Genomic DNA, 124036 nt, shown 5'->3' on the forward strand with positions numbered 1-124036 from the left:
AGGAAAGAATTAGCCATTTGGAAGAGTAAGCAGAGCTCCCTCATCGTGCCTCTATGAATCTTTTCCTTGCAGCTGCACTTTAGTGGTCAAACAAATTAAATTCAACAGCAGTATGTAAGTAATTTTATGTAAATTAAGCTATTAATGTTCTATGTCGAACTCTTGATGATGGGCTAGTAGTGTGCGCTTCGTCTGGTGGCCCTTGTCTAAAGCCCGGGCCAGAAATGATGTATATTTGTAATATTACTTTCGCCAAGAACTCTCAACAGTGTGGCCTAATTTTTCATTATCTACTCTCTCGACTGATAAAATTAATTTAATTTTCTTAGTTGGCTTAACACTAGAATCTCAGGAAACAGTGACGCACTTATAGCTTTGTGGGCCTATAAAACAACAGAAATGATGTTGCATTTAAGCCGCATCCTCTTTCTCGCCTATACCTCAAGTCTCTGCTGGCATCTCCTTCCCTCCCTCCCTTCCACCCTGTCTCCCTTACACTTCCTCCTCTGGCTGCTACAATTTATACAGGCACAGAAGAGCGGAGGATTTACGCTGGATTTTTGTTTCAGCCATCTATGGAATTAAGAAGTGTATCCTTGCATTTCATTAAATCCTGCCTAATGAGATGACTGTCTCTCCCCAAAGAGCACATGATAAAGTACCCTATGCCATGGTGCATAAATTAACATGGTGAGGTTAAACGCTGGAACTGACTCATGTTTCACAAGAGGACCCTATCCAGCAGTTAAATCCACTCACATAAATACTGCCAACTGCTGCCTCTATTCACCTATCCTCTAAGAGCTCCCATCCATGCTAATGGATCATTTGTTGGATTGTAATGAAATCAAAACAAAAAGGAATTAAGTTAAGTAGAAATTAGTAGCTTTCCCTGTGCAGCGTTTTCTCAATGTGCACAGATATTCTATGAGATTTTAATCAGCTGTAAGGAGGAGTAGGGTACTGGCAACCTCACCGCAACAGAGGCAATTTTGGCATTTTTCACCTTCTCATGGTTCTGTAAATTCTTGTGGGGTTCAGCAGACTAACAAAGAAGTGCAAATACAGTATACTGTAAGAAAAGATCTGTGTACTGACATATTCTCACACCTGATTAAAGATAATAAAGTTTTTTTTTTTTCTCAGACAGTAATTATAGTCTACTCAGATACATTAATACTTTAAAATGCAGCAAAAAGCAAAATAAACTGTTGACTGAAATGTACTATATATGTCTCATGCAGCATAAATTGACTCAAGAGAATTAGGGATACCTTAAAACTGAGCGGGACCTACATAAACGTGTTACTAATGGGAGTCAATTATGTCCTCTGATTTGGTCACAAATAAAGCTTATCATTTTCTATATTTTGTTGTTTTTTTTTCATGTGGATGTGGTGTTGAAAATACATAATGAGCTGTGTTGATTAATCTGATGCATTTCCGCCTAAATTATATCACGATGATGAGGTGCCACACATGGCTTGTGCACCTTGATGGAGGCATTTCCAATGTTATAGTATCATTACCGGTGATGAGAAAACTAACCAGATTTCCTTTCGTGAGTTCGTGAGAGCTGCAGCTGCACCACACACACACACATACACACACACACGCACACACACATACTGTATACGCACACTCACAGATTTATGCACGGGTTTAAAGGCAGAGCAGGAAAAGAAAGATATGGAGGTTTCAGCGAGAAGTCACAAGTGGGGCTCATGTCTGATTTGATTATCAGATCTAATTGTAGAATCATTTTCATAAAGCCTTAAAACAGCTGACAGCTAATCCATGCCTAACTATCTCTATGGCTCTTTAGCCACATATTTTTTTTCCATGTATTAAAAAAAAAAAAAGCCCTTGGCAGAGGGAGAGTGATTGGAGGGGATGCCTGGAGTTTTGCTGATATTCCAGGTATTTCAGGGTTTTGAGTTCACTTGTGTGTAATGGACTTATTCACAAGCAGTTCTTGTCTCTCTAATTAGTGGTCCCCCCTCGAGCCGTAACAAGGGCACTGACGAGAAAGGCTTTTTTCCCAATGATAATGTGAATGGATACCTGCAGGGGGAGATTTCCTCACTGTTCTTCATCCTGTCAGCCACTCCGGGTAACATTGGGGCTTAATGAACCTGAAAACAAGACACTGTGTGTGGTTGGAGTTGGCATGTCCGTGTGTGTGTGTGTGTGTGTGCCTCTCTCTGAGCGTGCGTGTCATTGTAAATCCTCATCGTTGGTTTTATTATTGTATTACCTTAAAAAAATTCCGATGTATCTCTGGGTAGAAATCAGCACCCATGTTACGATGATGACGTCAGTTAATTGTCTGTGTGCTTTTGATTTAGGAGTTTGTCAGCTGTAAATGTGAAGCAGGCATCGCCACCCAGAGATGCAGCATAACCCGTCCGAAGAGTTGGCGAATCTGAGTCAAACCCCCGTACGACTGTCCTGTTGGAACTCAAGAGCTGCTGAACATGTATGATATGTGTGTCCTGCCTGCGAGATGGCTTGACTGATAACTTGACACCACGGAGATGCGTATCTCGATGCACACAATGTCACAAATGTCACGTGTGATCGAGCGACCCCCACGCCGTCTAAGTGAAAGGTCATTGCTCTCCACATACAGCCGCGGGGGAGGAACAAGGACAGAATGCCTGGTCAGCACACGGTCACGTTTTGGATGCACCATTTTCCCTCCGTGCCTTCCTGGGTGTGTAATGAGCTGAGTTGTTGTTGGAGGAGCGCATGTCACTCCATGTGACATTAAACTCAGTCAGAACTGCCAGCGCTGACCGCATGCTTTATCTTGGACAGCAGGCCTTTCCGGTGCGGGACTGCATCTACCTTTTTGAAGGTTGTTGACATTGAATGATATGTTTGTTTATCATGGCAGATAGGTGACATGTCAGATATGCATTAGGTCCTTGCAAAGTATAACATGCCGGCTTATTTATTTATGTATTAGTGCTGTTGACCAAAGTGAGGGTAAAACAACTGGGAAAGTCTTGAGCCATGTCCACACTAGTCCGAAGTCATTCCAAGAAACACAACATTTCCGCTCCACGTTGGTATAACAGCTCCTTCAACATCACACCTCAGTAAGGGCCAATCCCAATAGACCCCCTACTTTCTACCACTAGCCCTCCCTCACTACCACTACCCCTAAAAAAGAAGCCACAGATTTGAGGGTACTTGAAATCTTCCCTGGGCCCTGTCCCAATACTCCCACTCCCCCTACTTTTCAGCCCTACCCCTAAATTTTGCTCGTTCCCGTGAGGGTAGTGGTGTCCCAATTCCTCTTTTCACCTAGGGGTAGTGCGGAAAACGAGTGTAGTGGCTATGAATCTGTCCCTACGGATCAAGGGTTTTCAGATGCACCCTAGGTGAACTAGGGCCAGAAAAATTTCCCAGAATGCTTTTCGTCGTCATTTGCGGACTGAATCAAAAAAAAAAACATGGCCTAAGTCATGTGACAAGGGCATCTGAGCTCACTAGATAAGGATGCACATTTAAAAGCAGGCCCAAACAAGCATATAGGCAACTGCATTTTTACATAAGTGGGCATGCCATGGTCTTTCTGTGGTGTTGGAATCACCTAAAAGTTTAGCAACAATTGATTCTTACCTTCAATATAATCGTAGGCTCAAAAAGAAAAGTGGGACGTTTATTTCTCTGCTAAATAAACACTGTGTACCCAAGTCTTGCAAACTCTGTAATGTAGTACTTTATTTTGGGACTGTAAGTAATGACATCATAAGGTGGGGATTCATGAAAAAGAATATTGTCCAGTTGTATGTCATGATGTTCCCCAGATGGGAAATGACAATAAAGGTGATAAAATGTAAAGATGTACTGTATATGACACCATGTTGATTTTAGAAGTGAATGTTTTTGAAAGCCCTCTAAGGAGGAAGTAATCGGCTTCTCCTTTGTACAAACAGTTTTGGTTTTGCTTCCGTACTGTTTTGGAAGAAATGTCCACGTTTTTGTGAAGATGCAACAGACATTTCACAGCTAAGGCTGGATCTACATGGCAGTGTTATATGCATCGTCTGCATCTCTCAGGCAAAAGTTTGGAGACTTTCAGCATTTTCCCACGTTGACGTGTGCTTCGGCAAATCACCTTGCGTCGATGCAGCGGGAGTCTAGCCAATGCACTCATACATGGAGGCCAGTTAAAGCAAAACTGAGTCATTTTGAGGAAAAACTCATCATCGCCATTTTCAACCATGAAATTCCCATCTCTACCTGTATGTTTTATAAACAGAATGCACCCAAAAATGAGGGTTGGTAGATAACCTATGGAACGTATAGATAACCTCATGCCACAACGACAGCGTTGTCCAGAAGCATCAGACAACACCATTGCTGCAACGCTGCCATGTAAATCCAGCATTAGCTGGATTGTTTATACATTCATTTCCATGTTATCATTACTGTTGTGATTCCTCCTCTTTCAGATTGACTTGGAGCTCTGTATTTCATTTGTGATCCGGCACCAACTGGAGCTGAATGAGCCATGGCACCCCCACCCATCAAAGAAACCTTATAGAAATTCAACCAATCAGAAGACGCATCAACCTCCAGATATTCAACACTTAAAACACTGAAGAGAACATCTTATTTTCAAGAAAGGTGCATTATTTGAGATGTATATGTTTTAAAGGAGCTTGAGGCAGGATTTATGAAAAAAATTCGTATACGTTTTAATTTTTCTAGTAATAAGGTCAGAAGCGTTCCAAACCAAAACGAATGAGCCCTCTAGTGTATCTCTCCGTTGCCTTGAACAGGTTGTGTGCTGCGAAATGTGCTGCAGTGCTGGGGCCGAGTTTCCCGCGCTGTCCTGCGGATGTGACGTCAAATGACGTCAAATGACGCTGCATGCGCGTTCTCCCCGTTCTCCCGTGCCGGCTTTGCTGTTGGCTGCAGTACCCCCGACGGCCGTCGTGGTGAAGGGTGGCGCTAGAGAGTCTCATTTCTTAAAAGGAGCCTCATGCTCCTTTAAATGATTTTAAAGTCAACAGTTTGTGGGTATGATAGGATAAGTGGTAAACCAGAAAGCAAACCTTGAAGTGACTCTTTTTCCAAATATTTAAAATTTTTCCTGTCCACATTAGATTTTCACAAATACATTTACAAACTGAATTGGGGTCCGCAGCTGTTAAAGAAATTATGGTTGCCAGGCATAATCGTAGCAAAAGTTTGAATCATTTCAGTCAGTTGGACATGAAAGAATATTAATGTCCCCTCAGTCAGAGTTCAGACAACGACAAAACTTAACGGTAAGTAAGGCGACCAGGTGAATTGAAGGCGGTACTCGTGAGATTGGAAGTGTGCATACAAGAAAGCGAAAAACAGAGACAGAGAGAGGGAAAGATCCAGAGACAAAGATGGAGGAAGGGAGCCACAGATGTGGCTGGGCCTCGGGCGATACAAGTCATTATGGTGTAAACGGCTCCAGTGGTGATGTTGTGGTGAGAGCACAGAGGTCACCATCTAGGGGTGTGTCAAGCAATACATGCACGCATACACATAAGCAGACCCACGCACAGAGGAAATCGAAAGAACATCTGGATATGTGCCACCTGCCTAGAGGAAGTCATCTAGTTTACACGCAGTACAGGAGGGGGTTTGTCCCTTCCTGGATGTGCAACCTTCATGCTAGCTTGCACCACTGGGAAAGGATGGAGGACAAAGTGGAGAGTGAAGAGCGTGCAAGAGAAATACTTTACGGGAATTAAGCGATAAGATAAATACAGATATCGTGAGTTAAGGCAGGAAATGGGGAGAATCATGCGCCATGGTGACCTCTGCAGATCAAGATCATGTAGTCGATTGTTTTACCCGGCTGTCGGTCCTGGTTGGTGCTGACACTTACCAACAAAACCTTTTAGAGAGACAAAAAAAGATGAGAAAAAAGAGCAACAGTAACAAGACAAAAAATAAACAGTTGGTATCATATTTTAATTGCATTTATTTCAAACTTCTTGAGTGGAAAGGTGAGACGACAGCCACAGAACTCAGCACTAAATATTGACCATCTGGCACGAGCCCAAGCTAGCGTGCCACAAAACAATTGCATTCATTAGCTTAATTTATCATGGTGGTAAGCTCAATTTACTTTTGCTTGTGCAAGAGTGACTCATTAAGATTCAGCCTGCCGTTTCCTGGGGCCGTCTTGTGATCATTCACGCAGGGCTCTTGCATTTAGGACAAGATAGGAAGCACCCCAAGGTTATCTGCCAGACCTAAACTGTTTGAATAAAAGCAAGAAAAGAAGAGGTAGAGAGAGGGATTATGGAAGCAAATTAGAAAATGAGAAAGGGATTGAGGGGGAGGCCGTTATCGGAGGAGTCCTCTGAAAGAAAGAATGCTACGGAAGACAAGTGGGGTGAAAGAAAGGCTCAGCTCTTGGCTGACAGAATGGATGTTGCAAGGCTGAGGTGGAAGAGGAATGGAGAAAGAGTGAGGGCAGGGAGGCACGTGACTAAATATATTCTGATAACTGAACAGCAGATGTCTCGCGTGGAGCTCCTTTGTTGCCTGAACAGCAGGACCCTGCACTTCAGTGGGCTCACTTCGCACCGCATTCATTTGCCTGCCAGCTGCCAATTTAGGATAGAGAGAGAAAGAGAGAGTGGAGGAGAAGAAGAGAAGGGAATGCGGTTCACACTAGTCCGTTTCTCCCCTCCTTTGGCATGTCTTGCAGAGGCGCTGCCATTCCGTTCGCTCTTTCCCTGGTGGCCTGTACAATTAGCAATCTGCATACCCACCCACACCTCCACGCTCTGCTCTTTCAGAGCCGAGGGGGGGCCGTCTTTGTCTTTTGGCTGCTGTACAATGAGTCGCTTTGGACCTGGCTGGGAGCCAGAAGCTGTGGCACAAAAGTGCATGTTCTTGATGGATGACGGATACTCCCGGAGTCTTGTTTCCTGATGCAGCTGATTTGGCAGGCCAAAAATGAACTGGATCAGCGAAGTTCAACAGCCCTTTTGTAAGAAACACCTTCTAAGCTGTGGCAAGGGAGAAGTTTGGGAATTGCAAGCTCTCATTATCCTCCCAGGTACCTTTGCTCAATAGAGGTGCACTCTCATTAAGTCCGCAAAGCCCCACAGTTCATTAACGCCTGGGTGAAAACAAATTCACACCCCTCTGCTAAGCGATGTGGGCCAAGGCGTGATTGCACCAAAGCTTTGGTGAAACTGACTGTGTGAGGCAGGACTCGGATGACTAGAATCACAACTTCACAGTTCACCTGATGCTTGTGACTGATCTGAGAGCCAAATCACATTTCACTTTGTGCCACACCTTTCTGCTTTATGAACAAAAAGTACTAGGCTCATTTTATGAGAGTTACATTTTAGGCAGACTTCTTTTTTCTCTATAACCTCCATCGATGTTGCATTCTCCTCTTACAGGAGAAGCATGAACTTTTAGATATTTGTGTCATGCATTTTATGATAATCTTAAACTGGGTCCATTTGAGTATATTTCACTATTATATTGACGAGTTTGACTCTTGAAAAAGTAATATGTCTAATCAATTTTAGATCCAAAAGTATGCTCTTTGAGCCTTTATTGGTGACAATACGCTCACACAGCAGCACTGGCAGTGTCCTGTGTCAGAGTCTTGGTTCCATCAAAAGTTGGGAAATATTTTGGTTTTTAATGCTGTACCATAAGTGCTGTACACTGTAAGTGCCAGGCAATTAAATCATAGTTGGGGCCGGGACATTAGCAATGTATGATGCTCATTAGTTGGTTGACAAACAAAGACATTTGATTGGTTGATTAAAGTTGACAAAGACTCGTCAGGAGCGCCACTAGTCAGGTCAGTTTAACGCTGCTGTTTGGGTGTACCATGAATCTATTGTCCTTACCAAAGATTATTTTGAGCAAAGCTTTCAGCCTGTTTTCACTCTTAGTTTACTTTAGTTTATTTTTTTTTGGTCATTTACATTAAAGATATTTGCATATACACACTGTATATGTATACACACAGGTATATAAAAACGAAACGAACAAACAAAACAAAGAAAATGCATGCCTTTTGAGCAAAGATGACCAATGACACATGTGGATAGAGATCTCGTTCAGACACATTTGTCAGGGTTTGACGGTTCCCCCAGTTTTTGAGTTTCAGTTCTGTCCCTCCTGTTTCCAATCTGCCCTGATTGTCTGCACCTGTGTCTCGTTACCCCCTTGTGTATATCTGGTTTTGTCTTTGCCTTGCTCCTGGTGGTTCCGTACTGTTTGCTCCCTCCATGTTCTCCTCTAGTTCTTGGATCCCTGTTTCTGTTCTGCCCTTTAGGATCCTGCCCAGCAGCGCTTTTGGTTTTGGTTTTTGTTAATTAAACCCTGTTTTGTGAACTCCTGCCTCCTGCTCTCCTGCTTTTGGGTCCTCAACAACCACACCCTGACAACATTGCTGAAAATCAGTTTACTTTTAAAACAGCTTTTTACAATCAAAAAATATTTTTTAAATAGCCTTAATTCTTTCTGAACGGAAATTAGTGATGTAGCTTTGTGCTATTACAGCTTTGTGAGGATCGATAACTGTGAAAAGACCTGTGTAACATACGAGACATAATTCATGTGTTGAATATCACTAGCGTTTTAAAGTTGTACTTGCTTTTTATAGCGCAAAAGAAGAACACTCTCATCCCCCAGCTTAAAGTCAACTCACAGGACAGGCATTGGGACAAATGTTTTTACCAAATCCCGTGCTGAAAGAGTAGGCTGATATGAAAAAAAAAAAAAAAAAAAAAACTTTTTTTATTAAAGGAGTATTTTATTCCATTCTGAAATGGGAAGCAAGGAAAAGAAAATATGAAAAAAAGGGGATTAATCTTTAGGCTGTCGTTTTACAGCCTATCCCAATTCCTGTCTCATAGCTGAAGAAGCGCGGGTGAATAATGGTGTGTCCATCAGCCGTAGACTCAAGTCCAGATTGGGATTTTCTCTGGGGATAATACAAAGTAGGGCGACAATTGATGATTCATAATATACAGTTTTAGCCTGGTGATAACAGCTACTATTGTAGTAGGCATTAGTTTTACAGTCTCTTAGCACATGGTTCCTGTATAGCAGCAATCTTTCCAGTCTTCTGCTGAGGATGAGAGAATCATCATTCTATAAATATGGATGCAAAGAATCATACATTTTGTTATTCAGTTGACAGATTGCATGTATAAGACTCCTGAAGAAACATACACAGTCAGTCACACATGTACAATAAGAGTCCTTTGATAGGAAGGGAGGATCTGGGTCTGGCAGTAGCCAGAAGCAAATAATAGTACATTTATATGTTTACTTATTTCAGTCCTTTATTTTATACACAGAGGGTTTACAATGAGCCGAGAATAATCCTGGTAACATAGTTGTCTGGCTCTCCAGTCATGTGATCAGCACCTCGTGTCTGCGGGTGGAGGCTGAAGCAGCGCTGGGGATCCGTTGAAGGGACGCTATCCATCAGTGGTTCCATTTGATATTTAATTTAGACTTTTATGAGCCTTAGAGGATGGGCTGTGTCATTTTTCTCTTCCTTGCCCTCTCTACAGGGATGGAGGATAAATTCCCTCCATCGGTGCTGCTGCCTAACCAAGGCTCCCTCTCAGATTTATAACTGTATGTAGTGCTGGTGATGATGGTGTTGTACAATTAGTGGCCTACATACAGCGTACAGCATACAGGTCTGTGTCTGGGTCACACCTGCTCTCACCCTGAGCAAACCTGCTCCAACTTGGACAGAAGTCTGCAAAGCCTGCACAGATTCATAGCAATGTTTTATGGCTGCCATAAAAATGACCATGAGCCTTATTACCTTGGCATTTTTAGTAAGACAGAACTGTTATGATGATGTCCAAAGTGGCATCTGGAGAAGAACAATATTACCGCTTAAAAGCAGAAGAAACAAATCAATTAATTCCGCATTAATCAAATGAATTAGTGATATTGCACATCAATGTTTTGTCCTTGAGTTATGAAAGGAGTGAAATAGGTCCTATTCTGAGAGGTAATAACGTGTTTTATAAACTAATTCTCTCCTAATGGTCTGTTTTAATGTAATTTATAGCTTCATTCATTACCCTTTTGTATTAGTAATTATTTCTAAAATACCAAAGAGCCATCTTTTCTTTCCTGGATCTTCTCAGGAGCTGATTTATCGTCACAGCTCTGCCCTGATGCCGTCTTCCCAAGGTGTGACATTTCAAAATATTTATAGCTCTGGCACATTAAAGGCCTTCCTTTGAAGGTGACCGACCGCTCTTCCACACCAGTGTAATTAATGGAATCTCAGCTTGTCCGCTTCCTGTTATTTATCCACTGCATTCTGTTGAAACACTACGAAAAACAGCAAGGTGTTGGCTCAGCGTCTTTAGCTCATAAACAGCCATTTTATACCTACGAGTCCCAGGTTGCGTTGCACACAGGGTGACAGAGAGATCATTTCTCGTCAAAGCTCCAAAAGTTTAAAATTTTATTGATTAGATCTAAACCCTCTGTCCAAAGTGGCAATTAAAATTCAATTAAACTGACTGAAAGCATCATATTAAATTTCATCTCTTTATGAGCTCCAAGATAATGCTGGAGGACTTGGGTATAATCACACTCATTTTAGATTATATTATCCTGTTCATTCACTATAAAAGTGACACTTTTAGGTATACTTTCAATATTTCTTAACTGTAACCTTCTAATGAACACATTTTATAGCCTTTAAATCAACCGTTATTGGGCGTTGCAATAAAGAGAGATGTCTGCGTTTTTCCTCTTGGACTTCACATTAGAAAAGGAATGAAATGTGGGCCGTTTTTGCACAGGTAAATGAAATGTCAACCAACTTCAGCAATGCTTACTAACATTCCATACACAGTTAATAAATTTTTCCAGTATCAGCGTTCACTGATCAGTGCTCTCTGACGCATTGATAACTTGATTAATATGCGTATTCTTTTTATAACTTTCAAATTACTGCAGAGCCAGGATAGAAGTAAGAAAAATGTTAATCAGTCCTATATATTTTAATTACATCTTATAAAAAGAAATCCAGCCCCTCTAATACTTTTGTTAGGCTATTCTTAGTGACAGTGGTGAATATTAGGTGTCTCTGGGGAACGATGGTGTCTGCATGGAATTAGACTGCAATCAGTGCAGTTGTTGTTTGAATACTTCACTGAAGGAAGAAAAGTGTATTATGGTAGTGCAACTGGAGAAGTCATTGTCGCTAGGCCCTTTCCTCGGGGAACTATGAATGTCAATCCAACTCTTCTTGATGATCCTTCCAGTGGCTACTCAAACTTTTTTTGTCTGCATATTTTGCATCTGGAGAACAGACATCCATACAGTCCAGCCATGACAGTAGGCCAGAACAACCTCATACATGTAACACATTTTATACAGTAAAGTGTAGTTCAGCAAATTCAATGTGCTTTACAGCAGTGATAAAAAATATTTTTCTTTTAGAGTAAAGAAACAATATTGAATAAAAAAAAGAGGATAAAATGCATAAGACGCATTGAACCTAAACATTTCTCATGGTAATAAAGACAATACACAACCGTAGAAGAAGGATCACTATGCACTCACACAAAAACAGATATGAGGCTAGTTAAAGTAAATATATATCAAGACTGGTTTTAAAATTGGTCCCAGATGTAAATGAGTGCATGGCTTGGTCCAGAGAGTAGAACTACAATAGCTGAACACTACTTCATACTTGGTACAGCTATAAACTGAGAGACTTGGTTGTAGACAAAAATTAGACTAATGGGTCTAATAGGAGAATTTTGAATTATATTCTGTGTTGTACTGGGAGCCAGTGGCTTGATCTCATGAAAGGAGTAATATACTCAAATATTGGTCATCAGACTGTAACGGTAGTCCTGTCTGCTTGATATGAATGTATGGACCCGTTTTGCACAGTCAGATTCAGATAGAGATATTCTTTTTTTTTAACTTCAGATAGAAAGCAGTTTTTAGTGACATCAGAGATGTGATTATCAACGCTGAGGTTTGTGTCCAGAATCATTTTAAGGTTTTTGACCTGCTCACTATGTTTCACAGAAAGCAGTGACAAGTAAGTACATGCATTCTGTCTCTGATCATTTGTACTAACGTCAAACATTTCCATTTCATCCCTGTTTAACCCTTAAACGTTTCTAGACATTCAGCAGTTTATACCACTACAATCTGGCAGTTTGTGAACAGAGGACAGATCATCAGTGGATAAAGGGAAATACAACTGTGTATCATGGACATGAGTGTAAGGGAAGATAATGTGTTTTTACAACAGTCGTCAGCGGAAACATTTAAGGATGAAAGAGCAGTGGACCAAGAACTGAACCTTGTGGAACGCCAAAGAGGATTCTCCTTTACTGAGGATTTAAAACTACTGATGCAAATATAAAAGTTGATGTGCCTTAAATATCATGAAAAACCAGTTAACCTAACCTATTAATCCAACTGAATTTTATGTCGTTGAGCTAAAATATTATGAGCAACAGTGTCAAAAGCAGCATTGAGCTCTAATACAACTAAGACTGAAGTTCTCTGAGAGTCACTGTTGATCTTGAGGTTAATTACCTTCACTAGAGCTGCTTCTGTGCTGTGATTGGATCTGAACCCAGACCAATACATCTCACGAATACAGTTACAAGAAAGACATTCATCCAGTACACATACATATAAATCCAAATCCAAATCCAAGTCCAAATCAAGACCCCCCCCCCTCCCCCTTATTTTTATTTATTTTTTTTAACAGGGTCATCACAGATCTTGGGTCAGCGGTAAGCCACAGCAAAGCCATTGATCCAGCAGCATTCACCACAGTAAGCAGGCAGTTTAGATGTACACAGAGAGCAGTGTGAGAGACTGAGAGAGGCTGTTATTACTGAGTGCCTCTGTGTTTCCCCCAAGACTGTTTGCTCTGTGTGATTATTCTCTCCAGCTCACCACAGCACCGCGGCTCCTGCCTCTGTGATAAAGATATTAATTTACCTGATATGAATATCTTGTTCATACCAATCCCAAATGACTCTAGACAGAAGAGGGAGAAAATGGGGAGATGAGAGACAGCGAAGGTGTATAGAGGAGGTGATAGGATGGGTGTGCATGAGGGAAAGATAGGAAGAATGACATGAAATATTAATACAATAGGAGCCGGTGTGACATGTAGAGTTTGCATGATAACAAAATAAGGCTCTGAACCAAATGCGGGCATAGATTTTCATTGATTGTGGGGGAAACTATCGCCAAGTTTTACAAGTCCATCAAAGTGAAAAGCATAAATACCTGTTAGTGACTCTGGGAAATGAATTAATTAATGAGTGGAGTGTGCACAAACCTACTTTTTTGGTGTGAATGTGAGTAAATATTTCTATTTTATATTTAATTGTTTGTGTCATTGAATAAATGAGAACTGCGTTTAATTTACATCGGCATTTTGAAGCAACGGATATGAAGTAAAGGATAAAATTGCAAAAGTATTTTCAAAATACACATAAAAATGTATGAACCATATCAATGTTTTAAATAAAGGAGTTGTAGTTTGCAAAGGTGCAAGTTCTCTTTGCACTAACAATATTCATATCCTTTTTATTGTTTATGAGTAGGCTTTGCATGCTTGAACTCCTCCACATGCAGAAATAGATAATGTGATGGGAGAAAGCTAAATGCATCGTCTCTAAAGCATCTTAATGGTTAAAAGGGTAAAATGAGATGAAGGGGTATGATAGCCAATTCTCCTCATCTTGTTTCCAGCCCATCTTCCCTTCCTTTATTTTGCTTGAGTATGTGGCTCACTCATCTCAGGTTTTATTGTCTATCTTGGGAGGGCTGCTTTTCCCTATAACACGGTCACCATGCGCAGCACATCAGGCAAGTTCTTGATTCTGTACTCAGTAATTTAAAGCCTTTATGGAATTGCAATTTCAGGGCTCAGTGCTTGTTTTTCTAAAATGTACTCAAGGAATTAGCTACTCCAGCCACAAATCAGTTGAATTTATGCCCAGTTGTAATTCACTTTATGGGCTCATGGTACATTGCTTCAAAAACAGCAGATGTGAAATTATGATAAATATAATGAGGGCTTTTTTTTCCCCTCCTAACTTGCCTCTTTCTGTCCCTCGCCCCTTTCCTTTGCTCTCTCTCTGCTATGAGGGAGAAGGATGTGAAGCGTGTTTACTTACCCCATACAATACATTTAATGTCTTAGTAAAGGCCGCCAACAAAACCTGATTAATGTCCTCATCTCTTTTATTAAAGATAAGAGTGGCACTGCAGTCAGGAGATAGAGAGGCTGCCATAAATCTCAGGCAAAATGAGCAGTCAAATAATCACTCATCAGAAATGAAATCTACATACATTAACACTCTCAGACATTCTGCTGTGAATATAAACACAGGGCTTATGGGTGATGAAGCCGCCTCCATTTATCCACATACTCGCAGTGAGAAGGGGGGGTTAAAGGTGTCTGAAGAGGGTAAGCTCTTAGCTGGCAATGATGTTTAAGGGGGTTCTGTCCTGCTAAGCTACAGTCCGCCAGGCTAACCATGTGTCCAGGCGAGCAGACGTGCAATCATTAGAGCAATGGATGAGAAGGATGGCAGAGGCAATTAAGCATCACCCTGAATAGGACATAATGTTGATCCATCCCTACGATTAATCAAGGCATGCATTAAACAGTGATGGGCGACCCGGTGCCTTTGTGACAAAGTGATTCTTCATCCCGTGTTTGGGGATTGGGATCCTGAGGTCCCTAATGCGCCTTAGAGGTGCCCCAATGAAATCCTGTCATCTATTTAGTTTCAGTCCCTGACAGCTATCAACCTGTCTTCTGCCAGCCAAGGAACATTATCTAAACTCCCAAGGCGGTTAGCGACAGAGACTGAGCTCATGAGTGGTGGAAGCAGACAGGCAGATATGTAAAGCACTGATAATGCTGCCTTGCTTTTGTAACGGTGTCAGTCTCGATAGATGTAGCTAAACACACTGTAGCCATATAAACCGTATGCATTTTATTTGCATATTCTCTATACATACGTATAGAACGTGCTGGAAAGTGCTTATGAAGGTGCTTGTACTTTACTTTTGTATCTCTGTTTTTCTTCGGCTTCACTCTAAATCAGTGGTCCTCAACCTTTTTTCAGTGATGTACTCCCTGTGAAATATTTTTTTCAACCAAGTACCCCCTAACCAGCGCAAAGCACTTTTGGTTGTAAAAAAAAGACCTAAAACAGAGCACTGTGCCATCAGTAACTGATTTATTAAACATAAAAATATTGCTGCTATGCTTCAACCACGACTCCATCGTTGGTCCAAGTGATTGACAGGTGAAGCCAGGTGGCATTTGACAGGTTAGGTGGAACCATCCTGGTGTGGGGGAGACTCTGCAGTTTTAGGATAATAAGTTGAATAGCCTACTCCTGAAGATAAAATTAATTTTATGAATTTAGACGTATATTTTCCTCAATTATTTATGAAATATTTATTTTTAAAGGATTTTTGCATGGATGCTACTTTTTAAATATATGTATATTTTAAAATCTCATGTACCCCCTGGAGTGCCTTCACGTACCCCCAGGGGTACGCATACCCCCATTTGAGAACCACTACTCTAAAGCATTCCAAAGGTAAATATTGTTCTTTCATTCCCAATACATTTGCTGCCAGCTTGTAAACTGCATCACACTTTCAGAGATAAAAGCGGCTCTACAAACACAAACTACAACTCTGCTGAGGTGTTACAACCTCCACTTTGGGTGTTATGTCCCTCCAAACTTCTCATGTGGCTTCATTTCAGTTAAAGTGCAGTTCATCCAATATCTCATCAGTGGCCGATTAGAGGTTAACAGTAATTTTAAAAAAATTCCCAAATTAATTACATATCTACAGTATGTGTCAAAAATCTTGTTTTTCTTTTCTCTCTCGTCCCTCATTAATAATTTCACAACTTTTGAAGTGAACCCGTATGTAAATCTGTTTGAAAAGCGCCTCAAAAACACCAACTTGCATACTGATGCAACAGTATTAATAATCTGATGTCATTATTTTCCAATTTTGCAAATTATACCTATGTGCTGCATGCAGGCACATAGGCTACTGTAATGAGTCCATCAAAAGTAGAAGCACTATTTTGTCTCATTATTATCCGTGACAGATGTCATATGTGGTGGGAAAATTAAAAACATATGCACGATGTACCATGGCTATGCTTTGTTTTGAAGTCACTCACATCTTAATTATCAAAATGAGCTACTTATATTCTTCCCCTCACTCATTCACCACCACTGTGGCATCTGGCAAAAACAGACTGATGAGGTGGATTCAGAGCAGAAATCACAAGTCGTGGATTTTCTGAATTTGATAAAAGTCATAGATAATTAGTGAGTGTGTCAATACACTTCATACTGAGCTGTGGACTAAAATGAACTCCACTCAAATCATTGATATTAATACATACATGCCACTCAATGGCCTTAGATTAATAATCACTTGCTTTCCAGCAGATACTGTGAGATACGATGGCAAGGCAAAATCATGATAATTGTCTGTTATCAATCCCTGATTGGACTTTGAACTTTGATTCGAGATTATATTGTTTCAACCATTTGTAATGAGACTGCACCTATATGTATTATCTACATGTCTAAGAGTTCTGTTATGCTCTGCATTTCTTTTCTCTTCTCTATTCCTCCCCACCCCATATGGCCACCTATTCAGCTGTATTGCTGTATCATGAGATCATTACCTCCATCATTGAGCCCAGGCACCCGAAAGCCAGTTAACCTGGAACATTGTCGGCCGTGCAGCCCTGTGCTGATGGTACAATATGCTCCTTGTTATTCTAGGATCATTGACGCTAAATCCCTGGCAATCAAGTCAGTTTTGTTGAAGCTCATTGGCTCAGTGGGGTCTCATCTAATCTGCATTCTTGGAATGAGGAAAAAGGCGTTAAGGTTAGTTGGGTCGTTAGGTAGAAATCCTTTGATAATGGAGCATGTTACATTAGACCCTTGCAAACCAACGATAAGTGTTTCAAAGTCTGCGCAATGTAATTTACAGAATGGTTATGGTAGATAAGAAATTCTCCTGAGGTGTGAAGTGTGAAGATGAATACTTTCTTCTTAATCTAAACTTGTCACATGCTACAAAGCCAGCAGTCACAAGTTACAACATGAATAGATTCATATTACAAATGATATGTAGCTTAAAGTATGTTCAAACTGCAAAGCCACCACCCTTAGTGGCAAGGTGTGCCTGTTAGTGCTATCGTCTTACTAGTTTAAAATGTTTGTCTCGTTAAATGTTTGATTTCACGTAGCATTAATAAGACATCAATAAATGCCCATTTGTTGTGAGCAATCTCTCAGCATGAGGAAGAGCTTGATGAAATGTGAACAGCTGAGCAGCTGAAGCATGAGGTGATCTGCAGCTACCAGCTTCTCCTCATGCCAAACAATGGGCCATCACTTTTTCTGTGACGCCTGGCAACACAGTCATCACACATCACGCGAAACTTGTTTGGACATCTTCCTGCAGTCAATGTTGCACCACAGTTGCCATGGGAAAGACGCAGTACGGTAAATATAACTCTGAATCATTACAAGAGCATTTTACTCTGAACATATGAACTTATGCACATGTTATACCTACTGCACTAATACTGCACAAAATGTTTAAGGATTAACCTTAAACTACCCTTTGCAGGAAAACATGTTGTCAATCTATGTTTTTGGAAAAGACTGATACTTAGATCACTATGATGTAACAGAGCCCTGCAAATATAAGCAGTTCAGTGGATGGCATATTTTCAGATGTAGATTGTCCAAAATTGTCCAGTGTGCTTTTAAGCTTATTGTAATTTTTTTCTTTACTTTTTAGTTGGCAGTCACTTGTAACATCCAAATCTATGCCAGCTTGAAAAGAAATATAGGTTGATGCAAATTTGCGGAAATCGTGTGATAAAAGAATTCATTGACGGGGTTTTCTCTTTTTAAAACGGCTCACCGCCTTATTAGCTCTTGTTCACTCATACAAACAAAACGATTACCATAGCGGAAATAAAAGCACAGAAGATTTTATTCATGTTTGGTGACAGATATTACTAAAAAAAAAAGAATAATTCAGTCATTTTAGAGAGATTTTTTTGTTATATGCATTTTCAAAATAAATGCAAAATGTGCATAATGTCCAACATAATTATCTCCTTTTGCTGGTCCCCCAGAGCATTTGGGTATGGCCATCTTTTCCTGGAGAATGTTTTGTCTGGGGCAGCACGGTAGCTTAGTGGTTAGCCCTGTCTCCTCACAGCGAAGAAGGTTCCCGGTTCAATTCCCTGTCTTTCTGTGTGGAGTTTGCATGTTCTCCCCGTGCTTGTGTGGGTTCCCTCCGGGTACTCCGGCTTCCTCCCACAGTCCAAAAACATGCGTAGAAGGTTAATTGATGATTCTAAATTGCCTGTAGGTGTGAGTGTGTCTTGTTGTCTGTTCATCTATGAGGCCCTGCGATAGACTGGCGACTTGTCCAGGGTGCAAAGGATAAAGCGAGTATAAAAAATAGATGCATGGATGTTCTGTCTGTTTTTATGGGACGCTTTAAGTCTCTTTGCTATTGCATGCTTTATTCCATTGGGATCTAAGACGCTTGCAGGCAAAAGGGTCTAAGGCCGAGCACCTTGAGTGATACCTGAGGAGTGTTTGTTGTGTCCTGTGCGTGTTATTGAGCTAAAGGAGGCAGCTAAAGGTGAAACTGAATTTAATCATCATAACAGACACATAAATGCAATTGCCCAAGGTTTCCCAGCAGAACATGGTGTTCTCAACCATTTTGTCCATTTATCATACATCATATTTTACAAAGAGTACAGTAACATATTATTACTTTGACGAAGGCAGAGTAGGGTTAATAGTCTACTTACTCTGGGTTAGCATGAACTCTTAGATGATTCTCTCAGTAAAATTCCTAGTTTATCGTCAACAATCTTTGTCGAGGTGCCGTTGCACATTTGCCATAGCCCAGCACAGCTCCTCAAGGAGAGAGACGTTGTCGCTACGCATTTATTATCGACCCCACCATTGGAAGCAGATTCTGCTCATAAGCAGTTTTGCTCATTAGAGTTACGGTGCTGATTTGCTGATTGGACTTACTCTGAGGTTACAGCACCATGAGGGATGCAGAGGAAAGCGCGACAGAGAGGAGGGAAGGAGGGAGGAGAGGGGGAGAGGGTCTGACACGTTTACAGTGATGTGAAAGCTGAGATGTTGATTAATGTGCATTGCTCCTGTCACATAAACTGAATAAATAAATATCAAACAAAAAGCAGGGGGAGAGGCTCATTTACAAACCAGGAAATGAAAGTTCCATTTAGTTAAGGAGTGAGACAGACTGGGATGACAGTCTGTGGACATGACGGTAAACAAGAATCCACCACAGTGTAAGGGCCAAAGCTGTGTACCCACATTATCTAGGCACCTGGTGTGGCTGCTTCAAACATTCCTGCAACTTTTGCAGTTCACAAACCGACCCAATCCAGCTTTTCTCAAGTCCACCCCTGACATAAGTGGCTTTCCAGGCCGGCCTCTTGAAAGCTCTCAGGTTTTGATTGGTCATAAAACAGTTAAACAGCCTCACAGTTCAAGAAAGGTATAAAACAAATGCTGTTTACAGAATTTAAATCCCATCTTGCGTGATGCAATTGATACACGAGGAGGACGGTATATTCTGCTCAGCTCATTTCAGATGGGCTGTTTATATTGGTCTTCATATCCCATTCACAAACACTCTTGTTTGTATAAACAAGCAACACTGTGTTTGCTGCCATGGAAACAGTTTACACAGATGAAAACCATTGCTTAATGGAGTTAGATGTTTACACGCCTCAGAATGTACATCTCAATTGTCATATAGAGTTTTATTTTTTCATTACTGCGATGTGCAGAACCTCTCCCGCCATTCCACACAAAGTATGTTAAACATGTTAACGCTTCATGTTAATTTTCACACAACCCTGCAGTCGGAGCAGTTGCAGAATTTGAGTCATGCAGACTTTTCGAGACGACACCCCCTTCCCTCCACCAAACTGAATCCGTCTAACAGTTTTTGCTTTCATCATATCAATTACATCCTCTCAGTGAGGTCTCTACATGACCCCTTTACTAGTCATTAGATCATTACTCTGTTGCAGGGAGCAGCAAACATCCAGGCATCTGAACTTTTCCTCTGGCGTGGGGCCAACAGCCACATGGCTTAATAAATGATGACAAACATAAGCCAGCACTCACATTGCTGGCATCATATGGTAATTCAGACATTAGGTTCAAGGAAACAAATGGTCACTGCAGGTTTTTTTCATGTGTGTATATTTATATCAGCTTCCACGTTTAAGTTTACACCACATTTGTCCTTCAATAATATCACATCATATGTGCAGATCATTACTTTATCGGGTTGTTCAGTCCAAAAACAATACAATCTGGTGTGCATTTCTTCATGAAAATAGGCACTTGTGCACGTCTTCCTCTTCAAGCTTCCCTCAGACAATTTCTCCTCCCTGGATTTGCAGATTCCACCTTCTGGCCGGGCATCTTGGGAGAAGTCATTTTACAGTTCAATCAGGAATTCTAATAAACTGACCTGCGCTTTAATGACTAATTCATTGTCTCCTTTTACTACCTTCATGGGCATAAAGCAGATTAATGACTTGAGCAAGGTTAAAAACAGTACCGCTGTGCTTTTCCTTCAACTGTTATCAATCATCCTTTAGATTCTTAAGAGACCAACGGAAATTGAAGGAAAATTAGTAATCCCTTTGATGGATGATAGCATTGGAAGGAGTGTACATTAGACAAGTGTGATCATGCCATTAAATGGAAGTCGATGGATAAGCTGCATCAGACAAGGAGCTTGTATTTTAGGATTTGTCACATATATGGACCAGATTATAATGCCGTGTGACAGAAGAATTATAACTCCATGGCAAAGAAGCCACCACAGAGTTAGTTAACCCCTGTAAGGAAAATTTTTCTTCTTTTTTTTCAAATACCTGTCCTCAAATTTGTCTTGAGACATATTGTATCTCCTTTGCAGTTGGGACAGAAATAAGCATTGGGAGATATTCAAAGGAAAAAGTCCACCGCAGCTACAGTAAGAGAATGGAGACCAAAAATGTCATGTGGTTTGTCATACTTCTTTGACAGTTTCCTTATCTGTTCTTCATACTGTACTTTTGACTTGTTCACAAATCCTGTGGGAGAGGGAAGAAGTGAAAGGGAGAGAAAAAAACCCCCCAAAAAACAGAGAGGATGTAAAGGAGAATTGGCGAGGAAAATGGAAGACGTGGAAGTCTGCGTCTTTGTTTACCATTCTATATTCCCATTGCTCATATGTTCGCTTTCTGCTGCCGCATCTCTGGGCTCTTCCCACTCTTGGCCCAGTCATTTCTGACATTGTTAATGATTTAGTGGAGAGCCCTCCACAGCGGATGATTTGTGACATGTAGAAAGGCTCAGAACAGGGGGAGGACGAGGCAGGTTTCAGTGGGGGAGTGTTTGGGACCCAGGGATGCCTTGAAGATAGTGATTCATTATATTTAAGACAAGTGTGACATCCTACTTCAAGGAAGCAGCACACATATGTATGGGGGTGCAGAGGGGGCGGGCGGGACTTTTGGGGTGGCCGAAGTGGGGAGGGGGTAGGAAAGTACAAAGGAATGCCTTGGTGTTTTTGGAGATGACATCGGAATAGGAGGCAGGCGTATGGAGACAGCAGGCTGGAAAATAATGGGTAATGGAGGAATTTAGCCTGAGGCTATACGCCTGCTTTGCCTACTTCTGTATAACTAGTATATTTATAATTCAAATACATACCTTTAATAATTAACCACCTGTGAATATTAAAGAAGAATGTTGGGTGTCTTTTCTGCAAATGGAGTCAGGGGAAGATTCCCCTTTTGACAACAGTGTGGAACAAAGGACAGGAGAGCGAAAACAGAAAACTTATTTGCAATTTTTGGAATGATCTTATATTTTGTGGTCAAATAAATAAACAAAAAGCTGTAAAATATGACTGTGACATTTACCTTTTTCTTTTCTTTTTGTTTTTACACATGACTATGTGTTTCTATTGCTGCAAAATGCAAACGGAGAAATAATCTTAGTGTCACTGGGTTAAAGAAAGAAAGATTTTGTCTCTACTTATGTTTAAATAAAGGGCATTCAGTTGGCTCTCTGTGTAGGATACAGTAGGCTCATTGTTTCTTGCGTTCCTACTGTTAGCAAGCTTGGGGCAACTCCCTGGAAATGTGAGTCTACAGTTACACAGCTTCCCCGGAGCGTCTCAGCCGGTATTTAATTGTTGTCTGCAGTCAGTGAACTTTTGCTCCGTAATAATCGACAGCAGCAGTAGAGCTGATTGCCTTCTTCAAACCTGCAGCATGACGAACACACATCATATACTGTTTGACATCCACGTGAATGAGTGATAACAATCTGCCAGCTGCAGCCTGTTTTAGATACAGTAACGTCCCATTTAGCCCGCTCCAATCTGGAAAGGAAAAGTGTGCCATCACAAGGACTGGCACACATTTAGGACTGCATGTGCCTTTCATATCAAGATATCTCTAAGGACAGTGTGTTTTGTAGTCTGTACACAAGTGGCATAGAAAATCTGATGTTACATAAATACCAGAGTTCAAGAAGAGCCATGCATTTGCATATTTTGGATCTTAAGTGTGTTCTGCTTTTGCACAGGCCCCATTTCTATCTTTGATGTAGCTCATGCATATTGAGGAACCGGCTGCAGAATCAACTATGTTAACAAAGTATGAGCTCTATTTGTGCATCCTCTGAAGAAATTAGTTTGTTCCAATTTATATTTCCCGGGGTTAATTAGCAGCAGAGAGATTGGACAATTAGTTCATCCATGCTAATTGATTATAATATTAAAACTTGGTGATGATAGGATGAACATAGAGCATTTGTTCTGTATTGCTCTAAGGGATTTGATAATATATACAATGCTTTTGTATAATGAGCAGATCATTTTTCCAAGGAAATTATTAATCTAATGTCACTTGGGTAATTCTGACTTTTTCTAGCAAAAATTAACTTAATGGCAGGGGCATGAGGATCTCATAGAACGGTAGCTTTATTTTTTTTTTTATTTGACCCATGTTGACACAAGTGGTCACTGGTTAATTTCTGTCAGTGGCACAGAAGGATGTGAAGTCTCAAAGACCTGATCATATCATATTATTGTAAAGCTATTGATTTTATAGTTGCAACAAAAATGGAGTCTTCAAAATTAGATAAACTGATTCATCCATTTTGAAAGAAAGAAGGAAATAAATGCAGGGTGTGTAGCCTCAAGAATAACACTTTTTCCCTGCTTTTTTCCTGTCTCCTAACTGACCTCGCAGTCTTACAGCAGTTGTCTCTTTGGTTCTCAAATGCCTGCAGTGTCAAACTCAGGTATGGACCTCTAAGCACCTCTCGCTGGTGACTCCACTCCCGATCCATCACACTGTGACAGTCTGTCACAAATCGGCCGCAAGGTTGAGCAGGGTCAAAAAAAAAAAAACAACAAAAAACAAAAAAAACTGAAGGAGTGTGGTCATGTATGTCACCTGGAAAGTTAAACAGGAAGTGCTCAAACTCCCACTGTATATGTACAAAAAAGAAAAAAAAACTAAAGCCAATTGATTGTTTCAACTTTATCGTGGTCAAGTCACTACTGATGTAAGAGAAATGGTTTTATTTTCGATGTAGATCAACGGTTCTCTTTCCCCTCTGGTTCACATGTTAAGTCATGTTCTGTTTCACAATTGATCGTCTTCATTTCTTCTAAGTCAGCAATGAGTTTGTCCTCGTTTTTTTCTTCTTTCTTGCCATAAAATAAAAGTTTGTGAAATATGACTCATTTTACGTCAAAATGCTCTTGGTCAGGTTCAGCAAATAAAAGAGAGAGAGGGAGAGAGAAAAAAACAAGATTCATGTGTTAATCCTGAAGTATTACACTCCTTTGCTGTGCTTAATAATTAATAGCCCATCCCATCTCTCTATGAATATTTACACGCAAAGTGTCCCTGGGAGCCATCCATATGCCAGAGGGAGGGAAGTCTGTGTGTTTATAGCATTAAACACTCAAATATTGTCAGCAACCCCATTTCGCCTCCAACCATGAAAACACTCACTAAAGCATTTCGAGCATTTTATTTGTTGTTGCACAATGTAACCTATTCAACTTCCATTGAGACGTGGCAAGTCAAATTACAGGTACTCTTCCTGTACTGAGGTGAAATCCCAGGACGCGGCTTGTCTAGTTTGTACATGAAGGGATCAGAAATAAGTTTTTTCCTTTTTTTCCGAGAACATTGACACTGTTCATTGAGATCACCCTCTACTTACTGTGTCAACACGTAAAAGGTCTTGTTCTCAGTGCTGTTGGATTCAACGTGAGGAAATTACGCTGTGTTTGTTTGTTGATTTCATAAAAGCAAGACTCGTGCTATACGACTGGAAGAAAAAAAGATTCGGGTCGGTTTGGAAACTTTCAGCTGGGGGAAAATCAAACACACACATTGCACATTATAAATGATCATGTGGTTTTGCAGCTAATTTGGCTGAGGACTTGTGCTGCCAAACATTAATGCGCTATTCAATTCTAATCCTGGTGACTGGCCTTTCGTTATTACTCCCTTTAAATTCTTTTTATATCGGATCCAGAAATACAGAACAAATGTTTTAGCAGAAGACTGGAAACGTTGCATGATTACACTGTCTGAGTGCAATCACGTTCTTATATTTCCAAACTTTGACCTTTGAGAGAGCTTTGAGAAGACGCACATTAACAGTCCTGGAACACTGCTAGATTTCTTGTGGAAAAGGTGCACCGAGGCCAATTTAAAGGACACGTGAGATAATAATGGATAAGTAGAGGATGTAATACAAACAAATATGCTGGTACTAGTGAACCTGGGCATGTTTGGCTCTGTTGCTCTCATTGGTGATGCTTATCCAGGAAGGGAAGGCTGAATGTTGTTGTTGCCTCCCTGCAGGTCCCCCAGCTCTTAGATCTCCTCTCTTGCGTCTAGTGTGGATAAGTGCTGGCTGCAAAGGCAACGCTGCTCTTTGATATTTCACTCCTCATTTGAATCAATGGTCGCTTTATTTGACAATGCCAGGTAATTACCTAGATACCTAGCTTGATCATGTGAAGGGGGGAGGGGTGGCGGTGGAGGGGACTGTGGGTGTCAGATTAAAGATGGAAATGGGAACACATAAACATGAAGAAAAAAAATGCACAGGGACAAAAACAAACCATCTGCATTTGTTTACCAGCATTATTTTCTGCAGGTATTGCAAATAAGGGGGTCATGGGTAAGAGGCTACTGCTTTGTTTAACAGGTCGATTGTGTTTTTAAAGTGTTCAGCAGTGTTTTCCTCTGCTTATTTCCCCCGATGGGACTGTCCCAGTGCACTGTGTGAGGAGAGTTAGAGATAGTAATGTAAGAGGAAGGAGCAGGTGAGTATAATCCAAATTATTATTATTTTTTAATGTTTTTTATTGGGTCTTATTATAGGAGTGTTTCAAAGACAGAGAAGTAATTCACTCAAATGTTACAAATTAACCTGGGTGCAGAAATAAATCAAAGAAATCAGAAATCAGTTTGAAAATGTTTTAATACATTTACATTAAATAATCACAAACCAAAATAAAGCAATTATTCAAATGTACATTTTTTTCCTCAGAAAAATATAATTACATCAACTGCATGCTACTGGTTGACTACAAACAAATTTGAATATACAAAATATATATATTCTGCAGTTAATATTTAAGCAAAACGGGACATTTTTCCTTTCATGTGAATAATTGTATTTTTCCATCAAGTGTCCTTACTGTTGGCGTCGAGGATGTGGACCCTTATCAATGATGTTTATTGAACAGGAGAGCAGTGTTTACTCCCTCGTGTGACTAGAATATCAAAATGATTCGCTCCACGTGAATGCAGCTGCGTTCAGGCAGACTTCATTGAGCTCTCCTTGGAGGAAACCAGCAGACAACTGAGGCGTGGATTTGAAGTTTCACTAAAGTGGCAGCGTTTCTGATAAAACAAAAATAAAAGAAAGAAAGAAAAATAAATTCAACCTTCCTCACATTCGCTCAAATATTGAAGGTACATTTTCTCGCTGAAAAGAGGACTTATATGAAACATTTTTAAACTGCAAGAAGAACAGAAAAATTAAGCATAGAAAAACCAAGGTTTGATTATAATATCGAGCAGATGAAGGCAGCAGTTGTGTACAAAGGATGTGTAGTCTCATTCATTAAAGCTTACTATAAATAACGCTGAGTGACGGCAGTCACAAGAGACGGACTAAATATATCTTCTCCTATTTTCACCTTTTTTTCAATGACGCTGCTTTCATGTGTGCAGATATATTTTTGTATTTCCATCTGCAGCATATTTCGCCCTCATCCAACTACCCTGAATATCTCTTGACACTCGACTTTTAGCGCCGCACGTATCTTTTTCGGACGTGGACTGACGCACCAAGGGGCAATGCTTATTTAGTCTGGGGCCATTTTATCCGCTTCCTAATCATATTGAACCCATGAAGACCTGCGCACCTATTTTAGTGTTTCCTCGCCGGACAAACAACAGGCAAAGGGGCTTTTAAATTCGTTTCAAAGTAGAGGGAGGAATTAAGACAGTTTAATAAGGGCTTAAACCGCTGGGATGTCTCCGAAGTGCCTGAAGACATATTTCCTCTGATCAGCGGAGGAGGGCGACTTTATTGGACATGTTTCTATTTCCAAATCCGCATAACAGCCAACGATGCATGTATTTCCTATAATGTAGATAAGGGAGAGTGGGTTTGATATGTAATAAAAGGTGGGTCTGTGCTGCCAGTTTAAGCCCCTTAAGCCTGATAAATGATGAGCGACAGAGGCACAGCAAGAGGGTCACCGCTATTAACTCCTCCGTTTCCCGGCCTCCACTTAAACTTCTCTCAATTACATGTGGTAATGTTGCTGGATACGGGCCTTATGAGCTTCCACTCATTCAGCCCCAACTCAAATAACAATAATAACAAAAAGGAAATCGCGGTGATATCTGCACGCTGCTGTAGGCTGCCCCTAAAGCCATGGTGTTAAAGAGGAAACACGGGGATTACAGTCGGTGGCGTTACTAACACATGCACACCAGGTATTCTGGGACAAACAGCCAACGCAAGCTCATTAAATCAGCATTTGGTGAGTCCAAGCAGGCGTTAACGACGGGGTCTAATCTCAGCGCTGACCTGCCCGAGCGGTGTCACACATGGCAGCAGGCAGCGACAACAGCAAATATCAGCAGGCTTAGTTGGGAGGATGGCGTTTTATTCCAACATTATAGAGAAAAAAAAATCATGAAAACTTCGTATCGCTTTTAAATAAAAAATAAATGCAGATGGCTCTTTATCTGAAATAATTTTGTAGGCATAATAAATTGGTTTATCATAAAATATTTTCTTGCTTCAATGTTTCGAAATACTTATTATTATTCTTAATATTAAAATAATGAGTCTGTTGTCATGTATTGCTTCTCAATTTCTCATATAGATATTTTTAGTGTTTATCTGTCGTTCTTTAAAGCGTCACTTGAGCGTTATCCATCAGATAGTTAACCTCTCATGATTTAATTTGCATATTTTATTCGGCACGCATGAACGCTCAACGGTAACAAAAACCCTGTTTATAAGAGTTTACAAATAATCTTCGAAAATCGTTCAGAATAATTACTTCTTTTTTTAACATTTCAGAACTAACACTCGTTGTAAATAATTGCCGAGTTGCATATCAAATAAAGTTTGAAAATGTACATAAATTTGTGTATGACGGCATATTCTTTATAAATTAAGGGTAACTTTCGGATAATGAAACGCCTTTTTTTCTATTTTGTGTAAAACAATCATAGTATTTTTACAAATCCAATCGTGAAATATGTAAACGGTTAGACTGAAATTGTAGTCGATGTATTTCAAGAAAATATAGGCTACTTAAACTGGCAAGACATTTACTCAAAGGGTAGATAAGGTTAAAATAATACAGTCTATTTAAAAATAAACTAACTTTTATTACTCTTTAGATTCAGAATATTTCCATGAAAAAATATTCCATATTAGACTATTCCCTTCTTCTGTATATATTTGGTAAAAATGTGGGTTTTACAGTTGGATATATTTTGTGGGCCTTGTCTCGTTTTGCGGCGCGTAGCTCGGCGGTTCAGTACCCGCGTTGGCCGCCAGGTGTCGCAAGAGGGCCGCCCATTGGCAGCCGCCTCCTCGAGCAGGAAAGCCCCAGTTCCATCTGCAGTTGTCCTCCCCTCTCCTCTGCTGAGCGCCTTTCTCCCTCCTCCCCTCACTAACCCTCTGACACCAGACTCTGAGAGTCGGTGGAGGGGAAAATAAGGCTTTGGAGCTGAAGAATTTACAGTTAGTCGCGAAACTTTTACAAGTATTTGACTTGTTCGGTCCATTTTCTGAAACCCCGTAGTCACATTTCAGTCCGGGTTCAGAGGGAGTTCAAACGCATAGGGTTCAGGTAATTTCTTTTGTACAAGGAAAACATAAAAATAAAACAAAAACAGGTGTCAAATTATTTGGCTACACCTTCTGTAGCTATACTCAAAATAAGAATGATCTAAAATATATCAGTGAAGAAACTTGGACTGCAGTTTGTGTAGCTGGAAAAATAAATAAATAAATAAATAAAGATGTATTTATCTCATTCACACCTGGCAACCAGGGGGAAGCTCTCCACTCCATGACTTGTATCAAGCACATAATTAAGCATTTAAGTTGACATATGTATCAACATGCATGTTCTTTTTTCAATTTTGGATTCAAAAAGGAGATGAAAGCCTGCAAGATTTTTTTTCCACTGTTCCTGTTTCTATGATCCAGTCTTATCACACCCTCTCTATACATTAGCTTTGCTAATTTGCATAATCTCAAACACTGAAGAGGGCCACAGAAGAACAAAGTTACAAACAAGATTAGGGCGATTTTATTTGTCCCTGCGGTTAAGCGCCAATTGTTTCTGCGGGAGTGTTTAGGGTCACTAAGAGGATTTGAAGCTGGTTTCATATCAGTGATCTTTTTGAAGGAATTAAATCAACAATGCATTTTCTCTCCATATTTAGCAACAGGCTGGTGTGTGTGTGTGTGTGTGTGTGTGTGTGTGTGTGTGTGAGTGTGTGTGTATGAGTGTGTGTGTGAACAACAAAACCCTGCAGGGCTGGAGAGGGATCCAGCACAGAGTAAACAGACGACTGGAAGTTCAGTGCTGGATCTGGCTCTCACGCAGCCGTCCTGGTGCACCTTTAGGACGAGACACGCGGTGGATCTTTCTCCTGGTGACTGTCCCACTAGTGTTTTCATTGACATGGATCCTCTTCTCCCCTTAATGAATCCCAACGCAGCTGGCCATGTCCCACGCGGACACCGAGCGCTTTAACCCTAAACTGACCTCAATTTGACACCACCAGATGAAATCTTACCGCCCGTTAATGCCATCTACTGATTTTTTGATATAGGCAAGAATTTTGTGCGCACCTGAAAAGAGACGAAGAAATATAAAAACAACTTAGAAAAAAATTAAAGTATTTTATTTGCAAGGGGCAGCCCTCCTGGAGATAGCTTGCGCGTAAACTCGGCCAGGTCACACACAGGGGAGCTGGAGATGGCACTTGTTTAATTTATGAGGAGAAATAAAAACGGAGTCTAATTAATATTGAGTTAATGATGATTACCATTAATTACAAAAAATAATATTCAAACACCAACTTCTGTAATAGCATAAAAAATGTTATAACGCGTAAAAAAGGTATTTCCTAAACATAAATACTGAAATTTATTAGTCCATGTATTTATAACTTTCAAAAATTATTCTAATTAATGAATAAAGTTTGGAGCTTTTGTAGGGCTGGATGTGTTTATGGGGAGTAGATACACCGGCCACGCGTAATAGCCTCTTATATATTCACACATTTTTCGGACGTTTGCATCACTTTCCTTCGGGGCAAATCTCACATTCCCACATTAAATGTGGGAAAATGTCGGTATATTCGCGAAGCATACAACTATGTCAACTTAAAAATTCACTCGAGTAGCTTTACATGAGATCAGCACTCCATCCATCCATTCTTTTTTTTTTTTTAACGCACGCACGCACTTTATACTTCTCAGGTTCGCGAAGGAAGAGCTCAGCCATCCCAGGGAAAATATACACATTCTGCCGCATTTTTATAGTCCAGCCTCAAAAATGCCCCCTTTACTGCCCCGTGAAAGCACGCGCGTCCACAACAAAGCGGTAGATACAGTACAAGGTTTATGCTACTTACCATGCTTGTCCAAAAGAGGAGGGTGGAGGAAAAAAAAAAAAAAAAAGAAGCGTTAGCGCACAAATCAATGTGAACGACAGTATTTAGCTTATGAAAATATCAGTCTTCAATAGCAGAGTCTGTCGGCCTGGTTGTGTTTACAGAGTGTAAGAGAGACTTGGAGACGCTGAATGCCTTGGCTCTCTGCGCGCACAGCTCTGCTGCTCCTTCCCGGGGTATTGCGCGTTGAAATGTCCACACAGCCGTTTGTCAGACCCTGCAGACCTACACTTCCCACCCCCCTTTTATGCCAACAAACATAACTGTTGTCACGTTTTCATTTATTAACTCCTTTTTTCCATCTAAAAGAAGAGGAAGAAGAAAAAAAAAACGCACACTCTGCCTATCGACCCTGAGGAAAGGCTGCTTAGTATTTAGTTTGTTGGGAGAGTTTATTGACCCTCCAACGGTAGCCAGCCCATCTCCCTGAGCGTGTGTCTACCTTAATCCTAACCTGTGAATAATTAATTCCCACCATCAAAAATGTCACGGAGCAACAAATGGAGCCTTTATGTGAGAACCTATCAATACGACCATGATGGCATATTAGCCCTGATGGAGCTAAATATTAAAGGGGATAGATGGCCTGCTTCTGTTTTGTGTGTAAAAGTGCTCAGGCTCCAAAAAGGGCTTCACTGCAATCGATGACCGGAGCGTTGCTCCTCCTCTAAACTTCAATCTCCTCACATGATTGATGATCTTGGGGAGCTTTGGTAATTGACTACTCTGAGGTAAAGCACGAGTTTCTATCAAGAGAGGGGATTGGACGAAAGAAATATGCAAAATTACTTTCCCCACAAAAGCTTTTTTTTTCTCTCTTGGAAAAGTTCATTTTGGTCCTAGAGGGGTGCTGCGTGACATTTAATTTGCTTTTAAAAAAAAAAAAGAAAAAAAAAGACCAGAACAAAAATTAGTATCCAGGTTAAGGGAGAATTGTTGTTACATGCACACCGGCGTATGAACACAAAAACATTTTTAAAAAGTATGTATTGAACTATATTCAGTTCTACAATTACATATTTTGCTCATTTGAATTAAAAATAATTTTAAATATTTTCACTTGACTTTTTTGTGTGGATGAAAGTTGAAATATTTTGTAAAAGTGTGTATTTTGGTGCCATTTTTAAGTGCGTAAAAGTTGGTATCTAGTCCTTAAGTGGCGCACATTGTAACCCGTAAACGTTCAGCTGTGTTTATATGCACTGTAAGCAGTTGCAGACTCTCTAATTCTCCCTCTCCTGCTTTGCTTTAGGACTCTTCTCCGACAGAAAGGAACTGAGTGGGAGTTGGAGCTTGCGTTGCTTTAGATTTGTACCCCCAGAGTGGAGTTGAAGCCGTCCCTGCGCCTCGCACACACTCTGCATATCACAAGATTTGCTCGCTCCTCTCTCTTGTGCGGAGCTGCCGTGGGACTGGCTATGGCCACCGCTACTTCCGGGATCCGTCATTTCATTCGCCCACCGCTCAGCGCTGCGATCTGACTCTGTTTCTATAAGCAAGCTAGCAGCCAACCTGCCAACACTCGCTGACACTCACTCATCTCAGTCTCGCCAGATAGACGAAATACCTACAGGGGGAAGAAAGGAGAGACTCCAATCGCAATCTCTTCATTTCTACTTTGCTTTTTTTTTCCCCTTCTCTTTTTCTTCTTGTCCACGGTGATAATAAAACAAGATAGCGATCTGGACGCACTGAAGGAGACGCGAACTTGCGGGGAATGAAAACGGACTAAAAAGATTCGTCCTTCTCTCGAACATCATCACGAACCGTCATTCATTCATTACATTGACAACCTCTGGCTTTGATTGACAGCCGGAGTGGCAAAAAGCCATGAGACACGACAGTTTAGTTACATGCAGGTTGTTGATGGGCCGATTGTAACCTTCACTTTGGCGCATTTTTTTCTCTTTTTTTTTCCGGAGGAAAGAAGGAAAACAAGAAAAACTGCAAAAGTCCCCCGATGCTACGATTTCAACTGAACCAGACTGGCGAATAGGACAATTCGCAAAGTTGGCTGAAAAAGGAATCTTGCCACTAAATCACTTTCTAAGCGGGACTGGGATATTAAATATACGGACAGATTCGGGAGTTTATTGGAGCGCAGCCTGATGGCGCAAAGGGTAGGTTTTAAATCTCCTCCACTTTACCTGTTCAAATCCAACGCGAGGGAGCCCGTCGTAGCGCTGCTCTCTCGTCGGGCTCTGGCTTTTTCTTTTTTCTCCTAACAAAGTATTCATATCAAAGCCACTATATTTGGCTTCTTTTTTTTTTTTTGTTACTGCGCTCTCACTCCTCAGCCGAAGTGACAGCAGCCTCAGCCTTTACCGACAAGTCGTGGAGCACTTTTCACGGGAGACTCCAAACTATTTTCACCCCTTTTCAGCCAAACTCTGCGTGCAGAGAGAGGAGCAACCTAAGTTGTAATGTTTCTGGTAATAACAAACTGAATACACGTAAATAATATGTGGCACTTTCTAGTATCCTGGCTGCAGTGGGCTCCCACAGCCCAGCAGCTTATATTTGTGTCTCCTTTCAGCGTTATTTAGAATGAGACGACATGCTTTTCTTTTTTTTTTTGTACTTTCAAAACAAACATACAAACAAACAGCAAACATTTCTTTTTTTTTTAAAGTAACCGGGGAAGTGCGCTCACTTTTTGCTCTATGTATTCCCAGTACGATGAGCTGGCCCATTACGGTGGGATGGACGGAGTCCCGACGTCGATGTACGGGGACCCGCACGCCCCGCGGCCGCTGCCGCAGGTCCACCACCTGAACCACGGCCCGCCGCTGCACGCCGGCCAGCACTACGGAGCCCACGCTCCGCACCCCAACGTCATGCCCAGCAGCATGGGCTCCGCGGTCAACGACGTTTTAAAGAGGGATAAAGATCAAATTTATGGGTAAGGTTTTGCATGAGATAGTTTTTGCAGCTTTTTTTTTTTTTTTTTTTTTTTTTGGGTGGGGGGGAGTTTTCTTTTTGCCAGACTTTCTCTCCCCACTGCACCGCTCAATTTAAATGGTGTTTTTTGTGCGGGGCTGACCGCAGTTTGGATCTCTATTGTTAGTTAGGGGGAGTTCTGTTGATGTGTAATTTTACACTCAATGTACACGGGCAATCGTGAATCCTGCAGTAAGTAAGAGTGTGAGCCCTGAGCTTGTAAAACAATATGAGAGAGCTCACTGGTCCCTGTTCGAAAGTCCCAGAAAACAATAACAACCACAAAAAAAAAACTAGAAACAAAAAAAAAAGCTATTCCAACTCGACATCTTTAAAACAAACTCGCTTTAAACTGTTACTTGTTTATGTTTTGTTTTTAAAAAAAATCTATCAACTATTTAAACGCTCTTGTTCTTGCTTGTAATTTATTCAGGAATAGTTTGCTGCAACACACTCACACACTCACACACAGGTTGCGTTTCAATGCGGCGTTAAGTCAACTTTTATTAGAAAATTCTCAAAGACTAAAATAGATGCACGTTATTCTAACTGGGGCCAAAAGTAAATATATGATTACAGCTATTGCTCACTAATGCTTACACGGAAAGTGCTATAATCCACGCATATAATCTAAGCTGCAGTTTGGAGTAAATCCACTTTATCTCTCTCTTGCTCACATTTTTATATGCGAATAGACTTAACCCTCACTGCAACAAATCATAGCGTTACAATACGGTCGTATGACGTGGTGTTTTTGTCATGTTTTTTTCTTACCTAAAATATATATTTATAAAAATCTAGTATAGTGTCATATTAACGGACTGGAAATTAAATTCTGACTTTTGGATTTTGATGTCGTGGGTTAAAGCTGCAGGCTACTTATGAGGGAAATACTGAACTCCTCGGTATGTCAGCTGCAGAATTAAATTATATATAGTCTGAGTGTGGGTTGTTTAAAAAAAAAAAAAATTGGAGTGACATCTTAGTACTTTCTGTTTGGCGTTTTGTTTGAGTTTTGTTGACTTCTCAGTCACGTTTGTTTTCTCTGTGCACTACAAGAAGTGTCAGTGTCGAAAAGTCAATTAATATTAAATGGAGCATAAAAGTCTCAGTTTTTCCCAGATCAGGGCAGAAACAGTCCTGATGCATTTATTATATTTTACCCAAAACAGTTAACTAATGCAGTGCTTTGGAAATCACATTGCTTTACTTATGCGCCATATTTCCAGGGCAGACGCTATACGGACAAGTGCGTAAAAACTTCACAGCAATAAAGAGAAGTAACATCTAAACTTTCCCGTTGTTGTCTTTTTAGCTGGAATTTAAAAGTAAGAGTTTTTGCATATATGTGCAGGGTGGTGGGACATCTTTTGCAGTGGGCTTTGTGGAGCCGGTGTGCTGCTTGGACTCAGGCTGTGTTTCTCCTCTTGCAGTCACCCTTTATTCCCCCTGCTCGCCCTCGTCTTTGAGAAGTGCGAGTTGGCGACGTGTACTCCGAGGGAGCCCGGCGTAGCAGGCGGCGACGTCTGCTCCTCAGACTCCTTCAATGAAGACATTGCAGTCTTTGCCAAACAGGTCACTTTTACTAAATTAAAAAATATATATATACATACATATATGGAATGTTAGCTGCGTTATTGCATGCTTTTGTCTGTAATAAAAGCTTTTCCTTATTGTGGTAGTAGAATATTCGTAGAGTTTCCATTATGCATTTATTAAATATGGAGTTGTGTAGTTGAATTATCTGATAACAATCAGAAGAAAGGGAAGAAAAAAAAGACATTCTTCTGATTTCATGCCAAACTAACTTCAACATTCGGTGTATTATTTTAGGTCCGAGCAGAAAAACCTTTATTCTCATCAAATCCAGAGTTGGACAATTTGGTAAGCGCACCTCTCTGTCTTTCTCCGCCGATACTTCAAGTGTCCAGAGCCTCACGCAGAAAATATGTACACACTGCGACTTAAACTCCCGCACGGATCTCAGATCAGTGCTGAAGTGAATCTGGCTGACCGCATTTGTTCCTGCTGTCATTGTTAAGTCGCCTCATCTCAGAGCCAGCTGAGCAGTGTTTTCTTATTAAACTGCGACATGCAAACTTTTATCTAACAATTGAAAACATGTCTCTGGTTGTAGAGCTCTCCATGTTGCTATGACGGGTTTTATTTTTTGCAAAGCTCAACAAGCGTAAATAAATGAACCCCGTCACCTATAGGCCGTATTAATTGTGCATATCTTGCTCTTTTTTTCAGATGATACAAGCCATACAAGTATTACGGTTTCACCTCTTGGAATTAGAAAAGGTACATTTTAGATTATTATCATTATTATTTTTACTGTCATTAATATTATTATTACCATACGACATTATGTATTTATTAGATTTATATATAAATAAATATGAATAAAGGACTTGGAAAAAGTTTAGGGATTTATATATTTGTTTATTCTATAAAATGGGCTTTTTATTAAACTAATCACTGATGCATCTTGACCAATTATTGACAAAAAATATGTCAGGGCTTCATGTGCGCACTTTGCACACTGCTATTGATCCGCAGATATAGTTTCAGTCGCTCATTATCTCGCCATCTTAGGGCATGCTGTTTATCTTTTTGTCGTCCAACTTGTTGCTCCGGTCTCAGGAGAATAATAAGCTCTGCAACAATTTCACTATTGTTTCCTCGCCGCCGATAATGCCCCTTAATTGGAGTTATTCTTGGACTGGCGGGAGCGTTTCCCCATCCTGGATAAAGGTGTATTTTATTCATTTATTTTATCTCATTTCTTCCTTTTATTCCATAGGTGCACGAGCTCTGCGATAATTTTTGCCACCGGTACATCAGCTGTTTGAAAGGAAAAATGCCAATAGATCTAGTTATTGACGAACGGGATGGCAGCTCAAAGTCAGATCACGAAGAACTGTCCGGATCGTCGACTAACCTTGCAGACCACGTGAGTAACAGGACATTTATTACGTTCATTGCGTTTTTTTTCCTTTTCACTTTAATTGGCTTTTATTTTATATGCATGAAATTAGTCAGCTGTTTTCCTAAATAATCCGAGTGTTTGATGAAGTCCACGGAGGCAACTTTGAGGCTGCTCGGGTCTGCTCAGCGTGTGACCCCGCTGCGCCGCCAGTAAATAGAGCATGCTCTGTTCTGCGAGGACAATCTGCCGATCGATGTTCTAAGGTCAAAAGCTAGATGTGATACAATAGACTGAGTTATTGTTTTAGTCTTTTGATTAGGAGCAGTCATGTGTGCATAATGCATCCGTGCTCTAGGTTTGAGTGGGAGTTGATGTGTGCGCATTTGACGCTGCGCTTGCTCGTGCGTAAATCGTTGGCCAGAATTATGGAGCGCAAAAAAAAAAAAAAAAAAAAAAAGAAGTGAGGCAATTATCTGTTACGCAGGTTTCACGTTAAGGCAGGGTATCAACGGTATAAGCTTTAGCTTTAGGTCAATATTTAAAAAAGAAAGGGGCTTTATATTTGGGGGCTGTGAGTGCTGAATGTGGCCTGTGCGTAAAGCTGTGGATTTTGCTGCTGAGGTAGAGAAAGTGGTAGACTAGTGAATGAGATCTCAGAGCGAAAGGCTTACCATCAATGTCAAGTTCAATAGGCATATGATGGTTTCGTCTGGAGGCCTTCCATCGCTGTTGATGTTAATGTGTTTAATTGTTTCGTATTGATTGCCGTGTGGTTTGCTCTGCAGTTCTCCTCTGCTCCCCCGTTTTATGGCCAGAGGCTCCATAACGCTGAATTCAATTATATGCACCTGAAGTACAGTAGCTTGAAATTTGACGATCGATTCTCGAGTTTAAATCGTGTACTTTGGTGTAATCTTCCCCCTCCTGCGTTATGGATTGACCTGGCAGCATAGTATTGAGTCGAATTGTGTGAGTTACTGCGTCTTTCCTGCTTGTGATAAAGCTAATGTTTTGGTGGGAGTAAAAATGAACCGCTAGTGTAACAAAGTGACTAGTTAATAGTGCAGCACAAGGCCAAGCCAATTTGGGATTAAAGCAGATTTAAGTGTTATGCAAAGTCTGCGCTGCATCTGTTGAGTCTGGCCATAGGCCTAATAGCAGTGATCCCCTGAATGTCCGTTGCGCTGCGCCAGGTGAGACTGACTTTTAGTTAGAGCAGAGATGCTCATGTTGGTTTTTTAGAAAGAGTCAAAAACAACAACACTGTGATCCTCCAACGCAAGTGTAGAAATGAGGCATGCTGTTGTTTATATTGCAGAGATTAGATAAACTGGCCTGTTTAGTTTCATGGCAGATGGTTGATACTCAAGCCAATTTCCGATGCAGCCTCCAATGCTCAGACACCAGCTTTGTCATCCCTCCACTTGTAGGAGATATTTTGATAATTAGAAAATTAAATATGCCAATAAAGCTAATAAGGATCAGCAATAAACAAAGCAGTTTGCATGGCAGGCTATTTATCTTGGAGTCGTTTGGAGTGACCACCTCATTAGGCATTTTAGGTTTGAGGGATTTATTTCACTTCTGTGGCCCAATTGAACTTCTTCCTCTTCTTCTTCTTTTAATGACTAACTTCTGGACTGAATTTCACTAAAGTAGAAAATAGTTTTTCCGTTGTTTGCTTTTGTCTGGGAGAACTTTCATAATGACCACATCTTATGGAGACATATTCAGGATTAATAATTGTGTCTACAAAACTGATAAAGTACAGTGTGCAGTGTGAGGGTATGCGTTTCAACAATATTTGTATGAAATGAATATGCTTGTAAAGCTTAGTGTGTAAACCGTTACTAATTTTCAGAATTTACAGACACACACACACACACACACACAGACACACACAAACACACACACACATATATATATATATATATATATATATATATATATATATATATATATATATATATATATATATGCTTGAAAACAGTGTTTAGATGGAGATGATTCCCTTCCATGGTGCCCTTTTGCTCTTGTTAATTTTATTTATTCACTTGTATTTGGCTGTGTTTTATTATTCATTTCTGTCCTTGTCTCATTGAGAAGAGGAAGGCATTTTGATAGTTAGATATGCTAATTTATTTAGTTAGAATCTCTCACATCCATTTTTCTTTGCTTTGATATGCATTTTTAATATATAGCCCTGGGCTACATCTCATTTGGAGAAAGTTGGTTTTTCTGGAGATGATGAGGCTCTTCACTGAAAAGGAGGCAGCTCGTTGAGTGCGTTTTTATGTATGGCTCCTTCCTTTTCTGCCTCTTTCTCTTTCCCTCCTCTCCCCGCCTCATACCTGACAGTAGAGAATAATAAGCACAGTTTTATTTACACTTGAATGCCGAACTGTCTTGGTGATGATTGGATTATGGTATAGTGAGAGCAGGATGAGGCCTTGCTGACACTGTTGATTTCCCTCATTCGCTGGCGGTGACTATCTGAACCATGTAGCCCACCCAAGGCTTCCCAACTCGTCACCCCTCCTCGCAGCGACTCCGTCCTATTTAAATCGAGGCACAAAGTATGTTGGATTACACACAAAGAGTGATGGGGAAAAAAAACAACAGAAAAAAACAACAAAAGAACATTAACACATGGAGCTGTGTAGTTTCGTAGGTGGCTGGTGTGTGTAGTTGTCAACTGCTTGCTCTCTTGTCTTTTAATTAATGAATAAAATTTCTGTCTCTTCTGTGCTACATCCAATTAGGGAGACAAATACAATTAACAGTGTCTGGGTATTATCTGTCCTAATGAATTAGCCTTTGTGCCTTCTTGTGCCATTGTGCTGCTTCTTCAGTCAATCTTACCTATCTGAAGGCCTTTTCATTTTCTTTATACATGCATATTATATTTGCTGAGACCGGCTTTGGATTTTTTTGTAGTTACGGATTTGTTGCAAAGAAATTCAGCAGGTTTTCAGGGCTGAGTGCTTTGTTTTGTAGAGCTTTCCTCAGGGAGTTATGCTCGTTCCCATCGTTATGGTACAGCTTATCTTGACTCTGCATGGCTCGGCATTACTGTAAAAAAAGGGGGAAAAGGAAAGCAAGTCTTTTCTGTTTGGATCCCAGTCTCCGGTGCAGGTTCGGGGTTGGTGTGTGTACCAAGTCCGCCGGCAGACACGGCGACATCCCAGCCCTCAGTGGAGTGAATGCAGCCGATGGTCTTGAGGCTATGCAGTGCTTTACTGTCTATCAGCAGAGATAGGTGCTCACTAATTTCCCGTCCTATTTCTGTACGTCGCCACGCGCGGCGCAGCCCCTCAGCCCGGGGACGGAGAGCCCTCGGGGTCGAGCTGGCCCACTGAACCGTGGAATTTCTCCATTTCTCAGTCTGATTCTGCAAGCTTTGTGCTCCTCGGGGGAACGACAACGTTTGGACCTCATAAAAACAGTGCATTGTTGACTTGGGCCGCTCTGTCTGTTCCACATGATTGTTTTGTGATGTTGGCGTGTCTAGGCCTTACATTGCCTATTTGATTAGTGTTCAGAGGCAGGGCCCCGTCTAATCATCGCTACCAGGGATAAAGAGAAGTTATGCTCACTTGTTGCTCCTCCTACACTCCCTTTACTTTACGCTGTAAATGACTGCTATGAGCAGTTTCTCAGCGGTCGTTTGAGGATCATGAGTTACTCGGAAGTCATTCTGAAAACGTATACTTGAGAGAAATTTGTTACAACGAATAAACAAATGCAGACATATCCATTTGACATTTATGTGCAATTTCATTTGTTGGTAATGATATTTTGACGCATGCTAAACCCATGAATCATTTAAAATCTGCTCTTTCTTAAGATGTAAGAGTGTTTGCTAAAACATGATAGGCCTGCACGGGAGAAACTTTCAGGCATTGCTACAATCGGTTTATTCCCTCCTGTCTGCTACAACATGCAGAGGTGAATCATCAGCTGCTAAATTAAGGACTCTTTATATTCTGGATAATTGAGGGTGTTGTAAATACTCAGGTGTTCAATAAAAAGTGCACCTACGCTTTCCTAAAGTGGCTGCATATAATTACGAGCTTCCCCCCAACGAAAATGTGTGAGGATTCTTGCTCCTTGTCTGTTTGTGCCATGCGGCAAGATGCGTCTTGAAAAGTCGGCTCGCCTCATGATTTACAGTCCTGTGTGTTTTCTGGTGTGTCAGCGATTCTGTGCGTGCTCAGCACAGGATCCCTTGTAGCCGCTCGTCACGGCAACGGTGCAACACAAACACGCTCGCACACACACGCTCGCGAGGACAGTCGGGTCTCAGCCTACCTCACGCTGCTGATACTACACAGACTGATTTGTTTGCTTCCCTCCAGCTTCCAAGGGAATTCGAGGGAAATTCAATGATGCCGCTAAATCAATTTTATTTGAAATTCCTAGGGATGTAGGCAGAGTGTGATGAGGGAGGTGAGATTGCATGAGGCAGGTGTTTGTAAATGAGAAACAGGGGACGGGAGCAGAAGAGACAGCAGCATTCCCCCGCTCTCCTGTGACCTGGCTACACTGCAGGCCCTCCCTGCCCATATTGTCTCCTGCTTTTATATTAATTACAACTTGTATTATCAGGCGCTGAGTTGCTAACCCCAGCAAATAGAAAAGGCTGCCCCTGGAGACCATGCTTTCTTTTGTATCTTCCTCTCTCTATCTGGTCCTTTTGTGTACGTTAGTGTGTGCGCTCCTGCCTCCTGCACATATACGTGTATTTGCATGCAAGTGTTCTCCTCCTCCTCCTCTTCCTCCTCCTGGTAACACTGCTCTTTAACACAATTAGTGAAGAGCATGGAGTGAACCATGTTTGACTCCTAATTATGCCCAGCTTCAGGGAATAGTCACATGGGTTAGAGGCCTTTCCCCCCCCCCCCCCCCGCCCGCCTCTTTTTTCTCTTCCAGAAGTCCTTGTGTAGGTTGCAGGAGACTGTTTGGGTGACATGAATTTTTTTTTCCTTTTTTTTTACAGCTTGTTTGAACTTTATCAGACCCACGGGGGTTGTGACAAAATGGTTGCGTGTGTTTGTGTTGCACAGTGTCTGATGATGCACCGCCATAGCTCAGAGAGACTCTCTAAATTATTCATGGGGAGGAGAGGCTGTTGCTTTTGTCGCCTCGTGTCGTGTGGAAAGTTAATGCTGTTGTTTTGATATTTGCTGTCTTGTTTTGCAGACAAGGTCATGAATGAGCGCTGACTTTCGCGTATTAAAACAAGAAGTGCATGCGCTATAGCCCCTTTTATCCTCTGTAATATTACGATTATTATCAGGTCATATAAAGTGCTGCAGTCTTCTCTATCCTCTCTTAGAGCCAAACTAACAAATCTCTATATACCAGGCATACAGGTACATTAAATCCACAGGATAGCAAATCACAGTAGAATATCATTCCCTTTCACACCATTAGCTGAGGTGTCTTTGAATTTAATTTAGTGCCAGTGCCATTAAAAATGACACATTACTCTGCAATGATAGCTAAATTAAGTCCTATCGATTCCGCTGTTGCATTAAAACAGTGCTGTGGCCCGGAGCTGCATGGGGAGATAGTAGGAGAGAGGGCAAGCGTGCGTGAGAGCATTAAGCATAGTTTTTCAGGTCTGTCTTGTGCCTCGCTGGCAGTGGGTGTCTCATTGTGAGGAAGTATAGAGGCCTGTCATTTTCTTCTTCTCTTAGAACAACAGCAGCTCGTTCTGAGAGTACATAGCCCAAGCTCTGCTTGAATACATAATGCACTCGGGGAGTCTGGGATTTTTACCTCTCTGTCTTCACTTCCCCATACGACCAAGACCAGGGAATTGACGGGCTTTTCCCACATAAGTGATTTTGCTCGGCCCTACGTTGGGTTGAGAATAACAGAATATTACTGTAACAACAGATCTGGTTCCCATGTGTTGAACACATCACAACCAAACATCCCTCTTCGGAGCGGGGGGGGGGCTTTTTCTCACTCTGGACTGCAACAAACCCACGCATGGACTATTGTCCACCCCATCCTCTTACCCTTCTTTTGAGTAATTCTCCCAGCTCTTTATCTGATTGCCATCCGGCAAACAGCTGACGCTGAGAGGGCCTCGAGTGGAGTGCCGGGTCTAAAGGGTCTTGTGTGTGTTTCTGTCTGCCGTTCTCAGCTCGGAGCTGTTTGAGAAAAACAGCCGGCCTTCCCCGAGAAACTTAGCAGATAAAAGGGTCTCGCTCTCAGGCGAGGGCAGCAGCCTCCCCTCGCCTCCGCGGCAGAACAAGCAGCAGCACATCAGGACTGACTGCGGGCCCGGGAGAGCTCAGCAGCATCTTGTCCTATAGCCTTTATTTCCTTGCGAACTTCCATTTAGTCTCCGGGCTCTATCCTGTCTGTTCTCCTCCAGTACAGCTTACTCTGACTGGGGCACCGAGAGCAGTGCAGTGCAGTGCAGTGCAGTGCAGGCAGGGAGGCTCCTCTGTGGCAGGAGATGAAAGAGAAGAAGTTAATCAGGAACTCAAGTTTGACAAAATGGTAAAAATGGTCTATTCCTTGGAATGTTCTTGTGGCCTGTACATTTCCAGTCTACTTTTGTATGTACAGTATGTATATGTGTTTATGTGTGTTCAAGGGAGAGAAAAAAAAAAAAAAGTGCAGAGTGGGGAACTGAGAAGTGGGTTGAGGTTTGTGGGAAGCCTTGGTGCAGGCCTGTGTTTGTTTGACTTGGGTTCTGCTCAAGGGACCACTTTTCCTGGGCTCCAGACAACACTAGATTCACGTTTGCCAACATTTTGTCATCGGGGCTCAGGTGACATGTTAAATTGGGAAAGACTAGCTAAGGGGTTGCGTGACCTATACGAGGCACAATCCGCTCCGTATGTGTTTGACTGCAGCCTGTGGGCACAAGTGTAGTAAAATGACGTGACCGGTCTGTCTCTCTATCGCTTCAATGGCAGAGGAAATTCCACCTCTAGCCTGCCTTCATGTGGCACTGATAAAGCTTTTCCTGTACAGTAGAAAATCCTGTTTCCCCCCGTGCACACTGACAGGCCAGTGGGAATGACCAAAACAAGAGAGGAAGACAAGGGGGGAAAAATAGGCAGGAAGAAGAAGGGCAGGAGAAAAGAAAGTCGATGAATTTGTTTATGGACGTGTCTTTGAAGCAGTCCAGTGGAGTTTTTACGTTCATTTTTCAGAATCCCTTTGTATATATAAAAGGGAATGTGCATGCATGCGTGTTTATACTTTTTGCTGTATTATGTCATTAGCATGTGTGCGTAAGTTTATTTCTGCAAGCCTCCGTGGGCGTGCATGTATGTCAGTGTGGGCGTGGACACATTTTTGGCAGATTAGCAGGAGAATCACTGTCATATCTTATTTTCATTTCTGACAGCGGTAATGATTAATGGCAGCTGTGGTGTGTTTGGACTTTTTACCTCTATACTTCTAACTTGACACGGAAGTCTCAATTGGTTATGGTATAAATGAACTCCACTGGGCTCTGCCATGTGTGTTTAGACAATTACTCACAAGCGCTCTACTTGCAGCCCTCAAAATCAACTGCCACATTAACCATGCTGCCTTTTTGCTTTCATGCATTAATGAAACACTTTGATTACACTGTTTTGACTTATAGTCAGCGGCATTAGAGCATCATTTTCTTTCTATTCATCTGTGATTATTGTAGCTTCTTTGATTTTCTGCTAGCTTGGAACTAAGCAGCAGGGCTTTCTGCCTTGCCAGGAGAATGTCAACAGTGCTCTTACAGGGGCTGTAGACCCTTACAGTTGTCACTCACATGTTCACACTCATGCAGACTTTTGTTTTTTCTTTCTCCTTTTTTCTGTTCCCTCTACTCCTCCTCTTTCCTCCCCTCTCTGCTACTGATCTGTGGCTTGGATGGGGAATGCGGTTGGATGCACGGACGGACGGATGGATGGATCCCACGCTTGCTTTCTCCCTTCTTAAACCTCAGAACCCAGCTTCCTGGAGAGACCACGATGACGCCACTTCCACACACTCAGCCGGCACACCGGGGCCCTCCAGCGGGGGACACGCTTCACAGAGCGGTGACAACAGTAGCGAACAAGGTGAGCCAGTGCAAAAAGTGGGCATGCACATGCATGCACGTTTACTCATGGGTATGCATGAGTGTCCATGTGCTCTCAAGCACAAACTTAAAAATACATCCATCCATGCAGGGCATATTAATCCTAATGTGTGGGGGAAAGATGCCTGCTTTTAACATGAACTCTACAGCCTATAGTGAATAGATTTCTCTTTACACACCAGACCTTTCCTTTTGCACTTTGGATTATCCTGTTTTTTGACTGGCATCCATGTAAACACAGTCACAACTAAAAATAACACGCGGGCAGAAACGCAAGCGACAGCTACTGTAATACAACAACCTTGTAAAAGGCTTTCCGACGTGTTGCTATTTAGAGAGCTGAACAAAAGCTGGTGATTAATAGTATATTTCTGCCAGTTCTCTCTTGGATTTAAACCATATTAACTTTGCTCGCACAACAGCCCATAATTATGTCTCCCAGAGTCTTGTATTGTCATGCACTCGACCTGCCAAAAAAGCAATAATGCCTTTCAGAGCAAATGTATTTGAAGTCATTAGGGTGTGTTTAAGCCACAGTGAGTTAGCTTGTATTTTTGTCACGGTGAGTATCAGTCCTGACACGTCAACTGTAAAATCATACCGTACAGTAGGTAAGTTTAGATATGAGACCAAAACATTGACATGTTGTTTATAATGTATTACTCCAGCGTGAACTGAAGGAACACACGATGAGCACCTGACCTCTCCTTTCCTGTCCTCGCCTTGTTTTCAATCCCTCCACGGTTTCCTTCCACAGCCGGCAGAGCGTATCTGTTTTTTGCGGGTGTTTTTCTGTGTACGTGGGTGCCCTCTGGCAATGTCCAGGGCTTTTCAAGAGATTTCATCACACACAAACACCCTCAAGAACACACCATTCACCTATGAGTTCAAAGCATTTGTGCCTGTCCCAGGCTATTGTTTTGCCAATAAGTGTCGATACACTGTCCTCTGTGGTGCGCATATTTAAATGATCTTTTACTCCCTAGAAAGAAACGGCGATTTGAGCTTTTGACTATTACAGACCCCAGAGTCCAGGCAGTTTGATCACAGGGGCTTGTAAACTAACATATATTGTATAAGCACGGAAGAAAAGAGACAGTTCTTGATACTTGTCCCTTTGCTTTCTCGACTGAGGTCAGAACACGCCCATGAGGTTTTCAGACACAAATAGTAATGATTTTCCAGTCAGTCGACATAGCGAAGAAAAAAAAAAAGACAATAACAACTTGTGACCATTTAGACAAACTTAAATGCTACTAAAATAATGCTAGCCACCATTCAGACCCATTTGCACCTAAAAAGATACCAAGCCAGCTGGCCGCTCCTGTCGCCCATCTGCTGCGTTGGCGATTCCATATCTGCTTAGAAGAGCTGCAGGACTTTACCTAACCGGCTATTGCACCATGTGGAGCTGCATATATCAAAACACACTCACCACCCACTTGATCAGGTTCACCTGGTATCTTTAACAAAGTGGCCAGTGAATGAACATCCAGCTCTCTTGTTGGCCATGATGGTCACTGATGTTGTGAATTTTAGTTTTTCAGCAGCGATTTCAGTTTAGTTCCCAGTTGCGGTTTGCTTATGTCAATGCATCTTGTGCAAAAGATTTCAACGATTTTATTCTAGATGACTGCACCTCGTACCATGCCAGTAATTGCAGAGAAATGCCATCGTCGACACAAGCGAGCCAACAGTTCCTCGATTTCGTTTCATATTGTTGGGATCTTCTTTTTTGCTGCATTCCTGAATGAGTGCTCTTGATGAATTGTGATGGTATTAAATGTCAGTGATATGCGGTACAAAGACCGTGTCATCATTTAGCGAGTGGTCACAGCACGCTTAACCATCTGCTTTTTTGTTTGAGACCAAATGTGTTTTAAAGGATCACCATTTATCGTATTGAAGGCTCCCATTTCAAGAGCCTCGCTGCTTTAACATTTTAAATGCACTCAAAGAGACAGTCTTAGTGCTATATTAGTGGCTTCTTCCTTCTGTCTGAAAGAGGTCTGAGCTTACTGTCAAACACACTAAAGGGTGCTTTTTTACAACGCGGGCAATTAAAGGCAACCAAAAATAAAAAATGAAGTGTCAAAGGAGTCAAAAACCAGCAATGACAGCAGAGACAAAGCACGAGATACATCTTTGCAATCCTCTTTCCAATTGCAAGTAGCATGGTAGATGAAGAGAGCAGCCAAAAAGGGGAGGGGTGGTGAATGCACTGCCTATTGATTATCTTACACACATAAGTACAAGTGACCTGTAATCCACAGAGCACTTATCGACTCCTTTCCCCACCGTATCCAGTAACAGCGGATCAATACAGGCCAAACACAGTTACGGTACAACACCATGCGCTGGGCCAACGTAAACCCAACTAAATCACGCTAAATGCAATGTCCAGCGGCTCATAATGTTTCATGATAAAAAAGTAAGTAAACAGCTTAAAACAGGAGATATTAAAGAGGATGAAGGAAGAGCCATTTAAGTTTGGATCTTAAAGAGTAGAGAAGGTGAATAAGTAAAGCATGGCAAGAATAAAAGAGAAGGAGAGAAAAAGGGAAAGCGACCAAGGGCAACTGATTTAATGGTCTAATGAGGCCGTCCTCCAGCCAGTTGTTTTGTGTGAGGCATGCTCTGACCTTTCGCTTCGCTCGGGAGCCCCGCCGCCTCATTTTTCACATTCTTGCAATTACGTTAACGCTTGAAGCGCTCGCTGACTCCCGACTCTGGCCCTTCCATTCTGACAGAGCCTTCCCTCTCCGGCCTCCCCACCTACCCCTCCCTCTGCCCTGCCCCACTCCACTCCACTCATGAACTCGCCTCCTATCTCAATACATTTCAGCATAAAATTTGTAGTCCGCACTCTCGAGGTCCACGGAGAAAATGTGAAATGTGTGCTTCACTTCAGTAATGGGGTCCTTAACAGCTTGGCCCCTGTTAAAAGGGGTGACAATGTGTATCAATTGAGTAAGACAGAATGGATAGGTGAGAGGGAAAAGAAGGAGGAGAGAGGGAAAGACTGCGTGTGAGACCTACAGTGCCTTTTTGGTTCCAGCTGCCAAGAAAAGCAACTTTTCTGCCATCTCCCGTCTTGAAAGGTGTTTTTATGTCTGCCTCGGGCTTGAAAAACATTTAGTTAAAAATTGGTCCAGTAGCACTGCTGAGTTGAATATAAAGCTCCAGCCCACTTCTCCAAAATATTGAGGCATTTCTTTCAATTAACACATCCAAATTTCTTGAATTTCTTTCTTTTTTCTGTCACTCTGCCTTTGATTGATGCTGCAGGATGTACAGGGGAATACATTTCAGCACCACCCACATAACTTTTCCTTCAAAAAGTACCGTATGTGCAGCTAGGACCCGAGACGGTCACTATGAACTGAATTGATTTCCTTGTATCTCACTAGTGAGCAGAGCTCTGAGGGTGTGCCAAAGAAAACAATTTTAAGAAGTACATGAATATCTATTGTTCCTGCTCCGGAGTAATTTATAGTCAACAAGTAAAACAGTCATATCCGTCAATAACGATTCTGACATATGGCAAAAAGATTTTCATAAAACATAATCCATGTCCTTAAAATATTTTTTTTTCTGTTTACTTTTCTCAGAACTTCCCTTGACCAAAAAAAAAAAAAAAGAAAAAGAGAAATCACCCTCAGGACCAATCCTGCCTTCTCACTTACTGACTCTTAGAGAGAGACTCCCTCCTGGCTGGATAAACAAATATCAGTGGTTAAGGAAAGATGGTATCATACAATAACTTCGCTGGCTCTGCATGCTCATCATTTTGATTAACAGTCGTTTGGAGCTCCTCCAAGCTTCTCTACGAAACATCAGAGAAATCAGTTGCAGGGAGTTAAACCGGGAAAATGTGCACACCTTAAGACAGCACTCGTTTCCGAGCAGGTGTCTGTAATATGTTAAGCACTTAAATTGTGATGGAGCAGTGTGAGGAAACACAGTAAAGTCGAATGCGCTCAGTCATAAACTATAATTCCCCAACATTCTGTATGGTAGGTAATGTTCCTCTCTTGTTGTATGTGCTGATGTATGATTCTGATATTCAGTGTGTGTGTGTGTGTGTGTGTGTGTGTGCGTGCGCGCCCCTGCTCGAGTTTTCACTTGTAATTATTAGCTATGCATGAAGACCAAATTCACGATGACATCTTGAGTGCCCAGCAAAGAGACTTTCTGTGCAATTCCCCGATTCTGCTGTAGACGGAAAAGGCTCGATAGAAGAAAGGAGAAAGCATTTTGTACATTTTCTCAGCAATTGAACAATCCCCACGCTCTGCAGATAGACATACTCCCCAGAGAGACCGAAAGAGGCAGAGATGGAGGGAAAGGGAAGGAAGAGCGGGAAGGCTTGAGTGTTCGGCTCCAAGGGAGCATGCTGCTCTTGATGGTGTTGTGGTACTTTTGCTTGTGTGTGTGTGTGTGTATGTGTATGTGTGGGGAGTGTGGTGAGCCCCCTTGGTGGCTAGGGGCCCCCACTAAGCAAGGTCTTTGTGGTTGAGCTCATGAGAAAGGGGTCATTCCTGGTGGGGACATGACTCCTTGTGTCCCAGCATGAACAAGGCTTGTTGAATCCTGCGTTTTCAGGACCTCTGGCTTTGCCTTTGCTGTTTTAACAGCTATGCTTAGGGCTGGAAATGTCCTAAAATGTCACGTCAAGACAGAAACAAACAAACACGTAACCACAACAGAATAAAGACAACACAATCTCAGCTAAACACAAGATGGAAGCCTTGTTGCATGTTAGCTGCATATACTCCAGCTGTGGAGTGATTGGCGAGGTGTGTCTGTATATGTAAAATATATGGTGTGTGTGTGTGTGTGCGTGTGTGCGTGTGTGTGTGTGTGCATGAGCATGTATGTGCATGTGCTAGTTGCTTCTCTCTAAGTGCCTGTTAGAGTTTAATTTAGTGTGGTAATTAAAGCTGAACACTACCCCATAAACAACAGATAAACAATAAAGCAGACCCAAGCCCTGCTGTTTCATGGCTCTCACTCCCAGCTGTTGGAGCACTGATAATTTTTACACAGTGCCCCCACCTCACCACAACACCACGGAGAAGCAACAAGATTGTGTATGTGCTGCAAATATGTGCACGGGTGTGTTTTAGAGGGTGATGGCAAAATCAGGCCCCAAAAAACAACACGAAAAATAAACACACAGGATATCCACTTCCCCCCGTCAAAAGAAAACAAAAAAGAACCAGAGTGAAGCAATCAGAAAGTGCAAGATGAGTATCTGCCTCAGCGGCCTCTTACAAAATTAGCTATCACATACACATTAAATCAAGTGCAACCACGGTGTGCGTTCACCCTGTAATAGCAGCAAAGGGTGTGCAAATAACAGCAAACAAACTAAAGACTAACTTCATGTGGGTAACAATGCTATGGTGTTTCTCAATGAGCTATTGTGCGCAACTTTTAGCCTTGTCAGTACATGTCAGCCTCGTGTTAGTCAGGTGTTTGCTGTGGAAACAGTGCAGCACGTCTGTCCGATGGTTTGTTGGGAAGGGGCAGGGCCATTGTTGAAAGCTGAGAGGAGTTGCTTTGGAGGGGGAGAAAACATGGTAAGGAGGGGATACTTTCATGATCCCATTAGCATAAAAGAGGCTAAATTATTCATGTGGAGTGCTTAATCTATGGGGAAAAGTATAGTTAATGCACATAGTTTTAAAATGGATCACTCTCTTCCTCTGCTCTAACACCAGATTTCTTGCTAGATTCAGCATTTGCGGGCATTTTACGGGAAGGGCTGTCACTCTCTCTTGCACACACACACACACACATATACACACACACATACACATACACACACATAGACGCAAACATGCAACTGTGTGTGCACGCTAACTTAAGCACTGGTGTACCTCAACTTGTTTCAGGGGTTCTGCTCTTCAGCTCATCAGCATGTCCCACAGTTAGACCCTTCCCCTTCTCTCTCTCTCTCTCTTTTCTGTGTTCAACTTTATTCCTCCATTTCACCCCTTTTCCATTAGTCGCTCCCTCTCTTGCTGTCTCTCTCACACGCTTCCCCTCCCTCACCCCTCTCTGTCTCACCCACAGTGCTGCAGACTACCTGGCCCTCTTCCAAAAGGTGATTAAAGGGATTGATCATCAGCCTCTGTTCCCTCTTTCATTCCTTCCTTCTGCACTCCTTCCTTTTCCCGTCTTTCTTCTTATTATGCGCTACGGCTTTAAAACAATGAAAGAAAATGTAATGTAAAAAGGTTGAGGGGCTGCCGCTGGAGTCAGTTCCGCTTTCATTGACATAGCTGTCCCACTGCATCGCCGTCAACACTTGCCCTTTCATCCACACTGCAGTTCAAGCTTTCCCAGTCCTGTTCCTACCGTCCCCTTTCCCCTCCTTCTCTCCAATCCCCTCTCTTTTTTTCTTTTTTTGACTCAGTGCTAGATGAGGTCTGGTCCCTCTGGTCCATAATCATGAACAGGCCCTTACTGTGACCTGGCTAGTCTGACCTAGCTTGGCCAGGAACTAGGTCCTACACAGCAGGAAAGGCACATTAACTGGGTCAGCTTAATGTGCAAACTAATGTTTGGGGAACATAGGGAAAAAATTACCCAGATTATTCTGACAGCAGCTGAGGAGAATGTCTGTTTTGCACCATTAAGGGAAAGCTCGGGGTAGAGTTGTTTTTTTTTCCCTTCATATTTCTCCCTTCCTCTAAAGACGAAGACCAGCTTATCTTTGAGTGAGTTGAACAGAGTCAAAAAGCTCAGAGGAAACAGTGTTGCATGAATGTAATCAGGACTGAACAACAGTGACTTTTTTCTTTCTTTCACTCAAAGGCTTTGGTCAAAAAATAAAGACTGAGTGCAGCGTTGCTGCATCAGTTCACGACACAGCGTGTTTACACACCCTTGTTCCATTGCTGATTACACCAATGCATGTGGTGATGATGAGGAGTGCACAGGGGTCTGATGTAATATGGCTAAAAGGGATTTGAGCACTTGCCCCAAAGGGCATTTCCATGTCCATTAAAGCTGCCGCCGTTGCAGTTTCACAAGCATGGCAGTGCTTTGGTTCTTTGAAGGCAGAGAGTGTTTTCACAGGAAATTTTTTGTCTTGTTTCAGCAAGCTAGCCTGAAGGGGGTCAGCCAAGAAGTCACCCTTAAGAAGTGATAATCCAATTGCTCCAGCCCTCATGAGATTTGTTTTTCTCTTGTCTGACAGTGACTTGGTGTGTGTGTTTACAGAGGATGTAGGAAAGTGTGTGTGTCTGTGTGTGTGCATGTCTGTGTGTGTGTCTAATAGATGTAGAATGGGATACACAGACAGCAAGATGCGACTGGTTTTGGTGTCCGATGCAGGGCCCCATTCTTGGTCAGGGAGAGGTTATGGAGGCCAAGTCTGTCAAAGGCACACCTGCAGGGAAACTCCAAAATCCCTGACTGCCAGCTTACACAGGGCTGTTAAAGGTGTGCTTATTTGGAGTGTAACCCTAACATCAAATGTCCTTTCCCTCTCTTCCCCTTTGTGTTTGACCAATGGGCCTTGTGCTCTTTTACTCTCTTTTCTTTCTTCTGCCTCTTTTGGCTCTTTAATCTCCTCCACCACCCCCACCCTCCCAGTTCTCCTCCCACTGATGTCCAAACCCTACATCACAGCAAAGGTCCCTTCCAAAAAAACAGCATGGAGTTGAGTAGGGTGGCTTAGCGAAGCCAGCTACAGCTTGTTCGCTTGCTGTGTGGTTTTCTCCTGTGTAAACTAGGGTTTACACACAGAAGCATATTTGTAACCGAGCAAAGCAGCTGTACCCTACAGGTAGTGCTTTAGCGTGCTGCCACCATCCAAGTTAGTGGGAGGACGATAAAGGAAGTGTGTTACAAGCTGGGTTCTCCCTCTCCGCTTCTGATTTTCACGCGCTCATCTTTCACATGTATGCAAAGCTTTTGAGGGTATTATGCAAGATAAGCTCATTTTCTAGTCTGATTCCCACTCTAGTACATGCTTTAATGACTCTTAAAGCCAAGGGCTGCTTTTTTAGGCATAATAGGAGTCCCGCGGTCTCTCAGTTTCTATGTAGCCAGGGTGCTTTTTTCACACCTGATCACTTTTGTTCGCCCATTTTATGGGTATTGGGGAGCAGGCGGAGGTGAGCAATTTGACAGTGGTTAGTGCCATGAGCCCTAATGTTTATTGGAAGCAAGCGACTAATAATTTTTGATTACCCCAGAGGAGGTATTAGCCATGTTAGTCAGCAAGGATAATTTCTTATTTACATCCCCCGAGCAGTGAGCGCGCCGAAGGAACACTGGGGCTAAATGCGCAACAAAACGAATCAAACATGCCAAACGAGATGCTGCATCCTGGCTGGCTGCAGGGCTGAGGCAGAGAAAACCTTCATTATGCATTTACCATAATTCATTTAGAGGGTTATCAATTTGCAGAAGAGATGTTTAGAGGGGGAAGCAAAAGCGCCATATAACACGAAGAAAGAGGAAAAAGGAACAAGGGAAACACAAGATGAAAAGGAGTAAGATATTCGAGGATAGCTCACTGCCTCGATTTTTTTCAAATGTTGTTCCAATTACACACTTTTTCATGTTATGAGGCAGGACGTGTATGCTTAATTGTGCAATCTCTCTCCTGTTACCAGTGTTACACTCCACCCCCTGAGCAAGCAGAGGATGATTTTCCTTCATTGAATGCTGCTTGGCTCAGGAATTCTCCCCTCTACTGTTCTTTTTTTGTTGATATTAAGGATACACAGAGATCCTCTAGTTTAAATATTGCCTTTCTGTTCATTTAGACTTGTTCTTTGTTGGGCTTTGACCTTGCTTACTTAGGGGGGCTTGTATCTATTGCTCGGTGTGGATTTCAGCACAGTTACTACATGTTTTCATTTTTCTCTCCTGGCAACACATAATGAGAAAGAGAGAGAGATCTTTAAAAGCATCTTTCCCTCTGACATCAGACAAGGATGACTAAGGCCCCATTAGAACAATTGGAGGAAACTTATGGAGACAGGGAGTGTTTAAAGGAATGAAAGCAGCCAGAAAACACCACTAACTTGTGATAACCGGCACTTTTGTTTTTTTTCTTTTCATAATCTCAACACAGAAACTTCCACCTTTGGAAAAAAAAATTGCACTGCTTTATTCAAAAATGAATTCATGAAACAAAACACTAAGAAAAGGCAAAAAAAGTAAAAGAAAATAACATATTTTCCAAAGTGTAGAAGAAAGCTGCATTGTTTAATACAAATACTTACTCCCAGGGATGTTCTCCTGCAGACAACCGAGTGTCTGCAGGAGACATCTGTGAAGACTGACCTCTTGACCCCGGAAAGAATGCTCTTAAGGTGGGGGGAAAACTGCCTTTTCCACTGCATGGCCTACAGGACGGCCCAGCAGCAGCAGCAGCACAACAAACACAGAAACACAGCAGCACAACCCACAGTCAATAACAAAATATATTAGGAAGACATTAAAAAAAAGTGCTGTTATATTAAGATAAGAACTATATGGGGTGATTAGTATGACGGAGAAGAATAAAAAAGAACAAACAAACAGACAGAGCAAACAAGTGATAGTAAAATAAATTGGAGGCAGATAACCTGTAAGAGAAAACACAGACGGACTTGGCCTGAGCCGTGCCTCACAGGCTTGGCTGTCTCGTACGCCTTTGCCCCCCTCATGAGATCATTTTCATCCTTTATGAGTCAAAAGGAAGCCTGGTTGAAAATGAAAGGTTACACAAGCCAGAGCCCAAGCCCTCGGAGTTAGAAGGAGAAGAAGATCCCTGCTGCAAGGGCCCTGCTGCTATTCAAAGCACCTGCCATTGTGTGGGCGCTCATCCAGGCCCATTGTTGTGCAGAAATTAGTCGTGCTCCCTTTGGCTTCCCTTCGGCTCCAGAGGCATGCGGCAGACCCCCTTGTTGTTTCGGGTTCAGATATGTGGTTGGATAGATGCGTGGCCCCGACTACCATCACCACTGGCTGTGGCCCTTTGCCCTCTCTCTCCGACAGCACAGTATCGTTACGTTTTTTGCCTTTTTTTTTCTCTCCTCCACTCTCTGTTGTTCACTTCTTAAGAACACTTTCAGCCAAGCATTCCTATAGTTTTCTCTTTCTTTCCTTCTCTCTTTTGTACTCCTACTCTCCTCTCTCCTTTGGTGTATATGCTTATTGTTCTTTGGATCACCCTCATTATACCCATGGTTAGATTTTAAGGGCCTCTCTCTTTGATTTTGGTCTCGTGGGGAGCGAGCAGTGGGCTGGTGGGAGATGTAGGGCCGGCACCGCTCTCAGGGCTCCCCAGCCAGCGTCTCGGAGAGTGGGGCTTCAGGGTATTGTTGAGCTGGGGTACCAGTGTTGGAAGCGCTGGCGCTAACCGCGAGTGCAAGGGGGTGGATGTGAGGGGAAAATTGAAAAGTCAATAGCAAAGGCCCGCACTGAAAAAAAAAAAGATAGAGGTTGAAACAAAAGGAGACGGAGAACTTCAAAAAGCTGAGAGCTATGGAGCACTGCTAATTAATAGCATCAGACGAAAAGCTTTTTTCTTCCTTCTGGAACTTTAATGCTGCATATTAACTTGCAAGGCAGGATGATTAAGAGCTAACATTGTGAGTCAGGTTCATTACACTGCCAGAGGAACCATTTTACACGGCAGAGGATGCACAATTCTCCTCAGGGAAAAAAGCAAACAACAACTACATGCATTTATCAAAATCTTCAGTCGATTGCCAGAAACCGTGTGAAAACTGCATTTATTGTACTTTATTACATTTGAAGGTGTATTTGTTCACTCGCACAGGATTGCATTAGTAGCACTGAGCATGCCTGTAGGGTTATTTACATACTTATGTGTCTCTCTGTGCATCTTTTTACCGAAAGTGATTGATGCAGTTCATGAAAAGTAAGGGAGTGTAAGAAAATACACATTTTGACAGTCCAAAAAGCAAGAGTGTCATTAATTTGAAACAAGGCCTCACGATTAGTTTATTTTCTTCTTTTTTTCACAGCAGTAATAGGCTATTCTCCCACTGATCCAGCTGTAGCAATTTCCACATCTCAACAGCTGTCAAACCACTAAAATCAAAATTAGTGCCATGGAATTGGGTCTTAATGAAATGACCTGCTGGATTTACTCTAAGAAGCAGAGCGGACAGTCCGTGCTGGCCTCGTCAAAACCGTCTCTCTGCAAAGCTTCAGTCCCATTAACAAACGGAAATAGTCCCGAGTAAATGTATTAAGCGCTACTTCCACGTTCTAATTTTTACCCTCTCCCTTCATAATTCATTCACTCTTTCATTAGTTTTTAATATTGAAAAAGGCTTTTAACTGGCTCGTCTGTCTTTGTGGGGTCACCAATTATTTGTCACTATTAATTAGGAGAATGTCAAAGTCCACGTTTTATATTCTGAATAAATGCAATGTGCCACCACTGCTGGGAAGGTGGAAATATATTTCCACCCTGGGTTTTCATAGTAGAAATGTAACATCATTTCCATAATTGGATATGAAATAATCATTTTGAGGGTCTAGGCACAGATCCCCCCCCCCTCCTTTCCCATAAGAAGAGGTAAATGTGTGCCAAGGCCCAGTGGAAGACTGTGGTCCCTGCAGGAGAGGGGTCTTTACAAGACATGAGAGGTTGATTCTTGTAAGTCTGCATCTGATTTCTCTGTTAGTTTCCTCCTGAGGAGACCCTCTCTACCCTCTGCTGATCAGACTCTTATTCACATATTCACAGCTGTATAGAAAAATGCTGCAAAATGAATGAAACGGTAGTTCTGCATGCTGCAACTCCCTGCTAGGGTGAAAAATGAAAGCGCGGGAGCAGGGTGACAGAAGCAAAGGAGTAAGTTGTTAGGCAAAGACATTTTGCCCATCCGGTGTCTCGGTGAGCCAGATCTCCTCAAATTAAGGTTTTGTGAGTTGTGTTGGATGGACTTGTCAAAGGAAATCCATCTGCAGTTGTGACTGATTGAAAATAGCATGGAGTTATAGGAGCAAGAGGGCAAGCAAAGCGGATATCAACTGAGCTAAGATCCTCACAGATCTGACTAATTTATGAGGGTAAACTGCACTGACAGAGGAAGAGAGGGATGCAGGTGGAGGGAGGAAGTTCTCATTGACTCTCAGGATCAGGCCAGCCCCAAAACCCATGAGAGAACTCTCTCAGTTTGAACTTTATCAGGGGCTACGCTTAATCAATACGCTATCGGAAAAAGAATTAATTACTAAAGCAGAATAAAACAGCTGCATTTTAAACCAAGCATTCATCAATTCTGTAATCTCTTGGTTACGGCCCAGGTGTCAAGAGGATCATTTCAGCTCCATGTAATGAGGAACTGTGGGAGTTTACCCCAATCCTGTCCTCCTCCTCCTCCTCCACCGCTCTGATTCGGAAACTTCCTTCAAAAAATGCAGACTTTTCTTTTTTCTTGTTTTCATTTCATTTCCCACCTTTGCAACTATTTGTCATATATTCTGCCTTTTTAACACTTCTTTTCCTTTGCCCCCATATATAACAGACCAACAGTATTCCACCCGTTTGATCCCCCACCCACACCCCACTGCATTCCCACCAAATTCCTGTCTTGGCAGGGATGGGACAAAAGGGTATTAGTTTTGAAATCTCTAGTGCAAAAGCTGACTAGAACGGGACAATCCTGCTGCTGCAGCCATCAATCCGGACATTCCTCCACCACTGGTTTGCAAAAGGAAAAAAAACAACACAAAAACAGAGAGGGGGGTGTCGTAAGAGAGATAACCCACCATGCTTAAGTACAACATACTAATATACATTATTTGTGCTACATAAAATCAATGGAGTGTGACAGTCAAAGAGAAGGATTAGTGGGAATAAAATGAATAGTTTGTGGTGAGCGTGTTTCAGTACAAGGGTGGAGGAGGAGAGGGGGGGGTGTTGTCATGGCCACTGCCATCCAGCCCTTGACCCAAGCCCAAAGTCTGTAAACGGACTGTCCTTGACTTCCCATGATGGGGGATTTCAAGGCAGGTTGAAAAGGGTTATGGGTGATGAATTGGGTTTTTAGTGAGCTCATTAGGAAACCAAACAGAGTTTAGACTGGTGGAGCGGAGCAACAGTGCAGTAATCAGTTCTGCTCGCTTTGTTCCCTGCCTTCAGGACATTTGTGTGAAAAAAAATAGAGTGGGGAGGGAGAAAAAAAGAAAAGAAAAAAAAAAACTTCATGGCGTTTGGCTGATGAGAGGGCTGCTGAGCAGCGGCTACAATCTGATGGTTGACTTGTTGATTTATAAACCTTTAAATTCATTTACTCTTCGACCCCCCAGGTCTATAAAAGGCTTCTTTCTTTGATGGCAATGTCCACCGGGTGTCTGTCCAAAACTTTCATCCTCTCTCAGTGTAAAGCAGTAAGTTTGTTTGTTTGGTCTTGAATTGTAATTGAGGGTAGAGAGTCGGTGCTGATGCTGTTATCATACAGAACATTCTCTCAAACGGTGGAAGCTGTTCTGAATCACAAAACACACTCGGTTAACCCCGGCAAACACCATACTGCTGTGCTTTCTGGTTTAGGTAGAGACTTTGAAATGCAATAGTTCCTAGCGGGGATTATAAAGCCAATTCTTCACTGGATCGATCCAGATAATGCGTCTTCATGGCCTCTTTTTTTTCCCCTTCTCTTTGTCTCATTTCTTCATTTCCAAGCTTTTACGACATTATCTTTCCATAAGTAGAGCAACTTAGTAACTTTGCACAGGTTCAAGTTCAGAAACGGCTTGTTTTACTAATGATCAAGCTTGTTTCTATTGAACAAAGACAAAATTACGTTAGGGAAATACCTGTTGTTCAATATTTAATGCAGCATCAAACCCCGAGAACTAAGTTATGCTTCTCTGAATACACCCATCCCTGTTTTTTTTTACCGTAACAATTATAAATGATAGAGCGGGATGTGTTGTTACATGTAGTTTCAGACATAAGACTGGTGCAAGTGCACAATTTCAAGGGAAAAAAAAGAAGGACAAAATCTTGGCAGACGCAAGCAAGGTTTTGCACGTTCAAAACTGACAGGTTTGTAAATTTGTTTATGAAGAAAGACGTGATGAACCGAGATTACCTGCGAGACCAATTAGCTCCATTCGATTTCGAATGTAAGGGCGGAGCGGCGGCGGTTTGTGCTGCAGTGTTTAGGGGAGCAGGGTGGAGTTGTCAGGAAGGCAGAGAGTGTGAAATGTCTGGTGGATACCCAAAGCCCTTCATTAGCCACTGATCCCTGTCTGCTGAGTGAGGGGCAGTCATGGGCATCACAACTCCCTTTTAGTTTACCCAAGAAAAGCAGGGTGAGGGGTGGAGGGTAGCTCCCCCATCCCCTGCAATTTAGCCCTTTACCATTCATGCAAATTGGGTCCTGACATCTGCAACAGCCTGCCTCCCTTTCATACATCTTTATCGCATGTCTTTTCTTTGAATTGCTCGCTCCTCAAATAAAGCCCTCGATGGCAGAGGCTTGTCTCAGCTGACATGCCCTTAAGAAGAAATTAAAAAAATCAAAGAAAAAAATCATAATCCGCATTTGTACCTGAACAATCAAGATCCCCGAAAGGCACAATCAATTAAAACCCCAGGTGATGTGATTTTTAAGTTAAAAGGTTAATTTCAAGAGCATTTTTTGGCAAGCGACTGGTGATAAACGCAGTAACCACACACCTTGCCCCTCTCCTCTTGCTTCTGGACTCACTGCCTTTGAAGGATGGCATTCCTCCAGCACATATTTTGGGGTTATAAGGTAAAATAGTCTAACTGGCAGTTACAAACACATTTTACATCCATCTCTACATCCCGAACACCTCCCCTTTGTCTTTCCCGCTCTCTGTTTCCTCTACTTCAACCTCGCCCTCTACGGTAGGGATGTGCAAGCGGGGTCAAAGCTGCGCCTGTGAGAGGAGAGAGGCCTTGTATCAGCGGAGAGGCGATAGTTATCTCCGGCATTCCAGGGATGACAGAGAGATATCTGCCTGATGGCAGGGTTAGGGGGCTTAGAGAACGGGGCGGAGAAGGGAGGGAGGAGAAAAGGTACAGGAGTTGTTGAGCAACCCCCCCCCCCCCCACCACCCTCCCACCCCTCACACACCCCACACACACGTCCCTCCCTTCTTTGCTTCATGCCGTTCTTACTGCCTGACTGCCTCGCTTCCCCACACAGAAAAAAAAAAAAAACCCTCATCTAATTAGAAGCTCTTATTCCACTTCATTTAAAGGAACACTTAATGATGTGTTTTTGTGGGGAGACAACTGCACATACAAAAAGGAACGGCTCCGTTTTTACCCTCCGGATGCAGATATGACCATGTTTGAGAGACACGCTTTGCCTTATTCCTGTGTGATGTCATGGAGGAGAGGGAAGAAAAGGCTTGTGTTTTCTCATTCACCTTTAGCCAGTGTAGTGGTGGCAAGGGGGCGGCGGGGTGGGGGGTGGGGGGTGAGAGGGGGGTGGCAGACGGGAGGCGGGTAGGGACATCTGAGTTTGGCAGGGAGACTTGCTGAAGGAGAGAGTTTGTTGTAATTGCTCTGACAGGTTTTAAGGCTGTTAATGACTCCGGCCTGAGCGCCACCAATTTGTCAGCATGCTAGCTGTTTACTAAGCTGTTGTTTTATGGTCCAGTGCAAGGGGCTGGTGCTTGTTTAAGCGCAGATCAGGAAATAATCAACGTAAAACACTGGCTGCAGTGGCACAGCCACACTAAAACTGTTCCGTTTAGGGCCCCCCATCTACTGTATGGATCTGACTGAGTGCAGTACGCCATATGGCATTTTCACACACGCACAAAACCACACTGTCGGCTCGCTTGCACCTAAAAAATCAGGCTGTCAACTGCGTGTTTTATCACTGCAACAATTACACACTCTTTGTTTTTGTATTTGTCAATAATACTTGAGTTAAAAGCAGATTGTTCGCACCTGGCTCGAGAGGAAGACCTGTTGTCCTTCGTTAGCATGGAGCAACAGAGTGCTAGCAGGCCCAGTGGCGTAAATACAGCCCTCTACACATTCGCACATGTGTGTATGTGAGGGAGAATGCGAGTGTGTTAAAAGCATGTGGTCCCAGCGCCGGCAAAGACCCCTTCGTAAATCCAGAGTAAATAAAAGGGGTAACCAGACGGACAAAAGAGGAGCCCCCACTGCTTCTCTCATTCGCTGCCATTTGGGGGACTGAATGTGCTAAACGCCGCTTATGTTGGCTGAAAGGTTGAGGAGAAAAAGAGGGGAAAAAGGAGGCTCTAAATCCCCGTACTTCTTTTCTCCTCATTCTCTGCGGCCGAGCCTGCAGGCATACAGAGGTAGTGTAATAGGAGGGTGTTGCAGGGAGAAGGTGTCGGGTCAGAATGCTGGCCGGAGCTCCCTGCAACAACCTCTTAGCCTCTGTCCTCCATCTACTCCTCTTTCAGTCTCGCACTCGGCAGAAGTTTTCTCCTCCGCTTATTTGGGTGAGCTTGGGTGAACATGCCTGACTAGTTTGGGCTGACAGGGGGTGTGGGGGGTCTGTAGTAATTAGTCACTTTAACCACAGCTTCCATAAGCCACTGCTTCAACACTCTCTCTTAATTACACAGAAACAAACGCCAGGGCCTCCCAGTGCAGAACCACTGCAGTCTTTTCACATGTGTATTTTTTGTTGAGAGACTAATCTTGGTGTGTTATTTCACAACTCACCATAACTATGTTTGAATGTGGTTTCCAGCTATTGACAACTCATTATTCATTCATGCAGGAGTAGCGAAGCAGCAGACGCGGGACACTTTTGGTGTACTGATAGCTGAAATATGTGTTACTTGTGTTCACATCCGTAATACTTCCAGAATTGACTTGACCATAGCGGCTCTCTCAGGGGGCAAGGTACTTCGTAGATATGAAGCACGGGGTCTTCAGTCACTATAACTGCCCCCACTCTCAGCGGAAACTGCAGGACACTTTGTATTCAACTTTTCTTTCTTTTTTTTTTTTGGTACAAGAACTCCTGAAGCAACCCTGAACGTGCCAACGCGAGATAAGTCGAGTTGCAATGTGTTTACAGTCCTTTCCCAGCCCGATAATGAGCTCAGCCCTGAGACCAATTTACTCACAAGGAGATATATCTGAATGCATTTTTAATAACCACCCACTGGTGATGAGAGAGAGGGAATGTATGTGAGCGTAATACGCTCTTGGACTTGGACGCTTGTTTGTTTGCAAACGTGCTCGCTCACTCTCGCTCACCCTCATTGCGTCTGGTCATTGTCTTCCATCTTCCACGCTTACACTTTGCTCATAGTTCCCCGTGCTTTACGAAAATATGCACAATAAACTTTCATCGCAAGCACTAAGTAAAGATCTTAATAGAGTGAGGGAGCATGGGAGGGAAGGAGAGAGAGGAGAAAAGGTTGAAGAAAACCAGAAAGAGAGTGGGTGGGTGGGGGTGGGGGGCTGTCTCTTTTTTTTTCGTCTCCAAGGGCGCTGCTTTTCCAAAAGTGCCTGGGGCTACACTCCAGCACCTCAGCTCCCTTAGGCCTTTCGGCTGCCTCCTAATAGCCAACCCCCATCTGTGTCACATGGCCAGATGATGGGACGCTTCCCTCTGCTCTGCCCTGCACTTTTTTTTTTTTTTTCTTTTTTTTTACTTACCCAATATTTTTCTCAGAGTGCACATCCACGCAGGTTAGAATGGCAGAGTTGCCAGGGAACAGTCAGAAGCCATTAGCGTTTGGGACAATTTGCCCTGCAGCGTTTTTTCTCTCGCTCATAAGAAAGGAGTGGGGGTGGATGCAAAGCACCAGCTCTCCTTTAGATGTAATGAGGTTGAGCAAGTTGGATCTTCTTTATTCTATTTCCAGTCCTTCTTTATTCTTCCCGCTTCATCCCCGCTTCTTTTCTTCCTTTCTTTGTTTCTTTTCACGTTATGTCCACACTTAGATTTTTTCTTCATTCTCTTGTGAAAACACACATATGTCTGCATATAAATAGCATCTCCAAAAACAGCTATTAAAAGTGCTGCTTGAATTGTCTGATCTGCGAACACATGCCAGTCCCCAAGTGCATGTAAAATAGAGAGAAGCTTTAAAAAAAAAAAAAAGAAAGTGGGGTCTGGTTTCATCCTTGCCGGCCAGGGCAGGAGGCAGCGAGCATGCTGGGTAATGAAGTGACAGGTCAGTCTGTAAATACGCACGGGTCGCACTGGCGCTGGCCAGGGGGAAGGCTATCACATTGCAGTGAAAATGGAAACGTCAATAAAATTAATCTGTGAGCCTTTTGGCCACTGTGTAGTTCTATTGGATGAGCCTGACTGCTCACAGCAGGACAGGGATTTGGACCGCGGCTCGAAAATCAACACAAAACCTGGCGGCATACAAACAAACACCAAAGTTTGCATCAACATTATTCAGCGAAGCTCAAAAACAAAGAAACAAAAGTGGGGGTGGTTAAAATTCACAGCTCACTAGTTGTCTTTCGACTGAAGCTTGGCAGAAAACTGGAGGAGTTAGATTTAGCTTCTGTCTGGGTCGCATTTCTCAGGAAGCCCCTCACAGTCAGGGTAGGGCTACGGCCAGACCAAAGTTTATTGTTTTAGGCTTCCCTGAACAAGGATTCGTACTTAGCCTGGGATTTATGGCATTCGCCACTAATGAATGCCCATTCTACAATTACAACACCCCTCGTCTGCGTCCAGATTCCCACATGTCCTTCAGGATGGCTGTTGCTTCCTTAACTTCACACAGGGAGCACAAAGTCGGCACTTCTCTGTTTTCTTCTTTTTTTTTGCGTGCTGCTTTGCACTAATGATGTGGAAGGAAAACACTGTGCACAGACAGAAAAGAAAGGCAGAGAAGAAAAGAAGAGAGAAAAACAGGGCAGGGGGGAGAAAAAAGAAAAAGAAAGAGGAAAAAGCAGTTAGAAGTGCGTGCCCCCGCTGGCCTTCTACTCTTCATTTATTTTGCATTTGATTACGCCACCAGTCGGATCCTTTTTCTTTCCCCTTTTTTAATGTTATTAGTTCAAATATTTATGCGAGATTAAGGGTTGTATAGGTGGTTGTGATTGATGCCTCCCCAAAAACAGAAGGACATGTGCGCCTGAATTTTGAGAATGTCCGGGTCCTTCTCTTCCTTAGTGGAGGAGTTTTTCAGATACATAATTTAGATGCCCTCAAGGAAGGCTTTCAAGGCATTTGTGCCCGGGGGCAAGAAAAAATAACCATGACTGCTAAAAGTAAATCATTTTTGCTAATGCACAATTAATGCCAGGGAAGAAGAACAAGAAAAAAAAGCAGGGGACAAAGATGGAAACTTTGATTTAAAGGAGAAACGGTGCTGGGGAATGTCAATGTTTTCCTTATGATGGACATTAACGCAAGGAAAGCCACCGTTGGCCTGCCATGCTAATCTTACGATGGAAGTAGGGGGGAGTTCGGGCTCTGGGGAGGGGGTGGGGGAAGCAGACGACGAGTCCATTATGTGCATCGAAGTGCAACAATGAACTTGGCCAAATCACATATCACTGCCCGTGCACCTCAACTGGATGTGGTGAATTCATGAATGTGTATCACTGTACATATCTGCATAACTCCGTTTTCTGTCCCCTTTGGCTCTCTTCAAAGAATGAGGGGAAAAAAATGCTCCATGTTCCATCAACCATGCAAATTTAATTGAATTAATGACATGAGTCCTAGTCTCAACAGTACTTGAAGGCTCCTTGTCCATTTTTTTCTTTCTTCCTCCTCCTACAGTAGGACTGGAATGAAGAACACAGTGTTTCAGCGTCCAACCATAACATTGGAGTCATTAACCCAAATTCCCTTCGCTCATGCTCTGGGGCATAGAGCAGCTCTACTAGGCCTCTGCGTAAACCCCTCACTCTCTGTCTGGGCCTTCATCTAAGGCCACCTAAATCCCTCTACCTCCACGTCTTCTCCGCACAACACCAGCTTTACTGCAGCAATTCCTTTTGCCTTAGCGCACCACTTTTGAATTCCTTAGTAGGTATTTGTAGTATTTGTCCACTTATCCATCTTCCATTAGACCTTAAACTCCACTTTGACCGTCTGTACTCCTGTTTGAGCTGCGGGCAATTGTTTAGCTGAGTCTGTTGCAGTGGTCTGAGATCTTATTTAACTCTGGGTTTGGTTCCCGTCCAGGAGATGGCTTAGACAACAGCGTCGCATCGCCAGGCACAGGGGATGATGACGATCCGGACAAGGATAAGAAGAGGCAGAAAAAGCGTGGCATTTTCCCAAAGGTGGCCACAAACATCATGAGGGCGTGGTTGTTCCAGCATCTGACGGTAAGCAAGGCCATAGCATTTTGTTCTCCTTTTTTTAAGATGCACATTTTAGGACAACATGACACAACATACACACACTTTGCACGGTAGTTGCTGTGGGAGAAGGTAAAAGAGCGGTGGCAGCAGCATTGTGATGCTCACCTGTCAGCCACCTGTCACAGGGAAAGCAGTGACCAGGTCAATTTAATCAGTCTGGACTGTTTACTCTGCTCAGCACACTGGATGACCGGGAAAGGGCCCAAGAAATCGTGACATTTACTACAGTATGAGATGCACTGTTTGTCTGGACTCAAGTGTTTCTGCAGATAAACAGACGTGCAGGCTGTGAGTGTAAAAAACCTGATTGACTTATTGCCAAACTTTTCCTCTCCATATCTAAAGAGATAGAGATACTGTTGTCGGTTTATCAAACTGTTCATGCAGGCTACTCTGACTTTGGCTCATTTACTTCAGTAAACACACAGTCATCCTTGCGTAAATTGGATGCAGAATTTCAATAGCACTGTGTTCCAAACATATTTAGCAAAGCAATTGCTGCTATTGTCTACTTATCTGTGCGTGTTTTGGTAAAAAGGGGTGGTCCGCATGTCCCCTCACCCTTGGTAATGTCAGGACATTATCAGAACATCAGGCCGTATTGATTTTGCCACACAGGTCAGATTTCAGGAGGAGGTCACCACAAAAGGCTGCCTGAGCTTTCCCAGAGATGGAGGGGCAACGCAGGGGGATGGGACCAGGGAAAGAACGGGGAAAGTAGAAAAGAGTCTTGAGCTTCAGTCTTTCAGATCATCCTTGCATTTAAGAGGGTCAGGTGCCCCCTGTGCACCCGGCAGCCCCCACCACCACTAGTGCCCACTCCCAACTCAAAGTCCCCCTCTTCCCTGATTACCTAACCAAAAGCCCAAGTAATAAGCGGCCAGCAAATACAGCCTAATTGAAAGGGCTGTAAATCCATTACATATTGGTCAGGGATAATCAGGGGTGCTTTAATCACTTTTATCTATTCAGGAGCACTGAAGCTGCAACAGCAAAGCCCTGAGCCTCGCAGGCCTTAGCGGCTCCACCACGCCAGTCTGCACGCTTATTATTCTCATCATTATCAAAATGACTTCACAGCTGTTCACAGCTCCATCCCTCCCTGGGTGGAAATCTCTCACCAAACTGCACAGACCAGGCTTCATTCGGAGGTTCAGAGCAGGCGTGCGGCTAAACTTCCTTTTTTTCTTTCTTGTCTTTATTGTTTGAGAAAACATTTCTTTCCCATGTGGGCTTTCTCCTCTTTCTGGATGAAATAGCCTATGTGTGTGTGTGTTGGAGTAAAAATGTCAAAGGCTTTATTGAGATAAATTTTACTGTATGCTTCCATACACAAAGTAAATAAAAGCACCTTTAATTTTAGAATCAAAATTTCGAAATGATTTGCATTTTTGCTGATGAAACCCTGACACAGTTGCTGAATTCTCCACACAGACCCTCTGCAAGCATCCGATTTTTTTTCTCTTTTCATTCAAATAGCCAGATTGAGCACAACTTTCAGAGAACTGGGTGAATTCAGACAGCACAGCGCTTTCAAAGCCTTCCTTTTCTGTCGCTCTCTCTTTTATCACATCCACTGCTTGTGGATGTTCTCCAATCTTTATTTGTTTCTTTTGTGGAGAGCCCTGGCCAGTCTTGTACAAATAATAATCCTCCCTTTTAACCTGCCTTCATTTCTGTGCTGAGGAAGAGGACTAATTGAATTATCCCCCTTCTCTTCTCAGCATCCAGTTCTCCCACCCATAAACTCTCTCTCACACACACATTCACACCCATTAACCATTCTCCTTTCTTTTAATTTGTTAAGCAAATGTATTTGCCATAGTTGGATGCGTTTGTCCAAGGGGTGAATTCTTGGGGACTTTGGCCCTGAATGGCCTATAGCGGCATTCTGCCATTCACGCATTCATTAACTGAGGGGTGAGGAGTGAAAGGAGCGGCCTTGTATTTTCTCAAACTGAGGGGACCAGCATGGAGCTCCTCTTCCATGAGCCGCGGGGGTCTCCCTACATATGTTCTCAACATCCAACCATTGTCACATCCTCTGAAAAGCTCAAAAGGACAGGACCCCCCCCACCCCTTCACACGCACAAAAAAAAAATAGAAAAAAAAAACAACACAGGCCAATGGTAACAACTATTGGCTTTTAGATTCAGTATAACAAAATTGCCCTCTTCCTCTCTCCTCCTCTTACTCCGACCTCACACTCTCTAGGGAGAAATTGCAGGGTTGTTTTCTATTGATGGCTTACATTTAAATAAACGTATCACCTAGGATAGGGCTGGGCGATATGGACCAAAAGTCATATCTCGATATTTTCTAGCTAAATGGCGATACTCGATATATATCTCGATATTTTTTCTGTGCCTTAATTGGGGTTTCCCCCAAAGCATTATAGCATAGCATCTCTGTTAGCTTCATTTATTTCTCAGGTAAACCCTTAAAAAGTTTTAATACAAAGCCTCGTGCCAAATGTCACACAGGTAGATTTATTAAGAGAGGTGTGCACAATATCAAAATGTATAAAACAAATGAAATACAAATAAACTGCCTGCATATATAGAATAAAAATGCTTCTTGAATAAAATAAAACAAATATCCCTTTCCTGCATGACAATTAAATTAAAATACACTGTGCAATTAATACATTGTAGACAGTAGCAGGCAGACTTTTCCACTGAGGTTGACAGTTGTGCAAATAACAAAACATTTGTGCAAATCTCAAATAAAACATTCAAGTCAATTTGTCACAAAATAAGCTATATCAAAATCATTTTAAAAAAAAATGTAAAAAAAAAAATGTAAAAGATTTTTTTTAAATCGATATAAACGATATTGTCTCGTACCATATCGTGTTTGAAAATATATCGATATATATTAAAATCTCGATATATTGCCCAGCCCTAACCTAGGATTGCAGTTAAGAGGAAAGTACAGATTTGACATTATATTGGTCACAAAATATATGGGAAAAAAAAACAAAACTGTGTGGATGTGACTGATATCCTTGACCTCCTTTATGTTAAGGCCATATGCACTAGAGAGCACGTGAGCTGGCACCCTTAAACGTCCCTCATGTAATTGGCAAACGGCTGTTCAGATCAGCTGGTGCTGGCGGGCAGAAGAGGGTCAGGCTGTCGCTCCACTCCCTTCATCTATCCTCTCTCCCGCTCTTTCTCTCCAACGCCTCCCCCCCCCTGTCTCACTACGAGTTTCTGGATATCTTCCAGCCACATTAGGGGAAGGGAAATCCCAGACTGTTGGTATAAGCTTTTCAATACTACAGGGAGATTATGTTATCAGAAAGGTAAACTTCACTGTTAGGGGTAAAATGTTCTGCTGCACTTCAAAAGCCGGCACTGCACTATGGAATTCGGGACAAGAAGAGAGCAACGGGTCGGTAGATTGAGACTATAGGAAAAGAGATTTAATGAGGGAAGAGAAGCAAAAAATGCGATGATCTGCGTTTTTGCAAAAAGTGATTCCCTTTTGTGTTTGTCAAAAGCAAACTAAACTTTACAATTAGCCCCCTTGCGCCCTTGGCCTTTCCGTCTCACTCGCCCCCTGCTAGCCCTCGCTCACCCCTGTAAACACAAGGGTCGGCCTTGCAATGAAAACAGGAAGCACTCAGATACAAAGATACCAGTCTGAGCTCTGGCCTTGTCTTTTGACTAGTGTAAACCCTCAAACACCTATGAAAATAAATAGGGGACCTCAGGAGCGAGCCGGGCCAGTTAACAGTTTCTGTGCATGTGTGAACTAGATGGAGGGAGGGAAGGACCGTGCGACGGAGGGAGAGAGAGTGGTCAGTCAGATGAGTAAGGAGGTAGCCCCTCTCAAAGCATCAAGCGTCTCAGGTTCTGTGCTGGGTCACCCTTTGGTTTGAGTGTTTGGGGAAATGCTGTTAAGCTGCTAAGCCAGGTATATTGGTCCCCTGGGTTCTTTGAAAAGGAAGTGATATATCCTTTGGTCATTTTGAGAGTCTTTGCACTGTGAAGTAGAAGTGAGTGCCCAAATATTAAAAAAAAAACAACAAGATATGTTTGTGCATGATTAGATGACAGTTAAATATAGTTATTGGTCTAATACACCACTGGGATTTATCCTCACGAGACTATTGACACTTGAAGTGCACTTGAATTACGGTATGAAATTAAAGTGGCCGTACTCTTCTTACATACCTCGAAGAACTCTGAGCTTGAAATGCAAGTGAAGCAACAGGCATTCACAAAAGTGAGGACCTTTGAGGAGTTGGGCGCATTGTGCTGCAAACATCATTAGATACACTAGTGACAGTGCTCCACCCTCCCCACCCCCAGAACCTCACGCACACAAACACACACACACATGCACTCCCAACCCAAGCCTAACATAGCATTAGTCTCCATGACAACAGGGTGTCATCGTCAGGTCGAGCCCTCCTGTGGGAGCTGCTCTCGCTGCCACCCTTTATAGACGCACATAAAAGAGGCTGCAAGGGTCATTCACACAAGGTATGGTGCGCAGGCAGCACAGAAAAACCCAGCGACAAATGTTTGTCCCAGCCGATAAACAAGTGTGCAAGTCCAATCCTAAAAAAGGAGAGGACGTGCTTTTTGTGTAGACTAAACAGTCCTGCAGTTTCCCTAGTTTATTAAAGCTCCTGTAGCTCTTCTAATCCTTGTGTGTTGTTCCAGCACAAGCAGCATGTAACTGGTGGAGATACACATCTGCAAACAGTTTCAAATACCCTAGCCCTTTCTCTTTTTTATGTTAAACAACCAAATCTCTCTATTTTGTTTTTCATTGTGCTTGCTATTTGCTTTCCAGTTGACAAACTAAAAAGGCACATATTCATTTACTAAAACAAAAAGATCAGGAATCTTTTATTTGTAACGTAGCTTAATCCTATCTTGACAACATTTTTAGAAGCAGAAATTTCTAAGGAGCTTACTCATGTTCCAGTGATTGAGAATCAGTTTGCTTTTCCACCTCTTTAGGTTGTTTTGAGTTTGGATGAAGAGAGTGTGGAGACAAAAGAGAGGCAGAGAGTGGGTTTAGGGATAAGAGCAAGGGTGGGGAGGGGGTAAAGTGGGGGGCTCCTAAGGGTCACAGAGGTGGAAGCCTGGAGGAGGCCCGCACACTAATCTGTCATGTGCTTGTTTGCCTCAGGAGCCCAAAAGTCAGTTCTTCAGTCACCCGTAGTAACCCAGGCGACGGTTTGGTTCACTGCCACCATCCAAATGTGAGACTGTCTGTGGAAGATGTAGGGAAAAAAGAGTCATCACATTGCTCCTGTGACAATACCAGCTGCTTTGTGAGTGTTTGCAAAACAGATGTCACTGACAGAGTGACATAATGTGGCTATGTTTATCACAGGAGTCTTTGAAAGTCACTGGTAATGAGATTGGTGGAGACCTTTGAAGGGGTTGAAGGTTGGTTGCTCAGCTATTGTCTTAATGTTGTGTTGCACAGCAAAACCTGGAAAACAGAGACACAAGCCACCTCTGTCTGCCATCTGTCCCTCCCCGGTTAGAGTACGGCTCAGGGACCGCGATGAACGACACTCAAGTCCAGACACTGCAGTTAAATAAGGCCCCGTTTACACGGAGCTAAAACGGAGGCGTTTTCATGCGTTTTGGCCGTTCGTTTACACGAAAACGCAGCTCAAAGCCCCCAAAAACGATCATTTCTGAAAACTCTGGCCAAAGTGGAGATTTTCAAAAACTCCGTTTTCACGTTTGCGTCTAAACAGAGGAAAACGGAGGAAAACGGAGATTTAGACTTCAGAACGTCACATTATTCACCAGAAACTCACCAGCGTCATGAGTGCGACCTGTGTTTACAATTAGTTTGGCCACCGTCAATATTTTCTTTTATTTTACCTGTTTTATATTCTAAAGTCACACTTAAAAGTAACTCCACTTCTCTGTCACTCCAAACGAAAGACTCGTTCCGTCTTGGAAGTAAACCCTGAATTATGGTCCCGCGTTAAATCGACGCAGAGCCTACGGCGTAGGGTACGCGGCGATGCGCGCCGTACGGTGTGAGTCGCCGCGTACCCTACGCCGTAGGCTCTGCGTCGGTGTGACGCGGAACCATAAATCAGCCTTAACTGGAAGTTACACGTGTCATTTGTTGATGTTTTTTCCAGGATTCTGATTGGCTGGCATGACGTTAACAGCGTTTTCATGCGAGTCCGTGTAAACGAGGATATTTTTGAAAACGTAGAGGGGAAAATATCCGTTTTTGTAAATACCCGGCTACGTGTAAACATGGCCTAAAAGTCTATTTCACTCAAGAATTTTGCAGGGTTGATCAGAAACATGTAAATGTGGAAGCACAGAAGAGAAACAACGCTCTCTTCCAATCTTCCCAGGCTGTGTATTTACATGAGCTGGATCAAGTTTGCCACCTCACTGCAAACACACTGGAATGTTTGTGTGCTCCAGCTGTATGACTGACAGAAGCCTTGTTTACAGTGCACTTTGGTAAAGATGGTAGCGGTTCCAGAGATTTAGTGCTGCATTTGAGAGTAAGAAGCTCTAATTCGTTTCATGCTCCGACATCAGACCTTTACACTTTGCCCCCTAATCCAGATCTGTCACAGTTCTACTTCAAAGCCAACTAACCCCACATGGAATCCACTCATATGAAGCATGCCACATTAACCTTGCAGTATGACATAGAACGGGTGTGAGAAAAATCCATACGAGTCGCTGTAGCTTTTTGTTTGTTTGCTTTGTTTTTCCGCTTTTGATTCCCAGCTCGCTTATCGAGAATTTGCATCGACGGTTGTACATTTGCAAATGCTTGGGATACATGCATAACCCCACCACTTCTCCTCCCTTGTTTCCCCTCATCTCCATCCCTTCCTGTTAGTTTTCATTCTTTGCTGTTTGCATCTTAATTCAGGTTGTTTAATAAAGTAGCAGAGATGAGTGCTTTCACTCAGGGACTGTTTACGACACATTTGCTCTGCAACGGAGATGATTAAACTGCATGAAAATCCACAGTGATGGCAACAAACGAAGAAAAAATAAGAGAAGCCTACAAATTTATAGTCCACCAGGAAAATGATAAATAAAACAGAGAAGAGTGCACTCTGAAATGTGATGCAATATCCAACTCTTTAAATGGTTTCACAAAGGGGGTTTCCTCATTGTAGAGAGAAAGAGAGAGAGCGCAGCAGGAGTTGGACCGGCCCCTGCAGAGGTGACTGCAGATGCCGTGACCACAGCAGACTACAAACAGATAAGACCTGTGGAGGGCAGTCAGATTTATGAACTCACAGCTCTGAACAGCGAGAAACTTCTCTAAAAAACACACGTACACAAAGCATTGAGCATAGACGATGAACGTCTCCTTGCCTTTATTACAGACACTTGATTCTGCAATCAGAATCAAGCATGCAATCTCTTTAGCAAATACGATACAATGATGCAGTTTTTAAAAAGGGGACCCGTTATGTTATTCTTTGATAGGATGTCCTAGTAAATAATATGGAAACAGATTATTAGGATGATTGTTGTTGATGCTGTGCTTATTTTCCTTTTTGTATAGTTGTGAGGTTTATTTTACTCATGAATGTATAACAGGATTTGAGAGTTCTCAGAGTCAGTTCCCTTAAATTACCCCTTACCCTTCCCAGGCTTCTGCCCTGCAGGCTACTCCCATTGCCCCCACGGTTGATTGCGGGGTTGTGGCAAGAGCTGTTATAGTGGTGGCTGCAGCTTGCTGGGGACCATGGAGGCCAATGAGATTCTGCTGCAGGCCTCCAAGCTGCCCCGGCACTGCTTTGATATTCATCTCACACCGAGAGGAGGAAAATGCAAAAGGGAAAAGGAGCAGCAGAAGTGTGGAAACAGCAAACCGGGCTAAAAAAGGGGAGGGAGGCAAGAAGAGAGGAAAGGTTGACGGATGGAGGCACTGAGTAGAAATCAAAAACAGACTATGTGTTTCACTGTTTGGTTTGTCATGGGACCCTATAGCCGCACCGAATCCCACTCCTGCCATTTTATGCGATTTTTTTCTCCCCTCCCTTCCTTCTCCTCTCAAATGCATGCTTTTGTTTTGCCCGGCGCTCAGTCCAGAGGCGGGCAGTGGGATTCCTGCACAGTGGGGTCCTTATAACTGGGAGCCATGTCTCTTGTTCTCACCTCTTCCCCCCACTTCCTCACCTTTTCATTTTTTCCCCATTGATATCCTCTCTTTTTCCCCTTCGGAACATATGGACTGGTTTTCTAGGAGAGGGCCCAGTCCACATCAAAGACCGATGCAGAGCAGGTCAATTTGTTGCTCCTTTTCCCCAACTGTTCCCCCTCCGCCAGCCACAGTGTACTCTCCCTGCTTTTGCAGCAGTTTACCCAGAATGCATCATTGTTGAAGCATTCCTGCCTGGCATGTGTTTCTGGTGTCTTTTCTTCATGTACAGCAGACCCAGTTCCCTTAAGACCTGTGGAGTTTTGTGTAGCCACATGCCCCCCTAAGATCATGTAATGGTATACAAATGAACATGTGCGATAGAGAGCGCGCTGTTCCACACGCTGATAAGAAAAAGCAGATGGATAAAGGAAGATTGGCGCCAATGAAAATCAAATAAAAAGAAAAAAATAAATATATAAATCCAAATCTGAGCACAGCAGGTCTTGGCTCCAGATGTGAATCTCTCTGAATATTGATTGTGAGGAAAAGCTAGTCCCCCGTATCCCTAGGGCTGCCATGGCTGACACACAAAGCACCTCACTAAAGCTCATAAACCAGCTTGCACAATTATTTAGATAATAGGGCAACAACGGCAGCGTATGCCTCCTAACCCAGAACCTCCTTCTGGGTTCTCGTTTTTCCTACTTCAACTCCTGCCCCTCCATTTCTTTTTTGTGTCATCCAGCATGGAAATGAAGAAATGCAAAAAAAAAAAAAAAAAGAAAGAAAAAAAGGAGGAGGCAAATGTGTAATTAGCTACACATTTCTGAATCCTCCTTAATGTTCATCACTGAAACCAGGGGCAATTACAAGTTCAAAGGGGTTTAGGGCACCCGCAGCCCGCATAATCAGTCACAAATTAAGTGCCGCTCATTTGTCATAGCACAGCGTGCATACAGAAACACGCATGCATGCATGTTGTCAGAGTTGAGTCATAGACAGGCTGACAGGCATCAATTTCCAAACAGGCACACATCTCAGCTACCCCAAGGCTCCAAGTTAGGCCGCCCAATCCTTTTATGCCCCTGATGCGATGTTTTCATTAGACAACAGCAAACACCAATGACACCATCATATTAGCTTGTTCAACATTATATTGTACCTTTCTTGCATTCATCCTTTTTATAGGTGTCCTGTTTGCACTTCCTGCCATCATTCTACAGTGTGTGCTACACCTCTGTGTAGCACACACTGTGTGTGTGTGTGTGTGTGTGTGTGTGTGTGTGTGTTTCTCACCCACCTGGCTATGCAATATGCAACACGTGACAGTGTGCGTTTCATGTCTGTCCCCAGAGGTGTATCTCAGTTACCTCAGGGGCAGGGTCACAATGGCTAATCCTGTCTTCAGGTGGCTGTTTAGCACAGTGAGAGGAGAGCTTGCAGAACCGGAGGTGAGCTCCTGTTACAGGACTCCCCGACCAGGGGTCACCTCTGACATTGTCAGAATACACAGAAACATGTTGTGGCGTACAGACAACAGGACATGCACGTGTAGCTTTTTGAAAAAGTTTGAACTCATAAGCACATTGAGAGGTTGTGTTTATCACAGCTGGGTCATCGCTCATCACTCCTCCCTTGTTCCTCTTTATCTGTCCACTGTACTGCTTGCTATAGTCTTTCAGCATCTTCTCTCCTTTCCAGATCAGTCTCAGTCTTGTTCACATTAGGATTCCCCCGATATGATCTCCATGAAGATTTGCTCTAGTGGCCATGCGTTGCCTGTTCTGCAATGGCACCTTTATTGTTTAAGTTGCTTTCACACAGGGGCACAGTCAGCTCTCTGGTGAATTCAATGGAGCCCTATCATGTGTGGCTCCGCCTCAGTGTAGTGGGAGAGGGAACTCATTTTTCACTCGGGGAACAGCATCCATCTCGGCAGCCAAATGCTGGCTGTTTCATTAAGTAGCCCATCCAGGCAGACAGATGTGTTCACCACACAGCCGTGTTTGCCTATGCAAGAGCGTGTATTAACCCACAATCCTTTGGGGGAGATTAATAGGCTACCAGCCCCTTTCCATTGATTATCTCCATGCCATTTTCCCCTCCTTTCCTTAGCTAGATATTAAAAACTAATGAAGCCTATTCGAAAAACGGGAAGCGCAAGTCTCTTCACGGATCATTTTAGGTTATTTGGGCTCAAACAGAGAGGGATCTCTTTAAGGCACAGTTTGAGTTGAATTAAGAAAATAAATGTGGAGTGCAGTCTTGAAGTAACAGGAAGAAAAAAAGAAGAAAAAGAGTCTGACTGTAAAAATATGTGTGTTTAAGAAACAACAACTCTACTTTGACACATGGAGCGGAGACGTGTGCACATGTTAGCAATTCCGCAACAGAGCAAAGCATTCCTAGTGGAACCATGTCCTAATTGCCATAATGGAGGTGGTAAGCATTGACAGTAATGGAGTTGTGGGGATCCATCCCCAGCAACCTGAATTAGGGGCCACTTGGCAGATCCACCAAAGAGATTTGCTTTCACTATTCTGAAAATCTTCTTATAACTGGGGTTTCCCCCCCCGGCAGAATTCATGGGCAGTAGGAACCACAGTGTCAGAAGTACGTGATTCAAAGGTGGTGCTTATTGGCATTGTGGTGTTGAAGTAGGGAGGTGGTGTGAGGATGAGGTTTGAGTGTACAAGAGCTGAGAGTTGAGGGAGCAAAGAGTTAAAAGCGTCCATGTGATGGGCTCACCTCTGCACCAGGCCTGGTGAAAGGCGGCAGGGTGCTGTCGGGGAAAATGACTTCCTGAGACATTACCATCAATCACCAGACAGGTCAGGCCCCCCAATCCTGCCATGAGGACGAACAAGAAGGAGAGGGGGGATGGGGATAAAGGATTAGACTTAAGGGGGACGAAAACAGAAAGGAAGACTGCTGTGGAGCAGAGTATCTCTTCCTCTCACTGTTTGACTGTTTAATGTTGTTCTCTTCCTCTGCGCATCCATCTCATTGAGTCTTTCTGTGTTTTTCTGCTTTTCGGGGGCCAACATAAAACAGCTATCCAGGCATTCAGGAATGGCTCCTGCCGGTCAGAGTCCTCCACTCGGCTCAATTGCATCATTAATTATTCCACAGGCAGCAGGGCTAGAAGCAAATCTAAAGAGAGGAAGGGAAATAGAGAGGGACCAAGAGTTAGATGGGGAGATGGGGGACAGCTGCCTTACACCCCCAGTTGGTCTCTGTCTCTCTCTTTCTGTAAATGAAGGATGGGAGAGGGGAGGGGCTTGGGTTACCTCAGTGAGCGGTTGTGTTACATTCCTGAGAAGGGAAGGGGTGGTGGCGGCAGTGTGTGTGTGTGTGGGGGGGGGGGTGGTTCAACGAGTTGTTGAAAAGAACACAGACGCTTGTCAACAGCCTCTGAGCCAGGGAGCCATCATGCCTTGCGTTATGCCCGTAGGTCAATGACCTTCTGTTGCACGTAGGCCGAGAGGTATAGCGAGAGACAAAAAAATTCCACCATAAGGTACGTGTCACCGCTTGTCTGAGGCCAGGGTCAGTCAAAAGTCTCAAAAATCTCAAAACCCTCTTCGTTTTTTCTTTTTTTTTTCAATCTTTTCCACGCCTGTATAACACAGTAAGATCATTTTAGGAATATGTCTCTGAAAAGCGATTCAAGGAAGAGGAGCGGCAGACTGAGAGAGAGCGGAAAAGCGGCGGTGGCTGGCAGTCGTGCTAAAATGGCCTATTAGATTTAAGGAGTAAAAGTTCATCAGCTTTATTAATGGGAAGATATATAAATGAAGTATGAATTACCTGACTTTTATGTAGTGGCGAGAGTGAAACTGGAGTGTCTCATGATATAATGCATTAGTGAGCTGTTCTGAGCGCTCTGATGAGCAGGCTGCAGAGAGAAGAAGGAGGAGGACAGAAAGTGGGGAAGACTGAAGTGTGCTGGCGTCCCATGAGTCCAGCAGCTGGAAGGTTGCCTGATTGTTGCTAGCATGCGTAGCTGATCTGTTTAGCTCATAGACTGGGGGCATTTGCAGCTTCCAGGGTTATTCTTTTCGTGTCGTTAGCTAGCCTAGCAAAGATTAACAACGCACACACTGTGTGCACACCAAAAGGTCGGTCACATTTTAATATTTTTGCTATTCTACCCACGTCCAACCTGCAATGTCTGCAGTTGAAAATGCACAAGCACATTTATAAACAAACATGCATGCAAGCAAACCCTAGCTGCATACTGTAAGGCATAAGGACACAGACACATACACACACACACACACACGCACCAGTGCTCAGTCAGACACAAAAAAACACAAACGCTCCCCACCATCCTGTAATAAGCGGTAAGCTGAGCTAGCTGATGGTCATCCTCCCATGGGGCTGCTGGGTTGCTGCCAACTTCCTGCCTGCTTTGTCAGTGGATAAAGCGCCTAACAAACGAGAGGGCTGTAGCTAGGCAGGCCAGCCAGGTCAAAGGCCACCTTGGCCCCCGGGCAGGATTGGGCCTTCGACCACTGCAAGGGGAGAGAAAGAGAGGATGGAAGAATGCACTTAAAGATTCAATGCTATTATCCAGGCCTAAAAGCTCCAAAAGTCTCTTCTCTTCTCTTCTCTTCTCTTCTCTTCTCTTCTCTTCTCTTCTCTTCTCTTCTCTTCTCTTCTCTTCTCTTCTCTTCTCTTCTCTTCTCTTCTCTTCTCTTCTCTTCTCTTCTCTTCTCTTCTCTTCTCTTCTCTTCCTTTCTTGTCATAAACTTCATGAAGACATTTAAACTCGTGTCACATGCCGTTTGTCCTTTGAGAAACATTAAGAAAGTGAAAGATCCTGAGGGCATTTGTCAGACTACGCAGCCCCACGCATCCGGCCGCCCCTGGGTGTTGAGCAACGATGGAAGATATATCCTTGACTCATACACTCCCGGATGAAAGGGGAGCTCAGAAGAGTTGCATTTCTGAGAAGGAAAAAAAAGTGTATTCAGTAAAAGAGAACAGACCCAACAGGTAGGAGCGTGGTGATGACTGATCGGGGGCTGGCTGGCTCCGTGCCATGGAAGTACTTGTGATCTCAGACGAGTGCACCTATGGTCACCATCAGCTACGTTACTCCGTCTTACTAAAAGAAACATAATCGTAAGTGTTTGTGTGTTGTGGACCTGTAAGAGTCTTTCTCAGAAGCAGAGCAAAGAGAGAGAGGAAAAAAAGGAGGCAGCAGATGAGAAGAGGGAAAATGTTGCCTTCCACCCCAGCTGTCCATTAAGAGGGGGAGAAAATTTGACATGGTTGACTTGAACACATTTAGCATCATTAGCAAACAGGAAGTGTCCCCTGCAGCTGTTTTTTGGCAGGGGGGGGCGAGGGGGGGGGGGGTGTTCCTGCCTGCAATGTAATGGACAAATGTTACTCGCCATGTTTGCCTTTGATTTTTGACCTGAAAACAAGAATTGACATTACAAATGTCCTATGATATCGTCCAAATTGGCTTGACATTCCATGGCCGGCCTCGGGGGTTTCTTGTTTGTCCTCTGCAAGTGGTTGTGCTCTTGTTGTTGTATCCGCAGGCTTGCTATTAAAACACACTGGCCTCTCTCTGAACGTGCCTTCTTAAGGACACAGAGGGTTTAGACTTGGAAGAGAGAGAAGAGAGCTAAAAGAAGTGATGGTTTTATAGTATAATAGCTATCTACATTACACTGGTGCACGGTGAAAATGTCAGAAGCTTCTGCTTAAAAAGTGACCCCCCGATCCCCATCTTTTTTTCTCTGTCCTAGTCTGTCCATCTCTATACAACACAGGTTTCAATCTTAGTTGGTGATCAACCGCAGTTTACCATGACTACAGCACAACTAGAAGACAAAAGGAATAGTGGATGAGACTCTTAATATAAAGTACTCTTTCCATCAAGTTCCACCCATTTAATGTCTAATTTCAAACTAAATATTATAACAAATCAGTTAGGTATGCATGCATTTGGTGAGACTGAATATGTATGGAGGAGAAAAAGAACACCTCATCTCACAACCCTCTGAAGCCAAGATTCTCAACCAGCTCCAAAAAAATGTTTCTGCCTTTTTTTTTTCTTCTTTACAATGTGTACATACGTCATTAAACCAGTGCAGATGTTTATTCAGAGGCTTACTACACTTTAGCTGTTGCATGCTCTGCCAATGACTTTATGACTGGCAATAGCAACAAGTGGTGTGGATATGGGGTTGTCCCATGCAGGAAAAGGAGGGAGGGGGTGCTTCTGCTTTGACGAGCCCACCAGGCCTCTAATGATGTGCTTATAGGTCTTAAAAGTACCTTGCAAAGGCGAGACACTAATTATTTCCCACTCCCAGCAAGCAGCATCCTGCAGAACAGAAAAACAGCGGAGTCACACTGTAGAAAAATAAAGAAACAGGAGCATGCTGGAGATTTTAAACACATTGAAACTTGATAGGAATAGATCATCCTTTTTGCTCAGCTGTGGCCGTTGCAACAAGATTATTTTAAAGACATCTTGAAAGCTAGTGAGTGTGGCTGTATGTTGACATCAGGCAGGCTGGAGAGGCGAGCAGAGCAGAGCAGATCTGGGTTCCCCTGAGCAGGCAGTTACCACAACAAAGCTAACAGACTGGTCTGAAAAACCAGGCCAAATTCCTGCCCTCTAGGACCGGGCTTAAAGCTTGGCGGAAACTTTGAAAAAGGAGGACCAGAGGAGATGAGTGGAGAGGAGAGGATAGGAGAAGAGGTGGAGTGAAGAGGATAGGAGTTGAGGGCAGAGGGCATAGTAGCAGCGAAAGGATTGCTTCTGGGGCCTGCTGAGCATTGATCGGGAGCTGGGCATTGACAAAAATGAGACTGAGTCAGAGAAAGAGAGAGAGAAAGCGAGGAAGGGAAGACCCCCCCCCCCCCACTGAGGGGATATAAAGATCATGTTCCTCCTCTTGAAAGTGGAGTGGTAGCATGTAGTGGAAAATGAAACTGTGAACTCGACCTGGTGACTAAATAGGTCCATCAATTTGGCTGCAGGCCACAAAAGTTCCCAGGTACGCTCAGCGTGCACTCGGGCTCGTCCAAGCAACTGTTGGCCAATTGCAGTCCACTGGTTTGCATCAACTCCTTTTTGTTTGAAAGTGTTTTGCAGATTTCTGCGTGGATAATTTATATGTTTTTTTTTTCTCTACAGCTTCAGTTTCTGTGATGTATTTCCATTCCATTATGCATGATAACAGTTGGAAATATTCCCCGTAAAACATCTCCTTCTTTCTCTTAGTCAATTGCTGAGTCTGGAGGTGCATTGGGATTGTGTGGGAGTGATTGCTATTTAGCCTCATGGAGCTTGGTACAATCAGATACCTATATCTTGCACATCCTCCAGGCCTCCTTCCTCACCCTTTTCTCTCCATTCACTCCTCCCTCCTTCTGACTCCCCTCACCCAATTTACTCTTGCTGTATCTTGGCAGGCAAGCAGCGCAGTTATGCCGGAGAGCCTCTCTACAACCTTGCACTGTCTCCAGTGAACATAAATTAATGGTGTAGAGCAAACGGGCTGCTGGCCGGGGTCCAGGAGCTGGCTTCAGGAGCCCGGCCAGCGATTGTTGTGGGGGGCCGTGGCAGCAGTAGCGGTAGTAGTACTGATGCACTGCCAACCAGCTTACCAGCCAGCCAGTCAGAGAGGCAGACAGACAGACTGGGGGCCCTTTCGCTCCATAATAGATGCCGCAAGCCTCGCCAGTGCGTCTTGTATTTGCAATCATCGCTGTTTTACTGTCAGAGAGCAGTCCACTGAGAGCCCTTACTTAGTGTGGAAGCTTTTGAGTTCTGAGTGGGAGAGACAGAAGTGTAGTGGTATGTTCTGAATGCAGATTGTATGAGGTGTAGATGTGAATGTGCTTTCATTTGCTGTTATCAGAGGCTGGCATGCAGTGCATGCAGTTTGTTGTTTGGCATCATGTGAGTTCTGTTTATAAGTTGGCCGTATCTGTGTGTGTGTGTGCGTGTGTGTGTGTCTGTGTGTGTGAGTGCAGGCAGGAGAGAGAGAGACGGGGAGAGCAGCAGGGTTGAGTCATTGAGTCAAGCGGCATTCTTGCTTGTTTTCAGACTGTTGTCAGGAAGCTGTGTAGTTCCCAGTGAAATAAAACAAACACAAATAACCCTGTAATACCACCCCCCTCCAAAATCTTTACAAAGAGGGGGTGAAAGCAAGCAAATGTGGCGTAGATGAAGTTGTATACAGAGTTTAAAAGTGGAAAAGGATATGAAGTTTTTAAAAGAAAGACCATTATAATTTTCATGCAGAAATAAGTTATGCTTTTATGCTTCAAATTCTTAAAATATATGTATATTGGAAACTTTTTTGCAATGTTTTTTTTTTGAACAGTGTATTCGTTTCCTTGTTGTCATTTTTATTCTTTTTTTTTGTGATGTCATGACCGAAAATAAACTAAACTAAACTAAAATATATGTTGTAAATTTACCTCAGTGGAATGTTATTATACACAAATAACTCAATCTTTTATTGTCAAATTTTTAAGGCTCTTTTTCATTTGATTAAATGCCTCACGTTTAGGAATGGAAGTAACTATATATATCATTTTTACAACAAAATGGAAAATAATCTGTCAGAAACCTGCCACTAAAAACCCAAATATAGGTAAACCATGTGCACAATAAACCCTCATTATGAATTCAAAAAGTTCAATTGGATTTATTTGTCATATCTGCTTGATCGCTCAGTAATGTTGATAAGCATTCAATCTCATTGTCATTTGTCAAAGAAGCCAATTGTAGCATTATTAACAACAGCAACTTGATATTTAAAATGTGCCAATCTTACCTCAGCTCAGAGCGGAATCCATATTAAAATGTCATTCCTTTATTTGATTGCATTTAGGTTTGACAGCGAATATTATTATTATCCTGCAGTCGCTTTGATTAAAAACAAATATGATTTCAATCAACGTGCAAAAGGCATATATGAGAGGAAAAGCTGGCGCCAATATTTTTGTAAAAGTAGACACAAAAAGAAAGTCACAATTGTGTTGACACGTGAAGACATCCCTATTAAATTAAATACAGGACTTCTGATTATTTTATAAAATGAATCAACACTTTGAATAAAAAGATATAGATGCTGATTATCCCAAATCCTTAACAACGGACAGAATAGATGTGGTCAAACCCCAGCAGTGGTCCTGACTAAATCTTTTGTGCTCTCATGGCACTGAGGGTAAACAACCAATGGCCAGTGATTTCCTGAGAGTCATTAGCATGGAATAGGTTTGGAAGCCACTGCAACCTTTTGACCTGACTCTATAACTCATGTCACACTCTGATGATGTAATTAATCAATGGGGTCCACCGCCGGCTCATGCAAACGGTCTGCAGGTTCAGTTGAAGGAGAGGAGGCATCAGAGCTGGAAAAGCAGCGCTGCTGGTTGGGAGGGGGGGGGGGGTTGTGTGGAACAGCCAGGATAATAATCGGGCTGTGGGATTTGATGACCTCGGCAAATAGGTGTCGGGAGAGTAAGAAAGTGATATATAGTAAACCAGAGGCTGTTGGAGTAAATAGGCGTAAGCGCGGGTGAAAGGTCTGGTGTGAAGTAAGAGCGGTCCGGCTAGTGGATGTGGTTATTGTACATGGTGAAATGCCAAGCTGAGCTCAGGAGGTGTTAAGGACCGTACGCAGCAGATGATAGAGCTACCTCGGCTTGTTATGTTCAGCAACCGCAGGGGCTATTACATCCAGGACTTTCAGAGAGCACAGAGCACATCAAACCCTGTAATTTAGCCAGCAGTCGGTCACACATATAAACATGCACACACACCGCTGGATCCTCCATAAATGGCAGAGTGTGACCCACCTTTTTTTATGCGCCTGCATCTTCTTGAATGTCTGAGCTCTGTCCTAGATGAGATTGTAGGAACTGGAAAACATGCACACATGAGGATAACGTTTGCACTTTTGCCATTAACAGGCCTCGGCGTAATTAACAGAGCTGTTTCGATCGGAAGCTGCAGCTGCCCTGACAACGAACTGAAACTTCTCATTTCTGGCTCTAATTATTTATAGACTGTTTTATGACTTGCGGTCAGTCCTCCTTCAAGGATATTGGTCTTGGTGTTTTTAACTGAACATATTGAGTGGATCCAAAGCTACTGGGTAGATTATCAATACCATCTCTGTTCTTGTGCTGTGTTTGTGTTTCATCCATTAAATAACCATGTCATACTGTCTCCTGAGGGAGGAGAAGGACTTAAAGGAGAGAACACATCAGGGTAGACTTTGTGGTTTTTGTTTGATATTGCACTGCACCCATTCATCTCAACAGTCTTCATTTTCACATCATTTTTTTCTGTGCTCATTTGGTGATTTGCACACATATTTATTTACAGGGGGGGGCAATTAAGATTACAAGGTTACTCAGAGTGTTGCCATTCTCACATTTCATGGCTGCTGCAGCCTTCCAACCACCATGTTGGCTGGCTTCTCATGTGTCCCATGTCTCAATTGCCATCGCACACTCGTTTCTGTAGCTGAGATTTCAGAGCGCCATGCTTAAGGGAAAGCTGCCACAACGTAAAATCTGAGTGGGTGGCCTGCAGTCCTAACCGTGTAAAAACATGTGTCTGCATTGGCGAGGGAGGGTCAGCTCGGAAAGGCAAGACGGAGATGAGGACAGGCATAGATTGTGTGTGTTTGTACAGTGTGTGTGTGTGTGTGTGTTTGTCATTATCTGTGCGTGCATACTTGGCCATGCATTTGTACAAATGCATGCCAGTCTTGAGGTTGCAGAGGGAGATTATCTGACACAGGACTAGAAGAATGAGAAAGAGCTGGGAGAGGCATGAGCTGAACAAAAAAGGATTTTTTTTTTTTTTTTAGTGTCGTGTCTGTGGTCAGAGTAAATCTCCTTACTCAGGGGTTTTGTGTGCAGGAGGGGGGGGGGGGGCTTTAACGTCCCCACTCTCCTTGATGAGACATCTTTCTTGTTTGTTCAAACCATTCATTACGTGGTGGCTGCTGGACGAGCTGTGCCGCTGGCCGGCGTATTTATCACCAGGCTAGAGCGCGCTCTGGCTGACAGCAGGCGATTGATGACCGGGTCTGGGCCTGAGAGGACGAGGAAGCCTTAATACAATGTAAATGACCCACTCCCATTTCCAATCTAGCCTGCTCCTCTCCGTTTGCCTCCATACCACATCCAGACTCTATTTGTCTATGTTTTCTGTGCATATGTGCATAGGTTTATGTAGTGTGTGTACATTAAAAAAAAATGGTAGGAGGGAGTGTGTGCTCCGTTATATTTGCAAGTGTGCTTTGATGGTGACCGAGGTCATGTGAAACACAAAGGAAGCCCAGGAGTGTACGGGGGAGGAACGCAGAGGTTGCATTCTCATTAAATATCTCTGTTGAGAGAACGTGCGTAAATAACACACAGATGTAGATTTCTATTTCCTTTGGACTTTCTGAAACACTGCGCCTTCTCTTTACCAGGTTTACTCACGTTAACGTTTGCGCATGCACAAACACACACAGACACACACACATTAACTCTGCCTATGCTCGCCAAGGAAATGTCAGCACCTGGCAATCAAAAAATGTATTTCTAAGCAAGCGTTATTATCTTTCCTTTGTTAATGATTTTAGCATATTAAAAGGGACTGTGTATACAAGTACAAATCAGATTAATCTCCCTCTGCAGCGGGGACTCATTATTTGTCCAATCTTAGACTTGTTTGTTATTAATTGAGCACATTCCTTCAACCATTTTTTTTCCCATCTCTCCTTTAATTAAAACATTTAAATAGGGAGGGCTACCTGAAAGGAGAAATTTCCCCGTCTCTGCTGATATGAATTCTCACTTACATCAATTATTTTAGCAGTAAATGAGAAAACGCTTCTTGAGCAAGTGTTATCATTTTATGTTAAAATTGGATTCAATTAGCAGAAGCCAGGGTCGCATTACCGGCTCTGGGATTTGCTTTTCTTGACGAGTATGAAGAGGGAAAGAAGCTGAAGCGATTAAGTTAAAGTTTCGGCAACTGCAAGTGCAGAAGGGAGGAAAGCGTGCGAATGAAGGTCAAAACCAACTGAAAATAGAAAAGTATTTAAAAACATTTTTTTTCTTCAAAAAATAAAAAAGCATTAAATGAATCAGATCTGATCTGCAGGTGTCATGTTGGTGAATGTTCCTTGTGCATTTCTGTTTGCGTATGATTTCGTGCATGTGCAAGTCTGAGTGCGTGCACGCTGTCTGTTTCAGAGCTGCTGAATGAAACACATAGTGTCTCATTTGTTTCGTTTGCGTGCGCTCCGACTCCTAATCTGGCCCTTAAAGACATCTGTCACCAGCGATCACTGTTGTTTTGTCATGCTTCATAGCAGGCCCAGGGGGAGCGAGGAAGCCCAAGGTCTGCCATTTATATCAGCCAATGTTCTTTAGATTGGACCTGACATAAATAGTATCATTGCTGCCCTTGTTGGAGAATTCCATTTTCAGGTAAAAAATGTTGGCAAAGCCATTGGAGGAGATTTCACAGCATTCACTTCTTTGGGCATTAGTCTGCATTCAGCTGCTCTCTATGAAAGAGCCCTACACGTCGCACATTGAAGCAAAGATAAATGCATTTACTCTAAATCTGCGCCCACTCATTTTGTTCCCTGACATTATGAAAGGATTCTTAGACACCAGCGTATCCGCGTTTGGCCTACTGAAAAGTCTTGTTTGTCAACACGTGCACTCATAGGTATTATAGTTTTTCCTCGGTGCATGTGATCCGTGCGTACGCTATATGTTGTTGTATATAGGCGAGCTGCGGATGGGGCCTGCGATAATCTCACTTGACAGTTTTGACAAACTTGTTTGGCCAGCTCTGACAGGTTTAACGCTGAATTTTGTGTGTGAGTGAGTGCGTGAGTGGGCGGACACGTGTACACTGCAAATGTCTATACTGTGCATGGGAGGGGCAGGGTTGGGTGGAGGTCACAAGAAGGTGCAGTCTTGGGTTACACAATGCAACACATATTCAGTACTTACATATGTTGGAATATATTTATTCTGTATGCCTGTAAGAGGCTCACGTGTGTCTCTGTTTGCCCCTACAGCACCCATACCCCTCCGAAGAGCAGAAGAAGCAGCTAGCCCAAGACACAGGCCTCACCATCTTACAAGTAAACAACTGGTGAGTCAAGATTCCCGCTCGCCACCTATCTCCACCACCAGCATCGCCGTCTTTTATTTTTCAAAAGCCTTTTCCTTCCCTCCTTCCACCAATGCCAAGACGGCTAATACTCCTAAAGTGTGAAAACCGTTTATGTACATCCCTCCCCATCGTGTACATCCACACACAGCGGAGCGTACAGTACAAAGCCGTACACAGAGACAACCTTTGTATTATTATATGTAAGCTACCGGGATGTTCTGGTGTTATCGGTACAGTGTTCTGCAGCTAAGTCAGAGGTCTTTGTGGTTTCATGCACACGCATTCAGTGGGATATGTTGGAGGAAGACGGGCAGAGACCACTAAAGCCCCCAAAACCCACCGCACCCCTTCATCCAAAAATCATACCTAGCCCTGCCACTGGTGCCCCCACAAACAGGCACAACTGCCAACCACCCCCTCCCCATTTTACACAAGCTATATGGTGGATTAAGGTTTTGGTGGCCTGGCCAGCAGGGCCTTTGTAGATGGCTTAGCACATAACTGGGGGTGGTGGATTAAACAAAATGATCACAGAAGCAAAGAAATGATACAGGAATTACTTATCAAAATACTAGCCCAGGTTTTATCTGCGGCTTAATTTTGTTCAGTACATTCTCAGGGTGATGTTCAGATTAATTGAACTGACAGCTTCTTTTCAAAATTCCGGGAAGGTATTTGCACGGATTTCAGGTCTTACACAAACTTAATTATATGGAACCCCATTTTATCATTCTAATTCCATGTAGCGGGGGTTCTATTTACAAATGACAAGTCTGTGCCTTTTATTCACAGCTTTCCTTAATATATTTATCAAAGCGGGTTCATTTACAAAGTGCTCTATCTGTTGGATACAGGCGGGCCGACATTAACGAAGCTTTTAGGTTTATCAGACCCGCAGCCCGACAAGTCACCCGAGGGTCAATTGATTTTTTGCTTCTGTGATTCATTTTTTTTCTCATTTTTCTCGGATCACAATGAGAAACATGCCTGGAGAATTAGCCAGGATTGTCAGCCTTATCTATCAGCACCCCCTCCCTCCCTCGCTCCCTCGTCCTCCTCCCTCCAACTGAAATACTCTGTTTCCCTCTCTCTCTCTCTCTCTCTCTCCATCCCTCTCTCTCTCTTCTCTCTCTCTTTCTCTCACACACCCTTCGCTCTATTCCTTTCTAGCCAGGGGAAGTCAAGCTACTTAAATTGGCCACAGGAACCGCTGTTATCAGACTTTAATGCACCCTACAGTGTGGATAGCATTTCAATTACACCAGTAACCAAAGATTAGCCCCTTGCTTGCCTGTTTCATGCTTCATGCCACCGTTTTGGGATGCCGTGCACCTTACCTACAGGAGCAGAAAATTGAGTTGCCTTGCCTGTGTCATGGTGATTAATGCAGAAATACTCAGCGAATCTGGGAGGAGGCTGAGATACTACATATAGGAGGATTCCCCGTCTTCTCGTTGGCCGTGAAATACAAGCCTCAGACACAATTTGATCTGCAAGCGTCTTACACTGCGTCACATCCTCGTGAGCCCTGTGTCCACACGTGCACGACGCACCCAAACGTGGATGGATATGGCAGCTGAATTCAAAACAAAACACTTTAAAAAAGGAATACGTTTTAACAGATAAGTAATCTAAGAGATGGGAACTGTGCAAATCTTTCTGATATCTGGTTATAGCAGCTGCTGAGATAGTCCACCCTGGATACGATAGCACGGGGTTTTTCAAACTCAAAAAAAAAAAAAAAAAAAAAAACAACCAAAAAAACCAAATTAATCTCTTCAAATTCCTGGCTTAGTCTGCACTCCACTGTAGTTCTCTTTGATGCTGGGGCTGCTGCCATGTTACTGGCCATAGACAGAGACAGACAGGGAGAGAGACAGGACCAGAGGATGAGTAGGAGGGGGGCGAGAAGGCCGGGGACGGCCGCCGTCTTCAGTTTCCAGAGCTCTCCCTCGGGGAAAGGATGTGCTGAATCAGGGCTTTGTCCGCCGGCACAATCGCAGCCCGGCGAGGGCACAACGGTGCTCTGTGTGATAGTCAATAGACAGTGCATCGTGCTCTCCTCTCCCCTCTTGCCCCATCAAACCTCCCAGAGCCATACCTTCCGACCGACACCTCCCTTTACCTGTGGCTCACCTGCACGCATGGAAAACCACTCCCGGCCGCTTTCAAACTTTGTGTCTCAGGACAGAGCCGACTGGGAGATTTGCGAGGCCCTGTGCGAAATGGCCGGGGGGGGCCCTCGCGCGATCGCTACGCTCACGCACAGGGTTTTTCGGGTCGGATTGGGTGTCTATATGCGCAATTTTAACTCTCCAATTAACAAAATACTGGATACCTTCCCCTGCCTCATCATCATCTCGAGTGCCTCGACGCGGGCCCCCACGGCTGCTTGAGACCCGGTCGGATCGGTGATTTTTGTAACAAATTTATCTTTAGTTTTTTTCTTTTTTCATCCCCTGATGGAAATTTCCTGAATTTATATCGTTCTCTCGACATTGTGTGACAGTTTGTTCCAACTCCACCTGTCTGGATCAGAGCAGCTTGTGTCTGCGCTTGGTCTGATCAGTTGTGTTGAACAACAGACACGCGCATCATTGCACATATATTTATTGATATGCACAGACTAGTACACATTTAGGTCTGTAATGGAATGTGACTGTTGATATTTATTAGGGAAAAAACGAAAAAAAAAAAAAAAATTGAAAAAAAAAACAAACAAAAAAAAAAACGCCCCATAGCGCGAGGCCCCGTGCGGTCGCACGGTTCGCACACCCCTTGCGGCGGCCCTGTCTCACGACCACGGACACACTTCACCTGCTTCTATATTATTAGCTAACACTTTCACCTGTTTTTACCCCACACCCCATTAGCCGTCCAACTTTATTAAGGTAGCAGAGGAAGAGGTTAAAGTCCACAGTCTCACCAGCCTGGCGCTTTACAGATGAGGAGGTGGACTTGATTATCCTGTTATTAGCGTTCAAAAGTGTGTTTGCTCGAACACGCCATGCACATTATTACAAACTGCACTCTCACGGCGTGTCGGGACGCCATTAGCCGACCATTAGGAAGTGTGGCGTTTTGTTTGCTGTTCTTACATTTGAGACCACGGGCGTCATGCTAACAGAAACAGGGCGTGGTCTGATGTGTAATTGCATTTGTTTAAGATTGCAGGAGAAGGTGAGGGGCCGTGGGGATAGTGGAGTTAGTAGGTGAAACGGCAGACTCAGGTGTCTGCGCGCAGAAGAAGAAGCGTTTATAGTTTAGAGTATCTAGCGGTATATTTGCCTGCCTCAGCAGCTCCTGGTGTCCTGCTATCAGTCTGGGCTAAATGGAGCCTGACCGAATCCTTTCATGTCTCAGCGTCAGACCCAGCACGATGTGCCCTCACTCACAGCCATAAACACACACTTGAACCAACCATCCTGTCGTTATTTACCATTGTAGCGAGGCTAGCACGCACACACCCACACACACACACAGCGGGGTTATTGCATGAGCCTGGGAGATGATGACAGATGACTGAGAGAAGCAGTATCTAAAAAAAGGAAGGAAATCGTCCCTTCATTATTCCCTCATCTCACAGGCAGCCAGTTGGTCATTTCCATGGCAGAGGGAGAGGCAGAGCTAGTCAGAAAACGAGTATGTCAGTTCTTGGCATCATTGATGACTGACTGCTGTGCCACTGGAGCACTAATAACAATAAAGAGGGCACTAAGCCATATTCTATTTTTACTTCTCTGCCTCCTCTACAGCTCAAGGCAGACGACATGCACACCAGCACAAACACACACACACACATGTGCACGCACACATGCACCGGGGAGAGGCTCTAATTAGCGGCAGAAAGGAATACAATGAGTGAGTTATTAAGACACAGGGGCGGATCGCAGCCAACCTTTGCCCCCTGTCAGAGCACAGGTCACATGATAAGGGAAGGATATCCGCCAGACGACGGCGCCAAGCAGCCTGTGCCTACCGAGGAGATGAAATAGGCTCAATCTCTGCAACTGTTCAGAGGAGGGCATGGTGTACTGATTGTTTTCTGTTTTTCTAATATACTCCGGCACAAACTTCATCTTGAGCAGCGGTCATCATGTCACCGGATACATGTTCGTTGTATTGCCTCATTGTGATTATACGTCTGGGTCAAATTTTAGCTAGTAGTTAATTAAAAAAAGATAATCAAATTAGATATGTTTAAAGGATTATACAGTTAAAAAAAAAGAATGCATTTCAAAAGTTATTGCACTGATACGTCTCCGGAGCATAATCCCATTTAAAGTATATAAAATCTTGATTCTTGCCCTCGATAGTGCAGTGTTATAGTGCATTTTTACAAATACTGTTAGCAGTGAACTGTGTGCTCGGTAGCTCTCTACAGCAGGTTCCCCAACCCATTTCAGCTCCTCTCTCGTCCATGCATCCATCCAGATTTCCCAGCAGAGATCCACAGAGGCTTGTGCTGCAGGTTCACGTGCACACTTTCAATGATAAAGCACATTTGTTTGCAGCACGTCAGAACAAGGCAGAGAAAAGGCTAAGTCAAATTAGTTCCTCCACTTAGAAAAGCATTTTCCACCCTCTTCCAGCATCCAATGAAACGCCTGCAGACACTTGCTTGCTTTTATGATTTTTTTTTCTTTTTTTATGATTCTCTGGTTTGGCAGACAAGCCTATTATGAAAAGCAAAATAATAACTAATATTTTCCAAATGTAATGTTATGAAACTGGCCAAAAGTGCCTGTTTTTCCCCCCGTCCACATTCTTTATAAGTGGTGAAGTCAAATGAATCTCACACAAAGGCCTTTGAGGTGAGATTGTTTTTCTTCCTCTGCAACTCTCTGCATTCTTACTTATTTTTCTGTCACTTCCTCTCCGTTGCCACATTCGTGTACTAGTTGACTGAAGTTGCTGGTTATCTGTCTAACTTTGACCCAGATGGAAATGTCATGCCTTTTTTTGGCTGCAACCAGGGACTCCCAGCAGTGGCCGTCTCATGCCCCTGGCTTTCTAAATATACAGCTGGAGTGTGGAGAGATTGCGGGCATATATGTGTGTGTTCATCTCTCTCTCTCTCTCTCTCTCTCTGGTGGGTTTTTATGTGCTAACATGAGTGTATATGTGCGCCTAACTAAAAAGAGAGACGAGCAAGGGCGCTGCCAAAATAGGCATCATGATCCCTCTCATTTAGGGACTGCTAATTGGCAGTTAATTAGCAGAATTGACTCTGTTGTCAGATCCCAAGTGCCAGCCCCCCTACCAACACCCTCCACCCCCTAAGTTCATTTGATCTGGCTCCTTTCTTGATGCTGTAATAATAATCCCATTTTATCAGTTTTGGAGGGAGAAGCATATTTGGAAAAACATATTCTCATTATTGGCAGAGTAGAAGAAAACAAGCTCCCTGTTGTAGCAGGTTTCAATTTGTTGTGTTTTTTTTTTTTTCATTTCGTACAGCAGTTGTCACAGATCCAAATAGCTGCTCACGGCGAAAATCTAGACACATGCTTTGCTCACAGGATAAGCCATGGGAGTCTTAAACAGCTGATGCTAATGTGTGCCACTGTGTTTATGTGGGCTCTTTGGGTACACAGCATGTGTTGTGTGTGAGTACAGGAGGGCCTGTTGAAATGTTCAGTGTGATTAACAGGGCCCACTTCCACTTTACTGGGCACTGGGGGCACATTGGGTCATAGCGTGGCACGGACACCCACCGAGGCTGCGGAGCAGACCCGGTGCCCACCGTCGTGTGAGCCTAGAGTTATGAAAAGCAGCTGGTGTTTTAATAAAACTGGCAATGTTGGCCGATCATGCACAAAAAAAAATGAGTTTTTTTTTTTTTGTATTTTTGTTTTTTTAACTTGTTTTTTCCAATTACAAGCTCAGGACTCTCCAAGGCTGTGGAATTCTCTCAGCTCAGACAGAATGCAAGGAGAACGAAACCAGACGAGGCGAGATAGATAGGCGAAGAGCTGAAAGAGGCATTACAGAGAAAGCATTAGAGAGAGATGGAGAGAGATGGGAGGAGGGAGGTCTTTGTACTTCTCTGCTCCTTTTGGCTCTTTTATTCCTCAACGGCTTGGTTTTATTGGTGGGTCGTTTAATAACAAGGGCTCTGCGTTTGAAATGAAGTCGAGCTGCGTTTGCGTGGGCAGGCCTCCCTTTTTTTTATTTTAAGATGGTAATTTCTGTACTGAGGGTGAGAACTGGAGAAAGATCGAGAGAATACACTAGAGAGAGCGAGGAGAGCAAGAGGGTGAGAATGTGGGAGAGGGAGAATTCAAAGAGAATACAAGGGGGGAAAGTAGGTTAATTTATGTCATTTGTAAGAAGAAAAAGAAAAAAAAATATGGTAGGTGATAGTGAGAAAGAAAGTGTAGAGGTGCTGTTTTCATAACCACGCAGCTTAATGCAGACGGGCAGCCACAGTAAGCCTGCTAGAATCTCGTTGCGCCTGAGGCCATCTGTGAGCAGAATAGCAATTTTATTACTTTGTCATTAAACCAATTTCACAGCAGTATTGTTTGTTAATGAGCAGCCGCAAACGAGCGAAGATGTCACGTACTAGAATAGCAGCAAGATTTGTGACCCCAGCCCTTCCTCTATCTCATTCGCCCAACCTGTGCCTCATTCTTTTTCTTCTTCTTTATCCCGCTATCGCCGCCTTTTCTAGACATCCTCACCGTCATCCTCGCACGTCTCCTCCGACATCCTTCCATCCTTCCATCCTCCCCATCCCTCACTTCCTCCCCCCTCTTGTAAAGGTGGCTCGCTCATAAACGGGGGAAACTGCTCGAAAGATAAAATGCAAAGTCTATACAGTCAAGTCTCTGTTTATGAGCTTCCATTCGCCTTCAGAGCTCGACGGGACGGATGGTGTCTGCAGGTTTGCAAGGGTGTGCAGTCGGAAAGCGACATATTGAACTGTGATTTAGCTCTAAAACGCGGGTGCCAACAGCAAGTGCAAGCAGGGGGGGGACTTACACATCCTGAAAGGTGCATTAGTCATTTGGATTGCATGCAAGATGATGTAATTCATTCTTTGTGATGTTTCAGTTCACTGCGTTTGCTTGCCTGGTATATTTGATTAGGAAGGGAGTCACGCATTTTAAGAAAAGTTTTGGCAGTTGTTGGATAAGGTCTGCTTTTCCCAAAGAAAGGCATGCACTGGAGCTGCAGTGGAGCCGTGTGCGTGTTCATGGCTCATCACCTCGTTTATGTTTAGTTTTTTACTCTTGAGGTCAGTTGGTTAAGATTCTCAGTCTTTTCGTGGTCTATGGCTGAGAGACAACTTGTGACAGAAAGAGAAAGAGAGATTTAAATTGAGGCCCCACGAGGATCAGTCAACCTGACAGAGTAGATTTGGAATAATTAGTATTATCTGCTGAGGGAAATAGCTACAGGAGCCGTGCGTTAGCCTCACACTCCTTCTGTGTGCCTCGGTGATAGTGTGAATGGGCCTGGATGTTGTGTGTGACTCTGGGAGGAAGGGAGGGGTTTGGGGGACTAAAAGGGATAAAAGTGACCAGGTGTAGCAGAATGGCCTTGAGGGTATATATATGTGTGTGTGTGTGTCTGTGTGTGTGTGTGTGTGTGTGTGTGTGTGTGTGTGTGTGTTTGCTGGAGCCAAAGAGGACAGGAGCTCCTTCTTTGGCTGAGCTCTTTTAACTCCGTGAACCTCCACAAGGTATTTTCTCTCTGTCCAGACATGCTCATTCTCTCACTCTGTCTGTTTTTCCTTTACCTCCTTCTTACTCACATCACATTGCCCTTCGTTCCCTGTATTTTGATACAGAAAAATACCTCGTCTTTTATCTTTGGTTTGTCTGTGTGGTTTCACATTTAATACAACCTCCAGTGACCTCACCCTCTCTCTTACAATGAAAGTAAATGTTTTGGGATTTAAAACAAGAGCGCATTGTAATCACATCCTTAACAACTCGGCTGTGTATTTTCTGTAGCTGGTATTCAAGGCCCCCGTGTCCTCTGTGACTTTGAGGTGTAGGCCAATAAGCCTATCATGGACAGTCCCATGAATCAATACAGACCTTTGTTGCTTTAAGCTACGCCCTGCCCCACTTCATTTCAATTTGGGAACCTATCAGCCAATCGTCCCTTTATGGAGGGCAATGGACAGTGTTTGGGGCTTTCGGAGGAAAATACATTTTGAAAAGCTAATATCATGGTCAGATTAAAGCCGGCTGGTTTTGCATCTATGGCCTCCCCATGAAGTTTACCTGCAAGTGACCAAACCAACTTAAACGTCCACTTTTAGATCGCAAACAGTCTCTAAAATTGAAAGATCACTCTACCTTGTATTCAAATATCTACTCATGGTGATTAGATTTGAGTACCGTATTTTCACGACCATACGGCACACCGTGTGAAAAGGCGCACCCTCAGTTTTGTGTGTCATTTTTGGTTTTAAAACACACATACGGCGCACCGACCCAAAAGGCGCAGTCTACAGACACGGAGCTGCACACACGCGCGCTGCAAAACACACACACGCGCTGCAGAACACACACACGCGCTGCAGAACACACACACAAGAGTGCTTATTTAAAAGTAGAGCAGGAGCAAAACTTAGTTTGATATTTTATTTCGCTTCACCCGCCCCCTTCTCTTTTTACCGTTCTCATGGTGGCCGGCCTTACATTACCGTAATTCAGGTAATAGACACGGCGCACCGTTTCATAAGGCGCCCGGCACATTTAAAGAAAAAAAAAGAAAATTTATGTGCGCCTTATGGTCGCGAAAATACGGTATGTTTGTGCCAAGCAGGAGTGTGATGGCATTTGCAGAAAAACGGTGTATTTTAAAGCAAAAAACGTGCAATTTGGGAGATGCGAGAGCTAAATGGGGCCATTTGCCGCCACCCATACGTTCACTTTGATGAGGTTATCAGAAGTAGCTGCAGGAATTAGCCCACACTAAAGCATGCATAACATGATCTAGAGATACACAGCCATAGGAAGGGAAGGGAGGGGGAAGAACAATGAGGAGTGTATTACCGTTATCTATTTTTTTTTTCTTAGCCTTATGAATATTTATCCTTCTCATTACCAGTGATGATGTTTCAATTGGGAGTCTCTGTGAACAAGTGAAGTGGGAGGGGGATGGCAAGGGGAAATCCTTTTCCCCTAGCGGGCATAGAAAATAAAGTAGATATATCTTGTGAGGGGGGGGGGGGTTACGAGCTGACACATATGCTTTAGCTTGTTCTTGTTAAACTGGGAAACCCTCTTCATTTTGTCAAAAGCAGGTTTTTTTTTCCTCCCTTTGGTCCCTAAAAATGAAACTTTCATCAAAATGAGGCCTGTGTTTTGAGTTTGTTTTACAGCTTTCGCATAGAGAATCACACAAGACAGCCCACAGACTTAAATTGAAGGGTCGTGCTCTGCAGAGCGGGCTGAGTTGACTGTATCTTTGTTGTATTTGTTTAAGGCTGTCACATATGAAGGAGGCCAGTCAAAGCAGAGCAGTGAGTGGTGGAGCTGATCTGAGAGACTCACTTCAGGCCACCAGGCACATGGGAGTCCCCTGTGGTCGGCTCCACAGTGTCACTGCCGCTGCTGCCAGCAGTCCCCTCCACAAACAACCGCTATTTATATCACTAGCCCACTGCTTTGCTTTTTGGCCTCAAACTTCTGATCGTGTCTGCACGTGTGCGTGTGTGTGTGCGTGTGTGTGTGATACTGTGCGTTCAAGCGTATGTATGTCAAAGCGGTTATGTGCAATTGAAACTCAGATTAATTATTCAACAGGGAAGTCAGAAGCAAGCTGACAACATTTAACCGATGAGTCTCGTGGTCACTAATATGTGCTAGGACTCATTCTCAGACACATCACGGAAAATGTACTTGATGGAAATACACAGTCGAGCCCGAGCCACAGCGATGAGAGGATGATGATATCCCAGCGGGATGGAGAATCCCTTTCCAAACACACTCACACACTCTTTTATTTGCACTGGTCTGCTTTTTTTTTCTTTTTTAAGGACTTGAAGTAAAGCACTGGCCGAACCCAAGCATTACATAATGTCAACGTTTGGGTTTCCCTCTTGGATATCTCCATGTGCATCTAAATTCATGCTTAAAAGTATGACAGTGTGAGGGTTTTAAAAAAAGCTTTATCGGGATCAGATTTGCATGTATACTTAGGAGACGGGGTGAGGTGATAAAACGCGAGCAGCTTGAGCACAGCTTTACACCCCTTATGCACTTTGATATTCAGGGGAATAAACGGACAACAAAAGTGAGGGTAAATGTGCAGGCATATATACTGCCAAGCAAGTACGAGTGCATGAATTTAACTGTTGCTCTTGGCAGGCCTCCTCTTCTGCTGTAATGGCTGAAACCTGCTATCGTTGTAAAGGAGGGAGCAGAGAGAGCGTTTGATATGAAGCAAGGGGGACCAGATTGGCCTTATTTCCTGCCTGGCTGCTGCAGTGCAGGCACTTGTGTTGCCTAGACGATGCAGGCAATTGACACTCAATTTTGTTTGAAATATAACGCCTCTATCATGCCATTATCAGCTTCCCCTGGTAATCCACAAAGCCACCCTGTTTGATATCTGACAATAACGGGGAGTCACAGAGTCACAGACTCTCACTCGATTACCAGGCACAGGGAGAGAGGGGTTGTGAATAAAAGGGAGCAGAAGATGACAGAGGGGGAGACAAAGACAGGGTGAAGGAAATAAGAGATGGAAAGATAATGCAGGGAAAAACAGAGGCTAAAAAAGACAGACATTTGTGTGATAGCAGTAAGAAGTGGATAAAAACCGGGATTATATCTACCCTCCCAACAGAGATGTACAAAGGTGTCATTGTCAAGGAAAAAAGAGCAAAATCCGGGCAATGGGGTGATGCTCTAGAAAACTAATGCACAACTAAGACATTTTGGTGTTATTTTAAGAGCATCCATTTATCTCAGGAGGGTTGACAAATAGACCGGGGTAATGATAGCCCTGGATTCAGTTTTTTGCATCTGCTTTACTCCTTTCTCCTCGGCGCGTTTCTTAAGTGTCTGCTTGAGCGGCAGCCTGCAAGTTATGTCTCTGTTCTGTATCTTGCTGGACCTGCATGAAAGAGGAATCCCTCATGCAGCCAGCATGGTGCGAAACTGGCGTCTGAGCAATGAGCATTACCTTTCCAGCGCTGACGGCTTCTGTCATGTGTTACGTGCTGGAACCTTTGACGGGGGTCTAAAATTGACGCGGCTGTTTCTGAGACAACTTCAAACAATTGCAAACACAGCTGTTGGTCCCTCCGCTCCCGAGCAAGCAAGCAAAATACCTTTAGTGCACCTTTGCATGTTGATAGGGTATCGTCTTAAGGGAGTCGTGCAAATATGAGAGAAGAGGGCTTTGCCAACAAGTGAACGTGGATCAGGGTTCTCCCAATTCCCCTGTGCAGTTGCATACTCAAGAATAATAAAACAATAACATTCCAGGGGCAAAGGTGCCAACCGTTGAGGTAAATGAAGTTAATTAGGGAAAATAGAGGAAAAAAAAACAGAAAGAAGAGATGATCCTATCTTCCTTCTGTATGTCAGGAAACTGGTAGAGCTTGGGCAGGTTAGCCACGCTGGGTTGCTACAATAAGGCCTCTTTCATACAGGTGTGTTGACGCCTGCGGCAGGCTCTTGGCCTCAGTCCATCCCATTCACCCTGGCTGATTTGAACAATAACTATCATATCTCTTGAAAGAAAAGGGAGGGTGAAGCGTCAAGCAGGAGATGCCTGAGAGCTGTGTTGGTGCCAAGAAAACCCCCCGCTGATGTTGTCAGAGCTTGTTGGTGTTGTAGTGAGGAAAGAAATGTTTTTTTTTTTTTTTTTTAAGCCCTTACCACCCTATAACCCCCCACATTTTCCCCCTCTTCTTCTCCCCTTCTCTCCCTCCACTCCTGTGCCGGATTCAGTGTTTTTGTGCCGTAGGACAGAGTATGGTGAGGAGACAGAGAAACAAAGTGCTGCTGTGTGGAGCAGCAGCTGCTGCTTACTGGATCAAAGGGGCAACAAGCGTGGTCTTCCTGGCCCTGCGCTGCTCTGGAGGTGTTTGACGGACAGTCAGCAGCTGGGGCCGCCGAGCCCGCCTTGTAGGGGTCAGGCTTGCTGGACTGCAAGGCCCAGAGGTGACATGCCCTCACTGGACAAGGGGGAAGAGGCGGGAAGGTGTTAGATGGGAGGGTAAATAGCAGGAAAGACGTCTATGTTCGTGTCTTTTGTTGTTTTTCTTGTTTTTGTAGCAGATGGAGTTGCCCCTGGAGTTATTTTTCTCTTGTAAATGTTTACTTTTTTATGACTAAGAGACCTTTTTACTCATTCATCACAATGCATACTACATGAACCCTCATCTTAGGGTTAAAATCTTGTTCGCCGAGCATTGCACTCAACAGTGCGGTGCTCCACCTCTTTGGTGCAGGGGAATCAGAGCGGCAAAAGACAGACAGACAGGGAGCAAAGCATGCCGCAGTGATATTGATTTATTTTAATTAGCTGCTCGTTAAATCTTGTCAGTTTGCAACACAAATATATAAGTCTTTGTCTGATTTTCCTCTGCAGTCTTAATGACTCGAACTCCCCGGGTTTCAGAGAGAAATGACTTCTGCAGCTAGACTGACAGAGCAATGCAAATGTTAGTCATATAGGACTGAGGGGGGGATGCCACAAATGGGCAATGAATGAAGTAATAAAAAGGAAAAGAAAAACAGGTCAGTGAAAGTCCATGGAGGAGAGGTGAAACAGTCCCCCTTTCAGAAACAGACAAAAGAGTGTGTGTGTGTGTGTGTGAGTGTGTGTGTGTGTGTGTGTGTGTGTGTGTGTGTGTGTGAGAGTGAGAGTGTGTGTGTGTGAATCCACCGTGGATGAGAGAAAGAGAGAGATAGATGGAGGTAAAACTATGTAAACACAGTGGCTGCTCCAAACGTGGGCCCTGTCTGACGTTTCTGAAAAAAAAAAAAGATCCTGCCTTGCTGTGCTTCACATCTGCACTAAATCAAACACAGCGGTGAGGTAATGTTCGTCCGGCGCATGTCTCCTGACTCCTGTTTTAACTTAAAGAAGGAAAGAGGGGATACAAAAAAAGAGGGGGAAACTCTGTCTCTGATAGGATGAGTTTGAGGAAGCTTCCTCATCCTTTTCTTATCTCTCTCTGTCTTTTATCTCCACCCCTGGACAAGTAGAACTTGTAAAAAGCCTCTTTGGATAGTTTATGATGAATCCGCCGATACTGAAAGTTCAGCCTGGCAGCAAAACCACCGGAGGTCTAAAAGTGTTTAAAGGTGGCCTGGCTGGACCATGTGAGAAGATTAAATCACTGTTGTTGCCATTACAATAGATCAGTGTTGGAGGTTCAGTAGTCCCTGATTGTCAGACCAGACCATAATTAGTGTTTGCTTATACTAAACACACAGTCGTCATGGGGTTAATTTGCATGCACTTCCTGGTCAAAGGACATGCAGTGTTTGTGCTTTTTTTTTGCTCTGCGTGTTTCTTTTTGAGAGAGAGAGAGGATCAAACTAAGACATCCCTTCTTTTGATTCCAGCGAGCTGTGGCTCAATTGCTGAGGGATTGGAATCTTTATTTCTGTCTGAAGCGGAAGTATGGAAGCAATGAGCTTTAATAGGAACCAGAGGACAGTCATGTTTGCAGCAGTGATCATGAACTGAGCTAAGCACGTTCTTGTTCAGATTGTGTTGCATGTAATCTTCCCACAAAGGCAGACAGACAGGGGCCCAGGAATTTGACCAGCCAATGGAAACTTGCACCCCACCTCCCTTCCTACAAGCATATGAGCCTTCAAAATTGGCATGTGCTGGTCATCCGTGAAGGTAATAATCTGTCACCACTTTATGTGTTGCAGTCTCAAAGCCACCTCCTTTCTTTGGATGCGCTGTTCACAGCAGTCTGGTGGTAATGTATCGGGCTAGACATGCTTAGCATTTGTCTGTTTTTCTATCAAGTCCCATTCTGGCTCTGGTACGGCTTCTTTCTTTCATCACAGACTCGTCAAACGAGTGACCCAACTCCTGATTGCCCCCCCCTCCCTTCCCTCCATCTCTACAGCAATTGGCCAGCCATGCGACGAAACTCTCTCCGCCTCGCCTCCCTCCCTCCCTCCCTCCCTCACTCCGTCTCTTGGCTGTGCTCCAGGGTAGGGTGGTTTGGCATGACAATTTCTGAGGGCAGGAATGCTGAAAACATGAGTGACTTACCAGGTGTGGCTGCAAGTCAGTTAACCAGAAACAAGGCCTTTCTGACAGATTGAGATGAGGAAGTACAGGAAGACAACAAAAGGCAAGCCCTGAGTCAGACAGACTGGTTTGCGATGATTACATCTTCCAGTAACCTTCCACAGACTTTGACAGCATATAATGACAAGGCAGTTGGGTTTATCGCATTAAAAGTTAGTGTTTTAGAGCAACGGAACTTCTATGTAAGTTTTCAATCCCACCAAACCCACATACGCACTAACAGCTCATTGTGTGTTGGACAGGGTATTTAACACCTAAAGAGGTCTCTCTGAAGCCCTCCCCTTGTGTGAGAACAGATATTATCAACCATGGACGTCGTGTTGATCCAGCCCAGTGGAGAAGCTGGGTCAAGTGGACTCCCGCTGCCCTGGCTCCATCATTCATATCTGTCTGTTACTTTCCTCTGTGAGCTCGAGAACAAACCCACCACTTTCTATCACCGAGGAGTTGGGTCCACCGTCGTCCGGTGGGGATGCGTGTCGTATCTTCTCACACGTGTGTTTGCACGCATGTATCTCTTACACTGTATTAGGGCATGTCAGCTGGAAGTGCTACTGTGGGCCAGTTGGCAATAGTCTGTGAAGAATGTGCTGACATGCACAACAGACACACTCACACACGCACACACACACACACTGACTGACACATGCATACATATTCACATGCACGCTCCATAGCGCACTTAGCACTGCAAGTGTAGTTTTTGATATGCGACATGAAAATGTGTTTAAGGCTTAATGGCTGAACGACATTAGCTGCGCACATTAAACAGCAGTGGGTTGCTGCTGCTGCCACCCCCTCCATACATGCTTTCTCCGGGGGTATTGTACACATTCTGAGCTGTATCCCAATGAATGACCTCCTCGTGACCCCTTAACCCTGCCTTTAATTATTTGTTTGAAGACAGCATGGAGTTCCCATGCTGAGAGGTACTCTGTGTACTGAGTGTGCATGTGTGTGTTGGTGTTTCTGTGTGCTAACACTGAGCAGAGGCAGGCCATAATAAGCTAGACCACCAGATGTAGATAATAAAACATGACTTTGGGTTGGAGGTTTTACGCCAGCGTCCCCTGTGAGCCTCTTGCGTTCTGGTTAGCCTTCGGACACGCTGGCTGTGGCTGTGGTTGTATCCACGGTTTGGGCGATGTGTATATATTTGCAAGCACACGTGCGCTTTAGCGAGTGGTTTATAGGGATTCTCACTGGCTGTGGTCAACCTCTGTGCTTCTCCTGGGACCGTGCGTCCATCTGACTGTCCATCCGAGCTGACTGGCCTCCATCTCTGGAGGATTCCTGGTTGTGTTGTTCTAAGTACACTCCATTAGCAGCTCACGGGTCGAGGGAAAACACTGTTATCAGGCCTGGCTCTGATAATCTCAATTGGCTTTACTCAGACTGATAAAAGGTGCTCTGAGGCCAAGAGAGGGTTTCTTGGTCAAACCCCCCACCCCTGCCACCCCCCACCCCTCCAGCTCCAGCTCCCTCCAGCGTACCTCATCGCCTGCCGGTTACTCCGGGAACTTGTTTAGCGTGCAGAAACAGAGCCTGTGTGACTTTGTAGTGCGATATGGTGTTAGTTAGTGCGTAAGGGAATGTTGACAAGAAGCAGGCCCATCTCAGAAACAGGCTGTTGGGGAAAATATTTGAATATCCATATGTTTGTGTACAGTGCAATGAGCTGTTTTCGTTCGGAAAATTACCATTTCAATGCGAGCAAGCACGCTGAATCTTTGCCCCTTTACCGTAAGTCAAACATTGCCTGTAAGAAGTTGAAAAAAAAACAAAAAAAACAAGTTGGAGAACACTGCTTTTAATAAAGTAGAAAAAGACAATTTCTCTTTGATCCTACAAAATTCTCCTTGGAGTATTTCAACCTTTGGTCAAATTTAGCACCTGGGAAGAACATTCCTAATACTATGTGTTTATGGTTATGACCCGAATAGGTAAGAATGCATGTGGTTGTGATTGTGAAACCCTTGGTTCATCTAGAGAGGGAGAAAGCAAGACATATATTTTATAACCTGCACATATATTTTATACTGTTTACTTGCTCAGCTGGTTTTGATGCTGGGACCGTATTTCTCTCTTAAGCTTCACTGCCTTTTTTTTGGCAGCAGAGTTATCTGATGATGCTTTGTCCCCTTTGTTCTATCAAAAAAAAAAAAACACTCTCCCAGTTAATAAAACTTCCTCCTCATTCCTCCCTTAAATCACAAACCGTGCATCACAAACACAAGATTTCCAAACCAACTCTCATTCACCTCCACGTCCTCCTCTTTCATTCTCTCGTATTCTCATATGGATGTGTTTCATCTTTTTTCTCTCGGGGGGCCCACGGCACCCCTGCGTACCTGCACTCTGGTTGCCCCCTGGCAAATGAGTGCCGCGTCTCTCTTTTCCCAGCCGTGCATTTTGTACATTTAACCATGTCACTTTGAGCTGGGCAGATTACAGGCATTTAAGTTCATTGGAGAAGGTAAGGGCAGGTATCAGGGCTTCATGGGGGATTAGGACCCCAAATTGGTTCCAGCTCTCCCTTCCTTCTAATGACCGGTTCTTGAGCCGTACTGATGTTGCAGAGGGCCCGTATGTTAGGATATAGAGGTGAAGCCTTTCTCTCTCTCTCTCTCTCTCTATTTTTTGGAACCAGAGCGCTGGACAGCTCCAACATAATTTGACGCCACTCCTTAATATCAACCACATGGTGGTACCTGCAGTGCTACTTTCACGTTTCTAAGTTGTTGAAAGTCAATCAAAGGATGACAGAATTTCTAAAAAATGTAATGTAAATAAATGTTGTCCATTCAACAATTGAAGGTTAAAAAGAAAAAAAAAATGAAGTGAAAGAGGTTGCTTGGCCTGAGTGGTCAGCTTGCGTTTGACATAGCCCAAGGCACCCCATTGGAAGTTAAGAAGGTTGCCCCTGGCTGGCACTAACCTCCCGATGACCTCCGGCTCTACAGTGGAAAAGCCACAGGAGCAAGGCAGGCTGGGGAGGCTTTGTAGAGCTGCACTTATTCGCTGCTGTGGTGGTGATAAAACTTCAGACAGCCTAATTGATGGGCTAACTGACATAACAATACCTTGTGAAAGCACGGAGTGGCCCATGCCTGGTCCTCATTTTGAGACAGCTGGAAGGGGAGCAGAACCCCCTACAATGCAGCCAGAGTGGGGGTCCCACAGAGGGGGGACGGCACGGCAGAGGTGGGGGTGGAGTGGTAACGTTGCAATGAAAGAAACCATTTGTATCCTACATTTTCCCAACTTAAAGCTTAGTTTGAAAATATGTTGCATGGTAACACTGGGGAAAAAAATGTTTTATAGGGAGTGGTGTTTACTGTCGGTGTAAAAAATTGCTGTATGCAGCTGGTTTCTGGAGTGACGGAGAAGGGAGGAGGGAGAAAGGGATGTGCCCAAGCTCCTGTGCCCAAGCTGCACTTAATACTTGAGGAATGTCTCCTTGGTGCCCATAGCAACCCAATGTAATCAAAAGCTTTATTAAAAGAGGGGGAATAGATCATATGGAACATTAAAAGTATCCCTCACTGGGTTCCCAAGTCAGCACACAATTGCCCTTTTGTTTGTTGCTGTTTTGTTGTGTGCGCTTCTCTCAAGGACTCGGTGGCTAATGTTGCCATTAAGTCATGCAAAACTGTTTGTCTTTGTGGAAGCTTGTGATGAATCTTTCTATGTGTGAATGCAGGGTGATTTAACGTTTGTTTTTCTCCTCTCTCTGTTTTTCTTTTTCTTTCTTTCTCTCTGCCAGGTTTATTAACGCCAGGAGAAGAATAGTACAACCCATGATTGACCAGTCAAATCGAGCAGGTAAAAAAAGAGAGAAAGAAGCAGCACAATCCAGCAAAGCTACAGTAGTGTGTTGCTTACCCACTCCATGTTTCTTTTTCTTTTTTCTTTTTTTTTTGCCACAACATGAAGCTCCCCACTCTAAATCACTTACTGGCAAGCACATCGTGCCCAGTTTTATGTGGGTTTTTATTTAAACATGGCACCCACTACACATAGTTCCCTAAAAATTCCCTCGCTTTTTTTTTTTTTCCCAATTTACATTTCATTTTCGTTTTCCCAGTGAGATGTGTTCAGCAGCGTTTGCAAGCCGTTTGCTGATAGACTAATTGGAGACTTCCCAGTATAAGTGCAGAGAGGTACCGTATATTAGCGCTCTCTCTGTGAATTGATAATTGGACACAAGAGAAGTGCCAGAAATCCCAGCCATTTCTGAGTCTTTTGCTTTTTCTTTTCTTTTTTCTTAACTCTCCCATTTTATTTTTTTTACTTTATCCAGCCTAGTTTAGGGGAGGTGGCGATTACTCCCCTGCCTTTTAAAGAAGACATTTAACACATTTTTAGTATATAAAGAAATTCAAAAGGCTATGCGTTCGTTTTTTGTTTTTTTTCATTTGTGAATGAGAATGGGTTTCATTTAACTCCATTATATAATACCATATTCTTATGTTTTATAAGAGCATTTTAAAATGGTGATTCATAACTCCATCATTTTCGGAGGGTTGAAAAAGCTCTCTCTGAGTTCTAAACCCTGTGAACCTGTGGAGTGATTTAGTCACCCTAAGCTTCATTGACTATGGCATTACTAAAAACAAGCCAAGCTATTTGTCTCAGGCAGGGAAAAGCTGTTTTTGTTGATTAGCGAGCTCACCGTCTCATAAAGATTCCTACTCATAAGGGTGGAGATATATTTCTAAGGAGCACAAGTCATGATTAAGAGCGACTTTCTACAGTTACTGTCGATTTTATGAGGAATTTTGCAACAAACAACTCATGCATGCAAATGAGCAATCTAAACAAACATGGCATGACTAACAACTCCCTCTAATCTTCAAGAATTACAGATTATCCAAGATAATGCTGTTACATCCTGGAATGCACTGTTTTCTACAGATTCCGAAGAACATTAGTTCATTAAGGCTGAGAATAATAAGATAAAAAATCTTTACAGTTAATTGATTGCTTCTGTTTCTTGTGTATCATATAATCAGATAAATCTATTATAATAAAACATAATTTGCCGGTTTTTGGGATTATCAGGTTTCTAAAATAGTATATTTTGTCTTCCTTAAAAAAAGAAATGTCATCTATGAGAGCTCCTGTACAGACTGAACTTCTTCCCATTATGTTAAACTGCATGTTTTCTTCTCTCCTTTTGAAAACAATGTTTCTCCTGTGAGCGTGGTTTTGAATGACACTGACTGAGCGTACGCACAAGTGTGTGTGCTTGCATGCATAAGGACCGACTGTATGCGTGTTTGCATGCCACGCGTCAGTCAGTGCGGTCCGCAAACACAAGCACAATGTCTTACAGTATGTTTGGGCTGGAGCTGGGACAATTGCTGATTGTCTGGTGTGTTTTCTCTTCTTCTTCCCCCTCCCCTCCCTTTTTCATGTCCACGTTTTGACTACAATCAGGTTTTCTTCTTGATCCTTCAGTGAGCCAAGGAGCAGCGTACAGTCCAGAGGGCCAGCCAATGGGCAGCTTCGTTCTGGATGGTCAGCAGCACATGGGGATCCGACCAGCTGGTGAGTCCGTTCGCCTCCTCTCCACCTTCATCCCTCCATCATGCTTGCTTCAGCAGTCACCAGTTTCATCCCTGGTCATTCCAGACTACATCAACACTGATCCTCTTGCTTGTAGCATGAGATTTATCACCTCAGCACGGAGCAGATCTTCTTCCCCCCAAAGTATTATCTTGCCTTGCTAGTTTTGTTGTATAGAATAGAAACACTTTCCCCAAAAAAACTCTTAAGCCACTTCCGTGCAACTTCCTTCTTCTTCTTCCATTGTTTTCCATCTAAAACTAACCAGCCTCATCCTCTCTATCAACGGGTCTTCTCTGAACTCTCTGTGATTCAAACTCCTGCTGACCTTTTTTCCTGGCATTTATCTCCTCTTTTTAGGGCCTATGAGTGGAATGGGGATGAATATGGGCATGGATGGGCAATGGCACTACATGTAACCTCCAACTTGTAACGCAAAGAAAAAGGGGGAAGTAAGTACTGGGGTTCTTTTTCCATGATTTCTGAACATGCTATGGCTGGGGGAACTTTAGATTTTTTTTACTTCCCTTTCACTGCACCGGCGCAAACATCTTCTTACCATGGCTGCAATTGTAGAGCAAGCAACAATTTCCAGCATGTCTGAAGGGGCTGTTTCAGCAAAGATGTTTGGAGGGTTAGACGTGGGAGGCCCGAGGATGAATTGGAGACTTGAGAAAAGTGGGAACCATCCTGGGACAGAGAGGACCCGACTTGTGGCGCCAGACAACAGGAACAACAACAGAAAAAAAGGGGGGGAGAAGACACAACCAGGCATGGCATGCACAAATTTATTTATCACAACAGCGCCATCGCTCTCCCCATCTTGGACAGCCAATGCAAATGTTGGACATTTAGGGAAAAAATAACATCTCCTGGGGAAGGGGCTGACAGGGGGAAATTAAGCAGGCTCCAGTGAAGCGATAAAGAAGGAGAAGTGAAACTGTCCTCCGAGTGACATAAATCTGTCTGGGGAAGGATTGATGCCCAAATTATCTTATATGCAAAGACGGGAACACCGCAGTACATTACGGTCCCTGAGCTAGATATACGGGCCGTGGGTGACATGGCCGATCCTTCACGGGGGGTTTGGTTTGAGCTGCGTATTGGGAGGAATGAGTGTGTGTAGAGAAGGGGGGGGGGGCTGTGTGTTTTGATTATTTTTTACTGGAGGGAGACGATTTAAGGGAGGGTGGGGGCCAGTGACAAGCCTGACCTGAGACAAGAGACTCTGAGATAAATTTATAAGGTTGTAGACACAAGCATGCAGGCTGTGTCCAAAAGGAGGAGATGTCTTTCACACATACAGAAACAGTCTCTCTGTAGCACTGTTTTTACTCCCCTCTCTCCCTCCCTCTCCCCCTCTCTCTCACACACACACACACACGCGCACTCACACGCACACACAACCCTATACAGCTAAATGGCAGCAGTCTGATTAAGCTGGCCATTCTGCCACAGTGCTGACATTTGAAAAATCAAGACATAACACGGCAGAGCAGAGGAGATTTTATTTAACACCTAAACTCCCTTGCCCAATGAGGCACAATATAATAACACTTACCTTGATTAAAAGAACCCTTTATATGTAAATGGGGACTGGATTTTCCAAAGGGTCACGGCGGCAATTCTTCCGACAGAGATCATTTCACCCCTCCGGTCCTCCGCTTCTTCACTCACTCTCTCTTATACCTCCACTCTCATGCCCTCCTGTCTCTGCTAATGGCAGCTGGGAAAAAAAAAGAGAAGGAAAATCAGGGATCAATGTTCCCTAAAACAGCCACGCAGAGACAACATTTGCTCAGGTTGGCTAATTCTTAATATAAGGCTATATAATTTTGAGACTATTTAATTACGCAACATACTTTATGCTTCATGACCAATTACATTAATAGCTTAATACAGAGGAATATTATCCTTTCTTGATTTGATTACACAGCCACACAATATGGTATATTTGGTACTTAATTATGGCCGGCCATTGAGCAGGACTACTGTGCCATAACAGAAATGCACAGCCGGTTGGGAAGCATGGGCGTGCAGCGATGGCCCATGCTGTCCTCGGTTATTGTCTTCAGATGGTTTTACCACTCTTGTTAATAAAGCAGAGAGAAACGGGGGGGGTCTCAGATCTACTTAATGGAATGACTCCAGCCTACAAGACTCGAGATTACCAGCTTACAGTGTCAAAAACATCTGCTGGGGCCTTTTTAACGGGAGCTGCTCCAGGTTATATGGAGGCGAGTGCAACCATCATACCCTAACACCCGGAGTGATTTATTCCTTTTATGACCCCAGTAGTGAGGTTTTAAGAGACCTGCTCTGACAAACACTTGCATTTCAAATGAACCGACATGGAAAGGGAGTATTAGAAAATGGCACGGCTTCCAACCAGTGAGACCGGTCATTCGTCTCAGCTTTTTTTTTTTTTTTGCTTTCCCTCTTTCATTTCTGCCCTCCTTCTCTTCCCCTTCACCGGGGCCCTCCAGTGTAATTTCTTAATTGCAGTGTACCAAGGTGGAGGAATGTGGAGAGTGAGCATGCCTAGTGACCTCCCGGCGACCTCTCCCCTCCTATTACAGCTTCTAAATCCCCTGGGGTTCACATTACAAAGCAGGCCAGCCCCAGACCCAATCCCAGACCCAGGCCCCCTGGCTCCGGCGGGGACCTCCTGCTCGCTCGCCTCTCCCCAAGGTCCAGGCCTTCCAGACCAGCCCCGTTCCCATACTCCAGTCCCAGGCTCCAGGAACAACCCCCCACCACCTCCTTACTCTTTTCTTTTTGATTACAACAAACAGTCATGTGAAAAGCCAAACAGTGGCACTCCTGAGGCCGCTCTGTGTCCCGGGTCCTGTCACAGTGTGAGAGATGCCAGCATGCTGAGATCTCTACACGTAAAAAAAGTGGGAGTCCATCTTAGGGGACATCACCATACCCCACCTCCTAGTCCCTTTGATTTCTCTCTCTGCTTCCTTTTATCTTTGCTGCTTTACTTTTCTTGTTTTTTTTTTTTTTTCTCCAAACCTACATCTACGAGCAAGCTTAAAATGCTCTCATTCTGGAGTGGAAACAAGCTTTTAATGTTCCCTGACTTGCTGATACAACTAACTGGGTCCTAAATTATTTAAGAACTTCTTAAAGGGATTCTAAGTCAAATATGTTCACAGAGGCGCATCCCCAAGAGAGGATGCGTGCTCAGTTTGTCACTAAATTCAGCTGGGGAATTGACTGTTCCACTTGTAAAAGTATTAGCACTTCTCCACATCAATACGCCTGCTTGGTTTTTCTAACATCCTCCAGGAATATAGTGTCTGTGGATGACTGAGGATCATTTTCCAAACCTGAGACCCGACCACAACGCTATTGGGCATTGTAAACCACTCACCATAGCCTAAAATAGCCCAGTGCAATAATGTCTCTCTTTAGTTGCAGAAGCTAAAAGCTCTGTAGTCACACACACACGATGTCATAAAATCTGCTAAGCGCTTTGTTGGTGAAGTTGAGTTTAAATTGAATTAAGGCCTGTTAATGGAGAAGGAGCATGTCGAAAGCTGCAGTCGGGGAACCGTTTTATTGACTGCATCAATACATTTTCCTCTCTCTGTCTTTCACTTAAGGTCTGCCAGGCATGCCAGGGGAGTACGTACCTCAGAGCAGTCCTATGGGCATGACCATGGCCCCACCCACCTTCACCAACCCTCATCAGATGACTTCTCATCCCTCCCAGCACCGACACAGGCCCCCTCTCCACACCTACCTACCCGATCATCCACACCTTCCTCACCACGCCATGCTGATGCACGGAGGACCCTCGTCGCACCCGGGACTGACCATGTCTGCACAGAGGCCCCCTTTGCTCACCCCCATCGACCCCAGTACTGGAGGACAAGGCCTGGACATCCACGCCCAATAGTATAAGGGAACTTTGCTACCGACGACAACAGCAGCTACGACAAGAAAACAGTAAAAAGGAGAAAAAAGAAGAAAAGAAAAGAAACAAAAAGGAAGCAGCCCTTAATAAATCCTATTTTGAGACTATTTTTAAGAATAAAAGCAAACCCTTTTGACCAGAATTTGACATTACAGAAACAGAATTCCAGATGAGCTGTGATACTTTTTTTTAAACTTGTCAATTTTGTTACTTTCATCCAAAACGGAGGACCAAGCTGACAAGAACACTTTGTAAAGTCTTCGGCTTTTGGTAAAGATCAACAGAGGATGTTTTGACAAACACGTGTGCAGAGAACGGACAGACGCACACCCTCAAAAAACACACGATTTTTCGCACACCCACTTCAACGCACCATCATAAACATGTTCAGTACACTTTCACGTGACACGCTCTTCTAAAATATCACTCTGGAAGATTAAAAAAAAGAAACAACAGAAAGACTCCAAGAGTTATAACTACTGTAGTATAAAAGTATAGATAAATAAGTTAAAACTTGTGCATTTTTTGTTGATCACCTGGTTTATGTTTCCTGAGCTAGTTTTAGAATTAAAGGTCAACCTTTTCTCTTTCACACTGTGTGTGCTCCTTCCTGGAGGAGAAACTGTCTCGCAGCACAGCACTATAAAACAAAAAAAGAGGAATAAAAGAGAGAAAAAAAAACATTAAGAAGATGGAACATCTCAAAAAGGCTTCAAACCACAGAGGGCAATCAGGTCCTGTCCCTCATAAGAGCAGGGCATGATGGGAAAAGGCTGCTAAATGACACCGGATCTCTCCAGAAGATTCAGTTTGAACATTTGTCATGCCCCACTTTTTCTTTTTTTTTTTTTTTGTTCATGAATGAATGTTTGCCCTGTAGGTTTTAAAGGAGAAAAAAAAAGTTCTTTGTTTGAATTGCCCAAGCACTGGATTGTGTTGGTTTTATACATTTTTATTTTAATATATATTTTTTTTGTACCCCTGGACTCTCGTTTAAGAGCCTACCGAAGGAAGCTTGGTAGCGGAGAAAAAAAAAGCAACATCCAGCAGCGCTTCTTCCTCTGCGAATCAACACACTTGCCATAAGGACAGTACTGACACGAACGTTGATTCTGTGGCACTGAAGAAGCATTTGACGGTTGATGCACCAAAAAACCTAAAATAGAAAAAAAAAACAACAAACAGACAAAAAAAAGAAAAGGAAAAAAAAACTTAAATTATGAACTCAATGCTTTTGGGAGGAAAAAAAGCTGAGAGAATATTGTAACAAACTTCGTACAGAGTTCAGTCTATTAATTGTTTCATGTTAGATATTCTATGTGTTTACCTCAATTGAAAAAGAATGTTTTTGCTAGTTTCAGATCTGCTGTGGCATTGATATTGTATGTCCATGAATTCCTTCCTTTTTCAGCACGTGTTCCTCACTAGATGATAAGATGCCGTCTCCCTTAAGCTTTGTCAAAAATACATTAAATACTTGTATGAGGACTGTGACGTAATGTTTAAAAGGTGTTCAGTCACAAATGCTGTAATAAATATTTCATTTTTGATTTTTGTTAGATTTGTGTGTGATTTAACTGTGTTGCATAAAGTCCTTCTTCTCTTTTCCATTTTAACAGATCTCGGTTACCTGGTTAAATATTGTTTGGTACTGTTGCATGTTAAATTTATTTTTGCACATGGTCATAAAAATACATCAGATCTCACTTTCTCCCTACGCTCTGTTTGCAATAGCGTCTCTCTGCCCGGACTGCCCATTTGAGTATTGAGTGCCCCCTTAAAATGACAATAACAAATTGTGGTGGAAAAACATCTTGTCATGGCAATTTATTTAGGCACACTAATGTCCCCTTCAAATGATAAATAACTGTCAAATGCAAATTAAGGCTGCCAATTACACAGCAAATTCACCTCTGAGCCACTTTAGGTTTGGTCCTAAAGATAAACTCAGTGTTGACATGAAGGTAAATAAAAATGACTTCCCGTGGCCTCCAGTTCACAACACGCTTTAAGGAGAAAAATACCAAAATAAACACAAATAAATAACCTTCATTTTCATGGGGATTTTTGTTCCAACTGAATTGAAAACACTCCCAAATAGGGTGCTGAGTAAATAATATTGTGTATTTTTCAAATTATGCAAAAGAAAGAGCCAGAATAATATTTTCAAAAAATGTTCAACGGGTTATTATGGATTAAATCTTCACTGCTTACTTGGAAGTTCAAATAACAGAGCGTGTATTTGCTCCCAGAATAATTGTCTCCACAGTGAGAAGCATGGCCGGCCCTCTCTGCTTTGCTCAGTTCTAGCGTTTTGCAGCGCCGCCTGTCGGCCGAATCGGGTACTGCCCCGCAGGAAAGCAGATAGCCTATCAAAGCCGAGCTCTCTTTTCTCCATCATCTCGCCAGTGTTTGCCTGCGGCCTCACACTCACGGCCCCACACCGCAAATCCCAGCATCATTTGGCCCAAATACTTTTTTTCTTTCTCCTCTTTTGACCTAAAACAAAGACGTTAAAACTTCCGATATGTTTGTATGTTTTAATTTTTTTTTCTATATTGCTGTGTTTTTCTTTTTTCCTTCTTTCTCTCTCTCTTTATTTTTTAAGTAGTAACTTCTATCTGAGTGAAGAGATGCATTATGTGGCAGTACATGCTGTATGCAACATTAAAAAATAACAACAACAAAACAACAACAAACTATGATAACCACAATGCAGCTGGATTTTTCTTCTGTAATTTTACCCTTTTATTAATATTTTGGGTTTTTTCTACTCATAATCTGGGGTTTTGTCACTCATGTCTTTATTGTAAAGTCGGTTTAATATGAACCCAAATTTCTTCAACTGAAATTTATTTTGTTTAAATAATATGAATTGCCATACAATTTTTATTTATTTACTTTTCTGTTTTATATGTATTTTTATTTTATTAATTAACTTATTTTATTTTATTTTTGCACGTACAGGTTTGTGAATTGAGCGGCTGATTATTTTGTTTTTGCGCTTTCCTCAAAAAGAAAAAAAACGAACCATAGGCTACAAATTTAGATGGAGGCCTTCTTTTTTTTAGCCTATCTTGAAAATAATATTATTTGTTTCTGTTTAAACGTATCGTTTTTGCCGGTTTTGTCACCTTACAGCTTCGTTTTTAAGGTTATTTAATATTTAGTTTAAATGCTTCCCAGGTTGATTGTAAACTGAGAATTTAAATTTTAAAATGCGGAAATATTGCACAATTTCCAGGGTTTCTCTGAAAATTTTGTCGTGGGCATTTTGCCTTTTAACAGGCAGGGAAGAAGGGAAAAAAAATATTATTTGGGCAATACCAATATTGCAAGAGAGTTTAGTTAACGGAGTGGCATCTTCTCCTAACTGTTCAAAATCTAAAAGAGTCTCTTTTTTTGTTGTTTTTCTTGTGGCCTTTTACTCTGTGGGTAAAACGGAAGGAAGAACACCGCCGTTTTGTGCGGAGATTATCTGATGAAAAAGAGAAAAAAACGTGAGGATTACTGTGGATGGAGAGGATTTTAATATTAATAGTCTTTTTCTTCCTTTTCTTTTTCCACTCTCTCCCTCCTCCTCCTCCTCCTCCTCCTCCTATTCCTCCTCCTGCTCCCCCTCCTCCCCGATGAGACAGAAGGTAGATTGCCTCTGCTGCTTTCCTTTTGCCGATTCGGTGTGACAGGGATGATGGATGATCCAGCCGAGCTAAACAACTCCTCCCCTTCATCTCCTCCCTGTCAAAGCCAGTCCGGGCTGCTGCTGCACGAATAAAATGAGGAATATATTCCCTCTGCTCTGCTGCACAATGCAGCCCCGCTCCTCTGGAAGAGACACTCCTCCCGTGCAACAATATTAAAAGTCCACACATATAGTTTGCCCGCAAGAAAACACAATGTGTATGTGTTTAACAGAGCCAACATGTTATTAATGCTTATATTATTGGATTTTTTCCCCCTTTTCTTTTTTCTCTCTCTCTAGACCCTGGTATATGGGGGAGTTTATATTCAGGGGCCTGCGAATATACTTTTTTTTTTTTTAGGAATACGGGAACATATAGGTGCATCTGCAAAAGTTTTGCCTCTGTTTTTCTTTGAAATTGCTGATTTGGACTGTGGTGGTAAAAACGGACGCGCACGCAGCTGGCTCTCCCCAAAACGGCTGCTCAGGGGGACAGTTAAGCCTGAATTATGGTTCTGCGTTAAATCGACGCAGAACCTACGCCGTAGCGTACGGCCTAGGTTTACGCGGCGACGCACACCGCTCTGCGTCGGGGTAACGCGGAACCATAAACCAGCCTTTAGTGGGTTTGTGTATGCAGCCAGTGTGCGCGCTGCCCTCCTTTCTTTTTTAAACATTTCAGCAGTTTTCGCTCCTCTTGCCATAAGGTGTTTCTATGACTACGTTGTGCAGGCCTGCGCCGGCGGGTCACAGGAGGGGGGTTCCTGGGAGAAAAGGGCCGCATTTGCCTGATCATTTATCAATGTCAACCGCATAATGATTCTCCCTGCAGTCCCCTATTGATGAGGATAATTACATTAGCTCAGAGTGACTGATCAATAAAGCCCAGGGAAAATGGTTTATTATAGCACCGCCGAAAAGGCTTTCTGGAAGAGCAGAGTTTTTTTTTCTTTTTCTTTCTTTTTTTTTTTTTTAAAGGAAGTCTTGACCTGTGGAAAGACATCATGGGGCAAAATAGTCGTGCAGGCACAGTTTCGATGTTTTTAATATTATTCCATTTTATTGCTTTAAAATAACAATCTTTTCCCCCCATTTAAAACATTCATCCATCCATCCGTAGAAATAGTTCTCCAGCAAGTGTCTAAGTCCAACATGACTGGATCGAGCGCGTATAAGTGCACATCTTAGTGGACCTTAATCAGCATAAATCAAAGTGGAAGTCAAGCAAAACATTAAAGTCTACCAACCATTAACCATCTCATAGTTCTTTCTTATTATCGTCTTTTTTTCTGTTTAAATTACACAAAAAGGGGCGTCAGGCGGCAGTACTGATGCAGCTCCCCAAAAATCGCGCAAAACGGCAAGTAAAAAACTTCCAGTAAATAAAAGACGGCCATTAAAAGTATTACTGACCTCTCTTACCCTCCCAGTAGGCCATCTCTTTGCCTCTCTCTCATCGTCTGTGTGTGTGTGTGTAGTAGCTATGTATGGAAGTGTGTGTATGTGCGTGTGTTCTTTAATTGTCAACAACTTATCCCCTGCAGGAATGTTGCAAACTCTTTCGCCTTAATTCTCCGCGGTGCTCCGCGCCAGCTCCCATTTACCGCTGATGAACGCGTCTGCAGGAGACAGCTCCATTATCTATTTATCATTTATGATAGTATTTCCTCAGACAATAGAGGGGGAAACGCGAGAACGGATAATCCCACTGATTACTCCGCTATACGGCCTTTTACAAATGCGTATCCATCCTTTTTTTTAGGATAAATGGATAAATTAAAAAAAAATAAAAATCTATTATACACTCACACACACACATATATATATATATATATATATATATATATATATATATATATATATATATATATATATATATATATATATATATATATATATATATATATATATAAAAAATATATATCTAATATAAATATATATATATATATATATATATATATATATATATATATATATATATATATATATATATATATATATATATATATATATATATATATATATATATATATATATATATTTAAAATTACATCTATTGATGTTATATATAATATAGGTTTTAGAAAAATCTCAAAAGCCTTTGAGATAAATAAAAGCAAGAAAAAGATCCAGTATTACTAAAGAGGGCTTGTGTCTCTAATATTACAGGCGATTTTTTTTTTACACTTCAGTGATGCTTGCCCTCTTAAAGATGAGTAATTCACACACACACACCCCGCCACATGCACGCGACCCTTACCTCCCACACACACACACTCTCTCTCCCACACACACACACACACACACACACGCCACAAAAATAATTCTTAACGATGTAAAAATTATAATTAGTCAAATAACATAGCTACGGGGCTTTGGAATTAGCAGGAGCTGAAAATTGCAATGGCCAGCCATGAAGCTGCTGGAAGATGCAGGGAAGACAGAAAGGAGGGCATGCGAGTGCAGAATAAATAAAGCGCAATAAAAAGGGAAATAGCCGGAGTTTAGTCAAGCCTAGAGGTACTCAAACCTTTGTTTCAATCAGTTAAGATTTAATTAGGCGAGCCTCAGGCCCCCTTTTTCCTCATTATATTGCCTTTTCCAGCGCTGTGTTACAATTGCCTCAAGCTTGTCAACATTTGACCGCTTTTTCCGGTGAAATAATCACGCTTTATAGCTTTAGAAACCATAAGATGCGCAAATAAATCCACTGTTATTCCATTATAAGACGGAAACTCTTACAGAGAGCGGCACAAATATATATATATGCTTCCTTAATTTATGGGTCGTTGTTCTAAGTTGATTTTTTTTTCTTTTTATCCTTAATTTCCTTTGGTTATTCTGAGAGTTTTGCAAAGCCTCAGAAATATCTTGCGGGTAGCCGAGGGCAGCAAAGTGAGACATTTCACAAGAACTGTAAATAAGAGAAGAGGACTTGAGAGGGAGAGGGAGAGAGAGGGAGAGGCAGGGACGCGAGTCCCTAAAAGATGAAATTTCCCCGGGCTATTGATTCATGCGCACATTTCCAAAGGCACGGTGCGTGTTTCAAATCCATTAATTAATAACTCCAATATAATATAGATGTTGGCGGAGAGAGAGAAGGAGAGGAAGCTGGAGACTCCCTCCCCGCCGCACCCATGGGTGCGCTGTTTTTACATGATGGCGACCCCTTCTGGAGACCAGGGTACATTTGTTTATGGGAAGAGAAGAGGACGAAGAGAAAAGAGGCTTCCACTGTCTTCTTGACACCAGCTTTCCTTCACATTTCCATGTCTGCCTGATCATTTTTAAAATTCATACTTTAAAGAAAATAAAAATAGAGATTCACACTTTTCAACCGCATCTCTACCTGAGATAAGAGCTGGATCTGCTGCAGCACACGTGACAGCAGAGGCCTCCTCCCATGTTTACTCACAGGTAGAGGCTGCAGAGCCCCGCATGCATGTATTAGGAGGCCAGGCTGATGGTAAAATCAATGAAGATGGATTGTAGGGTCAATATCACGGAAGGCACCTGGGGACGTGTTGCCCTGCACGCTTCCCTTCTGGCGTGCGTGTTGTTGGACATACAAAAAAGAAATGTGCAATTAATAACATGCGACTGAAACGTCTCAGGGAGCTCCGTGCACGCCCCAGTCCGCGTGTTCACACAGCAGGACAGAGAAGAGAGAAGGGTCCGAGGAGCCGTGCAGTCACCCGGCCAGGGGCGGAGGGCCCAGGGGGGGCGGAGGCCCCGGGGGGCCCCGCCGGCATCCATCACGGCCCACTTCCACATTGTGACTGAAAGTAGGTAACAGGACCGGGAACCGTTGCTGTCTCGGGTACGTGGCACTTCAAACCTCTCCTGATTTTTCAAAACAATGCAATGGCATGCAGGTCTGTTTGAAGGGAGGAAGAGAGGAAAGAAGGACGAGTCAGAGACCACCGACTTCCAATGACGTTTCAGGAAGAGACAGAGGTGCTCCAGGTACTATAATAACATTATATATATATATATATATATATATATATATATATATATATATATATATATATATATATGTGTGTAAATAATAATAATAATAATAATAATAATAATAATAATAATAATAATAATAATAATAGTATTACATATAATAGTATTACATATATACATACTATGTTAAAAATATGATTTAATAGTTTCTGGTTGCCGCGAGGATTTCGAGAAAATCGTTAATCTTTTCCTAACATTTTGGCCACTTTCCAAGTTATATTGAATATAACAAATAATATTAAACAACATTCAGTTTGTGATTAAATTTAACTTGTTTTGATTGTAGTTGCAGAAAATAAATAGGCTATTGGAGATTTAAAACCTTTCAAGAGAAAAATCCAATTTTGGGAACTTTAGTACCTACTGTGCATTGACATATTCTGAATACATTCATAAAAGTAAGGGGCAAAAAAAAAAGGTGTAATATTCTGCAACCCTCTGAGGTTGAATTCATTTTTCTTCCAATTTCAAGTATTTCTATTGTGTCGTCTAAAGGGTTAAAAAGAGGGAAAAAATATGTCCTATATTTGTCTAAAAGTTCATGTGATGACTCCATAAATTCTGATAATCTCCACTCTGCCAGAAATCACATGTTTCCGTCCGGATTGACCCAAAACGACAAAGCAGTCATGTAAAACTATTTACTATTCATACTTTACATTTATATTAGCAACAAGGTATGGTTTTCTTAGATGTTCACTTGTGAAATAAAAAGTGTATTATTTAATTTATCAAGTTAGCAGACCGATTGTTTTTCCGTGAGTGTGTGTGTGTGTGTGTGTGTGTGCGTGTGCATAGGTCTGCTTGTCACAGTCTGATCATGTGAAGATTTACAAGAAAGATTTAATGTGTGACATCCTGTAATCTATATGAAGAATTTGGCTTGTGTCAGTATTTTGTAGGAGAGGGAGAGCGAGGGGGGGCGGGGGTGGGGGTAGGGGGGTAGGGGACAGGAGAAGCCAGCTCTGTCCCTGTTAGCAGTCGGAAGCTTTGGTGATGAAAAGCAATAGCTGGTGTCAAGAACTTTTTTTAGCACTTCACTACAGCTGGTGGGAAGTGGGAATAAATAGTAGCCAACTGAAGAGGAGGAGTAGGAGGAGTGTGTGTGTGTGTGTGTGTGTGTGTGTGTGTGTGTGTGTGTGTGTGTGTGTGTGTGTGTGTGTGTGTGTGTTGGGGGTGCACACTGTGACATAAGGCTTTTTTGGTTTTGTGACCAGTAGGAACCTGGATTTTCCAAACCTCCTCTACACCTGCAGCCCTGTCTGTACGCAACTGTCTCACAAGTCCAACTTTGTGTCTCAACAAAGAGTGTAAACTGCTGTCAATACCCCGATAGCCTTCATCTGCCAATAATGACAGGCAGCCGGCTGCCTGTCTTATCTGCGGTCCAGGTAGCGCCGTACCTGGGGGGAATAACTGCTGCGATAAGGAACGCGTGGGCCAATAGGAAGGCTCTCGCCTGCCTGTGAGGAGTTAATGGAGAACGCCACTGGAGACAGGAAGTCCTCAGAAAGTGAAAAGCACTTTAGTGCGCACCTGAATGATCTGGCATAGAGTTTCGCTCAAAAACCCAATGGGAAAACCACATTACAGGTCCCTTTGCAGGGTCATTACAACCGTGCAGTGGAGTTCAAGTGATCCATTTCATTTGAATGACAACATGGCATAGCTCCATTCATTCCCCCGCTCTTGGGTGACCCGACGATGATCCCTGTGGGACTGGGATGTTGTCAGTTAAGTGATGTGTGATGTGAGTGCTACAGTACAGCGAGATTTGGTTCATTCAAATGTGTGTAAAAGTAGCTCCGGCGCGCGCGCAGCCTTCGGCCGTTAGTCAGCAACTTTTTGAATGGAGACGGTCGCAGTTGATTCTCGCCCTCTTGCTGCAACAGGTTTTGCCGAGCGTAAGCACAACAAACACACACACAGCATGACATCATCAGGCCTGTAAAAAATGAACTGCGGCATCGATCCCCCGCAGGCTGACCTCCCATAAGTCACATGCAGACGACGTGAGACGTGTTTGGATGGAAGTGTATATTTACCTGTCACCGGGAACTCAAGGACGAGGCAGCACCGAGGATGGATCCAGACACATAGTGGAGTGTTTCGGGGATGAAAATGAGTTGTAAAAATGACAAACGACCCGTGTTTCTTGAGCTAAAGCCGCACTGGAGTTTTCAGCCAAACGGTTAATTGCTCAGTTCAGTGAAGGTCCAAAAAACTACTCGTAAAAAGCATCAGACAAAAACAATTAAGTTCCTTGAGCCCTCCTGCTTTCCTCTTCCTCTCTGTTTCTCCCTTTTCCTCAACTAGCAAAACAACCTCTTACAACCAAGAGATTCACAATTTCTTCGCCAAAAAAATATTATGTTGCCACGGACAACAAGCCAGCAAGATACCCAATCACATCTGTTCTGTAAATGTTTAAGAAATTAAGCCGGGGTCTGAATATAATGGAGCATTTGTCTCGTTTGTGGATTAGGGTTTCAAGCTAGAATCCGTTGCGGTGTGATAAATGATCACATGGTTTATTTTGACAATCGCAAGGGTATTTCTGAATGAGCGCAGGGTTGGCACAGCGTCCGGGGTCAGGCCCACTGGTATCATCTGGATTAGTGGCTCCGATTATACTCTGGATGCAAGATTTGCTCTGGGAACCAATCAGAGTCCGTGGTCCTAGGCATTCCATAATAGCTGTGTTGATCTCCATGGCTGCCACCAGTGTACAGTAGCCACACCTCCTCTTTAGTACACTTATTTCATAATAACTAGCCTGTGCCACAAATACAGGACAAAGGGAAGGGTGAGCCAGCCGGGGTTTTGTTTGAACAGAATCACATTTAGTCTCCAGCAACTCTCAGCTAACCTTTTTTACCCCCGTGGACAGCGTAGCTCTAATCTTTCAGAATGTCACCGGTGAACACTGCTGCCTCCCCCTCCATCCACTAACCCGCTGTTCCTCCTCACCCACCCAGCCCACCGTGATGCCGGCGTGTACCTGACTCAGTGTGTGCGTTGCCGGAGCCTCCAGTGGAAGCCGGTCAGGAGCAGGGGATGGCGGGGTTTCTGGGTCACTCCTGTCACAGACCAAATGCCACGCAGGTGGGCTGACCTTTCCGGTGGCCGATACCAAAGCCAAAGCGGGTACCGCCTCCGTGCAAGGTTGTCACCCCTGCGGTTCCAGCTACAAACTCTGCAGTGTTCTGCGTCTTTCATTTTATTTCTGACAAAAGAAACGGGGGCAAATGTACGACGGAGTATTAGGGCCAAACAAAAAAACAAAAAAAGGAAATTACGAGAATAAAGTCATAATGTAATGAGAATAAAGTCGTAAAATTACGAGAATAAAGTCATAAAATTACGAGAATAAAGTCGTAAAATTACGAGAATAAAGTCGTAAAATTACGAGAATAAAGTCATAATATTACGAGAATAAAGTCATAATATTACGAGAATAAAGTCGTAATATATTATAAATATATAAATATAACTTCACAAGATGCTCAATATTCCTCATTTTAACACAGGGAGAAGAAGCTCTTCCTGTTAGAGTTCTCATAAATTATATTCTCATAATATTACGACTTTATTCTTGCAACATTACGACTTTATTCTCGTAATTTTACGACTTTATTCTCGTAATATTACGACCTTATTCTCGTAATATTACGACTTTATTCTCATAATATTCCGACTTTATTCTATTACGACTTTATTCTCGCAACATTATGACTTTATTCTCGTAATTTTACGACTTTATTCTCGTAATTTTACGACTTTATTCTCGTAATATTACGACTTTATTCTCATAATATTACGACTTTATTATATTTCGACTTTATTCTCGCAACATTACGACTTTATTCTCGTAATTTTACGACTTTATTCTCATTATATTATGACTTTATTCTCGTAATTTCCAATTTTTTTTGTCTTAGTTTGGCCCTAATACTACCTAATACGTACAAATGTAACCTGGGAACAAAAAACAGTCACTGCAAAATTGGGCTGATGAATGATAGCTCGGCCACAGAGTCGTGGCATATCGGGTCTCACTGGAAGGAACTCCAAATATGTCTGCTGGATTTATTTGAAAGCGTGGTTGCGCCGAAAGCGCCGCTGTTTTTACAAATGGGAGCCGAGCTTTGAATGGAATACTTCAATTAGCGAGACGGCCAGTCAACACCTTCCCCTTCGACGTGGCGCACCGTGAGGTTTCCACCGCCAAGCTGCTCATTTCAGTGGAAAGCAGCCTGACAGTTTGGGGAAAGCTGTAAAAAAAAAATGGGCAATTTCGATGGCCAAGCTCTAAATACGTGCATGTGATCCAATATCACGTCAGTGTCTAAAGGGGTTGTTTTTTAGACAACAGAATATTTTGTTTTTTGGAGCTTTCAGCTATGTCTGCTTGTCCGATCCAACCAATGAGTCACTGAAAACTAGACTCCCTCTCCTGCCTGTGAGTGGATTTATGTGTTGTAGTTGTACAGTTTCCTTCAAGCATACCATCTGTCCTCCAGCCTGCCAATCAAACTTCCACCGCTTCGCCATTCGAAATCCCTACTGAACATTTTTCTCATGATCCATTGTTGTTTTTAAATACCAGCCGCTGATTAGCGAGTAGATCCTCCTAAAAATAAAACGCTCTTTGTGTATGCCTCAACTCAGAGCAACACCGCTTCTTTTTTCTTTTTTTTTTAAATTCCCCTCAGCACTGTTATACAACCCCTCCAAAAACACCCCTTTTTAATTTCAATCTGACTGCTCTGACTCTTCCAGGAGAACATTTATTTATTTCCACCCTGTGATGTCTTGCTGGCTGAAGTAAGCCGAGAGGATCCCTCCTAAAAAGTTCTATGGTGCCTGAGGCAGAAACAGGCCAGAGCTCTCCTCACATAAATAACGCAGGAGCGTGCAGGAAGTCCATTTGGTGGTCTGTTGGAGGGATAGAACCAAGCCTTCAGACTGTGGTTTTGTCCTCTTCTTCTCCTTCTGTGTCTCAGTGGTGTATCTAACAGCTTGGCCGAAAAGGCATAAAACAGCAGGATCGGGAGGAGATTGGGCCAAGATGTACATCTGAGTGGAGAGCAAACTTCCAACGGTCTGCAGACTCAGGCCAGACGGAGCAAAAACTGTGAACAGCATCAAATTAATCCTACACATGGGAGTCACAGATTTAAGAATTGTAACCAATACTATAAAGGAGAATGAAATGTGCAGCTAAATCACACTGCATGTCATTTCTTGGTTACACTGCAAAAGGAAAACCATAATTCACGTGCTCTTGGTTTTTCCATACAACTTAGATTATTATGAACCTATGTATCACTACAAGTTTTGTTCCTTTCTGGATGCCTCTTAAGACCAAATATCTGATGACGGGTGTTCCCTGCCCCAGGAAGTGGCCTCTCCAAGCTGGCCTTATATGGAGAGCACTTGGGAGCCTTATTGTTATTGTTGTGACAAGAACAATGCATCTAAAGGGGGTTGAAAACAGGGGCAAGGAAATTACAAAATATAAATGCCTGCCTCTAAAAAAAAAAACAGCCATTTAAATTTTTTTTTTTACTCCAACATTTGCAGTCACATCATAGCAATCTTGCCAGCTTACTTTGATGGCAGCGCTCGCCTTTGATGCAGTTTTTTTTTTTTTCCAAACTGTATTTAGTCCACTTTGTGTGCAGAAGCTAATTTATAGGAGCTGACCCGGGCTCCTCTTTTGTGCAACAGCCATCTTGGAAAACAATGGCAGGAAGGCTCGAAACTTGAGAGGAACTGAATCTGCTGTTTTCCATGTTTTCTGCTCTTGTTCAATGGTGAATTTTTTTTTTTTTTTTTTTTTTTCCCCACCTCCCTGAGTAAAATGGCTCTATTTTTTCGTGTCCAACAGGAGCTATAAACTGATGTCTAAGCATACTTTGGCAAGGCAATAGGGTTGAGTTTAACTGGACACATGGGGACAGTTGTTTTGTATCACATGGAGCGGGGTGGGGGGGGTGGGGGGGCTGACAGAGGAAGCCATTGCCGCCTGGCGACCTCGTACTGACCCACTGGCCTCCTCATGAAGGGATCAAGGCCTAGAAGGGAGCCGGCTGAGGGTTAGAGGTTTAAGGGTAACAAATCAAGCAACACTTTAGTGGTATTTAACCCCCACATACCATCTCCCTCTAACTGCACGAACAGTGCACGACTGCGAGCAAATAACACCCAGAAAACACTTGTTTTTATTTTGCATGTGGACGTTTTCATCAGTCATAGAAAAGGAGTTAACTTGTGGATTATTATCCTCAAAAATAAAAAAAATAAATAAAAAAAAGACAAGGTCACTTTACTTTACAGTTAGAACTTTTCAGTTTCAGCCGAGGGTTTGCTTCTGCAGGAGAGAAGATAATTGATTTTTTTTGTGTCTGTATTTGCCTCCAATGCCGCAGTTAGAAGGCACAATATGGAAAATGATTCCTCATCTTACGAGAGACGGCCTTTGAAGTGGCAGAAGGTTTTTCATCCTTCCACTTTCTTTCCTCTTATCGCTTTGTGTTCCAT

General features: G+C 43.1%; 1 protein-coding gene across 11 annotated transcripts; it reads left to right on the top strand.

The window, feature by feature from the left end:
- The first annotated feature begins 31752 nt into the window (after positions 1-31752).
- Positions 31753-111344, top strand: meis2a (Meis homeobox 2a). 11 transcript variants are annotated; one of them, XM_061744349.1, is made up of 13 exons: positions 31754-32553; positions 33109-33335; positions 34807-34948; positions 35207-35257; positions 35627-35677; positions 36180-36329; positions 44266-44380; positions 64539-64684; positions 85936-86012; positions 104062-104120; positions 105738-105848; positions 106227-106318; positions 109481-109619. In XM_061744349.1, the coding sequence occupies exons 1-12, from the start codon at positions 32542-32544 to the stop codon at positions 106283-106285; spliced, it is 1200 nt and encodes a 399-aa protein (XP_061600333.1). In that variant the 5' UTR covers positions 31754-32541; the 3' UTR covers positions 106286-106318; positions 109481-109619. The 11 variants fall into 11 exon arrangements, with proteins under 11 accessions (XP_061600327.1, XP_061600329.1, XP_061600333.1 ...); XM_061744351.1 differs by having other exon boundaries at positions 31755-32553; positions 105759-105848; XM_061744350.1 differs by lacking the exon at positions 31754-32553 and adding an exon at positions 32591-32865.
- Positions 111345-124036: the final 12692 nt, after the last annotated feature.

The sequence above is a fragment of the Cololabis saira genome, chromosome 16 (genome assembly GCF_033807715.1).
Source record: "Cololabis saira isolate AMF1-May2022 chromosome 16, fColSai1.1, whole genome shotgun sequence".
NCBI classification, from domain to species: Eukaryota; Metazoa; Chordata; class Actinopteri; order Beloniformes; family Belonidae; genus Cololabis; species Cololabis saira.

Coding starts and splice junctions, on each gene's coding strand:
- meis2a (XM_061744343.1), top strand. Junction 36,330..44,265: donor CGACTAACCTTGCAGACCAC/GTGAGTAACAGG, acceptor CTTAAACCTCAG/AACCCAGCTTCCTGGAGAGA. Junction 105,849..109,480: donor CATGGGGATCCGACCAGCTG/GTGAGTCCGTTC, acceptor CTTTCACTTAAG/GTCTGCCAGGCATGCCAGGG.